Below are 112,132 nucleotides of genomic sequence, written 5' to 3'. Positions count from 1 at the left end.
AAGGCAGTTTAATAGGTAAAGCAAAAGCTGTGCATGCAAGCCAAGCAAAACAAAGAATTCAATCACTACTTCCCATGGGCAGGCAGGTGTTCAGCCATCTCCAGGAAAGCAGGGCTCCATCACGCATAACGATTACTTGGGAAGACAAACACCATCACTCTGAATGTCCCACCCTTCCTTCTTCTTCCCCCAGCTTTATATGCTGAGCATGACATCATATGGTGTGGAATAATCCCTTTGGTCAGTTGAGGTCAGCTGTCCTGGCTGTCCCCCCTCCCAACTCCTTGTGCACCCCCAGCCTGCTCACTGGTGGGGTGGTGTGAGAAGCAGAAAAGGCCTTGACTCTGTGTAAGCACTGCTCAGCAGTAAGGAAAACATCCCTGCGTTATCAACACTGTTTCCAGCACAAATCCAAAACATAGCCCCATACTAGCTACTAAGAGGAAAATTAACTCTACCCCAGCCAAAACCAGCACAACAAGACTTAGCAGAACTTTCCATTTACCATCGCAGATAAGAACACCAATTACAGAAAGCCCTGAAGAACTGTAAATTCAAACCAGTGCAAGGTACTGAATCCTCTGATTCTGCAGGGACTACTCCAGTGGTAACACATGCACCTGCTTAAGTGCTGACAATATGCTTACACTGCTCTGAAAACTAAGGCAAGTCCTGACCAAGTTTCCAGTATGAGCCAGCTGCTCAGAATACAGAGAACGTGGTGGGGAAGAGGAAGGGGGTCAAAACACACCAGATCAACATCTTTAAAAGCAGCTGACACTTCATTAGCTTGCTTTTCTTGAACTTTAGTAAAGACATTCTTAAAACAGGAAAGCACAAGCAGGAGCATCAAAAACACAAATAGAACAACAGGGAAAACAGAGGATAGAGCTGAAGTGAATTGTGATTTTGTGCAATCATTATGTGAAGTTTTAATATTAAAAATACCAGAAAAAGAGGTGGAATAACAGAAGGACAACAGACACTGCGTCTGTGGACCAGAAGATGTGGATTCCCTGAACAAGTTCCTTGCCTCTGCATAAAGGAAATCAGCAAAGCGATATGCTATTTGTTTCACGGAAGGAAAAAAAACCTCACAGAAGTTTTGCACACAGGATGAAGATGTCAATTCACAAGAAAACCAAACCTAGACCACAGAATTCAGAGCGAAAGCAGAATATTCCAATCAACTAGGAGTTACCATATTGAAAGTACAACACACAAGCTTGAAAACACAGTATGCACTGAGTAACTTACACACGAAATTCCACTCAGAACTTGTGATCTGCAGGTTTGTCTCAGGTGTAAGTACTATGGTGTCAGGAAATAGCAAGTTTCTTGCAGGACAAGAGCAACGCTTGAGATAGTTGTGTGAAAGCTGAGACTGTGCTGCTCTTCTACTTGCTGACTGCTGCATGGTAGTTCTAGCACCAGGAAAGAACGTGATCCCTGGCAGCAATCCTGCTTCCAGAGGTCATAGGAGAAAGCTGTGAGCACAATGGATTAACAGATTTTTCTCAGAGATATCAAGCTTCTCTTTGTCCTCTCATTCTCCTTACCGCATTCTTCTTGCATCCACCCCAGTCTCTGCTGCTTTGTTTCAAATTTCTTCCTCAATAAAGAGATGGTTTCTCAGCTGCTGCAATGCATACACATCTCCCACAGGCAACTAAGGGGACAGAAGAAAAATTATATGGGAGCTCTCAACAAGCAGTAGGAGCTCTAGCATTCAATTTCTATACTATTCTGTGTTAGATTATATGACAAAAACTCCTCTGCACACCCACAAAGGAGCACAGAGAGACAATGGAAGGGGAAAGCCCAAATAACACCCTGCTGGGATGCTCCCAGGCCCATCACAGAGAGTCACCAGCCCATCAAAGGCCCATCTTTGCAAGTCCAGAGGAGCAGAGGGGCACAATGGCAGGCAGGAAGCTAAATTAGGGACTCCAGGGAAGGGACACCCTGTCTGGTTGCCTCCCAGGGCTGTCCCAGAACAGCTTCAGCCCCATTGTCCAGGCGTGAAACCCATCAAAATGAGTCATTGGGAGCAACAATTTGGATCACCTTTTGGACTAAGGGGGGTTGCTTCCCAGGGGTGTGGGACACATTACAGGAGGGATGCAGGGGAAGATGGTTTTGAAACTTCACAATCTAAATTAAAACAGTCAAAACTCAGTTGAAGACCTCCAGCAAAAAACTAGACTATTACACAGTGAGGTAGCAGCATTCTTAGGGAGTCAGAACTAAACCAGCACACAGGTCTGGAAAGACAGAAAATTGCTGCTGGTTTGGGTTTGGTTTTTTTTTTTTTTGATAGAACATACAGTTACGGCAACTAGCTCACTTAACGTTTAAGACACATTGTCTTAACGCACATATCACAAGGCCCATATTAACCAGACCAAAATCCCAGATAAACTCTCAGCTTTTAAAAGCACAGCTGTACTTATCCATATACTACTAAGCTATTAAAGATATCTTTATTTCACTCCCAGAGGTAGTTCAAGCAGTTCATCCACCAGAGTTCTACAGACCTGTCATTAAAACAGTAGTAGCATTTGGAAACCATTTTGTTGTTGTTTTCAAGCAAACTGGATGCTAGTTTGTGACAACACATTAACATTTGCTTTCCAAACACAGCAACAGTGCATATTTCAACTCATAGGCAAGACTGCAGGAAGATTCTAGAAAGTCTCTTCCACCAGGATGAATAGTTTTCAGTAGTTCTGTGCCTTTGCTCTTTCAAAGCACCGCAACACTAGCTTTCCTCTGTAGCCATGCAGCTACAGCAACCTTTCACTCTCTTGCCAACGATGTGAAAACAATTCTTGAACTGGACACACAACCCGTAAGTATGACGTGGGAAAACTGCCTATGTTGAAGCGCATCACCTATTTGAACAAGCTGCAGTAGATCTTCACAACCTAAGCTTCATCTCAATATACAATGCAAAGAATGTGACACATGCCTCTCCATTTTCCATATATTTCAGGAAATGATCAGTTATAAGCAGCAAGCTATGTAACCTTCACAGGCTGAGAATGCATTTTCACACTACATCATGTACTGTGCCTAGGTTAAGACACTACACCTATTATGAATGCCACTGTTAGTCCTGAATGGATTTTGAACTACATTTCAGCAGTCATTTAAATCACCACCTATGCGTCTAAATGTAAGGAGGATCAACCCTACAATACTATTGATACAGAAATTCCACACCATAATACAATAATTCAAGATGTATTTGAAATCAATGCTGTTTGCATTTCACACAGAAATATGGGACTAATATTAAAGAAATTCTCAACCTTATCAGTTGATTTATATTTATTTTATTATAAAATAAATAGAAACCAAAGCATTTTTACAGAAATATACAAAAGAGTCTAGTACTGAATCAATAGGGTCTGCCTAGAAGTTTTAGCATCAATACAGAAGTCAGTTTTGCAGAGAGGAAAAAATACAGCAAGAACCTTAAGGATGCCTTCTAATCAAGGTTGTACAGAGGAATCTGAAAGACCAGATATTCTCAGGTAGGCAGGATTGTGCTTATTCACAAATTTCTTCAGTATCCGAAACCTTTTCACCTGAGCTTTGCAGCCTTGGTGTGATACATATTTAAAGTACCTGCAATCTAAGAAAAAAAAAAAAAAAAGCATTGTAAGTTACACCATGATACAGGCAAATACAAAATGCTTTCAGTGTTTAAGTAACATGCAAATGTCTAAAAAAGTTTTCAGTAACGAAAGGTAATAAAATAATCCAAGACATGCACATAGACATAAGTGCAGCATTAAATAACCTATCCTTATTTGACCCATAAAACATTCTACATGTATATAACTGTATGCTGTCTTACAAAATATTTTTTTCTCTTATTTTTCAAATAGATTAGAAAATAAAATTTCAAGAGTGTAAAGAAGCGTTGTTTTAATACATTAACTTACTATGTTGGATAAGAAAATAGAGGCTCATACTGACACCAATAAACACAGAAACTTCATGAAAGAAAATTAGAGCTGGAAGAATTTTATTAGCCATCTGGGAATAAAAGCTGGGAGACATCTGATAACATACTACTGAACGCAAAAAAAGACTTTTCAATATGAGAAATTGTTTTATAAAATCCAGAAGATAAAGTTACATAAAAACTGACAGCAAACAAGTTGCCTATCAACCAAAAGTCCAAACCGGTATACGAGTCATGGTCTTCACGCCATATTCTCATTCTCAATTTAGCAGCTGCTTCTTGGCCTGATACTCCACTTGGTTTTGGCAGCATTTCAAAGAATGCTACTAAAGACATCATGATCTTCACCTTCTTACCAAACTGCTGATGGTTTTCACTCAAGACCCCCCTTCCTCTTTCCCGCATTACAATACCCCCCTGGGTCCTTAAGGACCAGCTGATAATCCAGTATTTGCTGAGACACTGGCATCCAGCAAACAAACTCTCTGCAGTCCTCACAACATTCACTCAGAAGCATGTTGCACATTTTTGAAATTGTGGTTTGAAGATTAAACAACAAGATAAATAGTATTTTGACTGCTCAACAGGCCAGATAAAACAGAACTCTAAACCAGGATAAGAGCAGTTACGCAAACTACTCCTCACTGTCAAATATCAAACCAATTTAAACATTTTTTTTCTCATGTTCAGCTTCAAAGACAACAATCTGCATTTCTTCAAACAATCTGCATGTCTTCAAAGACAACAAACCACATTTCTTCCAGGGAGTAGATCAGCTGCATCCCATCTCACTAGGGCTAGAACTAGACATTATTTCTGTTCTATGTAGTGAAAAGGAATGAACATTTAGTATTACCCTTTCCCAGCAAGATTCCAGCCACCAGAGCTTTTTCATATGAAAGGCTTTCATTTTCCTGCCAATTCCTTTTTGCCAAGTAACGGCTAAAATGGAAGGCTGGCCACCAGTCCTTTCTGGAGTTCCACTCTTGCTTGATCCAATCAAGATGCTTCTCAGAGCTGGAAAAAGGCAAAACAAGTTACAGAAAAGCTTAAATTGGGATGAAAGATGATTAGGAGGAACTGAATTTTATAATCAGCTTGCTACAAGTCTCATAAATTGCTAGCCTAGACACACTGACCTTACACTGCAGACTCAAACACTAATCTAAACAGAAATACCTTTTTTTTTTTTTAATCCCTGGCAACACTAGTGAGGCAGGAGGTGAACTCTAGCAGTCTTATTTAGACTTGGCAATAACAGATTATGGTGTGAAATGAAGCAAGCCTTTGACTTGTGTGCCAGTTTGTCAATAGTAATAAGAAAGTTTCTTCAGGTTTGTCAACAGATTAGTAGTATGAAGGGGTTGGTTTGCTTTTAGAAAAGGTTTGTGTTACTCTATGCATACTCAAAGACTAACTTATCCCAAATACTTATCCCAATAACTGTTATGCAATAAAGACCTTAAACCAAGTATTTAAAAAATAGAAACTACCTACAACAGGGAAGTGATATTCCCATAAAACAATCAAGATACCCAGTATATTTCAAGATACTCTGAAGCTGTGTCTTCAAATACAAAAATGCAGGCAAAGTTAGAGTATCATACCATTTTTACTAACTCTATGCAACAACACTCCTAGCTTTAATCCACTAGCTTCTGGACCTTGACAGCAGATCCTGTGTAGGTGGCAATAAAACAGCAAAACGGGTCAAATGAAGTGCTGAATTAATTTACTGTAAATATATAGGGCTTAAGAAACACAACACCCTGTTTGTTGGGTAAAATAAAGTCTAGACATTAGAGGCCTTCTGGGCACAGATTGCCCGAGATGGCTCCTTCTGAAATGAGAGGCCATATCTGTCAGTGTTGGCGAGAACACATCAATCCCCAGCATGTTGGCTCAGCTTTTAAGAATACAGTGGCTGCATTCTGTAACACCTAGCACCATCACACAACACACCGGTCTGTACAGTACCGGTCATGCCCCTATTGCAGCCCAGCAATTCTCAAACCAGCTTCAAATAATGCACACATAGTCACAGAGCAGAAGACCCAACAACTTGGGGTATTTTCTCCCCTGAAAGAGGGAGATTAGTGATGGGCAGCAAATGCTACACAAACATCTGAATAATTCTTTCTGCATAAGCACATAACCCGGTAAAAAGAAAAAACCAACAACTTTTTTCAGGAGATGATAATACTGGAAATTTGGAATCTCCTTCGATATTAATTTCTTCTTTCCTCCCAATGAAAGCACACTGCAGCCAAGCACTACCACAGAACTCAGGGTACGCCAGACAGCAATTCTTTTCACCGGAAGAAAAAGGCTACACAGTGTCACTTTGTCAATTGCCCAAAGATGGAGACTTGACACGTTTGGTTTTAGCACATGGTATCAGAGATACTTACATTACAATTTGTTTCACTTGTCTTGCCAAACAGCTCCACGCTTTTACATTTTCCTTCCAGCCAGCATAATCCAAGGCTGCAAAAATAACTTCTAGGCCCAGTCGACGTTTTTTTCTTTTCTCTGGAAAAAGATTAGGCTGTTTAATGAATTATTAAGACGGGATGAACTCATTAGTAGGCAACAAGTGAAAGAGTTCTCCATCCTGCCTCCCCTAAATGCTGCTACTTTCCCTATTACTGAGGGTTCCTCCTGTTGCCTTCTGCCTCTTCCAAGAGATAAAGTCAATGAATACTCCCTGGCTCCAGAGCACAACTCATACCAGAAACACTCTGTCCCTACCCCCATCCTGCACACAAACTGCTGACTCAAGAGGCACGCAGAGGACTGCTTGCGTTATCCCACACTGCCTTGCTTACAATAGTTGCTGTTTCCAAAGCTCACTAATCTGTGCTTCCAATGGGCACCACCGTTCAACATGTTCTTCCCATGGGAAGAGAACACAGTGCTTCTGGAACATTTCAAATCCTGAGATGCCACCAAAAAACACCAAAATCAAATCTGGGACTCATATGAATAAACCAGACATTTCACATCAGCAGTTCTGTAGCAGCAGAGTTCTTAGAACAACACTTGACCTATCACAGCAGGTGAATGTGGGAAAAGTTATGTTCATCGGTATAAATTTCTTAAAAAAAAAAAAAAATATCAGATTGTCCTCAATAGCTACGAAAAGTTAGCAGATGTGTCATGCATGAACAGAAAAGGGGAGGTTTCAGCCAGGAGGTTGTTTTTTCCCTTTCCAAGGAGGTAAAGCAGAAGAGAGAACAATCTTGATTCAAGGACATTTCACAAATCTGCTGACTTGCTGGAACGTACCAGGTCACAAGATGACACACAGCTTGGAATGCAATTGATCAGCATGGAAAAACAGTCTCCAAATTTGAAGACTTTTCTACCAGCTTGAGGATAAAACTCCCTTGAAGAGGAGAAAGATTTTGTTCTTTCATCAATAACAATGAACTAAGGCACAGATCCACCTCAATTCCTCCAGAAGAGAAAGAATAAATAAATAAATTGGAGACCCCAAAAAGGGAATAAAGACCCTGGCACTCAGAGTAGGACACCTTAAAAAAAAAAAAAGTTTTTAAAAGTTATTTTTGATATCCTGGTTATGCCTTACAACAGTTTGCTGTGATCAGCCTTTAAAATGAGAAAGGCATTTGTTTACAGAAGTTTGTAAATGCCTGCTCACACATCCAACTTAAAGGTTCCTGTGATCGGAAAGTTGGGTTTGGTTTTTTTTTTTTTTTTTAACAAACATAACTACTTCAAAAAGCAGAAAGAAGACTGCAGAATATTTTCAGAATATTATTCTAGATTAATATAAAGGAAAAGAGCAAAGATATTTAAAGACTTACTTGATTTTTGAAGCATTGTATTAAAATCTATCATTAGTTCATGAGAAGGAACAATATCATGCAAGATCTGAAAAAAAAAATTAAAAACAAAACCAAAAAAAGATATATTATTTTAATGTGAAAACTTTTGAAGATTTCTTCTACCTGACCAGGAGAAGCACAGGCTTCAGAGTTTTGGGTGTTTTAGTTAGGAAAATTAAGTAATTTGGTACCTTAGCACCTTGATATGAAGAATTAATATCTAGGTCCATTTTGCACATCTGTGACACAATGGATGAAATACGTTGATGGCTGCTGAAAAACACTGCATGTGACAAATAACAACGTTCTCAAGGAGCAGCCCAAATCTGTATCCGGTGTCCCCTTTTTAGAAGGCAACATAATCTCCTTCCTAGGCCACTTCTAGCTCCCCTGTCTACTGCTCTGTGTATTGGACCATGGTTTCTGGACTTGTCAGATCAGTTCTTTGATTTGTCACTATCTTGTAAGGGACTAGTGCATAGAGCCACTGCTAAAAAGCACTGAGAAGATGGAATTTTATACATATATGCCACAGTTTAAAAGTCTAAACTTTATGAGGCTGTTTCAAAACATCTGCCCTAACAAAAGTACGTTAGTGCCATCAAGTGGCAAAACAGACTGCAAAACATTGTTTGCAAGAAGCTATGGAGATCAACGAGCAAGGGCAAGGAAAGCAGGAATTCAAAAGCAACTATACAAAAGCTTAATACAGCAAGGTCTTGCCTGCCAACAGCCAGCAGAAATTAACTTCTGTTTTAGCTTAAATGCATGGCTGATTGAAAACAAGCAGAGAAACTAATTGCTAGACAGGATCAATATGTGAAAGAGCAAGCACCTAATAATTTCTTCAATACTGTAAAGATCAAACTGTAACAGAAATCAATGCAAGTTATGTACAAGACTGCTGATACAGACTTCTGGAACCATGTAAACATGTTCTCTGAGCTTGTTTACTGACTTAGAGAAGTTGTATGATGTTTCGCCTTTAACTGATACAAAGACTTGAATTGAAAGACAGTAAAAGGATACTTGCTCCACCCATTAGCATCCCTCCCACTAACTTTCCTCTAACTCTTTGCTTTCCACAAAGAACACAATAAGGTAAATAACGTAACGGGAGTTCAACTGAACTGAACTGTCAGACCACTGTGCAACATGAATGAAAACGGACTGTATCTACTACATAATATATACCTTCAGTGCAGATACAAGTGATTTCTTTGATTCACCATGTCTCTTCAGGAACTGATAGAGGTAAACATGAGCATTGGGATTAGCAGGAAACTTTGAGTTGTAGGCATATTCATTTAATACTTGGCGGGCTTCGTTATGGTCTCCATAGAACTCCAACAACTAAGGGAAATTAAGTCTGTCATTAGTTTGCCACATATTAACAATCATAGAATCATAGAGTCATTTAGATTGGAAAAGACCTTTTAAGATCATCAGTCCAACCATTAACCTAACACTACCAAGTCCACTACTAAACCAGTTCAGGGTAGAGTCATAATTAATTTCATGTTTCCTGGCTTGGTGGCTGGATTATTTTTTAATTAAAGTAAAAACTAGGACTCATTAAGATTGGAAAGGACCTCTAAGATCATCAGTCCAACCATCAACCCAACACCACCATGGCTACTAAATCATGTCCCAAAGTGCCGCATCTACCTGTTTTTTGAACACTTCCAGGCACAGTGACTCCACCACCTCTCTGGGCAGTCTGTTCCAATGCTTGACTACCCTTTCCATGAAGAAATTTTTCCTAATATCCAATCTAAATCTCCCCTGACACAACTTGAGGTCATCTCCTCTCATCCTATCGCTAACTACTTGGGAGAAGAGACCAACACCCACCTCACTACAACCTCCTTTCAGGTAGTTGTAGAGAGCGATAAGGTCTCCCCTCAGCCTCCTCTTCTCTAGGCTGAACAATCCCAGTTCCCTCAGCTGCTCCTCATAAGACTTGTGCTCCAGACCCTTCACCAGCTTTGTATCAAACCCTTACAACTAATTTTAGGCTGCCACAGAACTATCCAATGGCACAGTCTGTATCTAAGAGTGCAGCATATTAGATAAGACACAACACTAGCCTATTTTCATTTTACTGGCTACTCTCTTATCACAGATAGACAAAAAGCCACACATAGAAGCCGCTACAGGAGAAAATTCCTTTAACACTTATTTCATTGTCAAAGGATTACCAGCACTTGTTCACTGGAAAGAGACATTGAAGCAGCCTGTCATGTCTTTAAAGAGAGAACTTAATGAGAGAACTTGGCAGCTGTCAGCACCAAGCAAAATTCCATAAAATCTGCTTAGAGAAGTCAGTGCTTATCAGCGTTTACAAAAAGTAAATAATTTCAAAGAGATTTTAAGATTAACTTTATTTCCTAATTACAAATTCTAAGCAGCTATTTAAAAAAAAAAAATCACAAACAAAAAACCAAGCCAAAACCAAAAAAAAACACAGAGGGACTGCATGTTTGGTGTCTTTAACATTTAGTGTATCCAGAAAAACACTGCTCTGCTAAAAAGAGAGAACTTGCTTTCAGGAATTTAAACAAAGCAGCTGTGCTCCAATTTCTGTGCTAGCACCATGAAAACAAAATATGCAAGCTGTTTGTCCATTTCTTTTTCTTGGCAATGCACAGATAAAAGTCCTTGTTGTACTCTGTGCAGGCTCTGCAGTTCTACCAGGAGTAAACTGTGCTCTAAATCAAAGCCAGTGAGATACACACACAGATGTGTTGCTTTTAAAATACTTTGTTATCACCCACACACATACAAAAAAAGTTGCAGACAGTCATCTTCATGAAAATTATACAGGGAAACACAAAAGGAAGATATCTGTAAAATGTGCCCTTACATCCACATAGCATTTCACAAAGAGATCCCAGACTCCAGGTATTTTAATAATCTCCTTTAAGTTCACTGCTGCCTTCCGAAAGCAACTGTGCATTTCCTGTTCAACAGACAAGTCTTCAAATCCATCCTGACCTACCAAAACATGAAAGAATGCCACAAAGTCAGCTCTGCTAATCAAAAGGAATCCTGAAGTGGTGCACCTAAGAGATGATCACATTTTGCTAAGCAAGGACTCCAGTCAGAGAGCTTTTAAGAAAAGAGGCCTCAGTTTCCTCAGTATTGAAACAAGAAATTTTCACTGCTCTTCAGACAAATTTATTATCACCCAATTTCAACTCATGGGGCAGGACAGGTAGTATTCCAAGACACGATGCTACCAGCACAAGGTCCACAAACCAAGTTCAATACCTAGTTTTCACAGAAACAAGCCGAGATCTAAGGTAACTGATAACGCACAGCCAGCAGGTATATGCAGAATTAGACACCACACACAAGTATCAACTTACATGTCTTTAAAGAAACTGAAATTCAAACACAAGTTTTGGGGGCTTTTGCTAGCACTCAAAATTCTAGCAGCCATCAATTACTTACACACCTATTAAGCCACTGCTATAAGTGAATACATTCCTTTGATCATTATTTTAGGTGATGCTGGCTGGATGTAAGAAATGCGATTTGGTGGAGGAAGTTTCAGAACAGCATTTCAGGACACTCCAGAAAAATGCTGGTCAGTGTGCCATTTTGTACCACTATCATTGCTGATACAGAATTATGTACCATCCATACCACCAAATTTTGAAGTCTAGTAATTCCCTTTGGTGCCTTCATATGCAGATAAGACAGAAGAGCAGCCTGCATGGAAAAGCTGTCATTGCAAACCATGGTGTCTGCACGAGGAAGCAAGCTGAAGTTCACAGCTCAATACAAACACAACACTAGGACTTACCATGCTCTAACAGGATGGTCTTCTGCTTAGACCAGCTGTAGTAGTCCAACAGTCCCCTGTAAGCCTGAATCAGTTTCATTTCTTTATCCTGAATGGCTGTTTGTTCTCCAAACCTCCAGCTTTCTGCCAGGGACAGGTTTTGGTAAGCTTCATCTATTAGTCCATTACAAAGGAGATGAAAGGCATGCTCTAAACAAACCTGCAATTCAAACAGTCCATACCACAGCATTTCACATCATAAATAGAATCTCAGCAATACAGCAAAGTTCTACACAGATGTGCAGGGAAAGGAGAGAGAGTCATTACTGACATGCATATAAAATATTGCAAACATGCTTAGTAAAGTATTTTGAGCATTTTATACATATCCTTTTATCCAAACAGTATCTTTACACGGAATTTTGAAGAAAAATGCAAGAATGGGAGATTACAAGCATCACTGAGGGCAGGGAGATGAGCCAAGAACCTAAGTAACTTTTTTCTGTCCGAATCTGTGGGGCAGAAAGTCACTCATCAGGTGGTAGACCCTCAGTGGTACTTATCAAGGCAGTAGAAAGCAGCTTCTCAAAAAGCTGTTTGTCATTAACAAGTACTGTACCTATTTAAGAAGATCCAGAAATGACCTGAGGAAATCCAGTTGGGTTACATTTGCTGATTTTTCATTTGGCTGCCCAACTGCAGAACACCTGAAAGAGGGATGTCCTACCACCCTATCATGCTGATTAGGCACTGGATAAAGTCTAAACTTTTAGTTAGCTGTAGTAAACTCTTGTACAGAACTTCCACTGAAGGCCTTGAACAAATACAACAGAATGAAAGACAGAAGCATTGTCACAAGTAAGAAAGAGGCAAAGCAACCAAAACAATATAGGTTTGGATGAGCCACCACAGGGAAAAAAAAAAAAAACAAAAAAACCACACACACAAAAAAACTACAGCTGGGTGACACAGGGGTCCACGCTGTAAGGCCCACCATTTTAAATACAGATTAGCTACTCAAAAAGTAAGCAGATAACAATGGCAGAGTTTAAGTGTAACTGTTTAGTCAGGAGCATGAGCAGAGTGGACAAATTAAGGACTGCAAACAAAACTTGGCAGGTGTTAACATGTAATTAGATGTTGCTGGGATATCATGAAAAAGAATGTAACTGTTTAAAGTTAAAAAATTAAAGGATCTAGGCACTTCTAAGGACTGACTATATGCATCTGACTGTCCTGGTTTTGGCTGGGACAGAGTTAATTTTCTTCCTAGTAGCTTGCATAGTGCTGTGTTTTGGATTTACTATGAGAATAACACTGATAACACACTGATGTTTTAACTGTTGCTAAGTAGTGCTGTTGCTACTCAAGGACTTTTTCAGCTTCCCATGCTCTGCCAGGTGCTTAAGAAACTGGGAGGGGGCACAGCCAGAATAGTTGATCCAAACTGACCAAAGGGCTATTCCATACCATATGACGTCATGCTCAGTATATAAACTGGAGGGGGGTTGGCCGGGGGGCAGCGATCACTGCTCAGGGACTGTCTGGGCATTGGTCGGCAGGTGGTGAGCAGTTGCATCACTTGTTTTGTTCTGCTGGGTTTTGTTCCTCTTCTTGTTGTTTTCCTTTTCACCATTTATTATTATTATATTTCAGTTATTAACAAGTTCTTATCTCAACCCACAAGTTTTCTTTCTTTTACCCTTCTGATTCTCTCTCCCATCCCACCGGGGGGGCAGGGTGAGCGAGCAGCTGCGTGGTGCTTACTTGCCAGTTGGGGTTAAACCATGACATAGACCAAATGATATGGTAAGGTACAGAATAACCCTTGAATTATTACGCAATTGGTAACTCAGATGTACTATCTTTTTTGACACTATTGTCAGTAATACACTTCAAAAGAGAGATTCAGAAACTAATACTCAAGTAAGCGTTCAGGTAAACATGTAGAAAATCATCAAGACTGCATTAAGTACACTCACCTTCAAATACCTTTTTACTCCTAAAGTTTTCATCTGTTCTATGAAAGAGTTGAACTCTTTCATGCTGCTATGGGAATGATGACACAGAATTTCAGTTCCTATTCTCCAAATCATCTATTAATGGGGAGAAAGAGATTCAAAAATAACTTCAGTACAAAAAATGGGAACAGTCACCATGACATACAGTCTTATCAAACTTCTAGTTACTGTAACAGATAAAGCATACATTTCAATTGCAAATAGAAAATTAATACTAAGTGTTGTCTACTGCTATAGTTACCTACATATTCATCTAGTAGGATTTTTACAAGCACTGAGTGCTTCACAATTGCTCAATATATATGCAAGACTCCAGCAATGCTTACGTAAACTGCATTTATCAGAAGGTTTCACCTTCTGTTACTAAAAACAGGATGTTTCAAAGTTGCTGAATACTTACGATTTCCTTTCATACGTTCCCACTGAGACACGAGGTATACATAATTTTTTGAACTTAGTAATAATGATTATTTCCAATTAGATGTAGCTTACCGTCTACATGCACTTGTTTTCAATCTCTGCCTACACAACGTAACCAAATATTCCAGTAGGCTAGCCATATTCAAGTACTCTACTTCATTTATTTAACAACTCTGATCCCTTTCCTCCTGCTTCTATCTCAATACCTGCAAAGAGTTTTGTAAGTACTGGAGGAGCTGGTAAAGACCTAAATAAGCCACTAACTTTCAAACAGATTCTGACAGATGGCATGCCAGAGGCAAACACATTTACTACTACTCCATTTTAGAAGACGACATTAACAAAACAAAACAAAAAAACAACAAACCCCCCCAAAAACAGCCTGCAAGCCCAGAGAACTTTTCAGGAGCACTAAGCACTCTGTCAGGAAAAACATCAGACAGCACTGCAGATTCTCAGCACCCCTGAAAGTGATATATCAGCAAAATTCAAGCTCCAGCAAGATTGGTTAAACCCACAGCAGAGGCATGCCTGTGCAGAGGCAGACTTTTGGTCAGTCAGCATGCTGCCTTGAGCACTACCAGTGATGAGGTCTGGTGTACTTCCTGCAGCCTACCATCCAAGAGTTTCTGCATCAGCACCTGAATATTTGTCTTTGGAAGTCTGAATGTCTTTTTTTTTTTTTTTTTTAAAAGAAACTAGTTTAGTTTATATAAGTTGCCTAATTTTTCAGGTCTTAACCTCTGACACTTTTTTTTTTTAAGCTAAAAAAAATAGAGCCTATGATTAGTTAATTAAGACAAATGTTGGTCCTGAAGTATTACTTCTTGCATGTATTTTTTCAACTGCAAAAGAACTCTGATAAGGGACACTGGCTTACCTCTGATGGACCCATGTATTCTGCAGAAAAGTCTTTCTCTAGTGACTCAATATAGAAGGTCAGAAACTCCGCAGCCTTTTTCCACTGCTTTTGTAGCATGGCATCCTGAATGTAACTTAAACACACCTCCTTGCTCTTCTTGAAATTTAATTTGTGTTCATTGGAAGATGCTAAACAAACAAACCAAAACAATCAACCAAGCCCACAACTGTCACAGCCCTTATTCAGATAACAATGTGCCTACCATTTCAGGATCTCTCTTACATGATCTCTCTCAGACACTAAGGAAAGTGATCTTAAGCTATGTGGTTTTGAAGTTAAACGCACCTACTAGTCTGCAGAGAAGCAAGACTATGGCAAAAGCTGGAAATATAATATGAAATGGCATCTTCCACAAGCAGCACACAGCTGCAGACACTTGAAACAGTGAAGAGCCAACTATTACACACTACTGCCCTACCGGAATTAGAAGACCATGGTGCTTTGATAACTTCACAGTACATTTTGTTGTATCTTGGGGACTGCTTTTTTCCCTTACTAATCATCATCTAAGTTTGTGACGCCAATGTGCTGAAGATTTGCATACACACATACAAACAGGCCATTCCCGTGCTAAAGGCTAAGCAACTCCCACTAAAAACAAAGACACACATAGGGAATTATTCTCTTTTGAGCACAAGACTGGAAGGAGGCCACTTACCCTTTTTACATGGACAATGGCTCAATTCCTGTAACTGAATCCTCATGTCCACACTTGTTTAAAAATCACGGCTATGTACTAGCTGTATGCCACAATCTAACATGCCCCTACAACGCTCAAGCCACAGGAGCCTTCTGCGAAGCACATGCAGAGCTCACCAAACCACCTCCTACCTGGATGCTATAGGCAAAGGAGTAACTCAAACACTGGCTTGAAGCAGTTTTGTTACAGTGTATTCTACAAAATGACCTCTAACCAACTAGGTCTAGTCTTCACACCTATTTCTAACCTCAAAGGTTCCAAGTACTAAGAAAATAAAACGCACAGTGAACACCACAAGATTAAATATACCAAGGACCTAGCTACTGTAGGTAAGAGCTACTACGCAAGTTAGAAGTCATCCGGTGCGGACAGAGTTAATGTTTAGTGTTTCACTACAAAGCTATTTTGAAACAAAAACTTCTCCACAGGCTTTGCCGTCGCCTGCACCCACAATGCTTTTGTTACCAGCCACCTCATCCGCCCGTGCTTTACGAGCAGCCTACGGGCCGCCTTCAAACGCCTCGCAGGCTGCCAGGCAGGCGGGCCGCCCACACGCCGCAGCGAAGGGGGAGCGGGAGCAGCACGGAGGGCACCGGGAACCCCGATCGCCTCCTCGGCGGGAGAGCGGCGGCGAACCGCCAAAGGAGGGGGCGGGCCGGCCTCAGCGGCGCCGGGCACAGCGGGGGCAGAGGGCGGCGTTCCTCCCTCAGGGCCGGAGGGGGAGAAGGGGAACGGCGGGGCACGGGGAGCCGCGGCGGGAGAGCGGGGAGGAGCGGGAGCCGTCGGGGCCGCGCCCGCCGCCGGGCTGCTCCGCCCTTACCCGGTTGGTAGAGGTGCGGCGGCAGGAAGGGCAGGTGCAGGGCCGGCAGCAGGGCGCTGCCCGCCTGCGCGGCAAGGCTCTTCGCCGCCGCCGCCTCCTCCTCCTCCAGGAAGCTGTCCATGACGCCGCGGGCAGGCCGTCACGCCGCACCTCCCCGCCCGCCTGCAGCGGACAGCGGCCGCCTTGGAGCCTGGCGGGAGACCTCGCTGCGGGGAGACCTCACGAGCCTCCGGCCGCTCCAAGCTACCCCAGCCGAGCCGAGCCCTGGCACCCGGCCATCCCGCGGAAGAGGCGGCCCGGCCGGCTGAGCCCCAGCTCGGCCCAGCAACTGCCACCCCCTCAGGCGGGCGAACGGCCGAGCCCACAGCGCGCATGCGCCACCGGCGCGGCGCTCCCGGGAGGCGCATGCGTCCTGAGAAACATGGCGCCACTGCCGCCATGATGGAAGGGGCGGGGGGGAAATCGCACTTGCGCATGCGCACTGAGGGAGCCGGGCGACGCCGCCGCCATGTTGGAAGAGGCTCTTAGTTTGGGGGTGGTGTGTTTGTTGGTTTTTTTCCGCGCCTGCGCGGTGACCGGTTAGGGTCACGTGAGCGGGTGCAGCCCGCGAGCGGCGGGCCCGGTGGTGGCGGTGGGTCAGGGCAGGCCGGGCTGGGATCCTCGGCCCCAGGGACGGAGGGGGCCGGGTCGCTTCTCCGCGCTTGGCTTCGGCCTTAAAAAAGCTGCCGCTCGCCCTCGGTGCTCAGCGCCCCTTGGCTGCTGGCTCCGGGGTCTGGGTTGGGCAGAAAGCGGTGCAGGCCTCGCAGGAGCCCCTGGTGCCTGCAGGCGCGCACCTAAGCTGGCTGGCTGACTGGGTGGGTGGGTGCTGTCAGGTTAGGTGGTGAACCCGGTCTGACAAAGCTGGGCTCGCTTCCATCCGAAATATAATCCGAAATTAATGGAGAGTACGGATCTATCTGCAGCTATCAGCTGGAGCAGGGCTGAGGGCAGCAGGGTGTAAGGGTGATGTGAACTCTGGAGGTACGATGGTCATGGCGCTGCCAGTGCAGCGGGTAGCAGAGGGGCTGGAAGCTTTCTGAGCCCCTGCCCAGGAAGCGCAGCAGGCTGCCTGGGAGCCGGCTCCTGAGCCTGTGCAGCTGCTGCAGGCGAGGCATGCTGGCTTTCACCTGCGCGTGGAAGTGGGGATGTGAGAAACGCGAGCAAAGGGTGAAGCAGGAGGGATCAGGAGGAGCATGGGATGCCGGCTGGGTGTGTTCAGTAGTACGGCAGAGAGCTCTTTGAATCCGTGTGTAGCGCAGTCAGAGCATTACTAGAACTGTGACTAATGCAATGGTTACTCTAAAAGTGATAGTTAACTAGAGTCTGTTGTCGCTTTTCCATTAGCTGTACTGATACTTTTCTGTTAGTTTGTAATTTAGAACATAATGTTTTATGGAAAAAAAGTATTCCGAATCAAAATCTTGTGCATTGTAGAGCAATAATATTGCCTGTGCTCCTGCAGAGTACCTGGATTCTAGAAATCTGACTGCCTCAGCCACAGAATCTGGTTTGTACAAATTTGTGCTGGAACCTGCTTCTTTAAATCACTTTTGGCAACTGACTTTGCTATGGAGTGTTTTGGTATGTGTAAGTCCAGTTTTCCGAGTAAGAAATTACAGGGTTTTTTCAGAACAGCTCTGCCATGTGAGGGTGAGTAAATAATAAACTGGCTCAGATTAAAGGTTCACCTAATCCAGTATCCTGGTTCAACTGTGATCGATAACGAGTGTCGAGGAATAGTACAAGGCAGAACAGTTGTTTGCAGCATCTAAACATTTAAGCTCAGTATCATACCTTAATATGACATTTAAGAAATCTATGTGGGGATGGCAGAAGTCTCCCTTTTTTTTTTTTTTAATCCTGTGTTCTTCCAATATATGACCAGCATTTCAGTTCATAAGTATTCTGTATTGTTAATTGATAGTTAACTTGACTAACTTGATGATAAACTGTTACATAGCACCACTTCTTTAACAGCGTCATCTTCTTTGTCCTTTATAATTTGTACCTCAAATGAGCGTCTCATTGGTCATTGGTGTTGCCCAAGCGTGCCACTTCCTACAACATTTCTGATCTTTTTTTACATTGGTACCCTAATTTCACTATCCAGCTTACCCCACTTTATTTCTTAAAGTTTGCATGTTTGCTTAGAAGCACGTTTACATTTGACTTGTTATTTTTATCTTTCTGGGTTATACATGAGTGTGAGTCTTTGATTCTTATGTAAACTTATCCAGCTGGTCTTGTTAGTGGGTATTAGTTATTAATTTGGTAGATACTTTAGTGCAGCAGAGATGGGAGAACTGCTTTGTAACTGTAGACACATACAAAATATTAGGTTCCTCATGTACAGCGGGACTAACTCTCATAGTTGAATGCGCCTGTTTCCAAGATTGGGGTTGAAGATTGAAGGAAATTTTGGCTGAAATATCTAAATTGAACTAAGTGAAATATTTCTCTTTTATGTCACACACTAGGGAAGGATGGGTATGTTAATAAGTGGGTACGTTATTACTATGAAATACCTGAAATTGTAGGGAATACTGGACAGTTGTAGTGGTACACTCGTGTATACGTATCGACTGTGAGCTATTCGTTATTGCACAATAAAGGCAATGACTTATGCAAGAAGTACGTGATCTTGTTTCTCTTCACATCTCCCTTTCTTGCCCTTGTTTTTATGACCACAGACACCGTTACCTTTTATCTTGGTCTTTTAATAAAGATAAGCTTGGTAACATCGTACTGATGGGAAGTTACCAAACAGCTCTGTCTTCATAAGCAGGTGGCCCTAAAGATCAGGCTGGGAATTAAGCTACAAGAAATATTAATGTCAAGGGAAAAATTACTTGTCTTTCATTTGTACAGTCATCATAAAATGTGACTTGAATATATTTACTGCAATGTTGTAAATTGTGATAAAATTCACCTCTAGATTTTATGAGTTAGGCTTTCTTAGAGCTTTTTGTCAGCCAATATCTGCAATGGCAAGTAGGTATCACCTAATTTTACATGATGGGAAATATGTCAACAAAATTGCAGGGGGGCTGTCAGCAATGCTGCGTGCTAGAGCTGAGACACTGCACTGGGCCTGGAGAATACGTGTGGGCACTGGGTGAATGAGTGGTTGCATTCCTGTAGGGTGTGGATGTTTCCTTAACCTCGGGATGGACCGGGCTGTAAGAAACAGAAGGATGTCCAAGGTGCATTTGGCAAAGAGGTACCAAAGCCTTTCACTGCAGCAGTAAGCAAGATAACCTGTTTCTGTCTCGATGCTTTTTGATGTCATTAAAATATTAAACTGCTCTAGATGGGGGCTGAAAATGAAATGCTCGCATATTTTTCAGAGATTACATAGCATTAACTAAGCATGGGTCTCAGGCCGTGTACGATGGGGCTGTGGAAATAAGAGTATGTAGAGCAAAAATCAATAATGAGAGTACGGTAAGAACATGAGCAGTGCCTCTACGGAATTAGCAGTGGTGATTGCTAGCTCTTGTGATGGGAACTGGCAGTAAGTGGAGCAGTAGGATCAACTGCTGCTATCATAGCTGCAGAACAAACCCCAAATAGCTGAAGTTAAGAGTGCTTGAAAAGGGCTTTTAAAAAAGAAAACCTCAGCTGTCCAGAGTTGTCCTTTGACATGCACAGAAAAGCAGAATCCTTCACCTTGACCATCAGTTTTGCCAAGTGCCTATTCATTTTGGGAGCAGCTTCAGAATTTGCCCTTTGGAAAGTTAATTTTTTTTTTTTTTTTTGGCCATTTGATAAACCAGCAAGAAGACTCTATTCTAATACCTATCCCTTCTTGGGTGTGTCTTTTGTTCCCTTTGTCCAGTCAGGGGCTGTGCTGAACCAATCACACGGGTCTGAAAAGAGGAGAGGGAAGAAGTTTTACTCATTTTTTTTCCTGTACGTGACCATTGTGACTGCTGCTGCTATTCTACCATTTTAGATCTCTAAAGCAACACAAAGGTGATGGATATAAAGAAGAGCTAATAAAAAAGTGCGGGCACGCGCGCAGGTAGCGCATCTTTTGGGTTGCAAACATTGATCGTTCAAATGTAGCAGCAGGTGGAAGCTGAAGGTTTGGAAGGGCGAGAGTAGGCCCGCTGGGGAGCCTGCGTGTTCCGCAGGTAGGCGTGCAGCCCCTCATTTGCCTGCACTTTCCTCGGCGGGACCACGGCTGAGTGAGTTTGTGCACCCGTGCAACCGCAGGTTCGACCTCAAAAACTCTCGGGAGGTCCCCCCGGGGAGATGGCGGAGCGCTCGCTCGGTGGCAATCGCTCCTCTCCGGCGGAGATGGGAGCTTCTTGGTGGGGCGGGGAGCAGCGAGATGGATGGTTGGGTCCCTCGCGTCCTTACCCTTGTGCGTGGGGGTGCGCGGGGGGGATTTAGGCCTTTTCCGCACGGTGGTCGGACCGCTGGGCTGTTCTCGTTACCGCAGCGAGCCTCTGCGGGAGAAAACCGCCATTAGTGAGGACAAATCAGGGGCAGGACCTTCCCGCTCGCCCCTCCGGGGCGGGGGGAGCCCCTCTGCTCGGAGGGAGCCCGGACGAGGGCCGGAATGGCGGGCGGCCGGGGGTCCCGTCCCCGCGGGATCGGGATGCCGCCGGGAAGGAGGGTCCGGGCGCTGCCCTCCTCCCGCCGCGGCGGCGGGGCCGGGCCGGGCCGGTCCCTCCCCCGCCACATCGCCCTCCCGCCGGCGCTGCTGACGTGTCTGCTCCCTCCCCGCCGCCGGCGCCCGCCAACATGGCCGCAGCCCCGCCGCCGGACCCCCGGCTGCTCCTCGCCCTGCTGCTGCTCCTGCCCCCGCCGCCCTCCCTCCTCCGCGCCGCCGCCGGGCCCGACCTGGGCCGCCGCTTCGCCGAGCGCAAGCGCTGCGCCGACGCCGAGTGCAGCAGTGAGTGGGGGCGGCGGGGGCGCGCCGCGGCCCCGGGGGGGGCCGGGGGTGGCGGGGGACCCCGGCCCGGGGGTGCCCGGCCGGGAGCGGGCCCTCCCCGCCTGCTCCCTGCCCGCTTCCCGGCGCTCGGCACGGCTGGGAGGCCGCCCCGCACCCCCCCCGGGAAGTTGTTACGGGAAAAGATGCAAACGTCGCATGCCTGACGGGGGCAATCCCCAAAGTGGCGTCGCCCCCACCCCGGCTTTGGCACGGAAATTGGGGAGAATCGGGGAAAATGGGAGCGCGCGGCGCCGACCCGTGGCGTTCCTCTCCTTTCCCCCAAGTTTTCGGATCCCCGTAGCGCCTTCTTTATTTATTCTTCCCCCGCCTCGCCAAGCAAAGCCCTCTCGCAATGTGCTGTTTGTGCTGAATAATTTCAGGCTGGTTCGCTAGGATGCAGGCGTCATCTTTCAGCCCGTCTAATTTAATATTAATAATTAGCTTCGTAGCACACTTCTGAAATGTAATTCTCAAGTGCTTTGTCAAATGCCTGTCTTGATCGGTGTGCTTGCTTTTTTTGTTTTTTTTTTTTAAATAATCTCTTACTTAAGTTATATTTTCAGTTAAGTTCTTGTCTCTTGACCCAATCTGGAAAATAGGAAACCAGTGCACGCAAGGAGGTCTTGTTTTCTGCTAGTTGGCAAAGACCCCTTTCGTGAAACTGTTTTATTACTTTTTTTTAAAGTAATTCTCTGCTTTTTGTTTTCTTCGGACAGTGTTAATGTGCCGAGGGAAGGCGACGCGGGATTTTAAAGGTCCGGATTGCCGCTTTGTAAATTTTAAGAAGGGAGAAGCGGTGTTCGTATATTACAAACTAATAGGAAAATCAACGGAGCTGTGGGCTGGAAGCGTAAGTACTGTAAAGCGTTTGTTCTGCTTGCTCTTCTTGGGGCTTTCTGTTGGTAATCTTTTTTCCTTTCCTTTGCCTCATAGAAGAACACTTACGGTTTTGAACATAGCTAAATAACATCATGAATGCCATTTTGTCTTGAGACCAGTGTGAAATGGGATGCGGTTTGATCAAGCCTAAGGCATTAAGTGCTGTGAAAAATGGGCGATGCTTAATGTGTGCGAAAAACTCCCACTGCAGCACTGTAAGTGGTGGCCCGGGAGCCTGCCTGGAAGCTGAGCCTCCCTTCCCATCTTGGGAGGCTTAAGCCTGTGCCTGTGTTTACCCTGACGCGGTCTCATCCTGCGCTCTGTGTAATCCTGCTAAAAATCGTTCCGTGCACGTGTTTTAATCACGTTTCTTTTCCTAATATTCAGCTGCCGTCTTCCCCTTTTTATCTAAGCTTCATGCAGAATTGGAGGAAAAAAAGTAGTAACACTAAAAAGAATTAAGGTAAAATCGACTTTTAAAAGGTCTCTCTTTCAGCTTTAGTAACACGTTGTAGCAGCTTGCAGAGTAGCGGCCTTGTCCGAGTCCTCGCCTTCTTTGGGGAAATCAAGAGAGGGTTAATGGGAAAGGAGGGTCCCCATACTTGCAGTTATTTCATAGAAAACTCCTCGTGGCTTTCATGACAAACTCCTTATTTGCCTGACAGAAGCAGAACTGTGATACCCTGGAGGAAGAGCAATTTTTGTGGACTTCCCTTGAAAGTGCTGGCAGTCTGGAGGTTGCTTAGACCTAGTTCCTGTTGCCCGCTCCCCGTGCTTTGCCTACATACTTTTTTGTGTCTGAATCATTTACTTCAACTTCCTTTCTTACTCCGGTCTTCTGCAAGGGATAGACAATTGCCTGTGGCAGTGGTCTAGGCTGCTGGAAGCCACACCTGGGTGTTGACTGTGGGACTAGTGGTTTAGTGAAAAGCAGGATCTATCACTTTCTCTAACCTGTTCAGGCTGGGTGGGGACAGCCAAGCTCTCAGCAGGAGCTGAGTCCAATTAGAATGATACAGAAGAGAGCAGAAAACTGCAGCACATGGTTAAAGAAGAGTTTATAATTGTATCATGCTGGTAATTCCCTTCTGACATGTACTGTACCATAAATAATCTGGTTAATTAGCTGGTACAGGTTTCCAGGGCTGCCAGTTCTTGAGACGTGGAGTAGCAACGTGGGGCCATTTTTGCATCTTCTAACAAGTTGTAATGCAGGCTGCGAGATCAAACAGCAGGTTTAAGGTAATTGCTGAGTTAATATTCAGTTTAACTATTCACTGATAGGAAGCTCATGCAACAGTTAGGTGTGTCTCCAAGTTAAAAGGATGTTTGCTTTGAGTCTAACAAGTAAAAGCTGAAGTTGGCAGATCTAAAAGAATTGCAAAGCTCCATTTTATTTGTTGTCGTGTTTTAATTGCGTTACGCTATTTCCTATGTTCCTTTTAGGGCAGTGACGACAGACTAATACCTTTCAGTTGGTGGCTATATTCCTTATTTCTTTTTTCCCCGGTTTGATTGACTGCTTCTGCATTAATCGTATTACTGCAAAACCAGTTTGCAAACGCTGCAGCGGGGTCGGAGGTGCCTACCCTTGCATGTTGAGCGGGGCACTGGCACGTCTGACCCTGTCCCTGACTTGCAGGTAGCGCTGGGGTCTCTGCCATGCAATGTGACTTCCCGTGCCAGATTTGGCTGGGCAACTTGATTTATGCAGCGCAGCCGTGCCTGCTGTGTGCAGTCTTGGAGCTAGGGGGAGGCGGTTGCTTGCTAATTAAAAACAGGCTACCTAGTGAGGTGTGCGTTCAAACAAATTCCAGTGGAAGGCATGTTACCTTCTGCCCCAGCCCTTTTGGGATCTCATCGCGTGACTGTGTGTGCTTGTGTGTGTCATTCGATCTCGTGCATCTACTCCCTTTTTCCATTCCCCAGAGTTTTGGGGGAAAGTATTTATTAGGGCATAACGGAAACTATGAAGTCAAGGGATAACTGGTATTCTGATCTTTCGATGTGGACAGAGGTTAGGGGAACGTGTGTACAAGAAGTTTCAACTACTGCAACCCGGGGCTTTTTTCAAACAAGTTGTAAATACAGGCTCTAATCCTGAAATCGATTTTGAGGAGCCATGAGAAATACAATAGTATTTTTGACCTGAAGGGAGATGATCTGATAAGAAAGGAGCCTTTCACCAAAGGCTGAAAAATCTGTAGCAGTTGGGTCTGGGCTTGTTTGCCCTTGCTTTTCTAATTCACTCTGCCCTTTCCAAGCAATTTTTTTTTTTTTCCTGTGCCAGCAAACATGCTGTATTTTGTTAAATAGATCCTTTATTTTGTGATCCCAGTCTTGTATATTTTATTGCTTGCAGAAATCCCATTGAGCTCAGTATTTTGCATGTGAAAACATTCTGGAACCCAGCTATAATATGATATTCTATACATTATTTGGCATGCAGTTTTTAGCAGAGCTATCTAAACTTCATTAAAAAAGCAAAGCCAAATGCATGGACAATATTCTATGCCCATTATTTAGTCATGATTTTATGTTATGAATTTCACGAATACCTCGGTTCCAGGAAAATACTTGATTTTTTTCCCAAAGCCAAAAGGTGGAGCATATCTGGTACTCTCATTATCCAATGCACCCTGTCCTGCTCTAAAACTAGTCTCTTCTTCAGCACCCACCTCACATCATTTACACCATCAAGTTGTGTTATGTAGACTTTCTTCCTATGTGTTTCTCCTTAACTCTGCCCTCATCTTTAGCAGGGTCCAGAACTCCAAAACTACTTCAGATAATTCAACTGAAAGCTGCTGATTTTTAAGAAAACATTTCAGCAAGGACACTTTAAATTCTTGCTGCAGAACATTGTTATTCTATGTTGCAGCAAAGGGCTGAACTTTATTCCTTTGATTCAAGGTTGAGAAAACTATTTCTGACCTCATATTACAAGAAATGGACTTGGCTGCAGATCATGTTTTTTTGGGGGTTGGTTATTTTTTGGTTTGTTTTCAAATCTTATACATAGGGAGTAGAAAGGAAGACAAGTGGGGTAAATTTAAGGTAAGACGGCGTATGTCTGGAGGACCCAGAGGATCAGGGAATTTGTTTGCTTCTGTGTTTTCTTAACAATGCCAGCGTTCAGAAAGGGCAGACCAAACCAGCTCCCTTCTTTGACCGATGTTCTGCAGTTTTAGGTACCTGTGATGCCTGTGCTTTAGGGATGTGGGCTTCAAGATTAAAAACATTTGAACATCTTTTTTCCCAGCTGTCTGTTTTCTGTCACTGAGGTAGGTGGTGTGAGAAGCTGGTTTCTTGATTGGTGATGGTCAGTGAATCTGTTGCAGCTGACTGCCACATGTGGGCACTGGTGGGGACAGATGCTGTGCACACAGATAAGTGCTTTGTCCACCTGCGGCATTTTAGCTGGAAAGGGAGCGGAACTGAAGGATGCACTTCTTTCTCCTGTATTTAGTTGGCATTCATAATGCCTTTCCTCTGTCGTGTCTGTAGAGAATGAAGACTGTTTCCTTTGTTTGCACAATGGGGCATTTTTTCCCTTACAAGAGAGGACTTGTAGGGAAAGGAGCAGGTGAAATTTTGGGCATGCAGATCCCGTATGGCTCGTAAACCACGTAAGTGGCAAACTGGGTCACTGCAGAGGACTGGTGTGGTCAGCAGCTTGGATTACACTAAATGAGTTTCAAATTGTGGTGCCTAATTATAATGATAGTCACGGAGATTAGTCTATAAGGAGGCTACTTTGAAGCTTTGGCTTTTGTTTTCAGAAAGATCATTTAAAACTGGAATAGAAGTTTGTAGAGAGAAACAGGCCAATTTAGAATAAAACTGTAGTATACCACAGAAGGGCAAGCTTTTGATTTGTCTAGTTTAGTTTCCCATTCCCAGTAATAAACCTGCATGCATTATCTCTTTTCCATAAGAGAGTACCTCTATGTATTTACAGAAAGTGGGGAGGTAATAGATTTATTTTTTTTATACACGTATAACTAACTTCAGAGATTCAACTATGGAAGGTAAGCTTTGAATGAGAAACAGTTAAAAAAGGAAGCCCCATAATGTATCAGTGCTTACTTTGCTTGCAAAACAACAACAACAAAAAAGGTATTGGTACATGTTATTTACTGGATACAGTTTTCCTTTTTTTTAATGCCGTTGTAAATCCAGAAGACTTCAGGTTGTGAGCCTATTTCAGTAATATCAATGGAATGATACATATATCTATACATCCCTAATTATTTTGACATAACTGGCTTCCTTTTTAATTTGCTCTTTAACTGAGTGCTCTTCCCAAATAAACTTTCCAAGAAAATTGTCAATTGTTGTCTTGCTCCTATAACAAAACATTGAGGAAATTACCAATGCTTTCTCCCCCCCCCAGATATTTTGGTTGTCCAGGAACTCTGTACCTTTCTAGGTGTATCCACCAGGCTCTAATTGCCTGGGTTATCTAATCTGCGGAGTGATAGCATGCTATTAATATTGGCTTCTTGACAGCCATTGTCAGAACTCTCAAGTGAGAGCATTGCTGTGTAGATCTTATCCCGTGAGTGATAAAAGAGATTCTTGTCTTCCACTGTTTGCCTTGGCGTAGCACATTGGCTTGCTTGAAAATAGCCATCTGCAACTGATTTTTTTGCTTGTATTAGTCACTGAAGAGCAACAGTGCATTTGCAGAGGGGGTATGTTTTCCACACAGGTTTTAAAATAGGTTATTACCTCAGGTACAATTTTGCATTTTCCTAAAATCTGCTATAAGAAATATTTTTTTTTTTCCTTAAGCTACAAAGTGAGCATATTTCAGGCTACAATATTGTGCATGGATGTAAATCTTATTAGTCAAAGATCATCTTCTGCTTACTACTTGAGAAGATACTTGAGGCATATGTGATGCCAGTGGGAGTGCACAACAGCAGTTAACGCACGTGAGCTACAATGCTTGAGCTTCACTCCCAGCTCTCCTAATAATTTGATATGTCAGGCTTTAAAACATGAACAGTAAAACTTAGCAACTTCACAAAGGTGTTGTGAAATAAGAGTCTAAAACCTCAATGAAAACTCTTGCATAAATAAGGCATTGCTAATCTTTTATCCTCTTATTCACTGTGTTAAACTTCATGTAGAAATACTTGAGAGTGAGTTGACATGTTTGTTACTAGTATCTGTAATTAGGATTTTAACATAGTCATGATTTCAAAAGCTTCTTTACTGCTTTTTGTATGCTTGTGTTTGTTTTCTGGCAGGTTGGAAGTGATTTTGGATATTTTCCAAAGGATTTACTTGAAATAAATCACAATTATTCCAATGAGGAGCTAGAGTTGCCAACAGATGTAAGTCTTATTTGTTATTTTTTAACTGGGCTACGTACTGTTTCTTACCTCGGCATTCAATAAAATTCCTGAGGAGGAGAATGGGAATATCAGTGATCCCTAGTGACCTTTTGTTAGAAAGATGTTTGCAGAGATGCACATATGTGTCGGAGGCTGGAATGTTTGTGCAGATATGTATGTGGATGGGTGTTTAAGCATCAGCCCAAAATGTGGGCATTGATCTTTCTTTTGAATATTCTGGTTTTCTTCTAACAATATCTGTTTGGACTGAGCTCTAGAAATGCTGCTAGCTGGCTCGCACATAGGCTGTTTGGTATGTATTCAGAATTATTTCTTTTCTCAAACTTTAGAAGTTTAAAATATTATCAGAAACAAACAAAACCTGATACACTGCTAGCCCTTTGATTTTAGAATTGGTCCTTCGACCCTTACACACATAAATGGCTTTCTTGCACTAATAGTTAGTAACTCCAGAGTTGTGTGAGTAAGGCCTGTTTGTGGATAGCTTCAGACCCTTATGAAGTTGTATTCAGTGGCTTGCACTGCTGTTTAATTTATTTTTCAGAAATTGTGTGACAAGCAGCTCCTGCTTGGAGGACTTGGTCATTTGAGGAGAGACAGCTAAAAGAGACTGGGACAAACAAGCTTAGTGACACTTGTTTTCTTCTCCTCGCTGGCATTCATCAATAGACTTGTTCTTAATTCAGGATGTATGTGATGAGTAAATTATAATGCTGTCAACTGCATTGCTGACTTCCAGTTTGTTCCTCACTAGGAGGTCTTTGACAGGGCTAACCCATGAGCTTTTTGTTTAGGTTTTTAAGAGTCCCTGGGCAAAACTTCCACTGATTTCAAAGAGAGATTTCGTTAAGGACTCAAGGAGTTAATTCTGCATGATTAATCTAATTTACGAGGTTGCTGCATCTGTCTCTAACCAACCAAATGAATTTGGTCTCACTACTGTAATAAAATAATATTTGTGACTACATATTGTTTTTCATTTCAGGAAACAGACTTTGTTTGCTTTGATGGCGGAAGGGATGATTTTGATAATTATAATGTGGATGAGCTTTTGAACTCATTGCAAGAGACAATAGCAAATGAAGGGGAGACTGAACCAAGTGATTCAGGGACAAAACCATCTGAAGGAATTGAAAGGGATGGGGAGATTGAACAGGTCAATATGGTAAAGTCCCTTGATGCTTTGGAGACAGATGATCCTGAGCTAAGCACAGAAGACGACAAGGAAGCCCTCACCATGACAGAGGAAGTAGACAGTTCTCTTATAGAAGGAACTGAAAATACTGGGGGAGACACCAGTGTCAATAATCATGAAGAAGACTCTCAGGGAGATCAAATTGCACATGAGCACTTGAAAGGAATGCTACCCGGGAAACTAAAAGGGCTAGAAAGTGAAAATACCAAAAACACTAGTATTCCTCAGGGTGAAACCACACTTGACAAAGAGAGTGAAGAAGTCAATGCCTATACAATTCTAAACAGAGAGCTCTCTGTGAACTTGAAAACAGAATTTGGCTCAACTGCTGATGCTATTGTATCAGATGATGACGTGACTCGCCTTGTTACGTCACTGGAAGATGATTTTAATGAAGATTTGAGCATTAATACTCATGATGCAGAGGAGGAGCCAGACTTTGCAGATCAGTCTGAAGAAATCCCTTTGCTGTCTTTTAGGGCAGAGGAAGACAATACATCCCCAGCGGATTTAGATGATGATGAAAACGATGACTTTGAGTCACAAAATCATGACCTTGATGAAGATGCAAAGGGTGCTACAGAGCTAAATAACCAAAGAGACAATGAGGAAGAACACGATTCAGATGCATTAATTCTTAAAGATGCCTTCAGTAAAAGCAAGAAGTCCGGTGACAGTATAAGCACGGACAGGTTCAAATCTCAACAAACAAAAGAGAAACACGATGAGGTGATGCTAATTAGTAAAAGAGAAGCACCAGCAACAACTCAACCTGAGGATCTCTCCAAAGAACTCCTTAGAAAGGAACCTGCAGGTGGAGGTGATCTGGGTTCAAAAGAAAAAACAAACAAAACTGAACAGTTCGAAGAGCAGCTTATGGTTGATGGAACTGAGTCTTATACTGAAGAGCTCAAGGGTACAGCTGTGCCTGATCTTCATGCTTTGCCTAGTCCAGGAAATGATCTGGAGTCCAAATCATTGGTTAAAAGCAAGCAAGATGCTTTAAAACCACCTGTTGGCGATATCAACAAAAGTCCGGAAAGAGTGCCGCTTGCTCAAATAGAGAAAGATGAGAAAAAGTTTGAGGATGACACCTTGGAAGAGGTCTTGGAAAGTGATTTAAAGCACAAAAAGTTATGGGAGAAAACAAAGGAGAAAGGAAGAGCTGAGGACAAGCCTTCTGTTGATGTTCCAGCCAAACCAGCGGAAGAGGTAAAAAATGCATCTCAAAGTGACTTAGGAGATACTGACCTCTTAAAAGAAAAACTGGAGCATGAAATGCCCGCTGTGGAGAAAGAGCTTCTAAGACATGAAGAAGATTTGAAGAAAACAGGGGAGACGGATCATGAAAATCAAAAAACCACCTCTCTTAACAAAGAACCTGAAATAAAAAGGGGAAACGTGAAAGAAACCCCTGCAGGGGAGGGAGACCCAAGCCATAGAGGAGCTATGGTCAAGGAACCCTGGCCATGGGAAAATGAGACGGAGTATTCAGAGGCAGATATGAAAGAAGAGCTTTCAAGAAATCTTGGCAAGATGACAGTGTTTGAAGAAAGCATTGAGAAAAGTTCCCCTGAAGAAAAATCAAAAAGCAGTACACAGAATACTAATACAGATATTCTTACTCGGCAAGGAACTGCTCATACTGAGGATGCAGATTCAGACAGAAATCTTGGCACAAATTTAGCTAAAGAAAGAACACTAAGACCAGAATTGCAATCTGAAGAGCCAGATGCTGAAGACGACCCTGACCTGAAACAAATAGAGGAAGAGCTACTGGAAGATGAGAATGCTGCAAGTGCAAAGCTGTCGCAAGCAAGGGCTGAAAATGTACAGGGCAATACACTAAGTGTTAAAAGTACAAACCCTGAATTAGAAGTACTAAGTGAAGCTGTTTTGGGAACTGCAAATCCTACTTACAAAACAGGAGAGGAAACAAACTTATTTTCTAAGGAGGCTAAAAAATCGATCAGTATGCAAGATGCAAGCAAGACTGGGAACAAAGACGTTGACGTACCAGTGAGTGAAGATGCTAAATTGCATGAGAGAGAACGTGTCATGGAAGATGATGAGGAGTCTTCTGAAACTGAGGAGCCATCAGCTGTGGCGGAACATAATTTCCAATCTCCTGACATGGAAGACAACAATGACTTTAACCAAAGGAAAGATCATCTCCCAGAGGGCATTTCACAGAAAGACTCAAAAGAGGTGCAAAATTTAGAGCATACAAGAAATGACCACCAGCAATCTGCCCATTTCCCCAGCCCTGCTGACAGCTCAGCCACCACAAATGACACTGTAACAGACTTCAGTGAGTCTGTGAAGCGGCTCACAATAATGAGATATTTTCTTGATGAAAAGCGTGTAATACGTCTGCAGAAGTACCTTGGGCTTCAACACATGGTTAGGCTAGAAGCCATGTTTCACGACATGAAGGTAGAGATGGAGCTTGCTCAGAAGGCAAGCCATAATAATGAAGATACAGAAAAAGCTTTGGACCAGATACTTGAGTTTTCAGAATCGAGCATTATGGATATTGTAGGAGAAGTTGTGCATTCCAGAGTGGCAGAAAATAAAGAGGAGGTGGTGAAAGAGATGGATTTGTATGATGAGGAGAGCGCACTGATGGATGATATTCAAGAATTGATACATTCTTTAAGGAGTAAATACTCATCTGCTAGTGAGAGTGTCCCAGTTGCATCTATTCCAGAACAGGAAGATGATCAGCTGCATGTTCAAGGTAGGATGTTAAACCAGTTAATAAATAGATGAAATAGAAGTAAAACCCTATCTCAGACAGCACAATGTAACCCAGAGAAGCTTTAAGAAGGAGGTGAGGGAGCGGAATTGAAAGAGGCCCTGTGGAATCTGCTGGGATTTTGCTTATTTTTAATGCATATTTTTGGCATCGTGATCGGTGGCCCAGGGACAAATCCTGAGAGAAAATGTTGAGCTCAGCATTTCTGTTCTTATGGGCCAGGTTCTGTGTAAGATAAGTGGGATGTGTTCATGGATATGGCTAGAAGGAGCCATTCAGATCATGTCTATACCTCCTCCTCTCAAGAAAGAGGGATTCATGTATACTAATGTGCTGAATTTTCTGGAGGGTTTAGAGCAGTCTTTTTTTCTGAAGTAGCTAGTACCTAATTGTGAGAGATCCAGTGATTAATGCAAAGTTCAGGCACTAAATTTATGCACCTAAAATCTCAGGTGTCCCTATCATCATATTTTTGCCACACTCATAAAAGAGTGCGTAAGGAGGAATACTGAACAAACAGCTCTTTTGACGGGGGAAGAACCAGCGGTAGATTCTGCTACAAACTTACTGGTTTTTCTAATTAATGTGCAAGGTGGTAAGATACGCTCTTAACAAGGCTCCTTTTACAGTAGTACATGTTAAGTATGTGATTTCTGATAAAGTCATGAATCATGAAAATATTTCACCTTGCAAGATTTCACTGCAAGGTCAGTTGTTGATACCTTGCATAAATTCGATGTAAACATTTAGTTAGATGTTACTGAAAGTTGATTGAGAATATATGGAAGCAATATACAAGCTGAAGTGTTTAAAAAGTGTCAAGAAAGCTTTGTCAAATGCAGTATTTCACTGGAGACAGCTGTGGGTAAGAAATACACTTTAGCTCAGTGCTTAATTCATGTCTCCCTGTCTGTCACAGATGGTGCAAAAGAGGCTGAATATGACAGAGTTTCCATCAGAAACCCAAATGCCGTTGATGAGAGCGATCAGGAATTTCCGTGGCTTGAAGATAAGAGACCAGAACAGCGTACTGAGGAGGAGGAGAGCACTGTTAATGTTCCACCTGAGCATGAAGAGGCCAACTTCTCAGATAGGGAAGACGAAGAAGGGTATGATAGTGAAAGAGGACCGCTGCTGGAAGACACTTCCTTTGGGTCAATTGATTCAGGACAGAGTGCCAGGGAACATATTGCTGCAGGTAACCGTTTGGAATTAGGTTATTTTTTTTCTTTTGCTCTTAAAGAGGAGCATAGTTGAATGAGTTTTAGGCAAATACCAAGGTTTTTCACTAATATTTTCTTTGTATGTTGCTGTAATCCTAACAGCTTTCACTAATCCGTGACAGTCCCTCTAGTGGCAGTATTGTCTTGCTACCACTCATCTCAGCAGAGAGGTTTTTCTACTACCTTTTTGCACTGTAGAAATAAGAAAAGTTCTCCTGTAAGTGTCATAGTCAGAGCTCTGTGCTCAGGCTGGTGGACTGTGTCTCAGGATGGTAGTGGATAAAGAGCAGAAATCACTGGAAGCATACCGCCAGCCCAGGTTTCTTCCTCCTTGCAGGGGCACTGACAGTCTAACCGTTAGGCTATAGAATCGTGCGTGCTCTCTTCTTGCTCTTTTTAACTTGTGACTCAGGACTATGTTACTTTCCAGGAAAGAATGAGCGTAGCTTCCCTCAAGCAGTTCAATAATTTCTGGCTAAGGTGTTTGTTGGGAGTAGGAGAAATGCTCCGCTGAGGCCTTCTCCCTCTGGAGCAAGTGTGCTGACTCGTCATTAGGCCAAGGAGGGATCCTATTACAGGCATCTTCCCCAGCTCTGTTTTGGCATGAAACTACCTTTGACTCCGTTCTCGGTGCTAAGCTCAGCTTTGCTGTTCTGCATTCACCTCTGATTATGCTTAATAAATCCGTCTTCACTGAGCATTCAGAAAAAAATGCAGGCACATCTTGCTTAGCTTTTGTATGCTACAGAGGTACGGTACCACCCCCATAGCCAAGCACTTCTGAGCAGTTTCTAAGTTCTGAGGGAAACTCTAGGTTGAATGCAAAAAAATGAATTTTAAATGGCTGGTGGATTACATCTGTGGTTAAACAGGCGGATGTTCAGTTGTATTTTAGACCATCTTCCATTCCTTCCTTACTGGTGGTTAAATGCTGTTTGCCAGGAATTCCTATGAGGACTGCTAGAGGTGCTGTTTCTACCGGGCAGGTACTTGTAGAACCGCTGGTTACAGAAGCTGTTGCACAATGTAACAACAGGCTGGGCAGGTGGCTCTTTGGATCTATTGACCTGAATTCACGGCAACAGTAGCAGTGAGAGGAGGAGGCGGGCTTCAGATCAGGGTAGATGTAGAGATGGTTTAAAGCTCATGCTGTAGTAACAGCTCTGTAAACTGATTAGAAGACGCAGGTTTATTGATTGGGAATTGACGACTGTGTGCTTTGTTGTTGTTGACTCGCTGCTGAAGGAACTGTACGTGCTCTGAGGCAGGCTTGGCAAAGGGAGGCTGTGTATCTGTGCCCCTCTCTGCGGTACCTTTTCGAAAGCAGCCTGTGGGATACCGCTATCCTTTCTGAGGACTTTTGCCTCTTTCTTCAATGCCCTGTAGAAGCGGGGACTGCGAAATCTCGCCTAAGATGCCGCAGAAACCGCGGTGGGGTGGGGGCGTTGAAGCGGGTTCGCCGTTGCAGCCCTCCCCTGTCAGCAGGCCCCGCTGGCGACGGCCGAGGCCGCTCCGTCAGCTGACGCCTCTCCGCTCTCCCTCTCCCTCCAGACCCCGACGAGGGCGCCGGGCGGCCCGCAGGACGCGGGGCGGAGGCAGCCGCCGCCTCCCGGGGAGCCCTCGGCGAAGCGGGGCCCGCGGCCCGGGAGCTGCTGCTGCGGGTGAGTGCCGGCCATGGCGGCTTGCGCATGCGGGCGGCGGCGGCGGCGGCGCGCGGCGATGACGCGCGCGGCCGTGACGCGCGCGCGCGCGCGCGGGGTGGTGGGGGTCACTCTGGGCTGACGTGTGCCTGCGAGTTGGCTCGCGCCGCCATGGACCCCGCGGGCGGCGGCGCGCGCCTCGCGGAGCTCCCGGCGCGGCGGCTGCTGCAGGTGCGCGAGGCGGCGGCGGGTGGGGAGAGGCGGGGGCGGGCGGGCGGGCTGTCGCGCGCGCCCGGCGGGGCCGCTCCCCGCGTCGCCGGCCGTTGGGAGCCGTTAAACAGTCGGAAGCGGGGGGCTCGGCGCCCCAGGTGACACCCCCTTCCCCCCGCTTCCCCGAGGGAGACGGGGCCGAGGCGGATGCTGCTCCGCGTCCCTGAGGGGTCTCCCCCCTGCCGAACACCTGCCCCGCTGCCTTCGTGACGGGGCTGTTTGTCTTGCCGCCCGCCCCGCGATGTGGGGCAATCCCGCGGGATCGGGGGCGTGTGCTGGCGTCCAGACGGGCAGGGATGGCTGCCCGGCCTCTCACCGCGCCCCGGCGCTCCTCTCGCTCTTCTACCAGGTGCGGCCAGGGAGAAGGCAGGGGTTTCTGCGTGGCTTGTACACTTAATTTTCCGAGCGCCATGTCTGTATCAGCCCTGTAAACTGCACCAGGTGTTCACACCTTTTTCAAGCAGTTGCTGCTCTATGGCCTTCAGAGAGACGTATGACGAGACACATGACATTTGACCCTGTGACCAGGGTGACAGCGGGGAAGACATCTCCGCTGTTTTTACTGGATTGTTATCAACATCCAGATGTAAAGCTGTGGGGTTTTTTTCCTAAATTTTTCCATCCTTACAGCTTTATTTGGAAACGGATCAAATAACTACTAGTGCTGCGTAACACGAAGTGTGTGTATCGGTTTATTTTGGTGTAGCCGTTCTTTGCCAGCAGACTGTTACTGTCAGGTGTCTTCCAGATACTCAGGCGTTTGAGTTGAAATGCAAGCATGGAGCTGCTTTGTGGTTTTCTTCATTTTCGGTTTTCAGTTTACAGAAAAACTGCAAGAAAGCTCTAGATGGTTCTCTGGTTTTATGAGAGGAATAAAAGCGTTTGGCAGGCTGCTTATTTTGCCTGAGTATTTAATAAAAACATATTCATAGTTGTCAATGTTGTTGGTTTTCAGTTAGTTGCTACCCTGCCTGAGGAAATTCGTCCTGGGCCTGATTTCCATGGACTTCCATGGGAGCCTGTTATTATCACTGCCTTAGTGGGAATTGCCACGCTTGCTATAATTTTCTGGAGAACCTGCCTTTCAGTGAGTATACTTCACGCTTGCAAGCCTGCTGATATTTCACTTACTGGGCAGCCTTCTGTATGGTTAAAGTGTTTCAGCATTACTGGGGTCAAAGCGATATGTAGTCTTTTGTGTTTTTACTTTTTCCGTTTAGAGCATTAATGTGAACTAAATGCTGGGCTTAATAGCTAAAGTAAGTTGTAATTTTCATCATGCTAAGAAGAGTTTCCTTTAAGCTATTAATTGAAGGGGTTTTTTTAGTAAGGGGCGGTTTCAAAAGCAAAATAAGGGAATATGATGTAAATCAAGAAGGGTCAGCATATCTTTGAAGTGGGAAGCCTTCCACGTGCTTGAGCAGGTGGCTAACTCTTGAAAACAGGCAGTTAATCCTCCCCCTGTCATATTGTCCAGCTGCTTGTAGGTGCCGCATTTAGGACCCTAAAACATCTGATCCTAATTCTCACTGGAGAGCCCCTTCCCCACTCTGCTTCTCATTATGCATTTGTTCTCCTGTTTCCTACGCAGATAACTTTCTGTGCAAGAAAAATACCATCACCAGCTCTTAAGTATACCAGTGCATCTCCTTGGGAACTGAGAGACGAAAATCAAATAGGACAGTTTATTTTACAGCTGTCCAGTTCAGTGATGATATGTTCTGGAAGTCTGTAGAATACTTTATCTTTGGTTGACAAAAATTCATAAAAACTAAATATTATCTGTAATAGCACTGGTAGTTTTTTCCTTGCTTAGTTTTGGTATTGAATACACTAGGCCCATTTCAAATGCAAAATAGTGTTAATATAACAGCATTAAAAAAAGCTTCTGAAATTCTTTTAACGGTGTTAGTTTCAAAATGAGCAACTGTCACGTAAACGTACGTTGCTTTAAACGGACCAGAACTGGGATGCAAGTGGTTTTTTTGTATTTGCAAGTTCACGACTGTTGTGTGATGCAAAATGGCTTCATTTTCTTTGTTGCAAATTGGATGGGGGCAGTTACTGCTATCCATTTAGTAACTGAGTAAACAGACATTTACTAAGGCTCTAGGACAGGGCATTAACCTAGAAGCTTTTATTAGAAAACAGCTTAAGCTTGTTTGTAGTGTTATTCAACACTCTTGTTGGCAGTGATAGATGTGTTTTCCGTATGCTTCTTCAATCCCTGTGTAAGTGGTGACTTTTTTCTACAGGAAAAATTAATAACATTTTTCACTTATCACTTTTATGGCTAATTTTTTTTTTTTTTTTTTTTTTTTTCTGTAGGTAAAGAGTAGAATATATCAAGGTAAGTTTATCTGTGCTTTTCAGTGCACTTGATGCTTAGGCATGTTAAAGTTTTGAAGATTGTTTCAGAAGACGAAGTGTCAATCTTCACTCCCTTTCAGGGCGAGTGCTAAGTCTGGGGTTATCGTGTAAGCTAGGCTGGTAGATGATACTAATTTGCATCTGAGGATTTCAGTTTTACTTTCGATAATGCTTTGATTAGGAGAAACAATGCAGCTTGCGCCTGCAAATTAAAGAAAAAGGCAAGGAAAAGCTCCACCTTACTCAACATAAATGTGATCCGTTGGTTTACTGGTACAGTGGTGGTGGGGCAGAGTTTGTTTTGGTTTCTTGACTAGCAATGAATCTGCTTTTGCTTGTCGCTTCTCACAAAAAGCGGTAGCTAGTTCCTCTTGCCTTTTTGGATTGAGGGGAGCCTGAAACTGCCTGCTGCACAGGTGCAGAGAGACCTGAATGTAGACCTAAATACGCAGATATTCCTGTGGCTAGCACATCGCTTTTTACAAGGGCATTTTTCCAGCTTCAAGTATGTAAAATTAAAGTGTACTGAATGGAAAGGAAATAGCAATTGCCCTACTTTGAATTCTGAAATTCATAATTGAATACAAAGTAAAAATATGAAAGAATTGTCTTCCATGAACTCTGCCTATTTCCTCTTCACAAACCATGCTACTTATCTGTCATTTCTCTCTGGTTTCATTGTAGTTATACTGCACTTTCTTTCTATATAATTAATGCAGAATTGGTGAGCTGAAAAAAAAAAATCTATCTTGGGTCTGTAAGGAGATTTCTGTGCTGCAAAACAAATATTATTGGAGGGGGAAAAACATTGGTATGGGTGTTGTAGAAATTACTTAGCAGCTCACCTTAAAAAAAGAGGAGCATAGCTATAATCCCCTTTTTGTTTTTTTCCCCCCAAATATTCTTCTGTATAATACTGTATAGAAACTACTAAAGCTAAGAGCAAATAAATATTCTTCAGGCATGATAAAGTTCATGTTGTTATTGAAATCTTTATCTAAAATGGAAGAATATTAACAGTGACAAAAATGCATTAAGAAATGCATTGCATTTGGAATCCAAAAGATAAAATCTATTATCCACTCTTCATCACAGTAGTAAAATTGGGAGACCAAGCTAATGCAGGGATTCCTGCCCCCCTTAAAGTGCTGAGAACTATGTTGTACCTCAGCAGTCGCTTGCTGGCTCTCCCCTCCCCTCCCCTCCCCAGAGCAGGAGGGGCTGGGGACCCTCTGGCCCAGAAGCCCTCAGGTGGGAAGGGACAGAGGAGTAGCATTTGCCATTGCACCCTGCGGGATGCTGTTGGACCAACCAGTGCTTCCTCTTTGTGCTGCAGGATTTGCTGTGAGGCAAATGGGGCTTGGGATGTTGAAATATGGGAGTGGTTTAGGACTTGGAGAAGAATGACAACTGGATGTTTCTTTAAATTAATTTGCAATAAAATAATTTAAGTATGTTAATGATTTTTATTGAATCCTGAGGGTTAGTTGGTGACTTGTTCAGGTTGAGAAACAAATGCATGCCAAAAGAACTGTTGCTCGGTCACAGCCCTTTTGCAGTCTGTGAGCAATAGTGTCTGTTAGAAAGCCATGCAGTTCCTTGAGGCTTACTGATGCTGTATGCTAGCTGACAGCCTCTTCTCTGTTCCCAGTAGGTCTTTCAGAGCTTTCATCCTATTATCTTTGCTGACCAAACATTCAGTTTCAATACAGCAGGAAGAGGTGGTTGTTAGGGAAGGTGTTGCATCTCCCTGAGTGTCACAGGGACTGAGACTGCTCTGACACCCTCACTGCCAATTCTTGCCTTGAACATACCTCATCTGTGTGTAGCCAGCACCTTCCTCTGCTCTGCTGTGCATTCTCTGACCAGCTTCTGTGAAGTGGATGCAAAAGCTATATTCTTTGTGTCAGTGTTCAGTGCTTTACTGTCTTGTTTTCAATCCGAACTTTAAATGAAACCTGGAGATGCTTAGACTCCTGCAGAAAGGGCTGACTGCCAGCAAATTGACACTATCCTGATTTGTGCTTTAGTCCTTACTTGAAAATGTTCCCTAAAGTGGTAGTAATGATAGCTCTGATTTACCACCCCCCAGCCCCCGGATATGAAGTACAGTTACTGTAAGCTTTCTTTTTCTTCCTAGTGACTGAAAAGCAGCTTGCTGAAAAGATTAAAAACCTGCTACAAGAAAAAACAGAAATCTTAGAAAAGATGTCAGAATATGATCAAAAGGTATTGTTCTAGGTTCTTGTCCTTTGCTTCCTAATTTTCTCTTATTCGTTTAGACACAGTCAATACAACAGCTAATATATTTTTATTTTCTGTTCTTACTGAATATTATGTTGACCATTTCCTCAGTTCTGTTTGGTTATTTCTGTGCTTAGATAAAGGAAGCAAAGGAATCTGTGAAAGTGGCCCAAGAACAAAAAGACATTCTCTCTGATGAAACTGCAGGGCTTAAGGTAAGAAACGGTTAACTGTGTTCTCTACTGAAAGCAAAAACATCAATAAAATAACTTGCTTTAGTTGGTCTTTCACTCTTTTTTTTTTTTTTTTTTTTAAGGACACTGTCAAAGGACTGGAAGAAGCGAATCGTCAGCTAGATGACAAAGTAAAAAATCTGCACACAATGCTTGAAACAGAGAGAAAAAAGAATGAGAAGAAACAGAAAAAGGCAAGAGCCATTACACTAATGTCTTATATTGTCGTTAACTTAATGTGCCCTAGAAGCTGGTCACAACCTGATGGGTAAACAGATAGAGGTAAAGCAAACAAGATGAACCATCTGAAAAAGAGAACTGAAATACAATTTCAGTTTCATCCCATGTGCAAGGAAGAGAATCTATTGATTGCATGGTGGTTGGTTGGGGTTTTTTTTTGTTTTGGGTTGGGTTGGGTTTGGGTTTTTTTTTTTGTAAGATCTCGATGGACTTGTGTGGTTATGCACTTTCACACACAAACGGATGTATTCAAGTCATGGGCTAGTCTAATACTTCCTGGTCAGAGCTGGCAAGTTCCTTAACAATGTGGGCTGAAGGTTGCAGGTTGGTAAGAGACATTTTCTTGTACTTAGCAGAAGCATCTGGTTCTATAGTAAGTGCGAAGATCTCTTAAGCTGCCTGTCATCCTTGTTGTCTAGAGGTGGTACTTTTTTTTTTTTTTTTTAAGCCTAATTTTCTGTAGTAATGCTAAGCTACAACAAGTTCTTTGGTGTTTTGATCAAAGGTTGTTGCTAATGACAGCAGCATGTTGTACTTTCGTTCTAGACTGTGCAGGTGTGCAGGGAACTTTCCCAGCCACGGACAGGCAGAGTCATGGAGGGAAGTTGATTCTAATGTGCTCTGTGTTTCTCTTCCTTGCCTTGCTGATAAGGCAGCACTGTGTTGCTGCTAGTCTAATGGCTGCTCTAAATGGAAATTTGTTGGTGTGTTGACTTTCCCCTTTGTGCTTCCAAAATACACGGGTAAGGTAATTACACACTCAGTCTAAGGTGTGTACCAGGCTAATACAAAGTCATTGCTTATCTTTTTCTTATATAGATCTCTGAAACCCAGAAGTCCTTGGAGAAACTTCAGGAGGCTATCAGTGTGCATTCTGTAGAGCTTTCAGAGGTAAAGTATTATCTACACCCTCTTAACAGTCACAGGTACAGGTTCCTGTACCAGGACAATTCATATCTAGGATGTAATTGACAGTGCTAGCTTGGCAGATTCCAGATTCTTTGTGCATATACACCTTTTTCTTTTCTGTTACCAGGTAAATACATGGCTCATGCTCCATTACAGTTTGACTTTATGTCTTTTCGTTCCTTTTTGTTTCATATGTAGGTGCAGATAGCCCTTAATGAAGCTAAACTAAGTGAAGAAAAGGTGAAATCTGAGCTTCATCAAGTGCAGGAAGAGAATGCTAGGCTGAAGAAGAGCAAGGAGCGAGTAAGTTACGCCCAGGCCAGGCAACTGTGTTTCTCTTTTGAACGAAATATGTGGGCTTTATTTCTTGAGTGTAACTTCAGTGTGTATCTGTTTTCTTAACATGTCAGAATTCCACATTTCATATTATCAAGCTAAAATTTAAACCCCTTGCGCCTGCCTGCACAGGTTTTTTGTGCAGGTGAGCCACATGTCTTCAGTATGAAGGCTTTGACAGTTCCAGTGATGCCGTTTTTGTCAGCAGCTTCACAGAAAGTCTGTGCTGATGTGGTGGTCACTGCGTGGTCAGGAGATTGCTGTCTGGGATGAGGACTGAAGGGAGTCATGGTAAAGAATTGCCAAAAAGCAATTCTGAAGCTAAGCTAAATGGGGAGGGCATTTAGGCCTGAAATATCATGACAGTTCTTTTACAGATAATTTTAAATATTTGTCTGTTTTCTTTCTCCATATATGAAGTAGATGGCATTTTAAGGAATGTGGTTTGATTACTTCTGGACTGCAATTAATTCCTCATATTTTGTGTGAGCAGTTTGGTTCTGATGTTGGGATTTTAGCTGAGAAAATGTCAAATTTGTAAAATCACATAATAATATAAATTGCAGAAAGATTCCCAGCATGCAGTTCTACCAGTGGACTAGTGATGAGTGTGGTAACTGTGAAGTTTACCCTTTATCTGTGGTCTGTGGTGATCAGTTATCACCAGAGCTGGTAGTAAACCAGACTTTAATTACATATATCCTGTACTAAAAATAAAACAAGTAATCATCTTGCCTTGGTGCTTCATACAGCTGCTAGTAGAAGCTGAAGGTTGGAATGAGAGGCATGCTGAGCTCTGTGAGCAGATCAAGCTGTATCAGAAGTCTCAGAAGGACATAGAAGAAGCACTCGCCTACAAGGAAAATGAAACTGAAGTAGGTTCTTTGTAACAAGCTTGTTTTACTGCACATCATAAAATGCTTTGGAATGCTTTACAAAATGCAGAGCAATTCTTCAGTGAACCTTTCATTTCATTGCTAGGTTTTAACTAACTGCATTATGCAGCTGAAGCAGCTTGACATGGATTCGGCATCTGAGGCCAAGAAGGATGGTGAAGGGCGTGAATGGAGCACAGGAGATGATCTGGCCAATGGAGAGTTACCAGGTACAGTGATCATACCTGCTGGCTGATATGCCCTGTGGCTAAAGCATATGTGGTGGTATGTTCATGTCATGTCATATGGGGAACAAGGGGAATCCATGCATGTAGCTGCCTGTGGGTTAAGAGACCGCCAGCTTTAATCCTCAGGCAACACAAAGTATCTCCTAACTGAAGGGAGAGACCATTAAAAAGGCCTGTAATTGCTTTTAGATTACTGTTTAGGTGTATCGTAAGTATAATGACACAGTTTTAAAGATTGCGTATAAAGGTTAGCAATTAAGAACATTCCAAAAGCTGAGAATCTCAGCTTTGTTGTTATGCTACATTTATTTTTAATACGAATTTTTAATGAGTGTTATGCTTACCTCCGGTTAGATAAGTGATTTATGTAATCATATCTTTTAAATCTGAAAGACTGAAATAGACATTTTCAAAACTATTCAGGAAGTTTGTCATTCCTGATGTTGCACATGTGTTTGCCACGCCTCTGGTTTTGAAGCCTTTTTTAATTTTCCTTTTTTGCTAACTCTACAGTATATATGGGCTGGAAATTCCCACTTTTTGATTTTCAGATAGTATATCTGATAACAGAGACTGCATTCATGTTAATATTAGTGTGGTGGCTAGAAGTAGTGACAAGAAGGAATCTTCTTGAATGCCTTTTGGAATAAATCTAATAGTCCTGTTGTGCTGGTCATGGAATTGCTATTGCTATTTTGTCCCGCACCTCCCCCCTTTTTTTGACTGTGTAAGGAGACCTACTGCAGATTAAAATACAGGGAGTGTTATTTTTAACAGCCGTAGAGTCCACAGAATTGGGGTTAAGAAACAGGGAAAATAAATATATTTTTCTCTTCCAGACAATGAGAGTGAGAAGATGAAGAGTCAGATTAAGCAGATGATGGATGTCTCCAGGGTATGCTGCACAAGATATCTAATAAATGCAGCCACATTGCTGCTGTGCCTAAAATCATAAACCCTCTGCTCCTCTTTTCAGGTAAAAACTATGTTATCCGTAGTTGAAGAAGACAGAAATCTTCTGCAGTCCAAACTGAGCGATGAAGTAACAGCAAGGCATGAGCTGGAAGGTAGGCTTAGCAAAAGAATTGCTTAGGATGAAATTATGTTTGTGGTTTAAAAAGAAACAGAGCGTTTAAGTGGCATAATGGTTCTCATCGCAACTTTCTTCAACTTCCTCACCTACCTTTGCTCCTCCAACAGAGCAAATAAAAAAATTAGAACATGACTCCTGTTTGCTCCAGTCTGCCAAAGCTCGGCTAGAAAATGAGTGCAAAACTCTACAGCAGAAAGTGGAGATTCTTGGTGAACTTTACCAGCAGAAGGAGATGGCTCTCCAGAAGTAAGCCTTTCATTACTCTTCTACAACATAGCATATTGTATCATATGCACCATCCAAATGCTGTTTGCTCAGTGGGATCAACTTCAAGTTGTATTTGGAGTGAAAGGTGATGAATACTGTTTCAGTACGGTTGAAGCCGTTCTTTACTTTTCCCACCATTCCAGAGATTCTGAAAAGACTGTCAGTTTGCATGTACAGTATTGCCTTTTACAATAAAAAACAAAAAAAACCCCCACAACTTCTGCTGAGGGGAAATGGGTGGCTGGGTCTGCAGATTCTGTGGTTGCTATGTGACGTTGTCCAGAAATGTCAAGGAGAATATAGTGGCCATTAAGATTTGTTTTAGTTACTCAGATCTCGGTTCGATGTCTAATTCTCACAGTGTAGAAACTTAGTATTTTAGTCTTGTGAGCTTTTTGCATTCTCAAAGGGCTAAATTAAGGTTGAGTTCGTGGTAGTAGATGAGATGAATGATTTGCTAGTTGTGTATCTGTGTCCATTCCTCATTTATTTATTCATTTATTTACTTACTGAAATGTCTGTACCACCATCTCAATTTTGTGGGGAAAATTTGAGAGATAGGGTTCAGGGACATTTTCAGTTAAATTCTTTAGGAAAGCTGAAATGGTGGTGGAGAAGCAATTGAAACTCCTAAGGTTCAAGTGTGTAGTCTGGGGGAAGCACAGGTTTGGAACAAGCCAAGGAATTGAGGCTATACAGCACCTCAGTAGTGAAACTGCCTGACCTCATAACTTGAGGATCCAGGTGTAGTAAACACATAATGGAGAGGTGAAGGATAGCCCACCTTTCAAGGAAAACTTCTTTTGACCTCTCTGAAGGATTTCTGTTCCTTCCAAAACTTTTTAAAAGTTACACTGCCTGTTACTACTTCTTGATTCGAATAAAGGACTTCCTGCAATTTTTTTCTGGAAAACTGTTTCTACACGTAGCCAAGGAAATGGATTATGTTGAAATGGCTATTAGCAATAGTCAACTTACTACTAATTTAATGGTTCCAGTTTTATGGGATAGCTCTTGTAAGTTAGAAACACATTATGGACCTTTTGAATACTTCCAGAAAAATGTCAAAAATTAAAAAAAATTAGTGAACCCTTGGTTATAAAAAGACTGCGGAAATTGGTCATATAATAATATATATATTTTTATATATTATATATACTATATATATATAAAATAAATTGGTATGGAGAATACTTGGGGAAAAGCTGCTTTCCACACGGTTGATGACTATTGAATGTTTTTTTCACCTGGGCCCTAAATTCCCCCCTTTTTACTGCACGTTCATTTCTTCATTTCCCTTGGTTCCATATTTCCTTGTTTGTACCTTTGTAAATCCGGATTACCATTTGTAGAATTGGTAAGTAAACTGCAGGGTCTGAAGAGATGAACTGTCTGCAATTGTTAGATTCTGACAAATCTTTAGATGCTGACAGAACTTCCCAGTCAACTCTGCGTCCTGAATTTTCAGGTTTTATACACAAAAAATGTGTCTGTTTGTTTCAAAAGACAGTATTTCTGTCTCTCCTTTTTTAAAAAAAAAAAAAACCTTTCTTTATTCTCTCTCTGTATTCTTATGCATTATTATAGATTCTGATACCGTTGTTAGCAGGGGACTACCTTTATCTTGAGTTGTAGTAGATGTAGGATGGTGGAATATATGGTGCTTTTTTTTTTTTTTTTTTCCCCTGTGCAGAAAACTAACCCAGGAAGAGTATGAGCGTCAGGAGAAGGAGCAGAAATTGTCTGCTGCAGACGAAAAAGCTGTGCTGGCCATCGAGGAAGTGAAAGTTTACAAGTAACTTCAGTTTCTGAAGACTGTTGTTTTCCTTTATTTCAGCTATTGAAGAAAATTTATTTAAACCTTTCTCCTTCCCCACCTTTTTCTTTTGTATAGGCAAAGGATCCAAGATATGGAAGAAGAATTGCAAAAAACAGAGAGATCTTACAAAAATCAGGTAAATTTCCTGCTTGCTGGTTCTTGTGTCACCTTTTACTGCATACTAGTAGTTGGACAAAAATAAACTAAGACACTTCTTTTCTTCTCAGATTGCTGCTCATGAGAAAAAGGCACATGACAATTGGGTAAGAATGTTCTTCCTTTTCTGATGCAAACAGTTTGTATTTGACTTCAGGTTGGTGCAGTTAATGCAGTTGGCAAAATTTTCCCTAATAGCTTATTGCCCGCTCTGCCGAGAGAGCTCTGGCTGAAGAAAAAAGAGAAGCAGCGAACCTGAGACAAAAGTAAGTATAGTACAGACCATTTTTATTGCTCTTTGAACACGATCTGTGTTGCTTGGGAGAGAAGGACCTCAAACAGTGCAAGGTGCTCAGTTAGTCTGCTTGCTCAGAATGTGCAGTGCATAATTGAGTTACTAATTTTAAACTACTATTAAACTGTTTGGATGGTTAAAATACGATTTTTTTTTTTTTTTTTTTGTGAAAGTTGTAGCATTTTACAATGCAGGTTGCCTATGATACTGTTACATTATAACAAATATAACTCACATGTATTATTTGAATAAAAAAACCTTTATTTTTTAAAATTAGATTAATGGAAGTAAACCAAAAAATCGTCATGCTTCAAAGACCATTAATTGTAAAGCCAACTCCAGGCAGACCCGATCGCCAAGTCCCACCACGACGAGGTAAATGCTGCTGTTTCTCCCAAAACTTTGGTCTTAGAGTCAGTATATCCTAAAAAGAAAAGGCTATTATAAATTGTAGAAAAATGAATCAAGAGGTTTTTCTTCTTTGGTGTAGGGCCCTTAAGCAGAGATGGCTCTTTTGGCCCATCACCTGTAAGTGGAGGAAATCCATCACCCACACAGATGATAGAAGTTCCTGCTCGGCCCCTTTCTGCTCCTCGAAGGGAAGGCTCAAGAGGTGAATTCGGTAAGCAGTGAAACTTCCCTTGCATGGTAACTGTCTCTCATGCTACAAACCCAAGAATGCTAAGATTGTAGTGTAGGTTAATGGTTGGACTGGATGATCTTAAAGGTCTTTTCCAACCTAAACGATTCTATGATCTGATCTTGGTTCTAGGAATGGTGTTAAGTGTTGATACCTGCTTTATTAATACACAGATGAATGATTTTTTTTTTTTTTTTTTAATATAGAAATAGCTCAGGCATGTGTTGTTTAGGATCTCTGGGGTTCTTGTTTCCCTTAAGGTGCAGTGGTAGATGGCCCCCCTGCTCCACGAAGGCCACCAGAGTTACCCGGAAGGATGTCTGTTCCTGGTAAGTTATGTGGCCTGCCACAAACTGCAACTTATTCATTCTTTCACTTCAGAAATGTTCTCTGAAAAGCCATGTTCCTTATCCCACAGCATGGTAAGACATGCATCTGTGGCTCTCTTTACAGATCTCAGGCCTGCTGTAGCATCCCTGATCAGTAGTGGGCCAAGAACCTCCTCCCCTTCCACAGCAATGGATGGAGTGGTAAGCTGAAAAAACCCCAGCCTTCAGGAAGCGTTTCTAATACATGATTCACTGTACTTTCTGCTGCTTCTTTAACTGTATCGTGTTCTGTCTTGTCTATATCCTGTCACTATCCTTATTTGCTGTCCAAAAAAAAAAAAAAAAGCAACCCTCTCCCCAAGAGTCTGAAGCCCCCTGTGTAACTACTGATTCACCTTCATCTATTGAACCAGCTACAGTGAGTATTCAGAGGCTGAATATGGTGTTACTCTGCTTTGATGGAGAGGAATAACAGGCGTGGTGTTCTGAACTGCTAAATAACAAAATGCTCTGCGAAACTAACCAAGGGCTTATACCTCTGTCTCAAAAGGTTTCTCTAATGATGAACAGTTGCTGTCTGGTTTTTATGGAATTGAGGAAATGAGATCTTTCTTATTAAGGACTGCAGGCAAACACTTTGGAGTGACTACAACAATAATCCCAAGAAGCTGACTTACCTGTGGTATTTAAGCACAATTCCATATGTAATTCAAGGTGCCAGGCCCTTTACCAAAGGGGGTGTCCACCGAGGACACTTCAAAAGGGATTGAACTTTTCTTTAGTACGGCTTCAGCTAAAGAAAACCTGTCATCTCAGAAGGTACAATAAGCATTCACTCCTAGGTAGTGCAAGCAGTGTTCTGGGTGAAGGGACAAGGATGGCGCAGTAACTTGCCCTATTTTCTGCTTGGTTAATGTGTTTTGGGGTGTGTTGTTTTTCTTTTTTTTTTTTTTTTTCTTTCTTCTTTTATTTTCTCCCCGCCCTTCCCCTTCCACCTCTTGGCCTTTGGGTGAGTGGTTGTGGTGTTCAGCAGCGTCAATACTTCTCTGATGCAGCGGGTAACACACTGAAGCATAACCTGTCTTGCACAGGCTAACGCTACTCCCAAAGGCCCACCTTCTTTCCCTGGGACACCTAACATGACCTCCCCAGTGATGGGACCTCCGCCTCCACTGCCTGTTCGCTATGGACCGCCGCCAGCTCCTCTCCATGGGCACTTTGGGCCTCGACCTCTTCCCGTGCCCCTAGGTATGGTTGCAGGTTGCATTGTCGTGTGCTGAAACTTAACCGTTTCCGCTGTGCTTGTCAGGAGCCCACTACAGAACTGAGATCTGCTATCTATTAGCACACAGCTTCCCCACGCTTTGTGGGGTCTAGCTGTCTTGTTCAGTAAGCTTGGACAGGTGGGTTGTTTCAAGCCTCCTTAATGCCAAGGTGTTTTTCCTTGTTGTTTAGTCTAAAATGGAAACCAAGAGCCAGAGGTCACTAGAATATAATTCATGGCCTGTGAAGTCTGCGGGTGACAGTGACCCACCCCAAAAAATGAAGAAATGAGGAACAAGTCAGGAGCTTCACCACTGAGGTTAAAGCAAGATGTCATTTAACTCCGTGTTTTCCTTTCCTTCTAGTTCGCGGTGCTCCCTTGCCACCTCCAGCTGCAAGGGATTTCTTACCTGGCCCACCCTTAGGAATAAGAGATCTGCCTCCTGGCCCGCTACTGCCTCCTCCAGATCCAAGAGGCTATGGACGTGGGCACCCTCCTTTCCGGCCCCTGGGGCCTCCTGGCCCAAGAGATTATCCTCCAGGCCCACAGCTACCCCCACCTGGTTCGAGAGACTATACACCTTCTCCTAACAGAGACTTGCCTCCGTCGGGACCCAGAGACTACCCCGCAGGCCCCCCGCCACCACCGGCAGGCTCAAAGGACTACACACAGCCTCCAGCGCAGAAACCCTAACCGCAGCGTCGGGTCAGCAGCTCAACAGAATGGACTAGCGCACTTCCTGTGGTCAGGATTTTAGGAAATGGTTCTCTATTCGAAGCCATTTGTCTCATTTCAGTATATTACAGCTTTTGCGGGATTAATTTTTATCCAATTGCTACAGACATCTTATGTGCATTTATGATCACCTTAAACTCATCCATCCTCTTGAGCTGCAAGAACCTTTTTGTGATGGACTTGAACCTACTCTAAACGTGCAATAGAAAGGAAGTACCTGTGTGGCTAGTTTTAATTAAATGTAGCCTCTGTAACCAGTTGGTGAATGAACTAATTTCGTGAAAAATGTAAATCAAATCATTTCCTGTGGAAATAATTTTTAAGTAAAATGCTATCCTACCTGCCTTCTCCATCACATCATTAAGCTGCAGTTATTTTAGGCCAGGGGTTTACATGAGGACTATGAGGTGGTTTGGGTTTTGTTGGGCTTTTTGGTTTTTTTTTTTTTTTTAAAAACATCTGGTCAGAGATCAGAAGCACAAATGACACTGTATTCCAAGGAAAGTTACAATAAAAAGCAAAATTCCTTTTTGCTAAACCCTGAAGGCTTTGTTTCAGTGCCATTTTTTGTTCAGAAAGGACATCAGTTCAGTAACTTAACCAGAGAATGCCACAGCTGTGATCAAGGCTGAGTAACTGCTGCTGCAAGATTAATGACTGTGTTACCCTCACACTGAACTAGTCTGGCATGTTATGGACTTGCTTCACATGATGAGCACACTGGGGGACATAGCCCTCCTCAGCTGAAGGGCAGTACAGAGCTGGACACCTTTATGGTGGTGTGTGGTTAGTTTGGAAATACAGGTGACTGCTCCACAATTCTAGAAACTAAGAAATTTCAGCATCGCTCTCTGCTTTCAAGACCAGTGTGCAGCATTAAGCAGGGTTTGAGAGCTGAGTTTTTATCCGCCTCAGTATTTAAGACCGATTCAGCTTCCTTGGCAGAGTGGGGCTATATTTTTATAGCCTTTTTCACTTATGTTAAAAAGAAGAAAAAAAAAAAAAAGTAGTTTTCCATAAAGCAGAGTGAGTTTATGTAAACCATAGTAACCTGTATAGCTTTAAATCAGTTTGCATACACAGAACACTGGATAGCTTTAAGAACATACCTTAGGCTTGTAGATGTTCGAAGAAGTCCCTGTATGTGTTAATACAAGGATGAGTATTACTACTTGGCATAGCAGACCACTTGCTTACCTAGACACTAAGGTTTTTCAGAAGTGCTATATACAAAAGTAAGCCTTAGGGAGAAGGAAAAAAAAAAAAAAAAAGGAAGAGAAAACAACTAGGAATAATAGAAAAAAAACCCTACTGAAAGGCCATTACAGCTTTACTGCCAGAGTACAAGCAGCCATTAAACTTGCCATCTAGGTGTTACATTCTTACAGTACAAGTATTAAGCTTTAGATTTAAGATGAAAGACAAGATAGAACATCACTAAAGCATAAAACAATACAAGAGCTTGTGCTGTGGGGAATAGTAGTCCTTTCAGTGAAGACAGTTCACAGAAAAAAACGCAAAGGATAGAAGCAACTTCAAAAATGGTATGTCACACTCTACAGACATTAATTCACAATTAGTTAAATACAAAGCTCTACTTGTGTATTTAACAAAAATACTTCAAAGTTGACATTTCATATAACTGGAGTTAATACAGACATCTACAGGCTGGGGAAGAGTCAAGGTAAGCAGCTGAAACAATGGGTTTGTAATTCAAGTGAAAGTGTTCAATTTGCTAGTGGCTAACGAGACACAAGTCAAGGAACATTCCCCTTTGAAAGTCAGGTTCCCCAAGTTCAGGATCTTCCCCACACCAAGCTTTGTGATGCTTCCTGTCCCCTCCCTTGCTGTTAGCCTTAATGACTTCAAAGCTGGGTGGGTGCTGTTAAGTCACAGGGGAGCACACAACTGACTGACTGACCGCACTGCTTTCACCAGGCCATGAGCAGCACCAGCCGCCACAGGAGGGTGGCAGCCCCGGGACAGAGCCGCAGAATCGTCCCTTGCTGAGCAAGCTAGGCCGAACGAACGCCTCGCAGGGACGCTCGGTGCTACAGATTCCTAGAAGGTCAGAAAGAGACCTGAGCCAGCCAAGGACCACTGGGCAGGTATCACAGCTATTGCCAGAGCTCAGATTTATTTGCAGCCACAGACTAATGCTTTGCTCCATCCTTTTGCAGAGTTCAAAGGATGATTTTTATTAATTTTTTAAGAATATATGTATCCTCCTTTCATCTAGCATTCAGAATGCTGCATGCAGAGGTATTTTCGTAACTCATAGGGATATCTTTTCAGAGCTTAATATTCAATGTATCAGATGTAATACCACTGGGGTATTGTGAAGACCTGTAAATGGGAAAATTCAATTGCACTTTTTTCTCCCCCTCCAACGTAGTGGAATTTGAGGAAGTGTTACTGACTTTTGTCATAACATCTAAATAATTTCAGCCCTAGTTATGCCAGAACAGAGGGAAGGCAAGATTAGGACATTCAAAAATAGTTTATCCTAATCAGTATGGTAAAGCCAAAAATGCTTAACACATGGCTGTAGACAAACAAATATCATGAGAAGAAGTAACATCCTTCCCATTAAAGCATAGTGTAACAACATCTTGGGGTTACATGACAGAAAAGAGGAATTGGTGATACATCTGCACCCAGACTGTTTAAAATAAATCTAATATTGATAATATTTTGGGAGCTGGGTGTTTTGTTAGCATAGCAGAGTATTTAGGCACTAGTTAGATATGCAAGAAGTATATCAAACCTTAAAGTATTATATTAAATATCCACGCAAATATATGAAAGATTTGACTGGGTTCTACTTCTGTCCCTTTATTAGGTCAAAAGGTAAATGCAAGTGTGTCATAAAATAAGCCAATGTCCTGCAGCTTATTACACACCAAATCAAAAATATAGAAAATAAATGATAATCCTATCTACTTACATAAAAAGGTAATTTTTAGAGTAAGTTTCCAGACTTGCACAAAATATGCAGAAAACTGCATACAATAAGTTTCCGTAAGAACAGCAGTTTCACATAAAAGGTGGGTCAACCTGCTAGCCAGATCTACTTTACTAAAAGCTCTGGAAAATTGACACTTGAACACCGAGGGGCCTGTCCTGCTGTCACTGAACTGGTGAAACACCCACCGCCACGAGGATGAAGCCCTGGGAGAAAGCCTCTCTCCAGCCCCCACCCACCTTTGCAAATCACCCTGTGACAAGATACAGGAAAATGAGCTCTATCGGGGAGTAATGGTGATCTAAAGGATTGTAGCATGCATTGTATCCAAAACTCAGTACAAGTGGATCAGGCAAGGCTGTTAAAATCATAGTTCAGTGTTCTCATCTGCAGTTGTCCTCCTCCTGGCCCGACCAAAGCAGAACAGCTGACTGCGGAGCTCTTCTGTGGCCACCCCACTTGACCCAGCATCCTCCTCTCTCTCACTTTAAATCACTTGCAGTACCTCAAGCTCCTTCCCGCCCCACCTCGTCCTTCTCCCGGTCTTCTGCCACCCAGCCCGCTACAGAGGACTCCGAAATGCAGATGAGAGGAACTACAATAGCACAGCAAGTGTAAACAGGTTAGTAGGCCTGCCACATCTTTATTGCTACAGGTTTGGCAAAGGGGCAGTCTCCATCCTTGGGTGGAGTTTGAGGCAAAAGGATAGTAACGGTTAAGATAAAGTGATGAACAGCAAAATTAGGAAAAGCAGTCAACATATTTCAGGGCTCTCAGAAAAACCTGTATCTGGAAAGTACTGAAGACGACTTGCAGTTGAATGGTAGGCTTGCCTCTGACCCTGAAGTAGTGCTGTGCAGTGTGTGATGGTCCCGTCTGACCTACTGGCATGAATACAGTCGTTTTCCTGCCCCTCGAAGGCTAAGGCTACTACACACAGCTACCATGACTTGTGGTTCAGTTCACAGAAGTCTCACAACTAGGGTCATTCCTTGTGCAATGTTTGATGGAGGTGAAGGTACAGTGGTTTCTTGGTCAACAGTTGCAATTTCTTCCTTTTAAAGTCAGTGGGTTTTTTGTACCTGTAACCACAAGAGAGTAAGTTAATCCAAGTGCTAATGGCTGCGTAGGAAGATGAAAGCATACTAGAAAGCTCATCCTGTGCAGATCTTATTACCGTAATCTTTTAAATACATCTGACAAGACTTACTGGAAGCAGCAATAATGAATAGATTTACAGGAAGAAACTCAAACCAGTATCTTCTCTGGGTTCTTATTTTAACAAAACAAAGATTTCCATTTTTAAATGAACATGAGCTTTTCGTAAGGGGTATTCATGATATAATACTCTGGACTGTAGGAAATGCAGTATCTCCTACTTCAGTACTCAGTATCTCTGTACTTCAGAAGTACTCCAGCTAGCATAGACTACACACTCTTCCTAGAGATGCACAGAATTGCAAGGTTCACCCTCTTCCTGAAAAATACCTCACTCAGACCTTCAGCCACACAGTAAGGGTAGGATGCACATCATAACCACTGCAGCGTAACTGGCTAATCTATTTCTTTGTCTACGTAGAGCAGGGGAAAAAAACCCAACCACCCAATAACGCTTTGAAATGTTCATAAAATTCAACTGCAAATCAGTATCCCAGGTCTCAAATCAGTTTTCCTTTACAGAAGATCTGCACCAGAAGACTGTGGGAGTTGAAATATATTTTTTTTAAATATAGCTGATCTGACACTCAAGCTAAGGTCAAAATTAAAATTTCCCAATTTGTTAACTTCATACAAAATTTAGTTACAAACACCAGCATTTTATTTGGAAAGAATCTGGTTTTTAAGCAGAGTCTCTAGCCATTTTATTTGCCTAAAAGCATTTTATCTCCCCTTCTTTATTAAAAATGGAATATTTCTTATGGAAGTCAGTCTAATGAGTCCAAGAAATCTTCCTTGATGCAACAAGCCACACATTGTAACTGAAGTCTAGTTCATTTCCTCTGCCATTGGCATCTATAATTGCAAGTCACTTACAGTTCTATAACAATTGCCCCAGGTTTAATTTCATCCATCTCCATGAAAGCAAAGCACTTGGTGCTAGTAAACCTTTTCTTAGGCTTGTAGTGTTTGAATTCAAAGAAAATAGCTGCACCTAGAGTGGAAAAATAGAAAAGTTAGCAATTATGGCCAACAGTTATCTGAAAACTTATTTGCCATTAAGATGCTCTATGTATGCTGGATGGAATTATCTTTAACACTTCTGTTATTTACTCAAAAGCTATACCGTGTTCTTACCATGCTCATCACGCTCACAAGAGCTTGTACTCCTCACTCAATTATTCATATCCAGGTAACAGTTTGCCCAATGACTAAGAAGGTCATGAAGCAGCTCAATACCTGTGTAGCAGAGCAGACTGCTGCATTTTTACCTCTTCATTCCTCCCTTGTCTGCAAGTCATCACAGTGACCGATTGGAAAGAGACAGGATGCAAAGGTCTATTTTTATCCTTGTCTGGATCTTGAGCCCTGCAGCAGCTGCTCAGGCACGGCCTGTTTATTAGATCAGGAGCAGCCTAGCGTCTACACTTTCAAAGCTCCTGGGCCCTGTTTCAGGTCTCTGATACTACGTACCTTTTGTTAGTTTTTCAACGTGTTTCTGAATCTCGATGTCCACATTAAAATGGACATATGTGTCCTCCTTCCTCAAAGCCACAGGAGTATCTTGCACAGGAGTCAGATCTATCCCATTCAAATCTGCAGGAAAGAAACAGCACGAGAATGGCAGAAGCTTCTCAGACATTAAGGTCCTGCTTTACGAGGTTTATGAATCACTCCTAATACTTTCACAAAAACCTAATGCACACCTGGATTTTTCCCCTAAACTTAAAAAAGGGGAGATCATGTCCCTTCACAGCCAGTGAATTTTCTTTTTGATTGCAACACGAAAGCAGGTAAAGTTCTGACAATATTTAAGGTGAAAGTTTGGAAATATCCCTCTCTTATTTTTAAAAGCACGCTCCTTTCCACTGCCACCAAAGGACTCCACTCCCTCTGCAAGCAGGACTCCCGCAGGGCTTCAGAACTGCCAGCTGAACCAGCAGAAAGGGATACACACCAAAGACTCCCCTCTGCAGTGCACAGCTTATACAAGCTGTATAAGCCTTGCTTTCCTGCCTACACTCAACATGCATTATTCCTCGTTTCTTCCACAGGCAGAGCCACGGTGGGGCCACAGGTTGGACCTCCAGCTGTCAGCACCAGCCATTAGTTGTGCTGCTCAGGCACGAGCTACCACAAACAACATTGTTTCTCACCAAGCCTCCGCTGTTTACGCGAGTACATTTGTCCTCTTTCTCCTCTCATTAGCGATCCCTTTCCTTCAGGTGGAGTAAAGTTGCTAACAATGTGGCCAAGAGTACAAGCACATAGCGCACGCATTGTGCCTGGGGTACAGGGATGGGGCCCTGGGGCACCACTGATGCACTTCATCCAGGGAGTGGGCTGGGACCACTGATGTTGCATCAGGAACAAACCTCTCTCCAAACCTGCGGAAGAGCAGCCTGGTATAGAACCAAGGAAAACAACTACTAAGCATCTTGAGACTCTTAACAGGGACAAAATTACTTTTCAGAGTTACTTTTCCTCACCAAAAATCTTGAGAAATAAAGTACAAAAAGTCACCATTAGCAGACTATACAATAGCCTGCCCACACACATACACTTTTTGATCCTATTTTCTACATCATCACTTGGCAGACACCATTTATAGGAGCTTGCAAATAGAGCGCCACATGTTAATAGAAAGACTTGTTGGGAAAGCAAGCCTAGCAATGTATGGTCTTCCCTTAGCTCCAGAAAGGAAACGAGAGCTAGGTCTGAAGGCAAGCAACAGTTTTAACAATATGTAATAAGTTAAGAAAGACAAACACTTCAGTGGGAAGGAACAACAAATGTTTGCTTTGCAAGTTCTGGTAAGTTCCAGGATCCAACATTAGAACCCCGTTAGGGCTGGTATTTTCCTGCTGGCCAAGAGAAACTCAGCATGAAAGAATTAAATTTGATTAAACCCACATCCATCCAGCTAGCCCCACCACTGAAGTCACCCGTCCCTCAGCTTTCCGGCATACCAGAGGCAAAGGAAGAGCCACAAGTGACTAGAGAAATGGAGCCCAAAGAATAGTTACACAGTCTAAAAATAATGCTGCAAACGTAAGGCAACGCCATGAACAAATAAATACTGCACGTTTCGAAGACTGAAAACACGGAAAGACAGATGTATCAGCAGGGGAAGGTGAGAATCATGCGCCAGCTTCCACCCCAACCAGGTGAACTCCTCAAAGGTCCAGAGAGAAGGGGAAGGTTTCACCATTGAAAAATCATCACAGGAAGCAGGATTAGATGAAGCTTTCTATCTATTTTGGCAGGTAACATTTGAGAGCATCACTGGGATTCAGAGACATTCAATATGGTGACCTTTACTTCTGCCAAAGAACTTGTCTGGTGGAGGAAGCACCTGATCACACACCTAGCAAGTGTTTTATCCCTATGTTTGGTATCCAACAGCACATCTAAAGAGGACACATAGAAGGTCACTATCACAACTGAAAATAACTGGAGGCTGTTGGCTCAGCTACAAATGTTTGTATGATTAAAAAAAAAATCATACACCTCAAAAGATTGTAAAGATAAGCAGAAGTCAAGCAGGGCAGGTTAAGGGTAGGCAATTCTGACTACAGGGGCTTCCTGCTAAGAAATGCAATATGGGGAAGAGGTGGATGCTCCCACTAGAAAGAGTCTGAATACCAAAAATCTCAACCTCAAGCAAAAGCCATCAACCATGTTGTCATCTGAAACAGTGAGAAATCCTAATGTTGCCTATCCTGGACTGACACAGAGAGTGGTTCTTCCAGATTCACAGAACCTCTCAGAGCAGCGGGGGCTGTGGGCCCACCAGGCCTTGGCCAAAATATTTCACTGCCAAGGCTAAAACATATTTTATATTTTATTTCACTTGCAAGCTTTGCTTCCCAGCTTCATACCCATTCCTCTAAACCTTAAACTTCAGTAAGATGATCTTTGTTTTACTAAAAAATTAGTTTAATGACAGAGAAAGAAAGGAACCAGTGGGTTGCGGTTCACCGTCTCCAGAATGCCCAGAGACCAATATGTGTTGGTGAGTACAAGCAGTCCAAACAGATCTGTACTTCAGAGTCATCTGAAGAAGCTGGAATAGAGAAGTACAGCCTGCCAAGACACTGATACTCAGCTCCCAGCATGGGGAAGGCACCCCGGAGTGCAGAGGTAAGCATGTCTCCTGCAGTGATTCACCTTCCAGTATCTCTCAAACACAGAATTTTTCCACCCTATTTTCCACAATAGAAAATGCAAGTACCAACACATATTTTTCCCAGCAGGTTGAAAAATCAATACAACTTTCAGAAAACGCACTCTCTCCAAACTAGAAATGAGGAGCCAGGAACGGAAATCATTACCCTTCACACTGACTGTGATGTAAGGATCAATGCACTGCCCAGCATCTTTCAGACCAATTTTCTCTATGTTGATGGTGAGTAACGTCATCCCGGGTTCAGATGGCAATCTGGGTAATAAAGTACCTGGAAAGAGTAAAGCATATTATTAACCCTTTGTGTCACCTTACAGCAGAGCCCTTGCTTACCCCATCATCTCTTATGGAAGATGCTGTTCTCCATAGGGGGTTCAAAGCCCAAGGATTCATATCCCAATAGTACACAACACTATGGGAAAGTCTGTGTGCACGCAGCATTATTTGACAGATTTCAAAGCCCACACCAAAAAACCCCAGGACTGCCTCAAGTCAAATGAATTCGTAAAAAACTAATGTCATAAGAACAAAGAGGGGCTTCGTTTAAAGTGTTCTTTCTTGCTCTCATGCAGAATAACTCATGCATGGAACTGAATTTATATCATTTTCAAGGATTAAATTTGGGAGGCTGGATTCAATCTGCAGTTGCAGGAAGTTCAGACACTTAATCAGGAGTCCCACCCCATTGAACATGACTTGGCTTCATGTTGAACATTTAGGCTGGGAAAATAAGGAGAAAAATGGCATTGTTGCAAATCCCACTGGACACAGGGGAACCAGAAGAGAGATTCTTAATTATCTAAGTTCTACTGGTCTCTAGTTAAAGGAAGGAGATACCAAAAGGAAAAACCCCACACAAACCACCAAACAAAAAAAAAAAAAACAACCAGAAAACCAACCACCCAGTGTTTGCATCCCCCAAGTTTCCTTCTGCCTTAAGGAAGGAGTTCCCAGCTCTGCATCAAGAACATTTAACATCAAAACTTTGTGTTCAGTGTAGCTGAATCCTCGCAGTGCCAAGTAAGACAGTGCAGCTGGCAAGAAATCCAAACTGTTCAAACTTACTAAAAGCCACGAGATTCTGTCATCAACAATGGAGTAGCTTTCTTCATGCTGGTTTTAGCAAAAACTGGCAGGCTTCAAGCCTCTCCCCAGTATTAGATGAATAAGCACCAAGGCAGAAAATGCTTAGACTCATGAGCAAGTTTGATTTAATTTCTAATTAAAAAAAAATGTTATCCCAAGGCTTGAGATCTAAACAAAGTAATAGTTTCCTTTGGCAAGTCCAATATGGGTTTTCCTTGATACTTTTTTTCCTCTTGATCTGCTTGAGGAGCTGGAGAACCAAGGAGGTTTTGTCCTCTTAGAGAGAGACTGGCTTTGCAAGAAGAGACCATGTGTTCTGCTCTTAGAACTACAGACCCACAGCTTCAGCAAGATTTCATGAGCACTCCCACACCCAGTCCCTCTTTCAGGATCGTCAGCAAGACTTGAATCCACATCTATGATGCAGTACATTTCTGTATTTCCTGTCTGGGCTGCTAACAGACTCATGACCTCCAAGGTACTGCATCTGCAGGCACTTCACAACATATCACAGCAGAATTCGACCCACCGTTCTGAAGTAATGGGACAGGCTTCTGACCATAGTATGAGAAATGTTAAAAAGCAAACTTATTAGAGAGCACCCATTTCTGCAAAGCAGCATACACACTTTAGTTATTCTTGCTCTCTCTCTTGAACTGATGTTCAAAGACAGAGTTCTTATTTCAATCTAAATGAATGTAGAAACGAACTTATCTTCTCTTTGGCACAAAACTTTGCTCTGCCATCTTTCAGTTGTCTCCTAAAAGCAGCATGCCCCCAAGAGCCAAGAACAACTGTAACTTTCAGTTTTCCTATCCATCACTCAAAGGGACTAACTGATGGGATACCGGACCAAAAGAAAAAAAAAATCTGAAAGATGCATCAGACTGGCACTTAGTATAAAACTAGTGGCTTAAGAAAAAATATTCTCTTCTTGAAAAATGCTTTCCGGAATGTGTGAAATTGCAGAGCTGCAATGAACAGAAAAGTCAAGCCCCCTTCCAGCAGGTAAGAGAACAGTAGGACAGATGGTCTGCAAGGAAGATGGTTTCCTTTCTGCCTCAGCAGGAAGAACAGCCAAGCCAGCAATGGACTAAAGCAGCTGACTGTAACCTGTCTCACACAAGCCACAACCACCCAAGCAGGCCTTTTGCTGAAGCCTCTGTAGCCTTTTCACACGGGAGCCACCAGCTGACAGTAACCTCTCTATGGTATAACTTCACTAGGGCTGGGCATCGCACTGCCAGTCTGCCACTGTGGCTTGGGCCTGTTAGCCTTCAGCAGGCTCACACTGAGGCTTTTCACGAGAAAACTGCCAGCCATTTCAGACACAACCACAGGGCATCATTGCCAGAGGGGGGAGGGAGCATCTACAAATGAAAGAAGTGTCCTCCTGCAAGTGCATTTCAGATATACAAAGGTGAGCCAACCCAACAGCTCACTGCCACCAAGACACAGGCGTTTGGTCTCTCCATTCCCAAACCCCGATTCAGAGAAAGGGGAAAAAGTGACAAGCCTCCTGCTGGATTCACAAATGGAAATGGTTCACAGAAGAACCCATTGCCAGCACAGCACTGGAATAAAGAAGTATATAACCAGGAGAAAGGCAGGAAACCTTTGCTGTTAGAGGCAGCAAGCCATTGGTCAGTTCAGCTCCATACAGCACAGAACTAATGTCTAACTACATAAGTACTCTTTGTGTAAGGTTTCCCCATCAAGTGTGTATTCCACTACAGAAAAATCTAGCTACACTTTGGCTACACTGCAAGTCAGAATGTCTTTATTAGCACAGCAGGACTTCTAGAGAGCTATGTAAGGTGCGTCACTTCCCTTTTCCTGGTACTGAAGGCAAATGAAGATCAATACATAGATGCCTAGTACTATGATTGTTACCAAAGATTGTATTTTGAGGGTTTGAAACTAAGAGCTGAATGAAGAACATCACAGCTACATGAACATGATCAAAGAAATAACTGTATATACTAAAAAGTTATCATACCTTCATTGGCTCCTGGGTTAGATGAATGGTGCAATGTGATAACGATGAAGCCATGCATGTAGAAGACAAGACCATGGTCAGTTAGACAATACAGTTGTGCACTATGGATTAAAGGCATATAGAAGCAAAGAGTGCAACACAGTTCTATCAATTCGATATGGAAAGTCCACTTTACTTATAAGGCTCACCTCAGAAGGCTGCAAACTGCTTTTGTTTAAGCTTCATCACCCAGAGAAAGAGCACCAGACCAACCTCCAATCAGGTAAGAAGCACCATGCTAATTTACATTCAACAGGGAAACAAGATCTGTGTTCAAGTAGCACAAAACCATCTTACGGGTTTAGATTATTGCAGCTATAGGGAAGTTTACCTCAATGCAAAAAAATTCAGAAAAGTCAGATATGCAGTTTATTAAGTAGATGATGATGTACAATATCACTAAGTTCAGGAGGTGAGAGCAACTCCTCTTAAAAGCATGGGTTTACTAAGAAATAATTCCGTAGGAAAGGATACGCCCCAAACCTCTCCTCTTCCTGATTTGGCTACCCTACTTTGAAAGCAATTTAACTGTAAACTCAATCTGTCTATCATCAACTTAGATTCTTTCTTAAGCACATACACAGTTTCTATGTCCACTGTATGTGTACAGCTCTAACTGTTGGCACTATGGTAATGGTCACAGCCTTATTGACTCACCACCACACCAAGAGCTACTCAAGATCTCTCTGCTGTACTTTGGACAGACAGAACACATCTTCATAAATGTATTTATCATGGTGAATAACAGGGATCAAGATAGTAAATGTCAGCAATAAAATATCACAATATATTATAGCCTATTTCTGAGCTTAGCATAAACAACTGCAGACTGTGCATACATACATCAGTATAGCCTGCAGGGATCATATTCAGTAGCATGCACCAGCTCAAATCTAAGGACAGAGACATGTTTTCTCCAGGCATAAGTAATGCAACACCCCATCTCTTTCAACCATAATTCCAGTGCTAGTTTCCCTACTTATTATCTCCTTCCTGAAATACGAAGTTTGCCAACCTGCTCTGAAACTAGAAACTTGTTTCTTCTGCAAAGAACTACACCAGGAACCAAAAGAACCTCTGTTGGAACATCCTGCTCCTTTACCTGGTAAATTGTCAAAAGCTGAAGTTACAGGAAGACCTTCTCTAGAATCTGTAAGTATATCCAGTTCTACAAGTACTTTCACATGGACAAGGACTTAAGCTATCAAAACCAAAGCTCTTTATTCTCTGAGCTTGGGTTTAGCTAAGCCATTGCCTCACCAGATGATGCAACAGAAACATAACCAGCAACAACTTTCATAGCTCTAGCAGGATGTAGTGCTCCTTGCAGGAGAAACATTGCCACAATTTACAGTTGAATGCGTTTGAAACACGTCACATAGCACAGTTAATAAAGTGTATGGAATGAAAATACTGAGTTTGAACAAGGAATAAAGGCTAATTATTTGAGGTAGATGGTACCACCCTCACAGGTTATCCATACAACTGTTTTGCAATAAGATATTGTTTGCTGAGGGAAAAAAAAATATCCACCGGCCACCTTTGTGGTTCTCCAACACAGCATTAGAGCTTACATTAGCCTGTTGCTCCTCACCCAAACTTTTCAAATGACAGGTGGAGAAAGGGGCTTCTCAGAGACAGAACTTACACATGCTACATAGGCTGACATGGCAAGGCTAGTGCCCCTACCTGGAACTCTAGCAGGAAAAGAGTCTGGAGACCCTGCTCCAGCTCCTCCTTCCTCATCATCCTCCTCAAACTCCAAGTGTTCCTCTTCTCCAGGTGCTAAAATCTTCCTGTAAAATATGCAAAAGAAGAATGAGACCAAAGACCCTTCATCATCTGACTTTCAACTCACAAGTCAGCATCTGAGCATAGAGCAGGGGCAACATGCTTAAGCGCCATTTCATGCTTCTGATTAGCTACTAACTGTATCTGCAGACCCTGACAGAGGTTGCAGTAGCTCAGCTCACATAGAAAGCAGATAGTCTAAAACCAAGAGACAATACAGAGAGATGTAGGGGCCTACCAACTACTGATTTTACTAAAAGCATGGGCTTCATTTTTAGTGGTACCTAGAAAATCAGAATTCAAAAGGGTTTTTTTAACCAGTTTACCCAAAGCAACGCAGCAGGTAGGCGGCTCTAGAAATTCTAGTGTCTCGGTTGTACACCAGGTCCCAGGCTATGCTCCCTTTCGGATACATATTTGTACATGAAGTGACCTAGTTCTCTCTTACCTGAGTGGGACAGGCTGAACATCAAAGGGAAACTCCTTATTGTAAGTGAGGATATTCTTTAAGACTGCAGACAGAAAGGGGGGGGGGGGGGGAAGAATCCATATCCATAAACAAGCATTAATTCCACTACTTTGCACAGCTATGTCCATTCTCGTAACATCTTCACACATGCAAATAATGATATAAAAAATCAGATCATGGCAAAAAAAATTTTCTCTCACATTTTAAACACCAGTACAGTCCTGATCAGAGCTATATCACTATAACCTTCAGACAGGCTAACTGCAATTCTGGTACATAATCACCACCACATTTACACAGGCAGGGAAGATAAACATGGCAGTAACCAAAAGCATCATGAGAAACAGCTACAGTCCCCCGGGGTAATGGTAGCCATCTTCGGTGGTTATTGAAAAGAGGGTGGTGCTGTTACTGGCAACAACTCCAAACAGATCGAGGTCTCCAGGACCACCACACTTAAGCACACATGTAGGCTGCACATTCAGACAGCCGCCGTGGGAGTCCAAGCATGCTGGTAATAAACAGCTTAGTTGAGATTTCCTACTTCTTCATGAATGTATTATGGGGTTTTTTGTTGGTGGTGGCGGTGGTTTGTTTGTTTGTTTTTTCTTTTTTTCTGCCCTCAGATGTCTGGTCAGATTGGCAAAATTCAGAAGAGGTACAGTGCAACATCTGAGCATCAAGCCCCAGGGACACCGACTAAACTCTCTAGCATTCGGCAGAGAATGGCTTTGCCATTTGTATTGGAAACTTACTCAAGTTTTAGCAATCGCAACTTTAGCTGTTATTCCAAAAGCATTGATGAGTAAAAGCAAAATTTCCAAAAGCATGTGAAAAAAATTAGCCATCATGAAATGCTTAAGGGCCTAAAAATTTTCAAGAGAATGCCTGCAGGGAGAGGCACCCTCCTACCAGACAATGAGTATCCCAGACTGGGTAGGGGGAAAGGAGGTAGAAAAACTGAGTCCTCTCACTGAGTCTCACTTTGCAATAAGCCCTCTCAGTGCACATTTTAGAAGTCTCCCCTTAGGACTACTGAATGAGAACAAAACTGTTTTAAAACAGTGTTAGGAGTACACAAATACCCAGAGGTACTTAAATACCAGTTATATTTAAGGAACCACCGCCAGGCCCCTCTGCCTCTGCACGCTACAATTCAGCCTTCAGTGTAGGAGAGCTTCCCTGTCTGTCTTCATATTCACATCACTCAGCGTGGGCTCCATCATTAACTTACCAGACACCATCTGAATGCTACAATGAATAAAAGAATCCCGCAGGGAAACTATAAAGAACCCAAAAAGTCAATCCAGTCTTTGCTCATTCTGATTTTTTTTTTTTTTTTTCTGATTTCTGTACCACCACCTGAGAGGTTAGGTACTGCCTGATTCCACCTGGACACAATACATAAATACACAGAAAGCTTTAAGTTGCCTTCAGTCAGAGATGTGACAGACAAAACTGATGCCAAGTCTCCCCCCCCCCCCCCCCCCCCAAGACTTCTGCTGCAAGGGATCAGTAACAGATCTCAACATGGTGGCAAAGAATCACAGCCACTTCCCAACAGAAAAGCAGCCGATTAATAGCAGACAGTCATCTTCCAGCACAGCTGAGGTTCAGGAAAAGAAGGGGATTTTTATCACTCTCAGAATTCCCCAGCTCTTAGAGAGCTACATCATACCAGAGACAGAAAGTGAAACTGCCCCAGGCAGAAAAATCTTAAAGCAAGATGTCTTACAGATCATAGGCATGTTATACAGAAGCAACAGAAATTATACTAGTCCTCCTGCCACCTTCCGAAGGCTGGTAAGCACTAGATTCCTCTCTCTTCCCAGTAACCAGTTCCTCTTGCTACACGACTGAACATCCCCTGAAAAAAAAAAACCTTCTAGTAATTCACCTCGGCCATCACTAGAGGGCACAAAACCCTCCACCGATACGAGCGCAGGAAAAAGGCAAACAGTTTTTTTTACAGCGCCTAAAATCTTGTTGCTGCCTGGAGGCAGGGCTGAGCACACCCCCTCCTGCCGCAGAGCCGCAGCCGCGCACAGGGGCGCGGGCACCGGGCCTGCAGCTGCCCACGGGAGCACGCGGCTGTCAGACACCCTGCGGTCTGGGCACCAAGGTGATGCTGCAGGTTTAGCTGAGAAACGCTTCTTGGAAACACCATCCAGAGTCTCTTGCCTTTTGCAGAAGCAAGCGGTGAATCGAGTTTTTAAAAGGCCTTTAACTCCGCCTCATCACCAACAGCAACTAATTTTGCAAAGTTGTAATATGGCAATTTACTGAAGTGCTCCTGTCAACATCATCGGGATAAGAAGTGGATCCACAGCACTCAGCCTGGTGAAATACTTACTCAAAGTCACCAAGAAAAAGCAAACCGATGAAACAGCAATGCAACAATCATCCTTCGAGGAAAAAAAAAATCCTCTTTGCACCTATCACAAGTGCAAGTTTCAGTGGATTTAAATAAAAATAACCAGATCACAGAAAAAAACGATAGGTTACAATGAACAGGAATCTCCCTTGCAATACTGCATGAGACACCCAAGCTTTAAGAGGTTGGTTTGCACGTTCTTGGTTTTTGTTTTGTTTTTAAAAACACACATCGCCTCTGGGAGAAAGAGCACTTCCCCTCTGTGATGCTGCTGCTGAGAACACGATTCACAGAAAGTTCTCCGTGTGTGTAACGAATAGGCAGATCCCAGCACCGTGGCCTGCATTTATGTTGCTTTTCCAACAGAAATCTTTTTAAAATACTGTTCTGCAGGCTCTCGTGCAGAAGCTGCCTTCTCTTTCGTGACACTGGACAAAACCACATTGATTTTATCAGCAGCTGGCTCCCTCTTGAAAGATTTCAAAAGAAGTTAACATGAGCAGTAGGACCAGTACACACTGACTTGGTAAAGACCACTGTCCATGTGGATTTTTAGTGACAGCCTATGATACCTATACTGATTTTTTTTTTTTTTAAATAGGCAACCCAAAATAATTCAGATATCAGGCTCTCCAGTACAACCCAGTATCTACTTCTTTTATCATGCATATACACTGAATTTTAAACTAGTCAATTAGTGGCTAGAATTATTACACACGAACACAGGCACATGGGATATCCCAGCCTATCCATTTGTAATGAGTATTGTAACACCGGTATAAGCTTTCACAGGAAAAGGATTTGTGAGATCCAGTGTGTTAGCAATGATTTCACACAGTCTAGTCTCAAAAGAACTATTTGTATGTACAGACCCTCCTGTAGCATTATTCTAACACAAAAGATTCAGTGACAAATCCTATAAACAAACAAAACTAGCCAACTGCTTCACTTTCCAAGCAGCGTGAAATGCAAGCTTAAGTAGGAAAAGTTAGAGCTTGACAACACAAGGAGGAAAAAAACCAACCAACCAAAAAAAAAAAAAAAAGGTTAAATCTAAGGGCCTTGGTTGTTACAACAACACCTAAACCAAATTTCTCAGCCATTTTGACGGCTTCAAGTACAAAATTAATTAAAACAAGCCAAATTGTGTGAATAGCTGTTTTCATTCCATCCTAACAGAATGGCTCGACCTAACAAAGGAATTGCTTATTTGCATTGCCAGCCCAGATTTTTTTAGCTTTTTCTGGTGGAATGCAAGAGAAAATTGACAACACACAAACTAAAACACTTCATGGTGTATTTTATGAAATGGCTCCTGTTGGCCTGATTAAGATTTACTCTATTCAAGATATACTTAAAAACCACAAAACAAAGGCACAATTCAGAGAGAAAGAGGCCAGAACAATCCAAGTCAGACAGCAGCATTAAGAACATCAATGTTCAATTGTTGTCATAGAAGCACCCGTTCTCCTCCAAGGAAAATAACTCAGTGTCTTTGAAAACTGATGGCCACATGCTCTTCCTCAGTTTTAATATAGTTACTTGTTGTATGAAGCATGGGCTGAACGCGCTTCACTGTTGAACAGTTTTTTGACAGCTAAGAATCAATTCTCTGAGGGAGGGCAAGATAAGCAACAGAACTGTTGTACAGTAACTGAAATTTTGGCTTTTAAGAAAAGGAGACATTTCAAGGGAAGCTTTACATCTGTTGTCAGAATGTAAATTCTGACTAAACCCTTCAATAGTCACTTCCTTTGATTTGTAGAACAGTTTGATCAATTAAAACATGATTCCTCTCCCTCTTCCATCATTCAGTCACTCACAGGGCATTTGCACAATGGAATCCAAAATCTGCAGTCATTAAACAATTACAACATTTTAAACACTTTGTGGACAGAGAGCAGGAGTATCTATACAAAATAATCCCAAATCAGAGGATGCAGAGGCCAGACATGCAATACACAGATTGAGAAAGACCTAATACTTCCAACACATGGTTAAACCCTTTTTCCTGACTTACGGTCTTCATAGGCCTAGCAGTCTTGTAACATACCTTCACTTTCCATTTTCAGGGAACAGTTTAAAAGCATTCGGACTCTGTGTTTTGGTAGAGACAACCTCAATTCAATGCCCTACTTCTTGACAAGCTTCCCTGTAGGATCCTGTGCCAGTTACTTAGAGAATGGAAGTGCAGAGAAGCTCAGCTTATTCATGAAGTGGCAACACCTGCCTGCCCATCATGTTTATCCCCAACAACCCCCCTAGTAACACAATTGTGACAGGAGCAAAATAAAACCAGCTTTTGCCAGCACGAAGGATGCTCTTCCACATCTCCTGTTCCCCAAGAATAGCAGAGGTGGTAGCATTCAGCGTAATATTGCTTAGATGTGGAAGCTCTGATCATAAGGGTGCTTTGAGAACAAAGCAGCCAGTGTTATGGGAAGGAAAATGTAACAGATAAATAGATACTTCCTACATGAAAAAGTTATTTCTGGATTGACATACCAAGAACTGACCCAGGATCAGTTGGGAAAAAACAACATCACACAAAACCCTTCAAAGACTGACTCACATCCTCACTTTGACTCTTAACTTCGTTAGTCTGGTAGCATTACAGTGGTAGGTGACAGGTGATTGGCTACCATGAGCACAAGTTAAATATTTTCAGAAGAAAAAATAAATTTCATGCTGCAAGGAGGAAGACCACACAGTGCTGAAATTCAGTTCAAATAAGAAATGTGCAGGTAAATTTTCCCGCTGATTATATACTGTACTACTGATACGTTAAATTACTATTTTGTGTAAATTAGCAGCACACAAGGAATTACTTACGTGAGAATAAAGATGAACACATTAACTGAAACATTAGGACTACTATACTTTGAAGTTACCCATGTTACATTCCTTAATACACATCAGGTTTTGTCTACATAGTGACAGATATTTGGAAGAACTGTGTAAAAACAGCATTACTGTCAAATCACATTGTGGTCAGTCAGTATGCATGCTGCTGTTGTATTTTCCACTTCAGTGATAAATGTCACTCACTCAAAATACAAAGATACTACTTACTTGGTTCCAACTTCTTCAGATCCTCAAGCTTAAATTCATCCTGTGATTGGGTGGACTAGGACGTTACAAAGAAAGAGTTAGAACTTAGTATGCACCTTCCCCTCAGACAGAGCTACCACTTCTTAGAATAAGCATGCAAGGTGCTTCCTTTGTTCAAGTGTACCCAGTTACTTCAGAGCTATGTCCTAAAAAAAACCCCAGTCTCCCCAACAGAGGCTACTGTCACAGGTGAGGCAGAAAGTACATTACTTCTCATTTATTGAGAACAAACTTATCCCATGTTCCAAGCTCTAATGCAAGATAAATATTTTTAAAGCAATTAGTTGGTCTTTCATACTTGCTACACACAGGAACATTAAGGCAGAGGGACTTGTTTTAATTATTCGCCAATTAAGCTGTTCTTAAGCAAGATCAGCTGTAAGACTGCACTGCAAAGTCTTGCTCTAAGAGAAGCACTCACAGTTCAAGACATTGTAACACTGGCGGAAATTACAGTATACAGGATGAGCTTGACAACACACTCAGCTAAGAGCTCACTGCAAATGGAAGAGGGATTCCCATCTCTCCTTTCTCCAACTCTGATGATGCAGTTTCCTCATCTGGCTGTAGCACATCTGCTTCTCCAGTAAGCCTATTTGACTTACTAACTCAACAGAAAAGTTTTTAATTTTTTATTCTGAGTAGTTCACCAACAGTTTGGCAAGCTGAACTAGCCTATTCTGAGATGACAAGTGGCAGAGCTGGCATAAAAAAAGTGGTGCAAATAAGAGGATGGACACTGGACATCCTCTTTTAGGCAGAGGATCAGGTCTTACCTATTGTGTCATTGCACCCTTGGCATCTCTTAAGATTACTTATAGTTTTCAACATTTCTTTAAGGCCCGATGTTTTTTTTTCTTCATTTTGCCCAAGTGTCAACAGGGACCTTCTGCAAGACTACACAAGGACAGTAAAGCAACTATACCCATACTGTTAGAAGAATGGGAAAAGATGACCACACTCACTAACTGCTTTAATCTCTGCTAACTAACCATAACAAAACTGCAGCAAGTAAAACATGCCCCAAAGTGAAGTGGATGAGAAGTTCTAGTACCCTCACAAAAGGTTATAAAATCCTTGAGTTACTGCTGAAGAACCAACAGCAAGCAAGGCTGTTCTTGCAAGACATCATCTCTTCAGTTTGGCAGGTTATGACATCGCTGCATTTTCTGCTGTTGCTCTGAGATGTGATCTGACCAACGAAGCTGTCCCACAATGGAACATGTCTGCCCTCATCACAAAATCAAAGTGACTCAGAACAAATGCAACGTTATTCAAACACCCCAGGTTAGATCAAGACAGAAAGACAGGTAGAGCTAACCAAATAATTCTTCAAACGCTGCACAGCCTTGAGACTGGTACGGCTCCAGCATACTGCCTACATTGGGACTGTATCCCAGCCTCTCAGACGACTGAAGGCACTACAATGGAGCTGCTGCACCTTGTACAGCAACATGAAGTACTCGGGAGCACTGCTGTGAGTAACTTGATGCAAAATGCACCTGTCACCACTCTTTGTTGGTAAAGAGGTGATCCAGTAACCCAAACTTTGCTTCAGTTGACTCATCCCTCCCCTGTCCGCTCTTCCGGATATTACTCTCACTTCCTTTTTGGTTTGGGGATAAGACTGTGCTGTGGGAAAAAGAAATTCACTTCCATGACATCTACCTTCAGTCCAGAAAAAAGCCCAAAGAGTAGCTTCTCAATCATTATTTTCACACACTTGCCTGCAGCACTGCCAGTTTTCATGACTGCTACAAAGTCATTTTTATTCTACACACACATACTTCCTTGTGCTCTATTATTATTTGTGAAGCGGCTGAATTAGTGCAAGGGTCACTCCGGGGATCTTTTTACCCTTGCACACAGGTTAGGAAGACAAACTATCAGTTCTGAAGGAAGAAAAAAAGGCAAAGAACCAAAGACACAAAACCTGCAGTTAAATTCCTGCACAAACCCTAATACATGCTCATATAAGTACTTAAAAATTTTTAAGGCAGCCACCTGGGGTATCATGTTGACAACCTGGAAAGTCCAAGTGTTCAAGGGTTTGTTCAGTCTGTTTTCAGAAGTTTTGGCTATGTCTGAAGACACTAAACTAGCTTAAAAAGCTCTACAGTTACTTATCACAAAAATATGAAGTCACACTGGAAAGAGCTATACCTGTAAAGCTGCACTTCTCAGTTCCAAGCATGTTGCAATTTTAGCTATGGTTTTCTGAAAGGAAAAAAAAAAAAAAACACCAAACAATTTAGTACTGAAACTGTATTCTTCCATATTCACATTTTTTAAAAATATAAATGCGAACAATTGCTTTTTCTTGCAAAGTTTTCAGATCTATTATTCAGTAGCAGATCATTCAGCATCAAAAGCTTTTTTTACACACAAACAAGATTTTCTAAAAGCAAAACAGATGAACCAGACATCTGCCACTTAACTCCCCTTCCACAGCTCATCACCACAGATGGGGGTCATTCACTCAGCAGAAACTATAATAATGCCTACCACATCATAAATTGTTTATAAACTCAACTGCTCTGAAGTGATAGGGGAGAGAAAGAAAGAAAAAGAAAAAATCCAACCCAACCAGTATATTACCTTCTGAGAACTTGAGTGATTTGTTCTAATTTGCCCTTTTAGGAGTCATGTCTACAGTTCCTCTACCAGGCTTACAATCTCAGCAGACCAAGTCAGCCCTCCTCAGAAGTTACAGAAGCCCAGTATCTCAGCACTGAAAAAACACAGTCCGCTTTTGTGGGTTTTGGTGGGAGAGGAAGTATAAAGGCAGATTATTTTTCTAACTTTCTATTTTTGTAATTTTAAGACATTTAAACTCTAAGTGAAGCATGAAATAGATTATTTGATTCAAACTTGTCAGCTATCTAAAATATCCCTGAGCAGAACTGTATCTCATTTTTATTTAAAAATGCAGAAGAGAGGGAGGGGCTTCAAAAGAGCCCATTACTAGCAGTCTTACTTTGAAAACAGTGCTACTTAAGCTTTTATGTCTCACAAAGTAAGAAGCTCCAGCAACAGTCACATTTGTTTCTATTACTACCAGCTGAAAAAAATCAAGAGGAATTCAGGCTTCCGTAACTGACATCAAGTGGACACAACTGCATGGTGTATTTTACCTTGCTTGACCATCACAAGTTTGTTCATTAACTGAAAGGTTTTAGTGAAGAAAAACTAAGTCTATCTGCAGAGATAAGGGCCAAATAGAATTCACAATGCCCTGTGGAACATTTATAGGGCAAGAAAAATAGCAACAATGAAGCTATAAGGAAAAGCAGGTTATTTTCAAAGTAAGATTTCCCCTCAGAAGGAAGATAAAAGTTGAAATATGCACCTGTAACTCATTCTCTCCTTTTAAACCAGGCAGTATAAAAACAGCTCTCCCCAAGCTGGGTGCAAGGGGAGGAAACAATTTCCTAGAGCACAACTCTAGCATCAAAGAGCTTCAAGAGTATGGGCGCCTGGCAAGTTAGGCGGTATCAGTCAAAGACCAAAATTTCCTTTTAAAGGAGGGTTACATTTTAGGGCTCCAAGCAGTTCGTAGCAGCAGATAAAAACTGGGCGTGCTTTCACAGCCACCTTCCCCAGCCATCTGCCTGGACTCTCCCACAGTCAGAACTGCTGCTCAGTCAGCTCCTGGGCCACCGCTACTTTCAGTAGGCTGGGCTAAAAGCTAAGTGGCTCCAGTTTCAGTTCACCTTACGCTACACTGAAAGTTGAAAGAGTTCAGGAGCTGAATCATAAGCAGATCAGACATCAATATCTCAAGGGCAGAGCCAACAGCTGGAGTGCGTAAAAGCCTCAGATACCCAATTTTCATCTGCCACCACAGGCTCATCAAAGCTTTCAAAGCCATTTCTCCCCAACTGATATCATCTCTTGTCTTAAACACCGTGTTACAACATGGCATTAGCCCACATTTTACATCCTTGTAGTTTATATTACTATCCATTGTACGGACGTCTTTTGAAAAATTCAGTTCTTTTGAGCACCTTCCAAGAAAACAGCAAGTGATGCATATTAGCACAGGACACACTGTTTTCTCTTCTGACCAGGATGCAACATAGAATCGTTTAGGTTGGAAAAGATCTTTAAGATCATCCAGTCCAACCATTAACCTACACTACCAAGTCCACACTAAACCAATCAAGGGTAGGCTAGACTAAACCATGTCCCAGAGTGCCACATCTACCTGTTTTTTGAACGCTTCCAGGGATGGTGACTCCACCACCTCTCTGGGCAGCCTGTTCCAATGCTTGACTACCCTTTCCATGAAGAAATTTTTCCTAATATCCAACCTAAACCTCCCCTGGCGCAGCTTGAGCCCATTTCCTCTTGTCCTATCGCTATCTACATGGGAGAAGAGACCAACACCCACCTCACTACACCCTCCTTTCAGGTAGCTGTGGAGAGCAATAAGGTCTCCCCTCAGCCTCCTCTTCTCCAGGCTAAACAACCCCAGTTCCCTCAGCCGCTCCTCATAAGGCCTGTGCTCTAGACCCTTCACCAGCTTCATTGCCCTTCTCTGAACACGCTCCAGCACCTCAATGTCCTTCTTGTACTGAGGGGCCCAAAACTGGACACAGTATTCCAGCACTGAGTACAGGGGAACAATCACCTCCCTGCTCCTGCTGGCCACACTGTTCCTGATAGAAGCCAGGATGCTGTTGGCCTTCTTGGCCACCTGGGCACACTGCTGGCTCATGTTCAGCCGGCTGTCAACCAACACCCCCAGGTCCTTTTCAGCCAGGCAGCCTTCAAGCCACTCTACCCCAAGCCTGTAGCATTGCATGAGGTTGTTGTGACCCAAGTGCAGGATCCGGCAGCTGGCCTTGTTAAGCCTCATCCAGTTGGCCTCGGCCCATCGATCCAGCCTGTCCAGGTCCCTCTGCAGGGCCATCCTACCCTCCAGCAGATCGACACTCCCACCCAACTTGGTGTCATCTGCAAACTTACTGAGGGTGCACTCAATCCCCTCATCCAGATCATCGATAAAGATATTAAACAAGGCAGTGCTGTGCTGTTTGGGAATTTTAACATAGAGCAACATGACCATATGCTTCCATGCAACATGGCAGAGTAAAAATACCACAGCTCCATTTCTGTTGAGGTTCATTTTGTAGTCTAGGTTCAGTCAACAAACTTCTACCTCCCTGAAATAAATTCTGCTACATAACAGAGATCCATAGCTGGATCTCCAGCATAGCTTGGAAAAACACAGATTTTTGAAAAAGAAAGAAATACGTACAGTCCTGGATTCATTTTGACACTTTCAGACCCACACTCCACACATTGGTGTTGTGGATTTACATGTACCTTCAGGCTGTAGGTACTACTACAGAAGCAGATTCTCAGTCCCTAGGGTGAGAATGGACTACATCCATCTAATCAACTGCACTGTAACAAAAGGAATTCCTTTTTATACTTGAGAACATCTGGAAAGATACATTTGCAAAGGTAGAATCTTAAAGAGGAAGGTGTGAAGTAATGGGTAAAAGAAAGGAATCCAGAGGTTCCCTAGGGAAGGGAGGGGAAATCTCTGAGGTTTGACTACAGCTCTAACATTTGCAAAAACCCAGCTGTTCCGATGGTTTGGGTGTTGACTGCTGAGCAAAGAGCATGCCCATTCCGTGTTAAATCAAAACCCCTCCAACTGCACCACAGAAAGAGGGTTACAAGTTTGCGGGGTGCCAGCACACAGTATCCGTGCCTCACCACGGAATCAGAACATGTAAACAGATTTTCACATGGCTCTTCCCCTCCCTGTCGCACATGCAGAGCATTAAGCCCGCGCCATAAATGAGGTCTCAAGAAGCACTGCTCAACCCCCATCTCCTCTGTCAATCCACCGATAAGCTTAGCAACACCCCTGTTCCCAATCCTACAGATTCCTAACTGTGTATTCTTAGAACAGCCTGAACTAGGTACCTCCTAACAGGACAAAGAGCAATACAAAATGTGTGTCCTCTGGCTCCTGGGGGCTGAAGGGCAATAATGGCTCTAGAAACAGATTAACTGAAGAAAGTTTGGGAGTCTTAAAATAGTAAAGAATAGGTTTTATATGGAATCTATTGAAATATGGCAAGCTCCCAGCAGGCATTATTCATAACTATTTTTTTAAGGGACCACACCCAACCCAAAAGTTAAAAATGCAGCTAAACACTGCTATCATTTTCAGCTGCAACTATCCCATGTAAAGGCTCACTTTTGCAGCAGGGAAAACATTCTGCATCTCATTAGAAAGACTGAAGCCATAATTAACTTTGCTAGTTTAAAATAGTTAAGATTCAGTTTTATGTAAACTCGTGATTAGAAAGGGAAAAAGTCAGTTGATCTCATAGTCAAGGTTTCTTCAGTGCAGTTGTGTGAGTAATGACTGTGCTAACTGTAATGCAGTCAAAGATGTTTGCATAAATACAGAGCCAGAGCAGTGTTTGGCTTTAAAGAGAGGTCTAGGCTGTTAGGAGACCAGTAGTTTAATGAATCATGTTAAGACTGTTCAACAGTGCTCTTATTTCAGCAAGTTACCATTGCATAAAAAAAAAAAAAAGCACAATTTTCTAATACTGCCGAAAACTCAGCCTAGCACAAAAACAGTTACACGAGAAGCAACAACTGCGGTTAGAAGAGGGCTTTAAAGGTCAAATTTATTGCACAGAGAACTGGGTGAGAGTAACTATAGCTGGAGGCAAGCTGACAACCATGGCCAAACCTAACTGGAACAATTCATGTAGCAAAACACAGTGGTTGATCATGAATGAAGATGGGATTTTTAGAGAATGAAGGTAAAATAAAGAACAGCAGGATGCAGGTGTTAAGACTGACGTAAATCCACCAGTAACTGTTAATATTCCATACACGCAGCTTCTAGGTGATGAATTGTTGCACAGCCTCCTTAAAGCTGTTGCAGGGTAACTAGATTTAAACAATGATTTGTTGTTTACAGTATTTATCTGCAGAGAAATTCTTCAACAAAATTCACAACCATTAAGAGTCCAGCACTGAGAATTATCCAAGTCAAGACAGAGCCTTCCCTAAGGGCTAAACTCCGGAATTATGTCCAGCACTAGATATAAGACAACAACCCCCCCCAGAAGCTGAAAATCCAGGAATGAATGACAAATTCTGGAGACTGGTCTGCTCTATCAACGGAAGTAGCATACAGTGTTTCAAGACAGACTCTTCAGAATAATAGCAAAAAGGCAAGATATGAATATTTAAAAGTCTGAATTCTTACCATAAACAATACATTTATTATAAGATAAATGATAACTGGCTCACAGTATGCCTGGGAAAGAAATTGGTGGTATCTGTCAAGTGTTGTTAGATTAACAGATTGTACGATTACATTAGCAAGTAACACACCATCAATTATGGTGTGGCCATATCTGCACTGTAACACCACCTGTGATGCATGAAATAAACCCAAACATGGTAAAAGTTTATACAGACAGATGGGGCTGAGGATTTTAACCTAGCCTTGTCCTTTCCCTGTAGCTGTAAAGCTAGTAGTTTTCCCTTGGTACAGAGGAATCGCTGCTGAAATCCACTTTCCCCACTGAGTATGTCAAGTAAGAAACAATGACAGCCTCATAGTAATTCTCAGCAGTACGTATGATCCTTTGGAAAACAGCTAACCATGAATCTACAAAGACTGGAATTAGGGTAGATCAGGTAACTGAAAATCATCATTAGCTTCATAGCCTTGCCTTCTCCAATCTGTGAAATTCTGTGCACAGCCTTGGCCAGTAATATCAAATAAGCAAATCCTGAAGTTTACACACTCTTCTACATTCAGAAAAATAAATAGTTGGCTCTTATACAACATGCAGAACCTCAGAAAGACAAGATATTAGGGAAAGAGACTTTCCAGAACCAGGAGGAAATAGCATACTGGTGGATGCATTGGCAGGAACTTAGTTGAGCAAAAGTAGCTGTTTTGGTATGTAGATTTTTTGAAGGGTGGCGAGAGAGAAGATACACTTCTGTTTAACCAAACTGCTTGAAAACCCAGAAGCATGCTAAACTACTCCTACATGCCAAGTGAATGATACTAGCGATGACAGTAATTGGTCATGATCACTAGAGTATACTGGCCAAGCTCCTGCAGCAATAGGGAAGGCCAGAACAGCAAGGAGCTTAACATCAGTCTAAAATATTTTGCTGTACAGAGTTTTAAGTGCTTCTTTCAAAGCAATAGCAAGACTTATTTTTGTTGCGACTAGCATTCCTCATGGTAGAGGAGGGAGAGAGTGTTCTCTCAACAAAACGTTGGGGAATTTGTCTGTGTATGTGGCTAAGGAAATAGGGACCACCATTTGATAACGAGGCTCAAAGTTTCAGTGCATCAGCCCCCCACTGATCTGAAAAAAAAAAAAAAAAAAGCAAGTGATGTAAGTGTCAACCTCTTTTGTAAGTTATATCAGCTTTAGAAACAGGCATCACTCTGCAAGGATTCAAAACAGCCACTCATTTTTTCTTTTCAGAAAACTGTCACCTTAAGACACGATCACAGTTGCGCATCTAACATCTGAGGTCAGTTATCTCTGTTTCCTGAGCCCCCCAGGCCTTCCCTCATGGCTGACCTCACTCACTTCCACAATCTGGTCCAAGGTCCTTTCCACAAGATTCAGGGAACATCTGGAAGCAAAGCCCTGTGTGGTTCTAGTTCCTATACTCACAGGAGATGATGCCGCCAGAAGTGAGATTAACAGCTTCGCTTTCATGAAGTAACCATATTTTCAAAAGTATCCACAGAGGGGAAACATGCAGTAAAGATGACCACAGCTGAGAATGATGGAGAAAGCCACCAGCAAGGGATAGAGAGCAGAAGCAATCAAAGAGTAAACAGCTGTCCAACATAAACAAGGCTCCCAAGCCTTAAGGCCAGGAAAGGTGGACCTAATCCTTCTCCAAGATTATGACTCAGTTTAAGATGATCATGAGCCTTATCATCTTCTTTGCAGACGGTAAACAGAACATGGAAGACTGGCTCTTTGCTTTTCTTATTGGCACACACCAAGGAAACAGTTACAAACCACTGTCAGACTCTATGTAAAGGTGTATTTCTTTGTAATGAGTTTCTTTACACACATCAAGTTCATCTCCGATTTCTGTAGCCAGGCCCTCTTTTCAGGACCAACATTTCCAAACACAGATCCCATTACTCTAGCACCCTACCACCATAGGCGGGATTCTGGGCTAGCAAATGTCAATCTTCAGGCAACGCCATTGCTCAAACAAGTAATCTTATAACTTGGAAATCTGGAAATACAGGCGTTCTCTAACTTACTATTCCTGAGAAAAAACATGCCTTTAAACAAGACATGAAAATCTAGCAAGGCCTCGTATCTCAAAAGATTTTATACTGCTGAAAATGCTTGAGTGTATGAGACCTCAGCTAGCATTTTCCTCTTAAATCCTGTCACAGCATTGCATTAATATGATGCTGAGACAAGAAACAGCCTTTTCAACTGAGAGGAGGGAGGAAGGAGTAAAGTCATTTCAATACTTTGAAAGATTATAAACAAATAACATTCTAAGAGACTAGTAGGGAGTATTCTGTCAGGACCCTTCCCAGTCAGGTGTTACATGTTAAGCTAACACCCTCCTCACATGCCCTCAATGTCTGCCATTCAAGACATTTTGCATTCCGACTTCTCAACATAAATTGTGTTAAAGTTGCTTATACAACTTATCAAAAGGTCACCCAAAAAAAAGAAACACCCAGGTTATGAAGGACTCTGGCCAGCATGCATGACATTCAATATTACACAGCAGAGCATCCGTCACATCCAATGACAGCAACTGTTTGAGCCATGCTGGGCTCTGTTTGTGTATATCGAGGGAGGAAAAAAAGGTCTCGTAAGGCTCTGGTCTGCGAGATACAAAGAACCATAGTACACATCAACATCTATGAATCAAGCTCCTTGACTGAGCAAACAGCAATACTCACCTTTTGATCTTCTGTGAATTCCGAGTTGTTGTGCTGAGACTGTGCCTCTTTTTGTAGATGCCTTGCTAATCTGGATGGGGGGAAAGAAAATGGAGAGTAGGAACACAACACAGAAACACATACACCCTCCAGTCTCCAGAAAACATATCAGACAAAAGGTGCACAGACTGCTGCTCCAAATAGTTTTGTTTTGTTTTTAAACAAAGATTTCTATAACCATGGTAGGCCATAACTTAAAAAAACCCAGAAGATGGACAAAGTATGCAGCTACATTAGGCAGGAAAGACTATGTATATAATGTATCATGAAGGCAGAACAGGTAAGAAGGTCCTTCTAGCCAACAGCCCCTTTTATAAGCACTGACCTTTTTCCTCTCCCCATTCCCTTATTTTATAATAACAAACTACACACCCTGTGAAGACCCACCGTGGTACAAGCCCACATGCATTTCATGGGGAGAGTTTGAGGCAAGTCGGATTGCCAGGAGGCGCGGGCACCCCAGGCGATGGCTGCAGGCTCTCCCAGTGCAGGAAGCCAGGCGCAGCGTGGTTTGGCCCAGGCTGCCGGGGTGCATCAGCTCACATTCACGCCTGTCAGCATCACATGCGGAGCAGAGACCCCACCCCTTGTCACCACGGAGACAGAAGTACCAAGGGGTTTGGAAAGTATCAGTAAGCAAACAGCTCAAGAAATCGAAAGGAAGCTAGAGAGGGAAGCTACGGGAAGAGTTACAGTTTCCGTCCGGGGAGGAAGGAGAACATTAAACAAGCAAAACCTCTGGGCAATTGTTGCCGTTCCCTGTAAATACTTTTTTTAAAAAAAGCAGAGGGGGAGGGGGGGCAGGGGGTTGAGGGGAAACCCAGGGACAGCAGCAGGACTTGGGGCATCACAATACACTTCCATCTGGAACCTCACAAGTTTGCGTTGCTAAAGGGGTTCAACCTGTTTTTTGGGGGGTTTAAAATACATACACCAAGATGCATACACTAAAACAGATTACCATCAAAGCCTGTGTCAGAAAAAAAAAATCAGAACTCAATTATTTCTTTGTTTTTCCTAAAAATAAACTTTATTAAAAAGGATTGAGGCCACTGTAGTTTTTAACTAGCGCCAGTGAAACACAACTAAACAGGTCAAGGTAACTGCACAACTCAGTGGCATTGTCCCCCTTCCTGAAGGGGGGGAAGATGGTAGCTGAGAAAAGCAAAAAGCACAAACACGCTTGAACCCAAATATATACTCCTTCCCTACCACCCCACTGACACGACACAAGGGACATATAAAAAGGGCATTTAAAAGTAACGATTTAAGAAAACATATTGCCATAGCAGCAATATGCCACCCACAACAGGCACCATCACAGTATTAACATTTCTGCAAGCATCAGTAACACAACCCTTTTTCCATTTGTCACTGATACAAACACACCCCCCCCAATCCAAATAAACACATCTGGCATCTCACTGGAAGCTTGTTCAAAGATGGATCAGACTAAGTTCCACAGATGGGAATGTTCAACAGGGAAGGTACTGCCACCAGCTCGGAGGGTCCTTGCGTGAGTATGCACAAGGGCCGTGAGGATGAACAGGGGCCAATCCTTGCATCAAGCTTCCTGCGCTTCCAGGAGTAACAAAGACCTGAGCAGACGTAGGTCCCTTGCACACGGGAGGTGAATAATTGTGTTTTACGTCAGCAGCCATTATAACCCTGGAATGAACTAGCTTAGATTCAAGAAGATCTTTCTCAGTGTCAGCAAGCTCACCATAACCAGCTTCTCCCCAGCCTCCCTGTGTCAATCAGTAGACCTTGCCAATATTGCCAGCACCTGGCCAACTGCAGCAACACACCTGTTCATCCCACCTCAGGTTCCCATTTCAGAAGGCAAGAGCATAAAGCCATGCTGTTATGGCTCTCCAGAGCTACAGGTAAGTATCTTGCCCTGTGCTTCTTATTTGCAGCTTGTACCCTATAGATTGAAATTGTTATTAATTTACCAGCTATATCTACAAGAAGCAGATACACACACTGAAAGGGTTCTGCTCCTCCCTAGAAAATATCTCCCGATAATCTTTTGATCTTCTCTCCCCCTTCTCCTGCCTGGAACCACAGAGTTCATCTACTGACAACTACTCCATTCAGTAGAAGCTCACTGATAAGGCTTGCAAGAGCAACTTACAATACCACTCCCCAAGAGGAGCTTTCTTACAAAGATATCACACTGCTCCAAAGTCAGAATAAATCAAGGGTGCAGAGATCACCTCAGTTCTCATCAGACACAAGTGATGCTAGGAAGAAGGGAACAAAAGTTATACTTCGACTTTCAAACTGGACTGTCTGTGAACACTTAGTGACCTCACTTCTCAATGAAGCAAGCTCAGAATGAGAAGCCTGAAGACTTTTAATTCTAAAGAAATGTCATTAAATGAAACTGACTGCTGAGACCACCAAGACAGTTTGAAGCATTAGGATCCTACTGGACTCCTCATAGAGGACTAGTAAGGGCAGTTATTAAAAATATCATGTTTTACTTTCTGATGATTGGGCTTTTTTTCCTTCTGAGATACAAATCCAGAAGAGAACTTCTTTTCGTCCCTGTGCCAAGGTTTGTAGTAACAGCTTGCCCTGCTCTACAGACAATCAGCAAACTGCAAATAACTGAACTTGCATCATCCTGTCTGGTGAGTGAATGAAGTGGTGAGATTATAGCACCTCATGACTATGTTGTACCCGGCCAGCAGTCTAGTTACTCCGAACGGCAACTGAACTGGTAGCCAGTGTGGTTATAGCCCATAACTTGAACAGACCTGAACAGCACTAGAAGATCTCTCAGAGAGCATCTCTTCGGTTGACTTTCTCTTGGGGAACAAGTGCAAACCCTCTGGACTTCTTCCAGAAAATTCAACATAAGAAACTTAGCGTGCAATACTCAGACCACAAGGAAATAGCCTTCATTTTCACTGTGAACAGAGTACTAGAGCAGAGCATTTGACTAAAGCTACTAGGTGCGTTTCTAAGGATACCATCAACAGCGCCCTACAGTACCAATATTTGCCCAATACCAAGGGATTCATGGATGGTGTGGTCCCAGCCAGCGCAACCCAATCTCACTGGGGCTGCGCCAGTCGCTGCCCTCCCACCATCGGGCTGCCCGCTCTCCCACCCCGCTTTTCAGCGGGGGTGAAACCCAGAAGCGTGCAATGGACCAGTTCTGGATAGAGAACCGGATGGGTTGTTTTGGGGGGGGGGGGGGGGGGTCGGGTAAGGCTGATGCTTCGGCAGCCCATTTGCCTCAGCCGCGTCCCCTTGCCCTACCAGCATAGTGCCCGGGGGACAGGATGACGGGATGGGATGGGGCTACCCCGGGCCACCGGCACCCATCGCCGTGGGGCTCCACCAGCCTCGACGGCCCACGCCGGGGGGGCCCCGCGGCTCCACGCCAGCCGGCTGCCACCCTCGCGAAAGGACGGGCCGGCTCCCGCCTCGCACCCCGGCCAGGGGGCCGAGCACCCCCCAGACACCGGCGGGCTCGGCGGGGCGGCTCCCGGCGGGCTCGGGCGACCCCCCCGCCGCACCCCGCCCATGGGACGCCCCGACCCACAGCCCCCCGCGCTGTGTAGCGGCAGGGGACCGGCCGGCGGGGCCTGAGGGGCGAGGGGGGCCGCGGCCTAGGCCCGGCGGGGGCCCCCCCGCCCCACCCCGACCCGGGGCCGCTGCCCCCCCCCCCCCGGGCCCCTCGCACGGGGCTCCAGGGCCCTGCCGGGAGCCACCCGCCCCCGCACTCACATCTGGTACTCGTCGATCGCCTCCACCAGCTGCCCCCAGGAGTCGAAGTCGGTGCCTTTCCTGAAGCTGGCGCCCCAGCGCTGCAGGAGGCTCCGGGCCGCCTCCGACATAGCCCCAGCACTAGGGCACCATGCTCACCCCGGGCCGGGGCACCGCGCCGGGCAGCCGCCGCCGCCAGCCCCGCGCCCGCCGCCGGCCCAGCCCAGCCCGGCCCAGCCCAGCCGCCGCCGCGACAACCAAACGCGGCGAGCGCCTCCCGCCAGCGCCGCCCAGCGAGGTAGGCTGCGCCGGCCGCGCCCGCCCCCACCATCGCTACCGAGGCGGCGGCGCCCGGGTGGGGGCCGCCACTTCCGCCTCGGTATGTGTCATGGCGGCGGTCACGTGGCTCCCGAGGGAGCCCGCCCTCCCAGCTGGGTCTCGGCGGCAGCGCCCGGGCGGGGACGGCTCCGCTCCTCCCCTCCCCTCCCCTCCGCTCCGCTCCCGGTCCGGCCGCCGCGGGAGGCCCCCACAGGTGAGCAGCGGCGCCCCCGTGTAGCGCCACAGGTGGGTCACCTGTCCGCCAGGGACGGTGCCGCCGCTGGGCCGCGGGCCGCCGTCCCCTCCCGCTCCCGCCTCCGTTTGTGGCGTTGAGGGGTCCCTACCGGGGAAGGGCTGCGGGGCCCAGCCGTGCCTCCGTCGGCTGTGCCGGGGGGAGACCCCAGCCGCGGGGCTGGCGGCGGCGGTGGCCTGGGGGCACCCGGCGAGGGGGGTGGGAGGGGAGGGGGATGACCGGCGGGATCGATACTGTCGGCCCGCCGTACCGCGCGGGACGATGACATCGGCTTTCCTCTGGCGCTGCCTGCGGCGGCGGCTGCGTGACGCACCGCCGGGAGCCGGGGCGGGGCCGGGCGGAAGTGGCAGCGGGCTGCGGGCCCTTCCCGGGAGGCTCCCGGCGCCGGTGAGGGCCGCCTCTGCCCGGCTCGCTGGTGTCGGCGGGGCCCGGGGCGCCGGGCGGCACCGCAGCTGCTGCTGCTGCGGAAGGGGCCGCACGCGGGAGCGGCCGTCGGTCGCTGCGTGCCGCTGGCGGCGGCGCGGGCCTGAGGCGGCCGGCACCGGGCAGGCTTCCGCCGAGCAGAGCGCCCTGTGCTCTGCCCGGTGCGGGCGGTAGAGGCGCGGAAGATCTCTTGTTTAGTGCCTGTCAGACTGCCCCCCGCCTTGGCTGCGACTGAGGCGTGTGACGGCACCGCTCCTCTGTGCAGGCCGCGCTGCTGCCCAGGTGGGTGAGCGTGTCGTTCGTGATAGGTGCTGACGTGATGGACAAGTCACCTGCTCGGTCAGGAGGAGCTGGACGGTGGCAGGGGCTGGCTGCTTGGCAGATCTCCTTTTTTTCAGCACAGCCGCGACGTGCTTTATAATGATGAACTTAAGAGATTCAAAAAAGGATCGTAAGGTGATGGAGGTCTTGCAGGGTCTCTAGTCCGGCGTCCTGCCCGGAGCAGGGCCAGCTCTGAGGTCAGCCCAGGGGGCTCAGGGCTTTATCAGGTGAGGTCTTGGAAGCCTTTGAGGATGGAGACCGCACAAGCTTTTTGGCCAACTTGTTCCTCAGTTTGACTGTCCTCACGGTGAAGAAGTTTCTCCTTGTATCCAGTACCGACCTCCCTTGTCTCAATGTTATGTGCCTGTTATGTTTCATCCTCCCACCATGCACCACTGTTGTAAGCTTCTAAAAACGTCTCCTTGGAATGCTTATGCTATATATGTTCTCTGAAACTAAGGTAAAAGAGAAAAGATGGGCAGTTTTAGCTTTTAGCTGTACTCTACCAAATTTCTAGGTCAGTTGCATGTATGTAAATATATCCGTGTTTTCAGCAAGGGTTACTGTGTAATCACAGTTTCATCTGTATCAGTGGTGCCACAAGAAATGCTGCTAATAGATGGACCAGACACAATAGAATGATCTCAATGAATTGAGATATACCTGTAAATGACATGGGAAATATTCAGCCTTATGCAGGAGGTAACAGTTGTGTTTTGTCGAATAAGAAAGTATACAGTAATATAGAACAAAGAGGGTTATAGCTTTTTGCCCTACTTAAAATAGTTGCCGCAGGAAAAATATGTATTTCAGCAGAGTGAAATTCTCAAACCAAGCACGTGGATGATGAAGACAAGGCCTCTGAAAACTTAGTGTTTCAAATGGGAAAAAGAATCTAATTTCTTCTGTGTAATTATATACAACTTTGCAAATTTCTTTCCTGATTGTTTACATTTGGAATATATTTTTGTGAGCTGAGGACCATGCCATATATAACAGCTCAGTTGTACCTGTTCCTACAGCTATTCATTTCTTTTCACACCTTAGATCTGGCATAAACAACACTACAGGAAGAAAATGACCCACTGGTTTCATCGCAACCCTTTGAAGGCTACAGCTCCTGTTTCATTCAATTTTTACGGGGTAGCTACCACTCCGGCTGCAACAAAGGTTTGCAAGTAAGTGTGCTTGTGATTACATTTACTCTGTTTCTCGCCGTTTGGAGGACATCCTTAAAAGTAATGGTTACTCTTCAGTTTTTGTTCTAAAGATGACTAGAAACCTGTAGGCTGGGACACAATAAGACACTGATAACACTGAACATTTAGTTACAAAGAATGAATTATCCAGTTTTCAAGTCTCTGAGTGTATAGCAAGGCCCGTTATAATAATGCAGAGGCAAAAGACTAAACGTTTCATTGTCTCCTGATGACTGTGCATTCTTCTGCAAAAGATTACTTAAAGTAATTTCCATAAGTGAATAAGGCATGAATGTTCTATTGTAGATAGGAATATAATGAAAAGAGATCTCAGCTTATTTTGCAGATCTATTCTTATCTTTTCATATGCTCATCCTGTTCTAATGTTGAAGAATGTCCCTGCTCGTTACTTCTCTTGCCTCCCCCTGCACCCAGCCTCTTGGTAGATAAAGGCATAGTTATTTTAGTTTGTGTTAGAGCAATAGATTGATAATAAGTACTGATTATCCATTGCTGTCTGTCCCAAATGGATTGTACTTTAAACTAAAGAGTTAATCGTATGTATGCAGAGGAGAAAGGAAGATTTTTCTGTATTTATTGGCATCTTCCTTATAAAGTACCTTTCCTTGCCTTCAGATAGCTAAATCGAATGCTTAGCCTCACTTTCTTAGCCAAAAGCGTAGTGGTATACATGGATGGGTGCTTTCTTAATAGTACATTTTTGGGTAGAATTTCTTAAGTTTATTTTTTCTTTTTTTCCCTTCCTTCATACAGTGATTTGAGGTTATCTCGAACACGACTATTGGAGCTGTTTACAGACTCAAGTTGTAATCCAGAAATGATGAAGAATGCAACTGACCTGTACTTCTCACTCTTGCAAGGTAGGAACATTTATTAGCAATACTGTTAATACATCAAGAGGTATATAATTTGAGTTTTAATGACACTTCTCAGAAGGTGTATTGTGCTGATCTTCTGTAAAGAAGCTTTGCACTTCCCAGGAAGAAGTGTATCTTCATGGGTTCTGTGCTTGATACCAGTCATGGGTACTCACCAGGCCCTTCCTACAAGTTTCAGTGTCCTTTGTGACCCTGCGAGTACTAAGTGTTGGCAGTCCTGTCCTCTTGAATTTAACCTTATTCTGCTTCCTGCTGGAGGAGAAAATAATTGTCTCTTAGATGGTGATGAATTGCTCCTTAAGTATAAATTGAGTCTATTAAATTAGTTGGTAGGAGTCACTCTTCAATATAAACTTCTGGTTTGTCTAATGCTAGATAATAGACTCGTTGCAAGTTTACACTCCTGTTGTTGCCTGTCTTAGGTGCACATATAGGTGCTCATTAGCATAATATCTACATTTTCAGTAGATGGTCACCTATGATGACACATTGCCTTGAAACCTTCCTCCTGCCAATATTTTGATAACTCTGTCTTAGCAGTCAGGTACTCAGACAAGTTTGTTAGGACTGAGTTTTCAGGAATCGTCTGATTCACAGAAACTGATCTTTCAGTCTGTGGGAAGTAAAGCAGCTCAGGTTGGTGTAGTTCCCTCAGTCCGTGGGAGGATGTAAGCTCCTGCGACAGTCTAGATGAAGGTAAGATAACAGTCCATGTTGCTGCAGAGAAGATTTGGAGAGTTTCTTCAGGAAAGCATCCTGCTTGGTCGCTAAAATCTTCTGCGTGTGAAAGGAACAAGTATTTTGTGTCTTTCAAAATGTGACAGCACCTAGAGCTATAGCCCCAATAGCTGCTGTTGCACGTTTTGAGTTCTTGAAGTCTGTAAGACCTGATCAGACCAAGGCCTGACTTACTCCTCCCTGAAAAATTCCTTGGGCCTGCATATGCTAGCATTTGAACATCCCGTAGCATGACCTTCATTCCACTGACTGCTGCTTTCTTGGCTGCTGGACATAAAGAACCAATTTCCTGTAGCCCTGGAGACAAAAGAGATGATGACTAGGTGAGTCCATGCTTACAAGCCCTTTTCCCTCTCCCTGTTGACCCGGCAGCTCTTCCTGGAATTTCCCCATCGCCACTGAGGTGGCAGGGACAGTCACTCAGTCACTTCAAGCAGCCCCAGCTGTACCATACCTGGGTCAGTCCAACTCCCAACTAGGCGCCATATGGGACATGCAGACATCTGCCAGGTTTTCCTTGAGCAATCAAGACTCACAGGGTTGAATTGGTAACCTGCTGGGCAAGGGGTTTCTTGTAGTAGTCAGTTTGTTTTTTCCCACGTCTTGTTCTCAAGATATTGAGGAATAAAAGCCTCAGGAAGTAACACAGGTTTTTGAGTGGTACAGCAAGAAACATTCCTTTATCTATATCCGTATTCTCATTGATCCTCATTCCTTCATTACTTGTTTCTGTTTCTTTCTTTGAGATTGCCTGTCAGTACATTTTTTTATTCTGTAGGTTTTATCCTTTCACTGGATGACTCTTCCCAAGAATGCAAGTTGAGATATATTCAGAATTTCAAGTGGACAGACACGTTACAAGGGCAAGTTCCAAAGTATGTATGCTTTTATGATTACAGGGTACGCAGCTGTTTCCTTCTGGTCTGTTATGTATATGCACGTGTGCCAGCACAGATCTGAAGGAAAACTTAAAAGCATAGCAAAATGTTGAACACAAAGTAGTTTCCAAAAACTTGTTGCTTTGTGTTTTTGATAATTGCTGTACTTTATTAGGTGTTCTGAGGCATGTGTTGCCTTTATGTAAGGGCGTGATGACACGTGATAATGGTAGAAGGATCCATTGTGTCTTAGTTGATCTACAAACGCTAGAGCAGTACAAAGAAGAACCTTGAGACTATTGGTGAATTGAATATGATAACATAGATTACTACAATTTAAAAGTTTTTCATTTAGCGCTATTGGCTGACCAGTAACTTCTGACTTCTTTGAAGTACAAATGTTGCTGAAGATCTGATTTTCTTCTTGTCCTCTGAAGCTCCTAGTACATGTACTCGTGATACAAACAAACAAAGCTTCTGTTTTAAGTAGGAGTATAGATCTGTAACTTTCTAGATTATTCAGTCATCTCTTGGTGTTGTAGGTAATTGTGTTGTATAACCACGCTTACAAATTTGTCAAGCTTTATCTAGAAGAAGTGCTTGACTTCCTCAAAGCTTTTATTCCCCTTGGAAGACAATCTGTTGATTAGGACTCTCTTCTGATTTTCTCATAGTTGTACACACTTGTTCTTGTGCCAACGTTATTCTTCCCACTCCCACACCTTTCTTTTTACAGATTACTACTTCCTAAGCTATACTGAGCTTGTGATTGCAAGTTCGCTCTTTTCAAATACCATGTTTTTAGCTTCTGAAATTTCCTGCTATTTGCACATGCCGTTTGACTGCGGTTACATAAATACTTGCAATGACATTCACTTGAGGGAGATGTAATAGACTCTGACTTATTAACTTAGCAGCTAAAACTTTAAAGTAGACATTCCAGAGCCAGGCTTTCCACAAAATGTGCAATTTAAAAAAAAAAAAAAAAAAAAAAAGGAGCTGGAAAAATGTCAGCCACACCCAAAGCTAAACAAATCTCAAGTTACTGTTTTAAAATAAAAGTTCCCAAATGGGAAGGGTAGGCATCTGAATGTGGGAAATTATAATTATGAGCTCTTAAAGGGAATAAGTAAAAATTGAAGTCTCTTTTAGGCAGTTTAGCAAGTAGGAGGTTCTGAATTGGAAATTGTTGACTTCTTAAATGCAAAATATTTTATGGAGAGAAATGTTGACTTATGCTATGTGAACTATCAGAGAGCTTGTCAGAACAAAATGGAAAGCATTAAATTGTTTGGGGGTTTGTTTGGGGGGGGGTTGTCTGTCTTTTTTTAGTGCCCAGCAGGATGCAGTGTTTGAACTGGTTTCCATGGGATTTAACGTAGCTCTGTGGTACACAAAATATGCATCAAGACTTGCTGGAAAAGAAGAGTAAGTGTTTTTCTTTTCTTAGTAATTCCATTGCAGCAATATTCCACCAAAAAATTTAGCAGGTTCTGAGTTTTGACTGCTGTAGTGCATGTCCAGCTGAGACAGTAGGGGTTCAAGGAGGCAGCTGGCCTTCATTCATGTGCTGTAATGTCCAAGTGCACTTCAATGCCTTCTTGCATGTGTGAACAAAGTGTTTCAGTACCATGTGACTGTGGTATAGAGAAAGCATCAGTTGTGAATAAACCCTTCATCAGTCCTGCTTTAAACGTCCAGGTACAAAATTGAGATTCTCAAAATCAGCTCTGCTGACTTTTAGCCCCTACAGCCCTAAAGCTTTGGCTTTTAACTCTGAGGATACCTTTTATTTGAAAGTCTTATGTTTCTTTTTTCAAGTGAGATCTATTTGATTATTTAGTGACTGGACACTGTAAGAAACTTCTTTACCATGAGAGTAGCACAGCAGTGGGACAGGCTGCTTAGACAGTTAGTGGACTCTCCATTCTTGAAGGATTCAAGATTCATCCAGACAAAGCCATAACTGACATGATCTGCTGTTGTTGATAGTCCTGCTCCAAAGCAGAAGGTGGGACTAAATGACACCTAGAGGTCCCTTCTAACTAAAATTTCATTGATTTGTTCTATGTTCTTAGTATAACAGAAGATGAAGCAAAAGATGTTCACAGAAGCCTGAAGATAGCAGCTGGGATTTTTAAACACTTGAAGGTAGAAAAACTGTCTTTGCTGTCTGTTCTTTAAGTTGTCTCCAAGTACTTCACTTTTTGTCTTAGAAAAGCCTTTGCTTTTCTGATGAGGGTACAGAATAAACAAGTACCTCAGACTATCTGAATGATACAGGAGAAAGAAGGGCATTAATGTGTTGGGCTACCACTCAATCCCTGCTGCTCTTTCCCAGTGGCAATGGAAGAGTTATCAGTCTGTCTGCCCAGTAGCACATGCAGCAGTGTGGCCAGCCATCTTGGGACCTTCACACAGTGTCCCGTCCATTTAGGAATAAGGTACTTGCTTTGCATTGGCAGCAGTGGTATTAAGCCTAAACTAACTTTGAGACTTGCTTTGTACTTAGGAAAGTCATATTCCAAAATTGATTACACCTGTAGAAAAGGGAAGAGATTTAGAAGCTCGACTTATAGACTCTTACATCGTACAATGCCAAGCTGAAGCTCAAGAAGGTATCTTCAAATATACATGTTTGTTGGGGATGGGAAATGACAGTCTTTGTGGGTTTCTTTGATGTCTCATGAAGTCTGCTTGGCAGCAATGCTATTTTTTTCTTCTCCTGAAGTACTGTGACTTAGTGGGGCAGGTTGCTTTTAAAGAAACTTAAGTTACAATTATAGGAGGAAAATGCCAAAAATCAGTCTGATATTACAAATTTAACTGCTTTGGAAGAACTTGTGTGTGACACTCCTCCCCTCTTTTTTCCTTTCATGCAGTCTCTTCACCACCATTCTTGCCTAACATAAATTCCCAGTTCCTTTGCTTTAAAATAGTTGCAGCATCTGTTTACTAGCTAGTCTTCAGACTAACCTTCCTTCAGCTTTTCTATTAATTTGGAATCATTCTATCCAAGAAGCAATCTGTCTTTATTCTGCAGTTTGCTTGACTGCACAATACTTGTTTTCTGCTCGTGCAGCGGTTTTAAAATGCTAAATGCCTCTGCTGATTTGATGTGACATTTTCAATTAAACTTTAATACTATGGTGTGGAATTTTTTTTCAGTGACAATTGCTCGGGCTATTGAGCTGAAACACAATCCAGGACTAATAGCTGCTCTTGCTTATGAAACAGCTAACTTCTACCAAAAAGCTGGTAAGTGTCTTGTTTTGTATCCTTAGTGACCTGGTTTATGCATTCTTGCCAGCAGACATACTTCACCCACCCATCAGTTGTGATGTTAACACTGTTTCTCAGTGGATATGCTTTGTATATTTAGCTTCTATTTAGCGCATTTAAGGCTTCAGTTATCACTGTAACAGATATATTTTGATAAGGCCTTTTGTTTTTGTGGGAATCTTTTTCTGTAGCTAATGGTAGGAAACATTAGTGAGGGGAGACAGAAGACAGGGTAATGTCTTGAGAATATGTAACAGGAGCAAACAAATGGCTTGATATAAATGGAGTGTGTTTCAATTGCCTTTGGGCAGTGGATTATGATGCAGACTGTAAAGTGCGTAGCGGGTTGGTTATGTACATCCTTCCAGATGAATAAGCTGACCTGTGGGCTTGCTGAGGCAAGTGGGAAAAGTGCAAAAATACAAGAGTCAATGTAAGAGATGGAATATTGTAACATACATAGGCTTTTATAGGTCACTACTTGAAATTAAACTAGGAGCAAGCTTTGAAATGCTGCCTAAAAATACTTAGGAAAATTATCCTTCCAAACTTAGTGGACAGCAGTTTCAGGGATTCTAGGGACAGCTGCATGATAGCTCAGTAAACTACATATTTTCTTTTTTCTCATAGTTTCTCTGTGCCTTTGCAGGAGTAATTTATGTCACTTGTTTCTGGCTACTTTATAGTTAAGATCTATTGATACATTTAAGAATTCTGGTCTTTGAGTACGTGTGGAATTTTTCTTTTTGGAAATGTCGTAAAGAATAACTTTACATATGTGTTCACAGATCAAACATTATCCAGTTTGGATCCAACCTATGCAGGTAAATGGAGGAAGTACTTAAACTTGAAGAGCTGTTTCTATATGGCCTATGTAAGTACTTTGGTTGACATCAGTCACAGTTTTTAACGTTGTCTAAGGGCTGGATAGGGAATGGGGGCTGAGTATTGCCTTGACTTTCTTTCCATGCTGTGAAGAGAGACTGTGCAGTGTCAGTGGCATTTGAAGTGTTTTTGTTGAGCCAGGTGAAATTACTGCAGTGTGGAATTTATTGTGATCACATATCATTAAGTGAAGCAGTTCAGGCTGAGCATAATACTTGTCTTCCATTGTCTGCATCACAATCTCATTCTAGGCATAATTCAGAGCTAATCATCTTTTTGAAGGCCCTGAATGAAACTGCATCAAGTAACGTTAGGTACCATTCGAGGTGCTGTCCCTTTTTGTGTGACTGATCTCTTAGCAAGTGCAGTGGCACTCTTGGGATCATCAGATGCTCAATTTGTTGTTTATTTCTTGTAGCCTGCCACAGCTTGTAGTCTGGCTCTTTCATACTGTAAAAAAGGCCCAAACTAAGCAGCTAACACCATTGTCATTCTCTTACATTAAACCTGTAGCTAAAAGCCGCTTGCCTTATTAGCAAGTTTGACAGGTGAGGGAGGGTCAGAGCTGTGGTACTTTTTCTTTTTTTTAATTTTTGTAATATGGGCGATGGTAGATTTAGGTAACATTTGCTGTACTGTGAGAACAGACATCAAAGGAAGGTATGCAAGGTAGGCAGTAGTTCATGGGATTTTGTATTTAAACTTGGCAACTCCTGATAATAGAAAAGAGGCCACCCAGTTCTCACTGGAATATGGTACTATCTTCAGACGTAAGTGTGAAGGAATGGGACTTTTTGGGGTGGAAAAGTTACTTGGACTATGGCAAAATATCCCAAGTGGCCAAACGTCTCATCTCTTCTGGATTCGGTGATGATTGTTGCATATTTGCTTTTTGATTGTTCAGGTAGTTTTAGTTTTTAGAGTCTTTGCTTTGTAAACTTGACTGGGGTTCATCCTTATTCTGTGATGGGGCTTAATGCTGCGCATTGATACAGTGAGAGAGAGAGGTTTGAACTAGACTATATACTGGTGCTTTTGGTAAAACTGCCTTCATGAAGCTCAAAGTTACTCTTGGCTAGACTTGAGACAGCTTGCTTCATACCTACCTCACGGTGTTTGTGTTGAACCGCATTGTTCAATGAATGCCACTTTGGCTTGCATTCCCAAATTGTTAGCTATCTGCAGGGAATGGCAGCTTCAAAGAGATGCAACTCCAATGTAAGGAAGAGCAGAAGTGAATTGGTGGAGGAAATGCCCAGTGATGTTGGTAATGGTTTTGTCTTCTCCCATTAGGCATACTGTTACCATGGTCAGACTTTACTGGCGAGTGATAAATGCGGGGAAGCAATCAGATCTCTGCAGGAATCAGAAAAATGTAAGTGTAACTGAGACTGGATTACAAGGCCTGATGTTGACATGCCTGTTTTACTTTGCTCTATCATGTTTATTTGGGCTCCCACAAACTTAAGATTTTCTCTGTCAGCTGATGAGAATCCAACACACTTTTGAATAGAGACGGTATATTCTTTTTTTCACTTACCAAAGACTGTCTTTCATTAACAGTGCTGCAGAAAATTTCATCTTCGCTCCTCAGCCTGTTAAAGACTGGCTTTGAACTGCCTGCAATACAGTGTAAAAATCAATTGTATGGTCATCAGGTTTTCTGGTTTGGATGTTAAGTTACTGCAGCCTTTTCTGCTTTGGAGGTTGCTCAGTCTTACGTTAAATAGTAAATCTAGACCATGTTTGTTTTTAAACAGGTTTCAGTAATTTATTTCATTTCTATTTATTTGAAAGGTAGATGAAGGGAGGTTTGCAGTAGTTCAGGGTCTTCTGCCCATCCCTCTCTCTTCAAAGCTATTGCTACCCCAACAACCTGCACTGCATAACTTTACCACAATATATAAAAAATGCTCAAATCATCAAATTGGAAACTTTTAATGTTAATTTTAAAAATAAATTTAAAAATTATTAAGAACAAACTAAGTTGGATTACTTGCAGTAAAACAAATACTGTGTTTTTTTAGTGTGCCTGCTGTTCAGGGAAGAATGCTTCTTTTCCCACTCCATGTTAAGTGTTGTTTATTTTGGGGCATGAACTCTGCGTGGACACCTTCATATCTGCTCTCTTTCCCTACCATGTAGCATGGTTCTTAGGCTTACTGTTGCATTTTGCCTCACATGTAAGAATGCTTTCCTGCATTTTCTCTACCCAAAAAGCTATCTTTTTGTTTTTGTGTTCCTAGTCACTTCTGCAGTAAATCTTGGCTGGAAGTGCTGCCTATGAGCTAGTTTATTTTTGTTTCTAAGAAGCAAGAGGATGGATTCTGGTATCTCCTAAAACCAAAGCACTGTAGATCAGAACCATGATGTACTAGACTCATGTAAATTATTTTATTACATTTCTTTCTTGCAAAGTTTTCGCCAAGGCAGAAGCATTGTGCAAAGAATATGGAGAAACCAAAGGGCCTGGGACTACTGCCAAGCCTTCTGGACATCTCTTCTTTAGGAAATTAGGAAGTTTGATTAAGAATACACTAGAAAAATGCCAGAGAGAGAATGGATTCATGTAAGTAATTCGTGGTTGGTACAGTACTCTATATGAACTATTAATATCTCATTTGCTTATATTTCTGGATGGGATGGTAAATTTTACTCTCCAGTTCTTATATTCCTTTTGGCCATGGCATGTAACTTACAGAATTGCAAATTTCTCTTTAATTTTCTCATAGCAGATTTGCTATGGGTGTGTGCTGTCACCCTCTCCGTTTTCTGTGCCAGTTCGGCAGGGTAGGTTGGACTGACGTGCTGGAGAGGTTAAGCAGTTTTCTTCCTTCATTCCTCAGCCACTTTGTTCCTTTTCCTTTTGCACAAGAGAAAGTCCTGCGGAGGTTGCTGTGTTGCTCTAATGCTCTCTTCCCAGCTGCTGGGATCTAGTAGGCAAAAGAGGACAGAGGAGGAAATAGAGAAGGCTGGTAGCTGATTCTGCTTTGCTAGCAGGGAAGTCAAAACACAGTCATGCATTCAGTGAAGAATATGTTCAGGGTGCTAGGAGCCTTACCAGTCTAAGTATAATTAATATTGTGAATAGGGCTTTATGTTAGTTAATGCCCCTTCCAAAAAGCTTTTGAAAGCTGTTTAAAATAGCTAGATTAGTTTGGCTTTAGAATTCTTTTGCTCACTTCTTTCTCCCCCCCCCTCCTCTTATGATTTAGTATTCCATAATAGGTTTGTTATTTCCCTTTTTATGGTATTTGAAGACTTGCATAATAGGGGAATTGACTAAACAAAAAGGATTGTCAAGTATATCAAGCTGAACTGCAAATGGGAAAAGAAATTCTCTACTCTGCTTTGGTTCCAGTAACCACTGTCATAGCTTACAACAGCAGCATACAGGAGATTTCAACAAATCCATGTCCCTCTAGAAACAAACTTTGAAAGAGAAACCAGATAACCAGTGACTGTTTTGGGAGATGTGCCTGCCACAGAACTCTGCTGCAGGGCAGGAAGTAAGGTAGCGTGTGTCAGTATTTGTCAGTTTTCAGCTCATGTTGGTTTGCCGAGGGTAGACTTACACCCTCGTTCAGGCTTTGTGTTGTAGTAAGTCTTTGTAGGTGTTGCAGGGTCATTGCTATTATGCACTGTGGCACATTAAGACTGATGTAGGAAAAGAACTGTCCTCTTCATCTTTCTGGGGAAGTATTTTAAATCCTTGTTCGGGTTTTGAAGGTCTTTCTGGACGAAAGGCGCTCTTCTCATTAAAGTGCTGGGAATAATGGTTGTCAAGTAGGAAAAACCCACCTAGCTATTAGGAGATGAATACTGAGAAGGAATTGTGTTTGTTTTTGTGAATCTTGCTGATAGAATGCATGTTGGACAGTGCCTTAATGAAATGGAAGAGAGCAGCAATGATTGCCACTGTAAAAACCCAGTTTGTTCTTCTTCAGAATTGCAAATGAGACTTGCAGAGATGGTGCATTGTGTTTTAAATATATTGCTGTATTCTATTACAGTTATTTTCAGAAAGTGCCAGCAGAGGCTCCCCAGCTGGAACTGAAAGCAAACTATGGCTTAGTAGAGCCTGTTCCTTTTGAATTTCCTGCCTTGAACGCACACTGGACTCCTGAAACACTTGCAGCATTTGATCTCACCAAGAGGCCAAAGGATGACACTGTAAGATAATCTTATGTACTGTTCTCTCTCCCGTTAGCTTTATTCTGTGTATAATACAGAGTTACTGTTTTGCTCTTCTGTAATGCTCTGCAGCTCAGTGCAGGGCATCGACACAAGGCTAAAACCTGAGCTCACATTTCAGCTGTGCAAGGAGGCAAGTCAGTTAACCTCTCTCCCACACTGTCAGCATCTGGAAATTAGGAGTCATTTTTTTTCTAAGTCCTGAATAGGAGGGAATTCTTTAATGTGTTTAAGATGCTGAAATGTTACAGGAGTGAATGCTATAGAAAGATTCTTTCTTAGAAAAGGATTCATTTAAGGGTGCTGAAATGAGAATATTTGGCTTCCCCCATTGCTTGAGGCTCACTCAAAGCCTTCAGCCTTGAAAAGAGAGGGGACTGTTAGATTAGAATGTGTAAAGTTAGCTGTGCATAAATACTGTGCAGACACAGTGGTTTGTACTTGTGGTATTTAATTTTTTTTTTCTTCTTGTTTGCAGGCTAAACCAAAACCAGATGAAGAAGTAAAACCTCTGAAGGAACCAGATATAAAGCCTCAAAAAGACAGTGGATGCCAGATTTCTTAAGTGCCACAAGTGCTTCGAATTCACTTTAAAACTGTATTAATTGGACTCTGGAGCTTGGGTTCTGATCTCCGTTTTTCTGTTTCTTCTTTTTTAATTTAGAAAACTAATTTAATTTACTTTTGTTAGTATGCATCTATCTTGCTTGAGAATGTGGTGGATTTCTAGGAGTTTATTTATATCTGACTTATGTTGGGATTTGGTGTGGTATTATAGGATGAGTGGGCTTAAATGTTCCTGTTGTGCCTCTAGAGAGTTTCTTTTTGTGGGTTTAGTTTCTACCCACAAAGAGCAAAGGAAGTATTATGATTGTAACACTTGAGGATTTTTCCATTAAATTATATGCTATATAATGTCAAATTCTGCAAACAAAAGTTTGCATGAACAGGTTATATTTATTCATGTTTTGTCATTCAGGCTTAACACCCTGTTGTGTTCCAATTCACTTAATCGTAGTGAGCAAAGAAAATCTGGGTTTGGTTTGTAACATCCCTACGGTATTTCACAGGACTTTCACAGAACTTGGCAAACCTTAAGTTCTACATAACTGGAGCACAATTTATATTCTTTGAAATTATTAGCCTCTTTTATTTCCTCTGTAGATTAGGGTTCTTGTATCAGAATTTGTAGTAAGGTACTTTAGCTTGTCTGTCCTTAAATTAAAATCCTTTAATATCAAAGTATACATGAAAGTGATGCAGCAAGTAATAATGAAAGTGCTTAAAAGTAATGCATCACAGTGTCATTCATTCAAAGTTTTTTAATCTTGAAAGATATGGTAAGTTTGAAAGCTGCAGACAGTTAAAATATCCCGGCACTAGAAAAATTCCGTTTGAGTTCATGAAGTAGTCATGCATAGGGTAATGGGATTGTAATTAAGATGTCTATAAGAAGCTGTTAGGAGAACAGGGAGGAAAAATGAGCTGGAGACCTGATGGCACAACTGGGAAACCAAGCTCTAGATTTCCTTTATGCCATATGTAAACAGTGCTGTTTCTCAGCTTTTGCAGTATTGTACTGAAATCAGCTTCTTATGAAGAGAACTTGCCAAAAGCCAAGCCCAGTCAAGACTGAGAAAAAAAGTATTTTGTAGAACTTGCTTCTTCCATTTCTGCCGACTGTGGAAAATCTAATGATATTCTTTTAGTGCTGAGCACTCCAAAACACCCGTGTTGACAAAACCATAGCTTTCTGGTCTGCTGCAAATGCAAAAGAATATGATGCGTGTGTTGAAGTGAGGCCCTTGCAATCTCTGGGTACCAGTTGCTGCATTTCACTTCACCTGAGAAGGAAACTGAACAGCCTGAAAATGTTCCCGTTTCAACAAAACATGATAGCATATGCACTTAAGATGTATATTGTAAACACATTCCTCACTTTGTACTGTTTGGATAGGTTCATCTTCCACTGTGGTGTAATTCAGTGCTTCTCTTTGAAATCCTTCATGGGACTTAGAGTAACTTAGCTTAGAGGGCAGGTGTGTAGCTCCTCGAAGGCCTGTGGAACAAAAGCTGTTCAGGAGGTTAATAGGAAACTCAAGACTTCCTGAGATACTGGACCAAACTACAGAATTCATTGCTGCAAAAGGCAGAGGGTCTTAATGTTGGCTGTCATGGGTGAATCAAATGCAGAACTCATTGCTTCCAGCGATTTTTCTTTCAGCCAGTTCTGCACACAAAAATAAGTGTAAAATCAGATTAATTGCTTTGGAAGAAGTTTCTGTTCTGCAAGGGCTTAGGTGGGTAGAGGATAATAAGTATCAAGAAGAACTTGTATCTAAAATTGGTCCATTTCTTCTGCTGCTGCGCAGGGGCCTGGGGTACGTTTTATGAAGAGTTACTCAGATCTGTTCATAACTTGATCAGCTGACTTATTAGACTTCTTGCATTACTAAAAGACCAGCTTAGGTTTTGCCAGAATGGAGTGTGGAGCTACTTTGCCTATGCAGATTTTAATTCTCCTGAAAACTTACTACAGCTGTAGTCATCTACATTTGTTTCGCCTGCCCCCTTTAAGGATCAAGTGCAGTCTCATAATCATGATTTTTTAGTTACTCATTGTTTTTCAGATGCCTGTGTATGTTAATACGTACATGTCTCAACCTAATTATTTTTCTTTCTGTGCAGACTAGATTCCATTTTCCCTCCTCCCCTCATTTTCCCTTCCATCTGCTACATGCTGTGGCACAGACTTACCCTTGTTTACTAATGCATGTGTAGGTGCTGGGAATCATTTCCAATGAGGCTTTCGCCCATGGGTGTACTTCAGTATATGAATATCTTAAAATAAAATGAACAGATCATGACTAAATCATTCCTAAGCAACTTCTTAGGAAACATTATTTTATGGACTTGCAATTCTTAATTCTTTGGACGCTTTCTCAAACCAAGTGGTTTGTTTGAATCAAGTTCACTGTAAATAGTTTGGGGCATAACCAAGTAGATTGTGTCAGATTGTGGCATTACTTAAGCCTAGCTATGTAACCTCTTATGCCATAGCTGTTTCAGTAAATATGATGTAGTAGTTTAAAAATAGACTAATGGAACAAACTAATTCACTGAACGTGTTGCTTTTCAAGACAAACTTTGTTTACTCGTAGTTAAAATCCTATGGCAAACATTGGATAGTTTTTCCCGAAAATAAGAAATTGGAGACTGTTTAGTGTGCAAAGTATAGAGCTGTGAGTCAACGAGCAGTTTTCTCTTTGGTTTTCTTGGGTAGTAGCAAGAATTATTGTAAATAATATGTAGATTAACTGTCCAATATGCTTAAGAATATGGGTGAGTTGACCGGGAGTTTCAGTTAATCTGGAAACCTAGCAGCCATGTTCCTCTTGTTACTTTTAGTAATTTTTAAGAATGAGGTATTTTAAATGGTGACTTTTTAATACTCTAATGCTGCAAGAGCCTGTTTTTGTGGCCTCTCTCTGATTTTAGAGGCTCTCATGGCTAAACCTGCAAATCTTGTTGGTGTAAATACTCTTTAAAAACTTGTGCCCAGTCTGAACTAGGACAAAACTGCAGCTAAACAAAATATGGAGTGCTGGGCCCTCTATTCTGTGCTTTTAAAAATGCAGTGATTGTCTTTAATGTACTATAAAACAAACCGTTAAGCTCTTTGTAAGATTTCTATTTAAACACCTTCCTCCCTGTATTTAAATACACTTCCTCCATGTTTCATATTCCTGGATTTACAGTAGTTAATCTCCATCCAGCATGTGACACTCCTAGAACTGAGGGACTAAATTTGGCCCTTGGATGCTGATGTCTGCTTCCCACAGGATTCTGTAGAGGAGTTTTGCCTGTCAGCCTAAGGATGACGTTTGGTCACTTAAATGTTCAGCATGAATATGTGGTGCATCTGTAATGATGGTATTGGTTCATAGTATAAGCAAGAAAACAGATCCCCATTTCTGTGTAGAATATAGCCAATTTTGCACTTTAGAATCTAATTTCCGATCTTGCCATTTTGGTACAATACAATATGGTTGTAAATAACTCCTTCCTGTCATTTTAATTTTGTTGCACTCATTTCAGGACTGCGCTATTGGTAAGATTTTTATGGGAAACATTGCTAAAATGTATTTTTAATTGTCTGTGTGTAAAATAAACTCATGAAGCATATCTCTGCCTTTAGTAGGGGAACATGAGAGGAGGCAGTAATTCATCTGCTTTCCATGTCAATTCAGAGAAATAAAGTTTCTGTCTGTTGGCCACAGGATGATAAATTTCATCCCACCCCTGTGCCTAGTATCTAAACTGAAGTTTCAGCATTAACATAGATCCTGGTTTTTTTTTTCTCCCTAACTGGCCCAGCTGAGTGAGGAATAAAGCACAGCGAGTATGACTGGCATGGAAAAGCCCCCGTAGTGGGTACCTGTCTCCAGATTCTGAGTGCAGCATAATGGCTTTTCCACAGCAACCACTGGAGTCGCTCAGATCTTTCCCCATTGGTGATGCTCTCAAATTCAACAAATGTCACATGGTAACTGAGGGGGCCCTCGATCAGCTTTTTATGTAGGAAGGCCTACCTCCTTTGGTGTTGGTGCCTTCATAGATTACAGCCTTCTTGAGGCCATCCTGTACTCTGAATAACCAAACTTCAATGGAATCAGCTCTGATGAGATTGACCGAGCAGCCTTATTTTGTGAAGACAGCCACCATTGCAATATTAAGCTTCATGGTTTGAAAATTTATATGTAACAAGTTTCAGAATACCATTTAAAATAAACAATCTTAATGTATCAGTTTCTGTTTCATCATTTAAAATTTTAAGTATAGTAGCAAGAAAAAGAGTCTATCTAGAATGTTACTTTCTCCAATTTAAAGCAAATGTAGTAATTATAGAGAATACTTTATCCTTGCAGTATGCACGAAGGAGGACTTAAATGAGCAAGACAGGTGAATTGGGTGCATATGGAAGTAGTAGCTACAATGAAGCCCTTCAAGTCATGGACAGGATGAGAGGAGGTGGAATTTCCAAGTTTATGTTAAAAAAAAAAAAGTAATTAGGTATGACTCTGTATGCCTATACAAAATCCTAGTGCTTGCAAAGGTCTGTGACATTGTAGGACATTCCATATACTACGTGAAGGGGTTATTTGGGAAGTGCAGATTGCTGGCCACTTCACTGCCAGCAGGTGGCAAGTAGATTTGTAGGAAACCTGGTTTTTCATTTTCAGAGGCATGGTTGGCTCTTTCAATTTTTAGTGTAAACACACACTAATGCCTTTTAGTCTTTCAGGCTTTAGCGCAGTTTCCAGAAGAAAAAAAATAGTCTCTATCAGATTCCAATGTCTATTTCCTCGTGAAATAAATCTTTTTCCCCCAACAAGGTACTTCAGAAAAACCTTCAGAAAAGGTGTTTTCATTCATGTATGTTGTGACTTCAGTAAAAGTATCTATAACTGATTCTACTATGTTTTTCCTCCTTCCTAGTGATTTAAAGGATTTCAATTGCTATATAGTCCTTAGAGAATAAGAATTGTTTATCTGGCTATCTTCTACTTAATTTTGATAATATCAAATAATGTTATAGGAATGTGAAGACTGGACTATTTTGAGCATAGCATTGGGAATAGGACGATGTCCTGGATATCAACTTTAAGACAGACCTTCCTCCTCAATTTAGAAACTAAAATTTTTCTCCTTTATAGAGTTTTTTGTCTGACATCAGATTCATCCATTCAACCAGGGAGCCAACCAAACAGGTCATTACATTTGGAGACTCTTCATAATTTTAGCATGTAGCTGCTGGACTGGATTTTTGTTTTCCTTTCTTCCATAAAGAAAGTAATCTTTTCAGCAGCAGCAGCAGTCTCTGCTGAAACGGATTAACTCTGAAACAGATTTCCGAGTCACAGAAAGTTGCTGGTTTGTGTTGGGAACTCCTGAAGACCCACAATTTCCCTCGTGTTCGTTTGAAAACAGGTGATGAATTACTTGGAACACTTTTCTTCAGACTTCAGAAAGCTGAGCAGCTCTTTGCATGTGAAAGACCTATCTTACTGTGTGCTTTTCCTAGTGCCTTGCAGGCTGATTTTCATGCCTGCTTCTAAGTGATGGAGAAAAAAAAAAAAAGATTTCTATGCTTTATCGCTTTCCTTATTTTCTTGTACACTTCAGTAAGAAGTGAAATAACCACCAGTGATGCTTGTAGTTAGCATCATTGGGATAAAGTGGATGAGTGGACAGTTCAAACCATAAAACTGCCTTTTCAGATTATATACAGATGTCTACACACTGTTTGTTTCTGTTTATATTTGGAAATTTCCTGTTGAAGCCATAACACATAGAGACTTGGCTTTATGAAAGTAAAAACTGAGATTCTGGTGGGCATCTGAGTGGCAAGTCCTATACTCATTTGTTTTCAATAGCTCTGGAAAATGCAAGGCTGTTGTTATCCTGGGCTGGATGTTGTAGGAAAAGTCCACAGGATTTTTCTCTAAACTGTGACTTCAGATCAGATCAAAGCTGATGGGAAGCCTAAATAAATCGTTCGTCTCATGCTTTTATGACGAGCAAATTCATGTCATCTAGGCTGATGATTTTGGTCAGATTTCTACCTCAATCACAAATCTTACACCACAGTACTTTTTCCTGAGATTGATGCAAGTCAGCATTCTTGCATTTTTTTGTTGTGTGCATGGTGTGGGAAATCCTCTGGCAGCACAGACTTTCTTTCTTAAATTACTTGCCTTTTTAAAGCGCAGCAAATCTTACAGTTTTCCCCTAGTTCTCACGGGCAGCTGGTGTATAATTTTAAAGCAAAAAAGAGATTATCTCTTGTGCAGTTCCACTTTCCGCTACATCAAACATGCCTAGTAGTTCGTGTTTTAGTAAAGTCGGACTAAGCACAGTTTATAGAAGTTGCTGTTTTCTGTCAGTGAAGAAACAGCTTAAAGAAGCACAAGGATATCAAATGTGGTCTCCTGTTGGTTGCGTAATAAGCAGGTAACATAGAGGCCCAGTTGTGACACACACTGTAGCTCTGAAGTTCAGAAGAAGACAAGTGGTGGGATGGCTTTTCGTTGCTGCTGGATCTTAAGGTAACTGAATTCCAGTTAGGGCAGAGCTACTGGGGTACTGGCAGAGGTCAAAGCAATTCAGTGGGGTTGACTGGCAGAGATCCACTGCTGCTGCTGGGGTGACCTGCGGAGTGTTGGGAGCTCACGCGATGTGCCTGTGCTTTTGAGAACTACGGAAACGGTGTCCTTGTAGCGGAGTCAGCCTGGACGGGTCGGCTCTGCTTGTTGTCTTCTGCGGTTGGGAACATCTGTTTACTGTCAGTTGCTTATACCGAGAGCATGAACCACTTGGGTAAGAAGCTGTCATTCTGGTCTGTGTTTCTGTAGCATTTGTCATGATCTGACTGTGGTCTGGTCTGTCTAGGAGATCTTGTGCAGAAAAGCTTTTGCACAGAAGCTCATTTTGGGTAGGTAGTGAGTTACTTATTATACCTTTTTGGTGTCGATATGTAAGTGGGAACAGGACATCTGTTCCCAGAATAGTTGTTGCTGATGCCTGTTTTCCTGGAAGCTGGGTTCATGATCAGTTTTTTTGTCCCGCACCCATCAGGGTTTCTTCTGTCTGGCCAACAACTCCCCATCACGGAGGTTTCCACCGTTGAGTTTTATCAGGGATATCTCGGGACTCCGGCTAAGGAGGTATCCTTTTTTCTCAGTATGTTTACCGGGACAACTTTGTGATGGCTCCCATCAATCTTTAAGTTCCTCTCATAAAATAGGTTTTCAGTTCCCTGATCACCCTGAGTCCTTATTTGCATATTCAAATCCCTGTTTTCTGATCCTTGAAAACCTGACTTGTGTCTAATATTCTAGATGAAGCCTCACTAGCACAGCATGTTAAGTCTTACCTATCTGAACCAGACATGCATCTCCTGGTGTCTCCAAGAATCCCATCTGTCTGTCAGAGCCATGTGGTGGTCTCTAATAATTTTGCTTCATGCCTCCAATCTGCCTTTCACAAAGAATGAATCACCTTCAGTTTACAGTATCAGTTTTGATAGTCCCTAGATGTAAGATTGCATTTGCTCTGTTGAATTGCCATAAAATCTTAAGGTCAGGTATTCTCCTCTGTGAAACCCGGATCCTCTTCTCTGCTGACAGTACTTCCCCAATTTTTGCCCTCAGCAAGTTAGTCAATGCCTTCCCCCCCAAAAAATATAACACAGTGCATAACAGGACCAGAACAAGAGCACCCTTGAACTGATAAAAAAATTTCCATAGTACTGTAGTGGAGTTATGGCCACTAAGGGTCAGCAGAGCTTATATTTTCCTGCAGTTTTGTGTTTTCTGGTCAACAGCATGACACTGGTACAGGCAGCAGGCCCCCTAGATGGCTGCGTAATACAAACGGTATGCACCCAGGAGCGGTATTGCACCTTTAAAATGGGAAAGGGTGTAACAAGTTACATCTTTTACACCAGGTTACACTGAAAAGGACATCTTTGTAATTACTTATATGGTGACATCCAGGAGCCCATGCATGCTCTGTGACCAGGTGAGCAGCTACCCTTCCATAAAGGTCACTGCCAAGGCCATGGAGCAGGAGCACTGACAAACCCTGGCAATCTCTTGCCCTGTGTCCCAGCAACTGTCCTGTCCCAGGTCCTGTGTCATGGTGTAACCCCAGTCCGCAACTAAGCACTGTGCAGCCACTCGCACACCCTTCTGCTGCCCCCAGCAGGAGGGGGGGGAGGATCTGAGAAAAAAAGTAAAACCTGTGGGTTGAGATAAAGGCAGTTTAATAGGACAGCAAAGGAAGAGAAAGTAATAATAATAATAATAATAATAATAAAAGAATATTCAAAACAAGTGATGCACAATGCAATTGCTCACCACCACTGACTGATGCCCAGCCAGTCCCTGAGCAGCAATCGCTGCCCCCCAGCCAACTCCCCCCAGTTTATATACTGAGCATGACGTCATATGGTATGGAATAGCCCTTTGGTCAGTTTGGGTCAGCTGTTCTGGCTGTGCCCCCTCCCAGCTTCTTGTGCACCCCCAGCCTTCTCAGTTGGTAGAGCACGAGAAGCTGAAAAGTCCTTGATTTAGTGCAAGCTGTACTTAGCAACAACTAAAACATCAGTGTGTTATCAACATTATTTTCATACTAAATCCAAACCACAGTACTATGTCAGCTACTAGGAAGAAAATTAACTCTATCCCAGCTGCAACCAGGACAGCCTGGCAGCCTCTTCAAGGCATCTGCCCTTTAGGAAGAAAGTGGTGTGATGTTGTGCACGCCTGCGTAGGGTTTCCCTGAGGTCACGTACTGGGTTTATGTGGCAAGGATTTGGTAGTGGGGAGACTGCAGGGGTGGATTCTGTGAGAAGACACCAGAAGCTGCCCCCATGTTGGACAGAGCCCGTTCCAGCCGGCCCCAAGATGGACCCACCGCTGGCCAAATCTGAGCCTATCAGCTGGCCTCATGGCCACAGGGAGGGGGCAGGGTGGGGGGGTAAAAGGCCATGAATTGGGCAAATGCGGCATTCAGCAGCTGGAAGAGTAAACCAAGGGCCCCTCCGCCCCTCAGACTGCCCCGCCAGCGAGCAGGCTGGGGCTGCACAAGATGCTGGGAGGGGACACAGCGGGGACGTCTGACCCCACCTGACCAAAGGGATATCCCACACCATACGATGCCATGCTCAGTCCTAAAACTGGGGGGATGGAGGTTGGCGGGGGCTGCCCTGGCTCGGGGACTGGCTGGGCATCCGTTGGTTGGTGGCCAGCAATTGCTTTCTTTTGCATCACTTGTTTTTCTTAGGCTTTACTTTCCTCTTTCTTTCTTGTTTGAGTTTTTTTCCCTTACAATTTCTTTTTTAATTATAGAATTGTCTTTACATGAAGCCATGAGCTTTCTCCCTTTTACCCTTCCGATTCTCCCCCTGTATCCCAGTGCGGAGGAGCGAGCGAGCAGCTGTGTGGTGCTGAGCTGCCAGCCAGGGTTAAACCCCACCACCTGTGGGCAAAATGTACCCACAAAGGATGAGAGTGCTCATCCTTGCTCCTCTGTCAGCGCGCGGGCGTCCCCTGTTTCACACCGGCCTGCACAACAGCTTCAGCAGTCTGGCTGCTGTTGGAGCCTCTTCAAAAGCTTTTTGGGTGAGCAGACGCTTTTATACCACCCAGTATGGAAGTTAGGTTTATACTGTTGCCATGAATTAGGGGGGTTCAAGGCAACTGCCCAACAATCAGTGTGCAAGGAGGATGGCTGCAGGGGACAGCAGGCTGCAGGGAACAGTGGCTGCATAAGGACCTGTTGCCCTTCCTGCCCACCGTGCCCTGCCTACGTCTTGTCCTCGCTCTGATCTCATGGCGCTGCCCCAAGGAGACACCCAAAACTCACCAGGACATGGTCCTGGGCAACCTGCTCTAGGTGAGCCTGCTTGAGGATCTCCACAAGTCCCTTCCAACCTGCGCCCTCCTGTCTGACTCTGTGCTCTGGTTTTACCACTAAAGCACCTCAGCTCAGCCCTGATGCCCGCTGGAAAGGATGCTGGGACAAGGGACCATCCCTAACTCCTCCCCAAGGATTCATCACAAAGCAACAGCTCCCCACTCCAGAACATCCTATGGCAGACAGAGTCAGAAGAGAGAAATGATCATTTTATTGTGGACATAAGTGTGGGGGCCCAGGAGTCACAGCAGTTCAGCCGGTGAAAATGAATCAGCACCTGAAACGACAGAGGCAGAAAGCTCTGATAAATCCATAAAGGTGGGAGGAGGCAGGGTTTTGTTCCTCTTCCTTTGGGGAACACTGTTGACGAGGAATGGTTCATGGCCCAGAAGAGAGCGCAATTGCTGGCATCGACTATGGGCTGGCTCTGACGCCTTGTCCCCACGGGTAATGCCCCCAGAGACCTGTGCACATGCAGAGATGCACGGTGCCCTGTGCCACGCAGCAGGGCTCCATCAGGAGCCCCCGGCGAGCTGCCATGGAGTTATTTGCAGACCCCGCGCAGCACCATCCCTCACCCTCCCTTGCCAGCGACTTGGACTGACTTGGAGCAGTGTTGAGAGTTGGGAAAGATGGGCAGCAGAGCCTGGTACACACCTGCGCTTCCTGACCTTCTGCGTCTTCCTGCGTCTTTTCGTTGGGCCATCCCCAAAACCTTTTTCTCTCTTCCTCCTCTTCTTTTCCACATGGCTTTTGATCTCCTCTCCCCAGGCCTCTTTTCTCTTGTGGTTTCCCTTTGCCTCCTTGTCCTGGGGAGAGCCTGCAAACCTTTCCATCCCACAGTGGTATTAGATAGGGAAAGCCACGATGCACTGGAGTCTGTTCTGAGTTTTACTAAAGTGAGCTCATTTTACCTTCTGTCCTCTGAAAGGCTCGCCAGTTCTTCTGGGCACCCCAGGGAGTCTGCCGCACTCTCCGGGGTGGTTGGAGGCAAAGCCAGAGGTGCCTACAACAGAAATGTTGGATTAGAGGGTGGCAAGAGACGACCTGGAGTAGTAAGCGACTGTTTGCCAAATGGCTACCTTAGCTCCCCAGAGGAGATCCCTTGGGCTGGTTTGCATCAGACACATTTCACACAATCCCATCCCCCTGCCCCACCCAAAACAGTCTTGATGAAGCTCTGACGAAGCAGGACCTGAGCAAAACCCCTCAGAACTTGGCAGCTACTCCCCTCTGTCTTTTTGCAGGTGTTTTGTGGGCATTTTGTTTGATTAAGCACATGCCTACGCGCTAGAGTGTTTGAGAAACAGCCTTGCCAGTTTTCCTTACGATGTATCGTGCCGGCGGGTGGAGGAATAACCCAAATGCACACCAGCTCTGCTGCCAGGCAGAAGCACAGCAGTGACTTGGCCTCATCAGAAACTCCCCTCCTACACCAGGCACGCTGTCACGGTGTTTGGGGACCTGACACACCTCTCCCGTTTCAGACTCCATCACCATATCTTCCCCAGCTTCTTTGAGGACACTGAGCAGAGAGGGGGGTGCATGCAGCAAGGCTTCTGCCTGATGCTGGCTGTCTGCTGTGACTGCAGGGACACTTTGCTCTTCCAAACGCAGATCTAGAAAGAAAAAAACATGTGCAGCAAAGTGACTTCTTGGAAGTAATAACACGAGTTGCCTTCTTGACATTGAGGTTTCCGGTGTCCCTCACCCCAGCCTGTGACAACCCTCAGTCAGTCCCTCCTCTTACATTCAGATGTCTCTGTGGGGGCTGGCGACTCCTCGGCTGGTGGGCTCAAAAGGTCGGTTGTCTCCTCTCCAAAGAGTTCCCTGCAGTTCTCCATCAGAAACTCCACCAGCACCTTCACCTGCACACATCAAACCCTTGGTCTCAACCCTGCTGCCGGAAAACGGACCAAGCAGCCTTTCCCATTCCTGACCCTTGCTTCTGCGCAGAAGGCTGCGGCTGTGGGGCTGCTCTTCCAGGCAGCCACCCCACGGGCATTTGCTCAAGGGAGGAGGCATGCAGAGACCCCGGAGCAGCCAAGCTCTGGTGGCCCGGGAAGGCTGCAGCCTGCTGCTCAATGGAGCATACCTTGCCAGTCACCTCCAGCATGGCCTCCAGAGGGAGCAGGTCCTCGTTGGGTGGGCTCAGTAGGTTAGGCCCAATGCAGATGGCCAGGTTGCTGCAGGTCACCAAGCTGGTGGCTGCGTTGTGGCCCACGTACTGGAGGAGGGACAGCAGCCGCTTCAGGAGGAGGAGGTTGGCCACAGGCAACTTCTTGGCCACCCTGAGGGAACAGGAGCACGACGCTAATGAAGCAGATGCTGCCCACAGGCGTCCCCCAGGCTTGGCCAAGGCCGGTGGGTGGGAGGCAGCGGCTGTGTCGCGCAGCTTTCCAGGTGCTCGCAGCCAGCGGTCAGGGCTCCTGCTCAACAGGCAGGCTGCTGCCCACACTTACACTTTCAGCTCTGAGATCTTCTCCTCCTTGCTGCTCTTCTGCATCGCTGCCATCCAGTCCTCATAGAGGTTGTTCACAAGGAGCTTGGAGGGGATGCTTCGGAGGAAGTCCTGCAATGCCAAGGGCTCCAGGTGAGCCTTTGAGCACTCCAGGCCAGCCAGGAGCTCCTCCAGCTGCAGGGCAGAAGCGCTCACCTTCAGGACAACGGCCAGCAGCAGCGCAGGCTGGCTTCCCAGGTCGACGTCTGCGCCATGATCCAGGGCCTCCCGCAGCTCCCGAAGTGCTCTCCCGCTGGCAGCTCTGAGGAATATGCCCTCCGTCGACGGCCCTTCCTGCTGCAGGACAGCCAGCAGCTCCAGCAGGAGAGGCAGGAGGACAGTTGCTTGGCTGAGGAGCTGCCTTCCAATGGCGCTGGCCAGAGCACTGCCCCAGACCTGGCTCCTTGCTGGGGGTGAAGAGCCCAGTCCCCCATCCCTGGAGCCCCTGGGGACACGCACCGCCTCTACAGAGCAGCTGCAGGGCTGGGGACCCCCTATCCAAGCTGGCTTACCTGGATGGGCCGGGGCAGCGTGCCATCCTCCCCGCAGAGGGCTGCCAGGGGCTGCCCAAAGGGTGCCCTGCTGCAGCCGGAGCCCACCTGGCCTGGTGCCTGGGCAGCAGCCGGACTGCACCGCAGAGCAAAGGGCCAGGGCAGCCCCCTCCTCCTCCTCCTGCTGCTCCCTGCTGCTGCAAATGAAAACAGAGCAAGAGCCCGTCAACAGAGACCACCAGGCCAGTGCTCCCAGAGCCTGCCCTGCCCTGCCCTGCCCTGCCCTGCCCTGCCCGCAGTGCGGTGCTGAGCAGTGCAGCAGGGCAGGCAGGAAGCCAGCAGCTGGAACAAGCTCTGGCTCAGTGGCTCCGGCTCACAGGCTCCTGAGAGCCGGCGTGGCCCCGGGACAGCCTGGCGCAGCCCTCGTCGTGCCCTCTTCCAAGCTGTGGGCAGCAGCAGAGGCTCCGTGTCCACACAGAACCACGTCCAGCAGCCACTGCCTAGCGCGTGTCCTGCCTCCTCCAGGTGATGTCCTCCCTTGGGCTGCCCAACCTGCATGGTAACACTCAAGGGACAAGTGAGCACAGCCCAACTGCTTGCAGGAGGTTGCCTTTCTTCCCAAAACTCACCTGGTGAACGGCAAAGTCCCCCTCCGTTGCTAGATGGGACCGTTGGAGGCCCTTGCTTGGGATCAGCCTGCAAGAATGGGGCTGTGCTTAGAGAGCAGCCCCGCAGCAGAAGAGGCCACCGGTGAGCTGCCACCCAGCACCAGCATCCTGAGCGTGGCAGAAATGGGAGCCTCTGCCCTCCCGGGCTCTCTGCCCCACAGGGCAGGTTTCCTCCCAGTGCCGCCAGCGAGGACATGCCGGTGTTCCTGGTGTCTCCCCCACGCCTCTCCACTCCCCGAGTGGCACCAGGGGACCTTCCCTCCCTCCCACACAAGCTCACCCCACTCGCCGCACATCCCTGGCACCCCGGCACAGCTAGAGGTGGGTGAAAGGCAGCCATTCTCACCTCTGCCTGGCCCTCCATCAGCCTCTCCAGGCTCCTGGTGCTGAACGTCCTCCACTGGGCAAGAGAGAAGGAGTGGAAGAGGTTGAGCAGCAATGCCTCTGCTGCTCAGCTGGAGCACCAGTGCTCAGGGACACAGCCCAGACCAGAGAGACACTCACGGCATGGCGGCGGCTCAGCTCCTTCTCCAGGAGTTTGAGTGATGGGAGACGAGTCACTCGGGCTCTCTTGGGTCCTTCTGGTGTCCTGTGCACCGGGAAGGGACAGGCACAGAGCTGGGTGAGCCCCGAGCCACCTCTTCTCTCTTGTCAGGCAGCTCTGCCTGAGAGCTGCCCGCAGTCACGGGGTCACCTCTCCCCAGCTGGGGAGCTGTGTTCCCCTGTCCAGCTGCGCCTGGAGCATCCCCCCGGCTTACCCCAGCAGTGTGCCCACCCACAGCTCCTTCAGCGCCTGGGAGCTGCAGAAAGAAAGGAGAAAGAGTGTCAGGCCCTGCTGCCCCCCAGCCCGTGGGCAGAGGCAGGCACCTGCACAGCCCTGCCCCGTGGGGCAGGACGAAGCCCCGTGGGGTGGGACGGAGGCGCTGCCCAAGCCCTGGCTCCCTCTGTCTTGCCACAGCAGCTGCTTTTGCCCTTCCCTTTCTGGCGACCAAAAGGTGACGAGGGGATGCCGGACGTGGAAATGTCCCCCCATCCCTCCCTGCCAGCTCGCTGCCGGCTCCCTGCCCAGGCTCTGCACGGAGGGCAGAGGCCATTCACGCGATGGCGTGGGCATGGTCAGGAACCTCTCCTGCCCGGCCACAAGACGTGGCACCACGACTCACCCGAAAGTGGCAATGCAGGAGCCGGTGGGCCAGATGAAGATGAGGGAGGTGCTGTCCTCATTGTGGCCTTCCTCCTCCTCCTCCTCCTCCCCTGTTGCTTCCTTCCCACCGCTCAGCACCCACAGCTGGTCCAGGGCCAGGCGGAGCTGTGGGCGCACAGTGGTGCCCCGTCTGCAGAGAGGAGAGGCAGGCAGTGGGCCGGAGGTGGCCTCCCTGGGGTCCCCCCGGGCAGAGCCCTGTCCCCCACCTGCCCTTGGGATGGACATGGGTGCCTGCAGCACCAAGGTCCCGGGGCCTGGGGCTGGTGCCAGGCTGTGCCCTGCTCCCAGGGCCAGGGGTGGGGGAAAGGCAGCTGGGCTCTGAGGGTCTTACTGCAACTTGGCGATGAGCAGTTCCTCCGGGAGGAGGAGAAGGCGCCTCTCGCTCCTCCTGCGGCCCCAGGTCAGCCACATGTCCGCGCTCAGCACCGGCTCGGTGTCGGTGAGAGCCTCCCTGCCGAGCAGAGAGCGGCGGGCATGAGCAAGGCCGCTGCTGCGGGGCCCGGCCGTGCCCGCGTGTCCCCGAGCCGCAGGGGGAGCCCACCTGGAGCCGCAGCAGCAGCTGGCCTGGCCCATCCCGCCCGGGACAGGAGGACCCTGGCCGGGCACCAAGGAGGCGGCCCAGCCGGCGACAGCGAGGACTGGAAGCGGGGTGCTGGTGCTGGTGCTGGTGCCGGTGCCCGTGTCGGTGCTGGGTCAGTGCTGCTCGGCCAGAGCCTGCCTCCTCCCAGCGCTGCTCCGTGCCAGCACGGCTCCGTCCTGCCGGCTCCGGTGGCTGTTGGCTCCAACTGGCCAACATTCCGACCCAACGGAAAGTGGGGGGGCCGGGGGGCACTGGGCTGGGGGTTGTCTCCAGTATGGCCACCTCTGCCTTGCCCTGGGGAGCCCAGAGCAGGACACAGCCGAGGGGAAGGGCCACCTGCCTCCACCCGCGGGCAGTGCCCCTTGCCTGGGGCTTCACCGCTGGCTCCGGGCCTCCAGCCGGACTTGGTGCCACTGGTCACTGCCCTCTGGGCCCAGCCACTCGAGCAGTTTTCCTTCCCCTGCCCTGCTCATCAGCCCACGTGGTGTTTGCTTTCTTCCTGTCCTCAGGCACGTCTGCCTTTTGGAGTGGCCTCTGCCAGCTCCCTCGGCACTTGAGGGTGCACCCCAGCAGGGCCCAGCAGGGACCTGTGTGTCTCCACTTTGCTTAAGTGTTCTCTCGTCTCATCCTCTGCCACCTGCTCTAATTGGATCCTCTTGCACTGAGGGTACCTCCTCTTTGTTCCAGCCTTTCCCCCAGGTCTCCGGGGCCGGGGATTTCTGAAGGCTGGTCTTGCTAGGACCGTCATGCCCCAGGAGGGCTGGCACAAGCTAGAGCAGCAGCCTGAAGTGCTGCCATGGCCTAGCGAAGGCCAGGAGAGTTTTAAGATGGAGCAACCCAAGTCCCAAAACGGGACCGTGTGGTGAGCCTAATCATTGCATTTCTTCAGAGTAGCTTGTACGGGGCTATGTTTGGGATGTGTACTGAAAACAGCCTTGATAACCCAGCGATGCGTTAGTTATTGCTGAGCAGTGCTTGCACAGTGCCAAGGGCCCCTCTGCCCCTCAGACTGCCCCGCCAGCGAGCAGGCTGGGGGTGCACA

The 112,132-nt window shown here is 43.9% G+C and overlaps 4 protein-coding genes across 9 annotated transcripts; 2 read left to right on the top strand and 2 right to left on the bottom strand.

Annotated features, from left to right (window-relative positions):
- Positions 1 to 1,485: 1,485 nt before the first annotated feature.
- Positions 1,486 to 16,621, bottom strand: TAF1A (TATA-box binding protein associated factor, RNA polymerase I subunit A). 3 transcript variants are annotated; one of them, XM_075708336.1, is made up of 11 exons: positions 16,501 to 16,621; positions 14,939 to 15,108; positions 13,600 to 13,713; positions 11,639 to 11,837; positions 10,694 to 10,824; positions 9,022 to 9,180; positions 7,807 to 7,873; positions 6,388 to 6,508; positions 4,833 to 4,993; positions 3,480 to 3,640; positions 1,486 to 1,669 (listed from the first exon to the last, which is right to left on the bottom strand). In XM_075708336.1, the coding sequence occupies exons 1-10, from the start codon at positions 16,619 to 16,621 to the stop codon at positions 3,498 to 3,500; spliced, it is 1,386 nt and encodes a 461-aa protein (XP_075564451.1). In that variant the 3' UTR covers positions 1,486 to 1,669; positions 3,480 to 3,497. The 3 variants fall into 3 exon arrangements, with proteins under 3 accessions (XP_075564451.1, XP_075564450.1, XP_075564453.1); XM_075708335.1 differs by lacking the exon at positions 1,486 to 1,669 and having other exon boundaries at positions 3,367 to 3,640; XM_075708338.1 differs by lacking the exons at positions 1,486 to 1,669; positions 16,501 to 16,621 and adding an exon at positions 15,639 to 16,135 and having other exon boundaries at positions 3,367 to 3,640.
- A 4,670-nt stretch (positions 16,622 to 21,291) lies between these two features.
- On the top strand, positions 21,292 to 49,215 carry MIA3 (MIA SH3 domain ER export factor 3). The gene is made up of 28 exons (XM_075706971.1): positions 21,292 to 21,442; positions 22,198 to 22,331; positions 27,619 to 27,705; positions 28,712 to 31,661; positions 32,599 to 32,877; positions 34,454 to 34,563; positions 35,768 to 35,899; positions 37,141 to 37,162; positions 39,323 to 39,411; positions 39,564 to 39,641; positions 39,743 to 39,853; positions 40,719 to 40,790; positions 41,007 to 41,111; positions 41,897 to 42,019; positions 42,126 to 42,249; positions 43,107 to 43,162; positions 43,244 to 43,334; positions 43,468 to 43,606; positions 45,321 to 45,422; positions 45,522 to 45,582; positions 45,674 to 45,709; positions 45,801 to 45,868; positions 46,175 to 46,272; positions 46,388 to 46,519; positions 46,798 to 46,866; positions 46,991 to 47,067; positions 47,958 to 48,114; positions 48,495 to 49,215. The coding sequence occupies exons 1-28, from the start codon at positions 21,292 to 21,294 to the stop codon at positions 48,821 to 48,823; spliced, it is 5,982 nt and encodes a 1,993-aa protein (XP_075563086.1). The 3' UTR covers positions 48,824 to 49,215.
- A 3,238-nt stretch (positions 49,216 to 52,453) lies between these two features.
- On the bottom strand, positions 52,454 to 81,906 carry AIDA (axin interactor, dorsalization associated). 2 transcript variants are annotated; one of them, XM_075707307.1, is made up of 11 exons: positions 81,797 to 81,906; positions 78,014 to 78,083; positions 70,207 to 70,260; positions 68,005 to 68,059; positions 62,538 to 62,601; positions 61,988 to 62,094; positions 60,260 to 60,271; positions 57,323 to 57,445; positions 54,462 to 54,584; positions 53,865 to 53,982; positions 52,454 to 52,912 (listed from the first exon to the last, which is right to left on the bottom strand). In XM_075707307.1, exons 1-11 carry the CDS (start codon positions 81,904 to 81,906, stop codon positions 52,816 to 52,818), a joined length of 933 nt encoding a protein of 310 aa, XP_075563422.1. In that variant the 3' UTR covers positions 52,454 to 52,815. The 2 variants fall into 2 exon arrangements, with proteins under 2 accessions (XP_075563422.1, XP_075563423.1); XM_075707308.1 differs by lacking the exon at positions 60,260 to 60,271.
- Positions 81,907 to 82,237: 331 nt separating this feature from the next.
- BROX (BRO1 domain and CAAX motif containing) lies at positions 82,238 to 99,973 on the top strand. Of its 3 annotated transcripts, none has more exons than XM_075708333.1 (13): positions 82,238 to 82,307; positions 84,138 to 84,268; positions 85,064 to 85,170; positions 86,705 to 86,801; positions 88,137 to 88,232; positions 88,883 to 88,955; positions 89,317 to 89,422; positions 89,973 to 90,062; positions 90,875 to 90,960; positions 92,265 to 92,346; positions 93,390 to 93,540; positions 94,985 to 95,144; positions 95,644 to 99,973. In XM_075708333.1, the coding sequence occupies exons 2-13, from the start codon at positions 84,168 to 84,170 to the stop codon at positions 95,728 to 95,730; spliced, it is 1,236 nt and encodes a 411-aa protein (XP_075564448.1). In that variant the 5' UTR covers positions 82,238 to 82,307; positions 84,138 to 84,167; the 3' UTR covers positions 95,731 to 99,973. The 3 variants fall into 3 exon arrangements, with proteins under 3 accessions (XP_075564448.1, XP_075564449.1, XP_009482926.1); XM_075708334.1 differs by lacking the exon at positions 82,238 to 82,307 and adding an exon at positions 82,960 to 83,051; XM_009484651.2 differs by lacking the exon at positions 82,238 to 82,307 and adding an exon at positions 83,354 to 83,550.
- Positions 99,974 to 112,132: the final 12,159 nt, after the last annotated feature.

The sequence above is a fragment of the Pelecanus crispus genome, chromosome 3 (assembly GCF_030463565.1).
Source record: "Pelecanus crispus isolate bPelCri1 chromosome 3, bPelCri1.pri, whole genome shotgun sequence".
Lineage (NCBI taxonomy): Eukaryota > Metazoa > Chordata > Aves > Pelecaniformes > Pelecanidae > Pelecanus > Pelecanus crispus.
Note: the sequence above shows the minus strand (reverse complement) of the source record. Positions and strands in the feature narration are given on the sequence as shown.

Bases quoted from the DNA above. Each gene is read 5' to 3' on its own strand.
- AIDA (XM_075707307.1), bottom strand. From the start codon at position 81,906: ATGTCGGAGGCGGCCCGGAGCCTCCTGCAGCGCTGGGGCGCCAGCTTC. The intron at 62,095-62,537 runs GTAAGAGAGAAC...CATATTTTACAG, and splicing joins GTTCAGCCTGTCCCACTCAG to GAAGATTTTAGCACCTGGAG. The intron at 52,913-53,864 runs GTAAGTGACTTG...TTGTGGTTACAG, and splicing joins GGGGCAATTGTTATAGAACT to GTACAAAAAACCCACTGACT.
- BROX (XM_009484651.2), top strand. From the start codon at position 83,518: ATGCTTATGCTATATATGTTCTCTGAAACTAAG. The intron at 90,063-90,874 runs GTAAGTGTCTTG...ATGTGTTCACAG, and splicing joins TAACTTCTACCAAAAAGCTG to ATCAAACATTATCCAGTTTG. The intron at 93,541-94,984 runs GTAAGTAATTCG...ATTCTATTACAG, and splicing joins CAGAGAGAGAATGGATTCAT to TTATTTTCAGAAAGTGCCAG.
- TAF1A (XM_075708336.1), bottom strand. From the start codon at position 16,621: ATGGACAGCTTCCTGGAGGAGGAGGAGGCGGCGGCGGCGAAGAGCCTT. The intron at 13,714-14,938 runs GTAAGCCAGTGT...CCCCATTAATAG, and splicing joins AATACATGGGTCCATCAGAG to ATGATTTGGAGAATAGGAAC. The intron at 4,994-6,387 runs GTAAGTATCTCT...GCCTTTTTCCAG, and splicing joins CAAGTGAAACAAATTGTAAT to CTCTGAGAAGCATCTTGATT.
- MIA3 (XM_075706971.1), top strand. From the start codon at position 21,292: ATGGCCGCAGCCCCGCCGCCGGACCCCCGGCTGCTCCTCGCCCTGCTG. The intron at 37,163-39,322 runs GTAAGTTTATCT...TTTTCTTCCTAG, and splicing joins AAAGAGTAGAATATATCAAG to TGACTGAAAAGCAGCTTGCT. The intron at 46,520-46,797 runs GTAAGCAGTGAA...GTTTCCCTTAAG, and splicing joins AGGCTCAAGAGGTGAATTCG to GTGCAGTGGTAGATGGCCCC.